Here is a 143051-nt window from a genome sequence, read left to right on the forward strand (position 1 = left end):
GGGGACACGAGTACTGGCCAACAAGTACAAGGACCAAATACTGTACAATAGCAGACAAGGACCAAATACTGTACAATAGCAGACAAATGTAGGATGCATCTCATCTTGTATTTGGGTCTGGCCACAAGATTTCATCAACATCACAGGTAATGTCCTCTTTGGTAAGACAGCGGGGTCAGGGACGTATCCAGCCCTGACATGCACCCTCATCAATGTCCACACAAGCTTCCTCCATCACCTGCAGAAGTGGTATGTGATGGTGGGGTTGGCGGTCATAAACTTTCCACCTCCATGCCGAAAAAAACTCCTCAATAGGGTTGAGGAAAGGTGAGTATGGTGGGAGGTGAAGCACATCAAACTGTGGATGTTCGGTGAACCATTGTCATACTTGTGTAGCACAGTGGAAACTTACGTTGTCCCAGATGACAACGTACCTGTTCTGTTCTTGTCCATCTCCCTGGTGATGTGGAATGAGTTGTTGTGTAGTGTGTTGAGAAAGGTGATGATGTGAGCAGTGTTGTAAGGACCAAAAGCAGCATGATGATGGACAACACCATTGTGGCAAATGGCTGCACACATTGTGATGTTCCCACCACGCTGCAGGGACACTGACTATGGCTCGGTGTCCTATGACGTTTCTTCCTCTGCGTCTTGTTTTGGCAAGGTTGAAGCTTCATCAATATAAAGGAACTTGTGTTCCACTGCTGCAACATCTAGCTCCATTACTCTCTGAAACCAAACATTACAGTATTACAGTACTGTATATGACAGAATGAAATGGGCATATACTCAACATTGTGTGGCACAGGACACTAGAGTAAAGTATAAGTAAGAGGATAGCAGAGTATACTTGCACATATTCATAGTGCAGTTCCTTCACACTGTCAAAGTTGTGCTGAAATGGTTCCCTGTATAGCTGCTTCATATGCACTTGATGTCTTCTCAGGAGTCGGCCCAGTGCAGATAGGCTCATTGATTGAATGTTGCTGAAAGTGATGTTGTCAGTAATGATGTGCTGTTGTAGTTGTCGTAAAGGTATACTGTTGTTTGATATGACAATGTTCACGATGGCCTCCATGGTCAACCAAAGTGGCCTGGATCTCATCCGTGATGGTTGTTTGTGTTCTTCCTCTTCCTTGTCCTCTTCCTCGTCCTCTACCTCTCTGTGAAGTATTAGCCTCCATTGTTGTGCAAACCAAGATTTGCAACTTGTGGCCTCTTTATAGGGATCAAGTTCTGATAACAATTTGTAAAAATTAGCTAGAAGTGTTGTAACGTGTGAGAACTGTGTATGGTATTTTGGTTAGGTGAGTGTAGCAGTTGTGTGGCAGTGTTTTCTAAAAGAAACATATGGTTTTCAGTTTTGAATGTTGTGTCTTATGTGAAGAACTGTGTTTAAAGTTTTGCAAAAAGTGTGTTTTAGCATTTCTAAATGAGTGTAAGGCAGAGAATGTGCTTAAGGTTTGGCACACCCGGTCAATAGATAGGCTACATGGGTTAGTTGTTTCAGAAATTGTGCTATAAGGACCACTTTTTGTGTCTTAGCAATTGCAAAAAACTGTAAATCAGGATTACCAGTGGCCATTGTGTAGTGAACAGCAACTGAAGCACAGAAACGTTTGGTGTGTTCGATGAGGAATTATATACTGTTATGTGATATAGGTCATTTAGATGAAGTTGATGTCATGTGAATGTTATTTAGATTCTTATAGATGCACTAGAGCACATGTGTCAAAGTCAAAGCCGATTCGCAAGGTCGTGCACCTCTCGAATTTTGTAACTGCGCGCACCAGTTAAACTTAATTAAGTTAAATAATTATACATATAGTTGAAATGATTCGAAATAATTAGCTTTTTTATTCACATTATTTAATGGTTGTTTATTTTCAAAACGCCCAATCTTGACGTCTTCACGTTCTCTCATGTTTCATCCTGGAATTACAAGAGGCTCGTATTTGTTAACGTAATACAAGAGAACTGTTCAGTCAGACAGATATTGGTTGTGAAACGAAGTAGTTACAATTTCAAGCATTTTCAAGTACTTTAGCCTAAATTCCAGCACTTTTCAAACCTTTATTACTTTATTCATTTAATGTACAGGACATGTTTTCTTTGAAGGAAGTTTGTTTTTATCTGTTTGCTTGTTGAAAAATGTTTTCACAAATTACTGACAGATCCATAAGAAAATATTGCTTTATTCATTTAAGCATTAAATAATATACACTGTGTTAGGTCTTGGTTCAATAGGCTATGTGCAATCATTTCAATATGTTTTAATAAACATTGAACCAGTCCGGCCCTCGGCTTGTAGCAAATTTGGTTTTTTGGCCCTCGGTGTATTTGACTTTGACATCCCTGCACTAGAGAAATCACCTGGTGATGGAAGTGGAATTCACTTGGGTGATCTACAGGAAGCACGAGAAGGGGTACCACGCACATTCTGAGTCGCCTGACGGTCACTGCAGTAAGATGGAAGTCTGGGAGTGGGCTGCTATTGGCCGGCGGCAGCCGTGACATCAGCAGAGCCTGTCTGTGGCTGGCCCACTGTGGGCCCATTGTGCACAGAACCGCGCGTGAAAGACGACCTCTGACACCAGCAGCCTCGGAATCCCAGCGATGCTGACTCAGAGAGGGGGAGACATGCAGGTGGGAGGACATATCAGAACTGTTTGAGGAGAGAGAAAGGAAACTGTGTGTGAGAGAGGAAGAGAGACAGAGAGAGAGAGAGAGAGAGAAAGAGAGAGAACACACAGCTGATATCATCATACAGACAGCTGTGCAATAATGTTAAGAAAGAAAGAACAGAATATGAGACATAACAGTTCCAGAAAAAAGTTTGACCTAAATTTCTATGACCCAGTTATAAATAGATTAACTCTAATAATTAACTCTCCTAAATACCCCGTATTATGTTTTACATAGTGTAAATGTAGGAGGTTTCCTACACTATAAAAGGCAGGCATGTAATTAACTGAAGTTTGTAACTGTGAGATCTTACCCCTCTACATCACACAGTCTTACCCCTCTACATCACACTAGGGGTGACCTGCAATAGTCGCTGATTCGACTATAGTCGACTATACCCCCTAGTCAACTATGAACGTCATAGTCGAATGTACCATTCTAACTGCATGGGGGTACCCAAGGATGCTGCTAAGCATTAGTTGTGTTACATGAAATGTCTTTGTTTTCATTATATATAGCCTTTTGTCAAATAAAATCATCCTAATTTCTGTTAATAAATATTTTTAAATGATGTGTGCGCATTAACAATAAGCATCTTTCTTCCTACACATTAATATATCACACCTTGCAGTTGCACAATCCAAATGAGCGGAGCTGAACACGCTACAGGATAGTCAGCATCTGCCGAGATTATAATGGCTACTAAAAAAACTTCAAAAGTGTGGGAGTATTTTGAAAAAGATAAAGATGAATCAAAGTAAAGTGCAAGTTATGTCATCAACGTCTTTCATTTCACAAGACAACAACCAGCATGGCATACCATTTAAAACCCGTAAGGCGAAAAAACAACAGTTCAGCCGTTTGTCGTTTCGGTCGTGTCGTCTCGTTGCGGTGCGTCTCGGCAAGTAGGCCTATAAACATTTTTTGTTGTTTGCTTTTTAAACCCTGTTACTTGAACCTTTACTTATAATTGTTTTGCTGTTGTGTGGCAATTTTTTTTATATTTTCAGGCAGGCATATTTTATTGCCTGTCTGACAGTTCGATATGCGCACTGCGCACTGACGGTGACATTTTTTTGTTAATGTTCTCTAATGTTTCATTAAATAAATAAGTAAATAAATAGAAGCTGAGTAAAGCCAACCTACCATGTTTATTCATTTATCTGAGTGTTTTAGGTTTTTACTTTGAAGTGGAAAAAAGTCCTGAATGAGAACAGGATCCCGTTTAAGGTGCTCTAGATTAAAAAAAAAAACTCAATTCGACTATTAGTCGACTAGAAGGGAAAATCTGACGAATCAGATTCAACTATGAAAATCCTTAGTTGAAGACACCTCTACATCACACAGCCTTAGTCCTCTACATCACACAGTCTTACACCTCTACATCACACAGTCGTACCCCTCAACACCACAGTCTTACCCCTCTACACCACAGTCTTACCCCTCTACACCAGTCTTTCCTCTCTACACCACACATCCTTACCCCTCCACACCAGTCTTACCCCTCTGCACCACAGTCTTACCCCTCTACACCACACAGTCTTACCCCTCCACACCACGCAGCATTACAGCAGAGAGCACATTTCTAAATTTACATACATGTTTTTTCTATGAAATATTTGAACGATTGAAGACACAGTTGTTCTTCCAATATTTGGCTGCATCCAGTGACCAGCTTCAGCCATTGTGAGACCATGACTTACATGTAAAACATGGTCCACAATTGTTGCCCTTATTTCATTGTTTTGTCCCCTCAGCCTTACACCACAAAGTCTTACTGCTCTTCTTGGCTGTTCATCCTCTACATGGCCTTATCTTTCCATTATGAGACTTTGTGATACTGCAGTGTTATAGATACTAGCATCTACAAATGTTTGCCAAGTACAGTAAAGATGAGATGCACCTCTGACCTGTGGTTGAGATCAATGTTTGATATAAACCTTCACAAATTCCCTTTCTTGCTGTAACTGAATGTTCACATGCGAACAATTTAATCAAGATAGGATAAATACCAAAATCTAACAAAAAAATAAATAAATGTAAAATGATGCCTTAGAGATTATGACAACATGTACAACACTTTTATATAATAATCTCTGTTTTATCTTTATTCAACTGTAGAAAGGTTTGACCCATCCAGTTTGTGATCTGTTCAAGGCACTAACAGAGACAGTTACAGGGACTGTGGTTGTCTGGTGAAAGGGCTCAGTAGATCAGTTGTCTGTGTAGTTATGGCACAACAGCTCAGAGTCTAGTATGATCTACCGTTCTTACAGTAAATGAAGGCTTCTTAAATGAAGGTTCTTAAATGTTCTTACAGTAAATGAAAGGTTCTTAAATCAAGGGTTCTTAAGTGTTCTTAAATGAAGGGTTCTTAAATGTTCTTAAAGTAAATGAAAGGTTCTTAAATGAAGGGTTCTTAAATATTCTTAAATTAAGGGTTCTTAAATGTTCTTACAGTAAATGAAAGGTTCTTAAATATTCTTAAATTAAGGGTTCTTAAATGTTCTTGCAGTAAATAAAGTGTTCCTAAATGAAGGGTTCTTAAATGAAGGGATTGTGCAGCTCATATGACCTTTTTTGATTGCTTCCCACAGACTGTGTTTGCGTGTGTTACATTAGTAATGCCTATTTCACACCAGCTGTTAAAGCAATCACTGCACAACATCTGGATGGCTGACGGGGGGTGGGGTGAGTGAATGGGTTCTAGATTAAGGGTGACTTTGGCGGGGGTGGGGTGGGTGAATGGGTTCTAGATTAAGGGTGACCTGTTCCCTGTGTTGAATTCTGAAGCTCTTCCAGGAGGCCTGACTCTGAGACTTTGGGTTTCTACCTTTTCATTGCTTTGTTGTTTTATGAGGTCAGGCAAATCTTTGAGGACTGACTGTTGTTTCCAGGTGTAACTGGTCTGGTTTTCCTCCAGCAGACACTGTGTTGATGTCAGCAGTACTAACAGTAACACTCTATCCATCACCACCAGCACCTGCTACGCTACGCCCTTGCACAACTCCACAACTCCCAACATACTGAAATGTTGGCTGACCCAAACGTATCCTTACAGCTTCTTCCCACAGTTCTACAGACTCCCAATTGCAGTTATACACCTGCACAATGCTCTACAAACTCATACTGACTCCACCACCCCTCCGCCTACACCGTAACCCCCTCAGACACCCCACTAGTCTAAGCCTAACCCACCGAACCTCTCTGACCCTAACGCAAGATCAGGGAGGCCACAGAACTCAAGAGGACTCTCTACTCATTTCTCAAACTCACTGACAGAATGATGCACTAAAGTTCTTATGGCTCCACTTGCACCTGTTTGTACTCATAAAACCAGAAGGAGACAATAAATGTAAAACAAACCTCTCGGCGTGTCTCTAAGCACCACTGCTGTTACGCATGGATGTATGTATGTATTTATGTATTTATTTTGGACTGAGTACACGGGCAGATGTAGCCAGCTACCACAAAATGGACCATAAACACCCAGCTGAAGGTGAGCTGGACCTCAGCTGGTCAACAGCAGGAGCAGATTCAGCTGGAGTATGGAGGACATGCACAGTTTCACTGTGGTTAACCCAGTCAGGGAGTCTGAAATACAGTGCAATCAGAAAATATAAAAATGAGCTGATATTAGTCATCATAGAGGCATTTTGGCAAGTCTTTCTTCTGGAGAAATTATGCGTTTTAAAATGTAGAGCTCAGTCTCTAGAGAAAGAGGTGAGACACCTGCACAGTGTCTGCAATCCATATAGCCTCAAACCCATAAATCTATAACTTCTTAAACTTACAGACATACCAACACAAACAAACACAAACAAACAAACACTGTGTTTCTGTTTTATCTTTGCCACTGAATTTAAACATTTCCAGTTGTGTAAAACTCGAAAACTGATTGTTATTTTTTTCCCCCAACAGGTTTATGAGACACTTATGTCTCCTAATCCTCAACCAACACTGTCTTAAACTAACCATCATATAAACCTGTAAACACCACAGATCCATACAAAAACCTCAAAAGCTTTAAAGATTTATTTGCGCTCAACATAGGAAGCAGCCTTGCTTAGAGAGCTCTTTGCCCTTGGCTGACCTTTGACTCCTGAGCCCTGACCTCTTGGTCAGTGTCGTAGTTCTGGAATGTAGTGTGAGGATGCCTGGGGTGTCTGCTCAGCAACTCCACCTGGGTTTCCCAAGCGCATCACAGCAGAGCATCATGGGACAGGATTACAGTGAAACCAAAGCAAAGCCTTTGACCATCTCTGCTATCTTACAGAAAAAGACTAACAATTTGAAGTAATTATATATACAATTTTAGAAATTAGCTGAACTACTTACTTTCAAAAATATCTGTCAACAATAATTATTTTATACCTACGACTTGTGATTTTCCATGGATGTCATGTTTTTTAGTCGGCGCTGGTTGAACTGGACCCCCCCCCCCCCCCCCCCCCCAGTCCCTGGTGTTCTGTTAACACAAGCAGACCATGTCTGTTTTACAGCTTCAGAAACAGGCCACACATTCCATGCTTCCTTCATCTCCACAGGTCAAAGGTCAAGAGACTTGCAGTGGACGGCAGCAGGATAGCCTAAGGGTTTTCCTCTGTTCTGGCACCTGTGGTTACGAGAAACCTGGCGCCCGCATTTCCATGGGGTGAGAAGCAGCCTTAGGCAGTGCTGACACCTACAAGACGCATCCCGCACCCACAGCTCTAGCGACTGATCTCAGAACAGTTTCTGACTCTGTGGTAGGGAGCTGAGTTTCAGCAGCCGGCCCTAGACTGACATTTAGAGGTTTGTCTAACTCAGTATTGAGACTGATGTGTTCTGTGACATCTAAGCTACTGGATGTGTTAAGGTTACAAACACTGCACAGAGACAAACAGACAGAAACCAGCTTTGCAAACCCCCCCCCCCCCCTTTTTTTTTTGCCATCTCCTTGTATTTTTCTGCCATCAGAACGCTGGCTTGTAACTGGAAAGGCGAAACTCAACAGGGTCCAGAGTCACATCGTAGAGATAAAATTACTAGACTGGCGAGAAAACGAAAAAGTGAGGAAAGCGGTGCAGTGTTCCAGACCTTCTGACGGCCAGTCTGAGGAACCTGCCAGTTACACACACACACACACACACTCACGCACCTACACACACTCACGCACACATACACATGCACACATACACACGCGCACACATACACGCACACACATGCGAACACATGCGCACGCACACACACACACTCACGCACACATACACACGCGCACACACATACACACGCACATAAACTCACGCACACACGCGCACACACTTTGTCACTCTCTGTTTTGCTCTCTTAGAAACACAGAGTGATTTTATAGTTATGACAGTAATATTCCACTTTTGCAGAAAGCCTTAAAGTCTTATAACTCAGACATAGTCCCTGGATCTCAGACGTAGCCTCTGGATCTCAGACGTAGCCCCTGGATACCAGACTGTTGTTCACTCTTTCATTTCTTTTGTGCACCTATTTTGTCCAACTCACTCATTCTATCACCTCCCCTCACTCAGACTATCACCTCCCCTCACCCCACTCACTCAATCACCTCACCCCACTCACTCAATCACCTCACCCCACTCACTCAATCACCTCCCCTCACTCAGACTATCACCTCCCCTCACTCAGACTATCACCTCACCCCACTCACTCAATCACCTCACCCCACTCACTCAATCACCTCCCCTCACTCAGACTATCACCTCCCCTCACTCACTCTATCACCTCCCCTCACTCACTCCATCACCTCCCCTCACTCAGACTATCACCTCACTCACTCAGACTATCACCTCACCCCACTCACTCAATCACCTCACTCACTCAATCACCTCACCCCACTCACTCAATCACCTCACCCCACTCACTCTATCACCTCCCCTCACTCACTCTATCACCTCCCCTCACTCACTCTATCACCTCACTCACTCTATCACCTCCCCTCACTCACTCTATCACCTCCCCTCACTCACTCTATCACCTCCCCTCACTCACTCTATCACCTCCCCTCATTTAGACTATCACCTCCCCTCACTCACTCTATCACCTCCCACCCACCCCCCCCCCCCCTCCTCTCCTCACCTCTATCAGTATATCCTTGTTCACCTAGTGGAGTAGCTCATGGTGACACTAAGGTTATGGGTTTGGTCCATAAGGAAGTCAAAGTGTCACACTGAAAAATATGTAAGTTGCTCTGGATCAGTGTCTGCCAAAGGCCATAAGTGTTCAGACATATTTGTTCCTTTGTCTCTCTGTCTCTGCAACCCCCCCCCCCCCCCCCCCCCCCTCACCTCTCTGTCTAGCTGTTAATTGATGACTGAGAGAACTCAGGCAGGTATGTCATCTCTGCTCTGTTATTGAAATGGACATTTATAGCTACCCTGACTCTCTCAGGGATGTCTGTCTTTGTTTTCTTTACCTTCCACTACTGAGAGAAACAGAAACACAAGAGATCTCAGAGCCAAGATGGACGCCTGCTTGCTGTCTCTGTGGCTCAGGAGCCCATTTAGAGCCAGAATGAACACATTCTGCTTGGGCCTGACTTACATGTATTTGCAGTAACTGTAGCACATACACACACTCACACACTGTGTGGAAAGTGGAAGACAGTTCCACCTGTTGTAAACACGCAGACAGCAAACACATGTGAAGGTGACCCCAGCCTGCAGGTTAGGGGCACTTAAGGAAAGCTGTGAAATGAGGAACAGACCTGGTGGGTAAAGGTGCAGAGACACAGTGAACAAGGCAGGTCCTCACCAACAGACCACAAGACAGGGAGACATGTAGACAGCGGGATCGGGAACATCAGGCAGAAGACAGAGACGGACAGAAGACAGGATCTCTTTTAGAAGCTGAGTGAAGGTGTAACGATGGCTGTACGGACATGTACACACTGCATTAGAAAACAGAGGGAGAGACGGACCCAAGTGCCAGCTAGAGCAGACAAAGCCCATGGCGATTAAACGAGTCAGCGCGAAAGCAAAACATGCCCACAAAACAGAGGCAGATAACTAAACACAAAAGACTCGGAAAACTCAACGCACAAAAAATAAAAACTTGACCGTAACACACGGGAGAATAAACAACAAAAGAACAACATGGAAAACTCAATGTGTGAAAAGGCAAAACTCAACCACAGAGACACGGGAGGAAAATAACAAAGGCAACTCAAAAGACACAGAAAAACTAACTGGCAGCAGGCAAATGTCGCAACAAACAATAACCCTTCCCAAAATAAAAGTATAACGGATAGGAAGATAAATAGTTGGAGGAAAACTTGAGGAGGGCCAGAGAGAGGTGCAGGAGACAGATACTCGAATAAGTGGCAGGAAGAGACAGAGAAAGAGAGAGAGTAAAGTGGTGAGACACCTTGCAATGGGAATGCAACGTATGGGGCAGAGAAAGCAGAAAGGGCTGAGAACGTAATGGCAAGCCAAAACGATTCAGCAGTGATCCATCACAACAAACTCCCTTAAGTAGCCAGGGAGACAGGTGTGACGGATCACTGCTGATTGCGCTTATTGAGTCTGGCACGGACTCAGGAGCCTCCAGTGGCAGCTGGAGGAGTGGCATCTGAGCCAGCCCTGACAGAAGGTTGTGATCTATGACATCAAAGTTTGATCTACGGTGTCAGTGTGTAGTCCTTCTGCATCAGAGTGTGATCTACAGTGTGAGAATGTGATCTAAGACATGAGAGTGTGATCTATAGTGTCAGAGTGTGATCTAAGACATAATAGTGTGATCTAGTGTGAGTGTGATCTACGGTGTGAGAGTGTGATCTAAGACATGAGAGTGTGATCTACAGTGTCAGAGTGTGATCTAAGAGTGTGAGAGTGTGATCTACAGTGTCAGAGTGTGATCTAAGACATGAGAGTGGGATCTAAGAGTGTGAGAGTGTGATCTACAGTGTCAGAGTGTGATCTAAGACATGAGAGTGTGATCTCACTCCCCCCCCCCCCCCCCCCCCCCCCCCAGTACATGTACATAATATCTCATCCACTCGACTCAGACCCATCCAAAATGACTCATGAACAATAAGAGTTTGTTATCCGGGCAGTTGTGTGCGAATAGAAAAATACTTTGTGTGTTTATTTTGCCATTAATCCTTACTTTTGTTTCGGTGATTTGGGATGCAGTCTGTTTTCTCGTGACAAACAAGGTTGCCATGAAAATAAAGTACACCCGGAAATGTTTGTTTAGTTTATATTAGACACTTAGCGTTATGGCCCCAATTAGTGCAGTGGCCACTTGTAAACAAACATCAAAACAACCATCGACATTTTAAGTTAACTGTTACAGGACTGATACGTGTGTTAATGTCCAATTAAGTCCATTTGACTTAATGAGAGAACTTTTTTCCGTAATGATATTGTTGTTTACTTTGACGCTAGTATCTCTATAACAGATATCACCACCACATTAAGATCGTTTGCACCGAGACAAATAACCGGCGCGGAACAAAAATGAGTGATGCGTTCCATGCGATTCTGAGCGTGCAAAATTACACCGCTGTTAGTGATATTTTATAGTTTTCAGATGTGATTTCTTTTGCAAAAGTAAAGTTTAAATGTAAGACAGGAGCTTATTTTTAAAAATTCAATAAAAATAGCCCCCCCCCCCCCCCCCCCCCCCCCCACACACACACACACACACACACACACACACTCATATTAATGATTATGTTATTTGTATGTAGTCTTTGAGAATCACATACGCCTCCACAGACTGGATAGAGCTGTTCAGGTGGACTGAGCAGACCCAGGTGGACTGAGCAGACTCTATCACAGACTAAGAAACCTGGAGACAGACTCAGACAGGGAAAGACAGGGATACAGAGACAGAGACAAAAAGAGAGACAGCCCTCCTGCAGCAGGCCCCCTGTGCAGTAAACACCACTGTGATCAGCCAAGGTTGCCTGAGCTAAGTGCCCTCCTAAGACATACTGGGCAGTACTGAGAGCCTGTGCAACAGCGCCCTGTGCCTCCATGTATGTGGTCTGACTCCTGGAGCCGTGTGCACACGTGTTGCATGGTAAACACACTCTAATTGGTGTTGGCATCCTAAATACCATGAATCCCCCTCAGACTCCTCCCTCCTCCCAGTTCAACATGCTCCTCATGTGATGGACCCGCTGCATGCCATAGTTGCACGAATGAAGAGCTGCATGGCCTGTAATCGCTAGCAGGTGGTGCAGGTTCTGGTGCTGGTGGGGCAACGCTGTGTACAAACACTGTGGGGCGTTTCCAGTTTATGTGTTTCAGTACAATGTGTTTATTGGATAGATGGAGAATTACCTTAAAATGCAATAAAAGGAAGAACATTTAAACTGAGTGGTTTCACAGTCTCAGCGTCACACATGGAGACATTTACCTTCAGGGTTTCAAATCAGCTTTCTGAAATAATCCCTAAGAAAGGAGGGGGGAAATGGAAGAGCCTTTGAAATGGAAATGGAAGAGCCAGTGAGCTAATTCATGTAATGGAGAATTTCCAGTGAAGCAGTCCAGAAAACAAAAAAACAACACACACACACACACAATCACCGGCCACTATATTAGGTACACCTTGCTAGTACCGGGTTGGACCCATTTTGGCCTTCACAACTGCCTTAATCCTTTGTGTCATAGATTCAACAAGGTACTGGAAACATTCCTCAGAGAGTCTGGTCCATATTGACATGATAGTATCACACAGTTGCTGCAGATTTGTGGGCCGCACATCCATAATGCGAATCTCCCCAGGTAGGATGTTGCAGCAAAAATTGAGACCAAGCAACGTTTTTCCAATTTTCTATTGTCCAATTTTGGTGAGCCTGTGCGAATTGCAGCCTCAGTTAGCTGACAGGAGTGGTACCCGGTGTGGTCTTCTGCTGCTGTAGCCCATCTGCCTCAAGGTTTGACGTGTTGTGCATTCAGAGATGCTTTTCTGCATGCCTCAGTTGTAACGACTGGTTATTTGAGTTACTTTTGCCGTTCTATCAGCTCAAACCAGTCTGGCTATTCTCCTTTGACCTCTGGCATCAACAAGGCATTTGTGCCCACAGAACTGCCGCTCACTGGATATTTTCTCTTTTTCAGACTATTCTTAGTAAACCCTAGAGATGGATGTGCATGAACAACCATGGCTCTTGGCAGAGTCCTGTAATAGACCTGTCAGAGTCCTGTAACTCCAAAGTCATGAGCAGCGGTCCCAATCGGTGGGTGTGTGTCTCCTACACGGTGAAGATGAAGACGTGGGTATTTGTGACCTGCACAGAGGATGAGGACGCAAAGATGATTTTTAAAACTACACAGAAAAAGTGCTGTTCTACTTAAAAACAAACAATATGCATAACCTCAACACCATTGTGCAGGGGTGCTCAAAACACACACGCATGCTGAAATGTTTACAAGGTGGTCCTCTTGGTGCAGATTGCCAGTAGTAATGTTTGTGCTCTGCTGTGAGCACATTGCTCTATGATTCAGTTCATGCATTTAATGTGTCTGTGTGAATAAGTGCATGTTTATATTCAGTAGTGATTCAACGAGTATTACAGCTCTTTTTCCACCTTTTGTGTTAATGTCTCTGGCCGTCTGCAAAGCATTTACGTCAACAACATGAACCATGTATGCCAGGAGTCATTAGGCTAGAGCCATCAGCCTTTTCTCATTAAAAAAAAAACTGAACAAACAAACAGCTCCCCCAGGGCAGGGGAGAGTGCCCCACGACGCAAACACCAGCGATGGCAGTGGGGCATGATCCAGAAGACTGCATCAGTAAGAAAAGCAGGAGAGAGACGAACGTGTGTGTGTGTGTGTGTGTGTGTGTGTGTGTGTGTGTGTGTGTGTGTGTGTGTGTGTGTGTGTGTGTGTGTGTGTGTGTGTGTGTGTGTGTGTGTGAGCAGAGTACACAAATGGGTACGTGGACCAGTAGCGCTGATAAACGACCCCAGAGAGAACACACACAGCTGAATAACCATTAGACACGACAGTAAGGGAGAGACAGAGAGGGAGATAGAGAGAGAGAAGGAAGAGAGAGAATGAAGAGATAAAGAGATAGAAGAAGAGAGGGAGAAGAAGATGGAGCAAGAGATGGAGCAAAAGGAATACTCTCTCTCTCTAGAGTGGCAGATAAGCACCTACAGTCTGGGAGTCTCCACTAAATGCCAGACACACCCACTGTTAATTACAACACAGCTCTGTTAATTATAGCACAGCTCTGGTAATTACAACATAGCTTTGTTAATTATAGCACAGTTCTGGTAATTACAGCACAGCTCTGGTAATTACAGCACAGTTCTGGTAATTACAGCACAGATTTGTTGATTATAGCACAGTTTTGGTAATTACAGCAAATAGGACTGCAGAATTTTGAACTTGATCTATTCTCAGAGGCGGTCTTTGCATAGAGGTGTTCCTAGGCAATTGCCTTGGGCCCTTCCCACTGCAGCCCACTGTAGGGGCCCCCTGACTAGCCTGGTTTCTACTTTCGCGAGTGACCGTAGCGCGCGACTCCGCCCACCTCGCGCGACCCTGCGCACGGTGGAAGCGTTTATACTTTCCGCGTGCAGTGTTCTCCGAAACGATATGTGGTAGTATAAAGAAACACCCCTCAGAAACGGGAATTAACATTTACCTGACTAATTTTAATGTTGCTTTGTGTTTCAGGTTTGAATGTGCTGGAATTTAGGCTAAAGTACTTGAAAATGCTTGAAATTGTAACTACTTCGTTTCACAACAAATAGCTGTCTGACTGAACAGTTTTCTTGTATTACGTTAACAAATACGAGCCTCTTGTAATTCCAGGACGAAACATGAGAGAACGTGAAGACGTTAAGATTGGGCGTTTTGAAAATAAACAACCATTAAATAATGTGATTAAAAGCGAATTCTTTCGAATCATTTCGAGTATATGTATAAATATTTAACTTATTTAAGTTTTTCGTGCTGAGAAATATTGAACTGGACCTTGAAAGTGACGTACAAGTGCTTTAATTCCACCTGTATGAGCCCAGCAAACATGACTTTGTTCAGTCAAAGGAGCCCACCATCTCCTGTCAGAGAATCTGTCCACAGTCTCAGAGGTAAACTCCAGGAGATTGAAGAGGTTCTGCAACACTACAGTCTGCTGTCTTGCAGGAACTCACCCACTTCTCCTGCACACTCAGTGAATTCTCAGGTCTGACACACTGGAACCCATGCTCCTAGTCAGTGCTACATTCCAGTTATTTTAAATAGCCGGTGGCATGGCTCTCAGAATCGAAATAAAAATGTAATCAGAAGAAAACATAAGGGTACAAAACATTGTAACAAACAAAATTTGATCCCAGTGAAATGCACAAGTGATGCAAGCGATGCTGATCAAACACATCAAGTCTTCAAAGTCTCCTTACTAAACGTCCGCTCACTCACAAACAAGTCTTTTATAATAGCTAAATTAATTGAAGATTACTGTCTGGACTTTCTTTTTCTAACAGAGACTTGGCTTGATAGCAATGGAGCAATAGTGCTAAATGAAGCTTCACCTCCCGACTTTAACTATTTTAATGTCTCCAGGGTAAATAAGAGAGGTGGTGGTGTTGCATGTTTTTACCATAAAGCATTCCGATGTAAGCAGATCTCATTAGGGGAACATCCTACGTTTGAATATCTGGCAGTACAACTCAACAGTACTTATTCAGTTCTTTTGATTGTTATCTATCATCCTCCCAGACTACATGCAGATTTTCTTGAAGATTTTGAAGAAATGCTTTCAAGGATTTTAATTGATTTTGATTATGTTTTAATTGCTGGAGATTTTAATATTCACATGGATATATCCACAAATCCAATCACTTCAGAATTCATGAGGATGCTTAACTCTTTTGATCTCATACAGCATGTATCAGGCCCAACTCATAAGCATGGCCACATTTTAGATTTGGTCATTTATAAACGTATAGAGGTTAATAATACTGAAATTACTGATGTTGCAATCTCTGACCATTTTGGTGTATTTTTCAACATGTCATTATCTACTAGAACACTCAGTGAAAAGCGCACAATAACCAAGCGTTATCTCAGTGCTGGCAGTGCCGTGGCCTTCACAGACATGATACAGTCCCTCCCTCCTCTCTCAGAAAATGGGAATGAGCTAGTTGAAACATTCACACACAGAGTTAGGAACTGTATTGATGCTGTGGCACCAAAGGTAACTAAAATAATCTCTGGTAAAATTAAGATGCCCTGGAGAAACACTCCATCTATTGTAAAATTTAGGCAAGATTGTAGGCAGGCTGAGAGACGTTGGCGAAAGTCAAAATTGCAAGTACATTTTGATATTTATAAAACAACATTGCAGAATTACAACAGTGAAGTGAAATCAGCAAGGAAAAACTATTTCTCTACCTTAATCAATTCATCCAATAATAACTCAGCTGTCTTGTTCAGAAGCATAGATCAGCTAGTAAACCCCACCTCCTGTGGCTTCCCTGAGACTGTTTCAGTTGAAAAATGTGAGGAGTTTGCTATATTTTTTAGGGACAAGATTACTAGTATAAGGCAGAACATAGCAACAAGCACTAATAGACCATCAACCCTTATATCAGTTACTCAGCCTAACTTTAATATGTCTTATTTCCAAGAAGTGGACATGGTAACACTACTTGATGTGATTTCATCACTAAAATCCTCTACTTGTGAACTGGACCCTTTACCAACAAGCTTTTTCAAGCAGGTTCTGAGCTCATTAGCAAATGAAGTTCTAACGATTGTTAATCAGTCTCTGCAATTGGGTGAATTCCCTAAAATTTTTAAAACTGCAATGGTTAAACCACTATTAAAAAACAGAAATCTTGATCCCACAATTCTTAATAATTATCGACCTATATCTAACCTTTCCTTTCTTAGCAAAATCATTGAAAAAGTAGTGTCAATCCAGTTGAATGACTATGTCATAGTAAATCAAATAAATGACACTTTTCAATCTGGTTTCAGAGCTCTCCACAGCACTGAAACAGCCCTAGTTAAGGTAGTAAATGACTTGAGATTGAATAAGGATGCAGGCAAACTCTCAGTCCTTTTTCTGCTAGATTTAAGCGCCGCTTTTGACACCGTTGATCATGAAATACTTCTTGATCGACTACAGAGCTGGGTAGGCCTTAGTGGCTTAGTCTTAGACTGGTTTAGATCGTACCTAACTGGGCGTGATTACTATGTAGCATTAGGTACCTCTTCTTCCACACGTCAAAAAATAACTTGTGGCGTCCCCCAAGGATCAATTCTTGGGCCGTTACTATTCAACCTATATATGCTTCCGTTACCACACATCATTAATAAACATGGTATTAGTTATCATCAATATGCAGATGACACTCAACTTTATATTTCGCTAGAACCTAAAGCCCTAAAATCAATTTGCTCACTGTTTGACTGCATAGATGATATACAGACATGGATGTCTGACAATTTTCTGCAGTTAAATAAACAGAAGACAGAGGTTCTTGTTCTTGGCAGTGATTCACAAAGGAATGATGTCCAGACTTATTTAAATCAAATGAATCTGAAAGCCAGACAATGTGTTAAGAACCTGGGCGTCACCTTTGATAATGAGCTCAGCTTCAAATCACACATCATGACTACATGCAAGACAGCTTACTTTCATCTTCGAAACATCGCTATGGTCCGAGATATGCTCTCTCCTGCTGACAGTGAAAAACTTGTCCATGCATTTATCACATCAAGGCTAGATTATTGTAACGCTGTTCTATCTGCTCTTCCAAAGAGCTCTATTTCGCACCTACAGCGAGTTCAGAACGCGGCTGCAAGGGTTCTGACCCGCAGGAGAAAGAGAGATCATATTACACCTGCACTCCACTCACTGCACTGGTTACCTGTCAGCTTTAGAATAGATTTTAAGGTTCTAGTCATGGTTTTTAAATGTCTTCATGGTCTTGCCCCTCTTTACCTAAGTGAAATGATGGTTAGATATGTTCCAGTCAGGTCTCTCAGGTCTTCAAACAGTAATCTACTGGTGATTCCTAAAAGCCGATTAAAGATTGGCGAGGGTGCTTTTAGCCACTATGGCCCAAAGCTCTGGAATTCTCTTCCTGAAGAGCTCAGAGGAATTTCATCCCTGCATAGTTTTAAGAGCAGTCTCAAAACATTCCTGTTTAGATCCGCTTTTAGTTAAGAAACTCTATCTTAATAGTTTTATCTTATTTACTTTACTTTTTTTTTTCTTACTTACTTCACTTTTTACTTTTTATGTTATTTTAATATTTTTATCTTTAATTTCTTTTAACATTTTCTTTTTGTCTTTGTCTTATCTCCTTTTAATGTTTCCTTTATTTATACTGTAAAGCACTTTGAGTTACATGTATGTATGAAAGGTGCTATACAAATAAAGATTATTATTATTATTATTATTATTATTGCGCTGAGACGCGGCGCGCGCGAAGTTACAAAACTCGAGAGGTGCCCTCGCGCACGGACGGAGCCACAGCGATTACGTCATTTTCGCCGCGCGGACCCTCGCGCCGCTCGCGACGCGTCAAGTATAAACCAGGCTTTATTTCTCGCATATTAATGTTAATGGGCCCCCTAGCTAAATTCGCCTTGAGCCCCCAAATTGCTGGGCTTAAGTCCGCCACTGTCTATTCTATCCATACATATAGCTGCTCACGGAAGAACTGACAACCCGTCTCATCAGGTTATCTCCAGCGCCCTCTAGTGGGCATTCCACCCATTATGCAGAATACGTCGCCTGTCTTTTCATCCATTCTGCCTGTGAAGGTGCAGTTTGTCCATCCTGTTTTCATAACTTACTACAGTTTTGTGGTTTCTGTGATCCAGCTTACTGCCCACTGTCAAGTCTCCCGTTTTGACCGGGAAACTACCGTATTTTACCCCTTCCCCGGCGTCCTACCGTATTAATATTTCCCCGTATTATAATATACAATTTTTTAAAGAGCATTCAAGTGCCTCTCCAAAATGAATTGTCGCTAGCCTCGCGAGAATGTCCACCTGCAGTAGCTCGAGTGTCCGTTCTCGCGAGATTAGCGCTGAAAGCCGGAACAACAAACCCGAAAAACTAATCAGATAGATGAATGTAACGAGAGAAAATGCGTTCCTACCAAAAAAGTGAAGACTTCGTGTAAATATCTTGAAAAATGGGACAGCGAATTTACTTTCCTAAAGAAGAGTAGAATGGGCCACAATTATGCGTTTTGTAAGATTTGTAGCTGCAATGTTAGTGTCTCTCACGGGGGAACGAACGATGTCCGTCAGCATGAAAAATCCATCAAGCACAATGCACGCAGCAAAAAGCGGAAATTTTCCCTTATTTTTAAATCAAAAACTAGACCGTTATGCTATTAGCGGATTAGCTAACGCCTCCTGAGTCTATAAGGGAGCGTGTCAAAACAGATCACCGCAGCTTCTGAGTCTGGAGTAAATCTGGGGTTTATTTTACAGCAGGTGAACCACTATAGTAAATACCTAGCCAACTCATAACACACACACACACCAACACCACTCAGCACCATACGGCTCCCATGGCAACACCTGCAGAGTAGTGTTGGCAGTTATATGAAACTGAGAACAGACCTCTCTCTCTTTCTCTCTCTCACACACACATGCAGAATCACACACATGATCACATACATCAAAAGACACAGGCAGATCTTGCTAGTTTATTATTTTATTTAGCAAATTCTTATATTTTCACTACTAAAAAAATAATAAAAAATAAAAACATAGTGGTTTAAAATCTTTATACAGCCAGGGGATGCAAATATATTTCAGGAAAATTTCATTAAATAATAAAAAAGTAAAAAAAAAAAAAAAAAATTTTGAAAATATTTACAATAAACTCTCACTGATAAAGCATCACATCTGTTTGTTTGTGTGTTTGTGTGTGTGTAAGAGCCCAACAGCTACAGGAATGTTTTCAGCCTGCAGACACCCTACTCTCAATGGGGCAGCAGGCGGTCCGGACCAGCCCTGGTGCTGGTCCTGGTGTCAGCTCCCTCCTGTCTAACGGGTTTAACTTACGACTGTTCAACACACTAGGCTTAACCTACGGATGTTCAGTCGAGTTGTGGCAAAACCAAAGTGCTATAATCACACCTGCATTCAACATCAGCAGTAGAGAAATCAGAAGACAAAGGCGATGTTCCTCACAATCAGAGGACACAGGTGGGTGTTTCTCAGGCTTCTGTGTGTCAGGACAGAGCACCAGAAGCAACACCGCACCACTCATGGAGTCCACTACAGCTCTCCAGCCAACTTGAAGACACCAACACTCACATCACACAGCTTGTCTTGAGCTACAGAACAAAAGCTCCCAAGACTCTAAACGCTTCAAAAAAAAAAAAAAATCGCACAAACTGAAAAACTACAAAAGAGTCTCCCTGGAATTACAACCAATCACAATTATTTACATGTAATCAAATCACAGGCTCAATGTATGCCCAGTGCAGCCATAAGTGTACATGTGTATGCATATGTACACAAACACATGCACACACACACACACACACACACACAAACACACAAACACACACCGCTCCTTCTGAATGTGAGGGGGCGTGAGCTGCAGGTCAGGACCTGCGCTGACAGTGGTCTTCATCCTCTAGTGTGTAGTACAGACCTTCGCGTCCACTACCAGGAGAACGCGGTTCTGCACTGGGGAAGAACGCCTGCCCTGCACATCCAGTAGGTGGCACAGTCAAGCTAAAAAAAATAAAAACCAAAACAACAAAACAAACTGTGTGTGTGTTATGTGGTGTCAGTGTGTGAGAGTTTATGTGAGGTGTCTGCATGTGTGTGAGATGTGTGTCTGTGCCAAGCCACTGGACTTCAGTCCAAAACAGAGCTAATGGTTCTGTGTGTGTGTCTGTACACATAGATACGCATGTTCACATTTCTAATGAAAGACGACCAAAGATTCACACATAACAGATATTTACATCCATCACATTCATACCATCTCATTAAATTATTACATTCTGATTCTGAGCATGTACACAATAAAAACTCAAAAAATAAAATAAAACAGAGGAAACACCAGAGCGCTGAGGATCAAAGCTGCAGACAAAATTACAGACTAAACTACAGCTGAAACAGAAATGAAACTGTCAGCACAAAAACGACTAAACACAGAACATACAATGACAACTGAAGATCTGACATTTGCTGTCTGGTGTTTCTGTGTGAGTGTGTGTGTGTGTGCTTATGCATATGTGTGTGTGCATGTGTGAGTGTGTGTACGCGTATGTGTGTGTGTGTGCATGAAAGTGTGAGCGCATGTGTGTGTACATGCATGTGCACGTGTGTGTGTGTGTGTGTGTGTGTCCGTCCACCACACAGTTCTCCAACATCATGTTTGCAGGGGTGTTTCAGGTCTGGAAGTGAAGCACCAAACCCCCATGCCAGGCCTCCTCCTGCTGCCCCAAACACACACACACACACGCATTCACGCATGCATGCACACACGCACGCACGCACGCACACGAATTGGGATGAATTTTCAGGTGCCTAAAATCCTCCACCATTCTCCACCTCTCTTTCTCCCTCTCTCTCTCTCTCACTCACTCACTCACTCACTCACTCACTCACTCACTCACTCACTCACTCACTCACTCACTCACTCACTCACTCACTCACTCACTCACTCACTCACTCACTCACTCACTCACTCACTCACTCACTCACTCACTCACACTCTCAGTTTTACTGTGCAGCTCACAGCGACCCTGCCTGACTTATCAGATATTCTGCCCCCCTCCTTTTGATGGGTAATGGTTGCCTTGACGACGAGGCCCCATTGCTGTGGTGCTGTCGGGTTTGGTTGCTGTGATGATGGTGCTGTGAGGGCGGAGTTGGGGGCGGGTCTCTGAGGGAAGGCGGGACAGCAGAAGCCTTGATGGGGATTATCCTGGTGTCCATCACTTCACAGTCCACCTGCATCATAAGCTCATACCCACCCTGAGTGGAGTTATACACAGACTCTACACACACACACACACACACACAATTACCCAATAGAAAAAACACGCACACAAACAGCCCATTACACGAGGGGGGGGGGGGGAGATAGAGAGAGAGAGAGAGAGAGAGAGAGAGAGAAAGGCAGAGAGAGAGAGAGAGGGCAAAGTAGTGAATTACTAAAATTTAATTAAACAAAAGGACAAATGAGTCAATGAGAAAAACCCTTCCAGTCTGATCAGTTCTGCACTAGGGTGACTACTTTAATACAACATTACTGTTCATAAAATCAAACAGACATGAATGAATCAATGAGTTATTGTTTTTAAAGCCAGTTTTCAAACATGACGTTGTTGTTTTGAGGATCTTACCGTTGACAGTCATAGCAGGCATGACAAGAGACATCTTAGGCCGACTGGTTTTATTATGACTTATAGCAGGAAGAAGCAGGTGATCCTAAGAAAGAGAGACAAACCAAAAAGAAACACAGACAGATGAGAGAGAGAGAGAGAGAGAGAGAGAGAAACAAACAGACAGAGAGAGAAACACATACACACATACAGGCACAGATACAGAGAGACACAGAGAGATACGCACACAGGCATAGAGAGTGAGTGTGAGAGTGAGAGAGAGAGAGAGACATAGCCACAGAGACAGAGAGAGAGACACACACACAGAGAGATGGATCTTACCCGTCTGAAGGACACCACATAGAACGTGTCCTCACGGCGGTCTATGGCATCCAGGAAGTCGCTGTAGCTTACCTCTGGCCCAGACAGCAGCTGCAGCTGACTGAAAGCCAAATCAAGCAGATTAGATCAGTACCATTCAATGGATTAGGATAATGTAATGGCTGCTGGGAAACGTAGTCCCCTCACCATACCTCTCAATGGAGCGGTGAGCAGCGATGGGCAGGTACCTGGAGAAATTGGTCTTTCTGTGCTGGGCTTTCTGCTGATAGAAAACAAATGTAGCACTCGTACACATACACAGACCAACCAGCTGAAATAGACCAGCTGAAACAGACCAGCTCTGGTCAGGTTGCAGTCGAGCCTGGGGGCGGGGTCAGGTTTGAGTCGAGCGAGGGGGGCAGGGTAAGGTTGGAGTGGGGCGGGTGGGCGTGCGGAAGTAGGTCAGGTTAGACACACAAGTAAGTAAGTGCTGTGGTTTCACACCTGAGCTATTTTAGCCTTCTGCACAATTTTTGGTTTCCCACCAGATTTCTTCCTGTCAATCTGATGGCGATGAACCCAACCACGCAATTCATCAGCCAGCCTGAGGAAGAGAGGAGATCATGTGAATCATGTGAGGAGAAAAGAGACTCCCTCAGATAAACGTCTACGTTAAAGCTCCTTTAACACAAACTGACAACAGGTCTATGTGTTTGCACCATTAACCTGATTCTTTCCTGAAGCTAAATGCAGAGTTTACACACAGGGAGACAAAGATATGGCTGATATAGCACAACAGAAGCAGAGTTCAACTGTGACAATCATGATTAACACCACACCCGTACTAAACACCAATCAGAAAAACAATCCTGCTTAACACCACACTCGTACTAAACACCAATCAGAAAAACAATCCTGCTTAACACCACACCCGTACTAAACACCAATCAGAAAAACAATCCTGCTTAACACCACACCCGTACTAAACACCAATCAGAAAAACAATCCTGCTTAACACCACACCCGTACTAAACACCAATCAGAAAAACAATCCTGCTTAACACCACACCCGTACTAAACACCAATCAGAAAAACAATCCTGCTTAACACCACACCCGTACTAAACACCAATCACAAAAACAATCCTGCTTAACACCACACCCGTACTAAACACCAATCAGAAAAACAATCCTGCTGAACACCACACCCGTACTAAACACCAATCAGAAAGGACCCAGAGCTGTGACAATCCTGATTAACACTACACCCATACTAAACACCAATCAGAAAAAACAGTGCTGTGACCTCCGTTTCCATGCTGACCTGAGAGACTCTGAGCGGTTGAACTGTCTGCAGTCGGAGGAGGAGAAAAGACGATCGATGTCCTGCAGGACCAGATCCTTCACGTCGCTGAACACACCGCTCACATTCCTGAGGACAGGGAAGAGTCTCGAACCACACGTTTGCCTGATGTCCAATGTTATGGTTCTGAGTTAACACTGAAGTGTCTCTGAACTTGCGTATCTAGCGTTGATTCTGAGTTACCACTGAAGAGTGTCTCTAAACTTACGTCTCTAGCGTTATGTTTCTGAGTTAACACTGAAGTGTGTCTCTAAACTTATGTCTCTAGCATTATGTTTCTGAGTTAACACTGAAGAGTGTCTCTAAACGTACGTCTCTAATATTGTTTCTGAGTTAACACTGAAGAGTGTCTCTAAACTTATGTCTCTAGCATTATGTTTCTGAGTTAACACTGAAGAGTGTCTCTAAACGTACGTCTCTAATATTGTTTCTGAGTTAACACTGAAGAGTGTCACTAATAACATAACATAACATAACATAACATAAATTACGTCCCTAATGTTATGTTTCTGAGATGACAGGGAGGGGAATCTCTAACCCTTACATGTGTGACTGAAGTCTGAGGATGTTTCTGAGATGACAGGACACTGATTTAGTTTTTGTGTTCACTGCATCTGTTCTGTAGGCACGCTGGACCCACCTGAGATGAAACAGGTCAATGTTCTCTCTCTCCTCCTCCCCCCTCCACCTGTCCTGTTCTCCACCCTCCTGTGAGCCATTCTGCAGGACTGGCTGGTTCACTGTGGCGGCAGCTGGGTCCTCGGTGTGTTCCAGCAGGTGTCGACCTGTGTGAATGACGGCAGCGTCCTGGAGAGCAGGGCTGACCTTCATGTCTGTGATGCTAGGAGACAGGACGAGGAGGGCAGGACTCAGACAGCTGAGCTGGTGGGACTCAGGGTGCAGAGCTGTCCCACCCTGTGGTGTGTGGGATGTGTGTGTGGGGTGTGTGGACAGTGGGGGGGTAACAGGTGTGTACGGTGTGTATGATAGGTCTCGTGCAGGTGTGTGTACCTGACTGGAGCAAAGGTGAAGGTGATGAAGAGCAGGAGTGCCATCACACACACCGCCCTCTTATTATTGCCCGACTCTCCAGCCTGGTGCAGAAAATCACCCAAAGATTTACAAGATGATAAACACCCACCCACCCACATAACCACACCCACATAAACACACCCACATAACCACACTCACATAACCACACCCTCCTTCACCCACCCACCCACACCTCCTTAACCCACCCATCCTCATAACCACACCCACATAAACACACCCACCCACATGACCACACCCACCATAACCCACCCACCCACATAACCACACTTCCTTAACCCACCCATCCTCATAACCACACCTGCCTTCACCAACCCACCCACATAACCACACCCACATGAATCCACCCACCCACATAACCACATCTCCTTAACCCACCCACACACCCTCATAACCACACCGACCTTCACCCACCCTGATAACCACACCCACCCACCCTCATAACCACACCCACCCACCCTCATAACCACACCCACTTTTACCCACCCACCCTCATAACCACACCCACCTATATCCACCCACCCTCATAACCACACCCACACTCCCACACACCTCCTTCCCAGCCAGGCGGAGGCGGAGGGCCTGGTTCTCTCTACGCAGACGTTCATTCTCCTGCTGTGCCTCACGCAGCTGCGTCTCCAGGTTCTGCAGATACTCCTTCTTCTTCCTACGGCTCTGACATGCCGACTCCCTGTTCTTGATCATCCGCTGCTGACGCTTTAGCACCTTCATCTGAGGAAGAGGAGGAAGAGGAAAGTCATTAGATGGAGTTGGATGTAGGTGTCTAGGTGAGTCGAAGAATTCACTGGACATCAAGTGTGGGGACATCTCACACACTGAGATCATACAGTCACTCATCAGGGTGTGTGAGGTTACATGGGGTGTATAAAGTTTGTGGGATGACTGAGCTCTTGGTAATTAAAATCTCTTGGTAATTAAAATCTCTTGGTATTTTTAATCTCTTGGTAATTTTAATCTCTTGGTATTTTTAATCTCTTGGTAATTTTTTTGAGAGAGAGCGAGAGCGACAGAGTGAGAGTGAGAGAAAGTGAGAGAGAGGGAGGGGGGGGGGACGTCATTGTTAGTTTTGTAAGGAGCGGATAAATTAAAAAGTAAATTTTTTCCCCATTTAAATGCTTTCACAAACATGTCTGTAGCCTGTTCCACCAGGTTATCGATACAGCAATGTAAAGCGCATGTATGCCTGATATTTGACATACTCAAACACACATCCTTGGGGTGGTACTTACGTCGATGTCACTGCAGTTGTTGCCAGGCAGAGCAGATGCAGGGATGATGGGTTTGGCAGGGGGCGGGGCTGTTGGGCTGGTGCAGTGTGGAATGCTGGGAGATACAGGCTCCATCTTCACGATGGGTTGAGCAGAGCTCAGACACACCGACTGAGACAGCACCACTGCAAGTACAGCACAGCAAACACATCACAGCACAGCACAGCACAGCACAGCATAACACAGCACAGCACAGCACATCACAGCAAATCACATCACAGCACAACACAACACAACACAACACAACACAACACAGCACAGTACATCATAACACAACACAGCACAACACAGCACATATTGCTAAATATATGTTATATTAGTGCGGACGTGTCCCAGCGTGGCTGACCGGGGGTGCGGTCGATGGCGGGCACAGGTACGTTCTGCAGGATCAAGGCCTTGGCAGGACTGCGGGATGGAGGCAGCGCGCTCACACACACCGGACGAGGCTGCAACAGAGGTTTAGAGCTCAGGATGGAGCTCGCCTTCAGAACAGCTGCTGCTGAGGCCCCTGCGCGCGCGCACACACACACACACACACACACACACACACACACACACACACACACACACACACACCACGAGTGAACACCATGAGTGTCATAGTGATTATTACTGACTGGATATCCTCATGAGAATTTTGTGGAGAATATAAACAGTGGGAAAGAAAATCTTCTCCTAAGACCGGAAACTGTTGTAAGTTCCAGAACATGTGAACCCAGCCCCCAACACCAGGACCACGGTGAACCCCGCTCTCAACACCAGGACCACGGTGAACCCCGCTCTCAACACCAGGACCACGGTGAGCCCTGCTGCCAACACCAGGACCACAGTGAAAAGACTCCAGCTTAAAAGACTCATGATTTGACTTATGCATAACTGACTCGTGACTGGTGAAATTTAAGCATAGGAGAAAACCAAGAATGGAAACAATAAATTTTTCTATTTCACCTCAAGTGAGTATATAGCCCAACAGTTCTGACACGGTCACACGTGAGTGTCTAGCCCAACAGTTCTGACACGGTCACACGTGAGTGTCTAGCCCAACGGGTCTGACACGGTCACACGTGAGTGTCTAGCCCAACGGTTCTGACACGGTCACACGTGAGTGTCTAGCCCAACGGGTCTGACACGGTCACACGTGAGTGTCTAGCCCAACGGTTCTGACACGGTCACACGTGAGTGTCTAGCCCAACGGGTCTGACACGGTCACACGTGAGTGTCTAGCCCAACAGTTCTGACACGGTCACACGTGAGTGTCTAGCCCAACGGGTCTGACACGGTCACACGTGAGTGTCTAGCCCAACGGGTCTGACACGGTCACACGTGAGTGTCTAGCCCAACGGTTCTGACACGGTCACATGCAGGACCTGCTTCATTATCTTATTTTTATGTTGTAGTTTGCGGCTGAGATTAAATTCTGCAGAGGCACAACCAGCACCTCTAACCACCAACCTTGGGCACAAAAGTCTCGAGTTTGCAAACAGCATCAGTGGTTAATACCACGGCTAATTCCACATCACTGTAAGCAGCAAAGCGTTTCCAGGTTTTGTAACTACACACACCATTGGAGACAAGGAGGAGCCTGAATGGATATGTGTACACTTGAGGTTTTGTATTCAGGACATTGTGTGTTTACCTGTGGTCTGACTGTCCAGGCCGTTGATTGTGTGTGTACTTGTGTGTGTCTGGGTTGCCGTGGGACCAGGAAGTGGGGGTTGGGGCTGGGAAGGGGCAGCAGTTGCTACAGTAACCTCCATGGCACCCAGTGGGGGGGAAAGGACATCTCCGTACATGTAGGGTGGAGTGGGGGGGTTCTCCCCCTTCACCAATACCTAAGAGAGTGGGCGGGGCAGAGAGGGAGAGACAGAGAGTGAGGGAGAACAGGATGTTTGCTTAGCTGTAGGACCAGTAGAAGAAGTTAAAATAAACACCTCAGACCATGTGTTTGTGTAAACACAAATATAGATTAAACACCACAGCCTGTGGTACACAGATACATAGATTAAACAGCGTAGCCCGATTGTTTGTGTAAACACATACATAGATATATAGACATGTGTGTGCATAAATGTGTGTGTATGTGTGTGTGTGTGTGTGTGTGTGTGTGTGTATCTGAGTTTCAAGTAAGGACAGTGGTGTGCGTGTGTGTGTGTATGTGTGTGTGTGTGTGTATGGGGTTCAGGCAAGGACAGTGGGGTGTGTGTGTGTATCTGAGTTTCAAGTAAGGACAGTGGTGTGTGTGTGTGTGTGTGTGTGTGTGTGTGTGTGTGTGTGTGTGTGTGTGTGTGTGTGTGTGTGTGTGTGTGTGTGTGTGAATGTGTGTGTGTGTGTGTTATTGTATACCTGGGTTTCAGGTAAGGACAGTGGTGTGCGTGTGTGTGTATGTGTGTGTGTGTTTGTGTGTGTGTTATTGTATACCTGGGTTTCAGGTAAGGACAGTGGTGTGTGTGGTGTGTGTGGTGTGTGTGTGTGTGTGTGTGTGTATGTGTGTGTGTGTTTGTGTGTGTGTGTGTGTGTGTGTGTTGTGTGTGTGTGTGTGTGTGTGTGTGTGTGTGTGTGTGTGTGTGTGTGTGTGTGTGTGTGTGTGTGTGTGGTGTGTGTGGTGTGTGTGGTGTGTGTGTGTGTGTGTGTGTGTGTGTGTGTGTGTGTGTGTGTGTGTGTGTGTGTGTGTGTGTGTGTGTGTGTGTGTGTGTGTGAATGTGTATGTGTGTGTGTTATTGTATACCTGGGTTTCAGGTAAGGACAGTGAGCTGTCTGTGGGAGAGGAAGAAGGAGATGGCGGTTCTGCCTTCACTTGGAACACTGCAACACACACACACACACACACACAATTTATATATGTACATATGAACCACATAAACAATTCTGAAAGACGCATGCACATGTTCACACACACGCTCATGCACATTGAGGACAGGGGAGAAGACACTCACACATGTCCACAGGGAGGGGCTGCGTTATTGTCAGATCCTCTTTTAAGACAGCCGTGTCACCTGGAGAGGGAGAGGGATTCTTCATTTGTGTCAGAGCAGTGGAGAGCATACCCTGCACCCCTGAGTGTTAGACAGCACTGAACACATCACACTAACACACTAACACTAACCATAACTTTAACCCTAACCTTAGTCCTAACCTAAGGCTTTAAATGGAACAGAACAATGAAACGCTTTAGGTTTGGAAACGTTTTTTATATTCTACATGTATTATATCAATGCATGGCACATGCAAAAAAATATAACATATAGATATATATTGTGCATTAAAAATAAATCTACATTTCACCCAAACTACAGAATCACAGCCTCACAATGTTTTAAATGAAAAAGTATCAGTTCAGTATCAATGTCAGGTGATTTTCAATACAAGATCTCGGTATTGGATCAGTACAGGAAACATGGATCAGGTTTGTTTAGGGCCGTGTTCAGGTTTGGTTAGGGCCGTGTTCATCACTATCTGAGATGAAGCATACGCTAGCACAATGTAATTAGTGTGATGCTAACTGAAGAACACTATCAATTATTAAACAGTCAGGTCAGTCAGTTCATTGTTCAGTTAACATGTTCAACAGTATTCTGGAAAAACAGATCATTGTTTAACATCTAGTCATTTGGGGTTAATCCTATGGTAAGAATTAATTTACCTGTTAGCAGATTGTCTTCCAGGTGTTTCCATGGTGACGTGGGGTTGTCAGGGTCAAGGGTCAGGACAAGGTCATTGTCAAGCTGTGGGAAAGGAAAGAATACAATACAACCACTCTGTAGATAATGTCTGCATGAAAAATGTAGTATGTACGTAGTATGTATGACTGTAGTATGTATGAATGTAGTATGTATGAATGTTCACACACAGTAGGCTTAAATCATGGAGACCTGAGGGTCCACCCTGACACAACTCAAATTTTACTGCAAGTAATGAATCCGTGTAACATTAACTGATTTCTTGAGGCTGAGATGGAGGTGTGTGTGTGTGTGTGTGTGTGTGTGTGTGTGTGTGTGTGTGTGTGTGTGTGTGTGTGTGTGTGTGTGTGTGTGTTCGTGGGCGTGTGTACTCACCGACGTGTCATATTTCAGTCCTCTGTTGAAGTCCCTCTCCTCTCCCTCTTCCATACTCTCACACTGATATAGACATGCATCTGTGGAGTGGAGCTGCTGTTAGAACAGGAAGGAACTCTAAACGCATCTCTAGGAGAAGCAGGTTGTAGCTGAAGGTGAATTACTGTCCCTCTCAGTATCCTGACCTCAAAATACAATATACACTCACACATGAATACACATGAATGAACCATGTGTAGGTTCACACACACAACACGTATTCTGTAAACACACACACACACACACGCACACACACACTCACTTCCACAACCCCCACCTCACTTCTACACTGACAGTGCAGTGACAATGTTCATAGATGAAGGTTCACTGAATGAGAGATATAATGACTCTATGATTTCTCCATTAGTTTTTACTCAGTACAGAAGTCAAACAGAAGTAAACATATTCTCTTGACGCCAACATTCTTTTATACTTATAGTCACCATTTAATTTCAAACTCAACGGAAGCCAAACAGTGTAACAGTCCTATCACTTAGGGACTATACTTCTTCAAGGAGCTTCTGTGTGGGGAAAATAATGTTACCTACTTGAAGCTACTTCAAGAAATCTACGTAGGTCACAGTTTATTTATTTGACTCACAGACCGCTGCACAGTATCACTCTCTTGTTGGTCATAAATGCCTATAAAATGTACTACTGGAGTATAAAAATGTTTGGGAATCTTATACTGATGATATGGTATGACATCAGAATATATACTCCACTGTACGCCATTAGGAGTTCACCACCAATCTGAATGTTTTAGATGTTGTGATTGCTGATGGCTGTGTGCTGCCATCTCTCTGCTGATCCCAGGCATAAACACCTTTGTGCAAATTAATGTGAGAGAATGACAACACCTGAAAACATTGTGATTATTGTTTAACTAATGTATTATGAAGGTACAGTTTGTTCTCATATTCTGATGACTGCATATAGGTATTCAATTATGTTTTTATAGTAAAGTAACTGAATAATGTATGGTAGTGTAGGTTTCAGTTTAAGAGCAAGTTAATGTACAGTACAAAGATTTCGGTGAAACACCGGCCATATAGTTTCCATCGTTGTGATGGTGTTTACTTATTTCTTACTGGGTGTTCTTAGTAGTTGATTTCATTTCAACTCAAGTAGACTAAATAAATCCTAAATGAACCTACATTGCCAAAAAAACTAAGACAACAGGTCTATTGTACAAAACCTAAGACAACAGGTCTAGTGTACAAAACCTAAGACAACAGGTCTAGTCTACAAAACCTAAGACAACAAGTTTAGTGTACAAAACCTAAGACAACAGGTCTAATGTACAAAACCTAAGACAACAGGGGGGTATTCCAGAAAGCGGGTTTAACAAACTCAAAACTTAACCCTGAACTCTGAGTTGTCTTACCCCGATCTGACATACTCAGAGTTTTCGGTTCCAAAACGGCTGATCGGAGTTAAAGTAATCAGGGTCGCTCAACTCTGAGTAGGTTGATCCAGACAGAAGCGCGTTCACGTGTAACTATGAAAGGCATTCTTAATGGAACGCAGATAAATAGGATTTATCATGGACTTAAACGCGAAAATCAGCCAAGCATCGTATTTCCACTGTAGCTTGAAGTATTAATGACTGCGTATGCAGAATATTTAGATATTATTAAACATAAATGTAATACTGCGGTAGCTGCTAGAGAAAGGCAGTCAGCATGTCAAAAAATTGCCAACAGAGTTAATGCGTGAGTGAAAATGATATTTTTATATTTAGCAGAAGGGTGCGATTATATTATTATTTTCTCCACCTTTATAATACTATATTGAGTTTTTAAATATTTTTTTAATTGAACACTTACTAATTCCAGGTCTAATCTTAGTGGTGTGAAACACACATGGCATCAGACAAAAATGAAGTATAAGAATATATTATATAATATAAAGTGGTATGGCTGTACATAACTATATCTTATTTTTAAAATATATTCTAAAATATATTTATTTACAGGAAAAATGAAATAATGAAACATAACAGTGAGTTTGACTGTAATGTATATTAAAAGGTTACAAGGTGGATGGTGGGGTGGGTGGTGGTGGTGCATGATTTAATGTGAAAGCAGTGATTGCAGATGGAGTCTCTGACAATTCCACCATCTCTGTTGTCACCCACATGCACGTAAGGTTCCTCATCTGTGGGCATGTCAGAGATGGTAGGCTGTCACTCTTCCTGGATGGTTGCAATGTTGTATAATACCACATATGCCATTATTATGTGGCACGCCCTATCAGGGGTTACTCTGAGCCCCTTCAGGCACTGGAACCTGGCCTTGAGGATTCCTAGGGTCATTTAAATTCTTGCCCTGGTTTTGCTGTGGGCCTGATTGTAGCGGGACTGTGGTCCAGGTGCAGGATCTGAATAGGGAGTCATAAGGTAGGCCTATAGGACAGGCAGGGATACCCACTAGGTTTGCAATGATTTAACTATTACACTGCATGTGAATAACTAGCATAACTACCTCAGGCCTACTCTGTTCAGATTTGTTGTACAATGTGGAATCATACACGGATCCTGGCCATCTGGCTTCAACATTTGTGATGAGGTGGGAAACATCACATATGATCTTGATGGGGAGTACTGTCAGTTACAATAGCTACATTATTTTTGTTACCATTAAAGATAAGTACATTATTCATTAAGTATTATAAAGGTTAGTACCTGTACATTAATGCTATGGATGGATTTTCTGTTTATGTAATCGCCTTCATGTTCTAATGGTAGGTTCCATCAATGCAGCCAATCACTCTAGGAAATCCTTAAAATGTAAATGAAATGACGTTTGTTATATACTGCTTCTCCTTTGCTTAATTTCTTTATTGTCCGTGTGAATTAAAGACAAACCAACGATGCTGTGGAATTCCTCTTTGATGTCCATAACTGGCTTATGCCCAGGAAACACCACAGAACTGGGCACTAGTCGTTTTAATGCTAGACATACTTTTCGGACAGACCGACATACAGTAGCTTTGCAGACAGATTTTGCATCTCCTACACTATAAAAAAAACTTCCACTAGCAAAAAACGAAGAGCGATGTATAAAAATCTGGAGAGAATTTAGGGCTGATCCGCGATGTGTAATATTTGAAATGTGACGCTTAATTAATAATGTTATTGATGTAAGTAATGGATTGTGCTGAAAAAACGATAACGTTCATTAAAAAATAATCCGAAAATGATAGTAGGCCTATGTCTATTCGGGGTTTTATAAGGCGTTCCCGACGAAGAGCTCGGCGAATAAACTGAGCTTCAATATCCACATGATCCCCGAAGAAAGGACACGTCATGATGACGTGTTTGTAACTCTGGTTCAGGTCCAAGTTAACCTGTCAGCGAGCAGGTTAGCTTCAGAGCTATAGTAACTGACTCAGGTTCTCTTTAAGCTTGGTTTCTGGAACGGAAAACATTGAGTTTCCGTAAATTCTGAGTTAACTTACCCAGTTTTCTCGCTTAACCCGCTTCTTGGAATACCCCCCAGGTCTAATGTACAAAACCTAAGACAACAGGTCTAGCCTAGTGTACAAAACCTAAGACAACAGGTCTAGTGTACAAAACCTAAGACAACAGGTCTAGTGTACAAAACCTAAGACAACAGGACTAGTGTACAAAACCTAAGACAACAGGTCTAATGTACAAAACCTAAGACAACAGGTCTAGTGTACAAAACCTAAGACAACAGGTCTAATGTACAAAACCTAAGACAACAGGTCTAATGTACAAAACCTAAGACAACAGGTCTAATGTACAAAACCTAAAACAACAGGTCTAGTGTACAAAACCTAAGACAATAGGTCTAGTGTACAAAACCTAAGACAACAGGTCTAGTGTACAAAACCTAAGACAACAGGTCTAGTGTACAAAACCTAAGACAACAGGACTAGTGTACAAAACCTAAGACAACAGGACTAGTGTACAAAACCTAAGACAACAGGTTTGCGGCTGATCGTAACCATGCAACCGGTTGGCTCGCGAGCGGTGTGTTCTGGGGTCAAAGGTCACGCCCGACAGCGCGGACAGATGCGGCCGCCGTGGTGTCCGTTTATCATACAGCTTCCTGGCCTGAAGCCGCAATGACGGACCTGCTTTGATGCTGCTGGCCAGCAATCGCCGGGGGCTTGTGCCGAGTGGCCACTTTGCTCACATCAATCCTTTAAACCTTCCTGTATTCTGGCGTCAGCCCGCACGCATTAGGTAGTGTTTAATAAATACTAATAAAGTGTTTACTACATACGCCCGCATCTCCGGCGTTAGATGGCCATTTTAGCCCACATCACCCTGTTCATTCAACACATTTAATCTCAAAATACGGAAGTAGTGGGTCCGGAGGCCGCGCACGTTGCAGCAGCGTGACCGTCTTACCCCAGTCTTCGCTGGTGAGGAGGTTATCGGCGAAGAAGCGGCTGTCCAGGTCCGACAGCAGCTCCGCAGTCATGTCCGCACAGTCCCGGCCACACCGACCCCGCTAGCTGCGCATCAATCCACGGGAGAGATGGACTTAAGTGTAAAGGCCTGGATGACCAGTCGGTATGTTCGAGGGATAAATGTGGACAATGTTGGTGAAATGTCCACAATTGTTTATTTACACTTTCACAATTCTACTTGTCATACCACACCGCTACACATCTGACACAGATAAGGAAATTTTATTTCCTGGAAAAACGGTCGTCCTCGTTTTTTCGACAGCAACCAATCGAAGCGTAGATATTTTGATTGATCGTCGCCACGACCATTCAAATGCTTGGAGAACCATCATTGGACGACAGCTTAGCCAATGGTTGATCAAAACAGGAGAAAGGCGGGTTTTAATCATGCTCTTGTCCAATGATAAAATACTACTTTTGAGTTACAGTCAACTAAGCCAATCATACTGAATTATTTCACTCTTTACATAAGATAGACGTTGACGTTGACCTACGAAAATATTACCACGCTTTATCATACCCGCAAGCGTTAAAATGCTTACAGTATGTCCACCTCGTTTTAATCAAATTGTGTTTTATAAATGGCCTTTCCAAAATCAAAAGGCCTTAAATCTACTTTGCGTCACAGTGTTAATAACATAATGCAGCGTTTCTGTTTATGGTGATAAAAGTAACGCTAGCTACATAACGCCCGTCGTTTCAGCGTGCTCCATTTTGCAGGTTAGGATCTTGCGTCACTTGTCACTTCACTACGCAACTGTGTGTGTGTGTGTGTGTGCTCCAGTATCCAGTATGCCAAGGAAAACTGGACTGACCTGAACATAAATAAGAATGTCAATCCTGCTTCTTATGTAGCAAGGTAAAGAAAACAGAATTCGTGTGAATATAAACCAGTCATGTAATTTAAAGACACCTGCAAAATCACTTTACCAAAGCCAGGTACAATACGCCAGTCTACGCACTGGCTAAAAAGTTAACATGTCTCAGCCTTTTTGTAAAGGCTTCCTATAAAATATATTTATTTTAAACGTGGTTATTCTCTTACATTTCCTGATAAAGGAATAGAGGCACCATCTAGTGGCAATGGGGAAGAAATCTCCAATCCTTGACAAATGTTTATTCTGCGGTCATGACCCGAGCCGCCGGAGGGTGTCTGCCTGTGCACACCGCAGAACTCACGTATCACGCATCCTTTATAACTACACGCTAGTTGTCGCTAATGTAGTATTCATATATTGCAATGTAAATTTTTCCACATTTCCACATTTTCCCTCTTTGTGATAATATTAGCCACAGTATATGTTTAGGACGCATGCTGGATGTAATGAAACATAAGAGGCCCAATCAGGCATCTCACGCAGGAATATGAGCATCTTTACATCTTGCCATCAGCTTAACTTTACGTGGTGTTTTGGTAGCCAAAAATTATATTACACTTCATTCTTTACTTTGGATTTTAAATTCAACATTTAATTGCTCATACTTTCATAAATACAGCCGTACTTAACACATGCGTTTTTATCCAACAGCCAATATCCACAAATTATATTTTTATGCTGTTTCTCTGGTCCAGATGACGCATCCTGGTTGTTTTTTTTTTAGGTAATTTCCAATGAGTTATTAATTTAAAATAACAACCCAGTGTCTTTTCTTACACACACACACACACACACACACACACACACACACACACACACACACACACACACACACACACACACACACACATAATTTATATGCACTGCATATGCTATTTTAATTGGGGTTTTGAATTTTGTTTTAAACATTTAATATTATAATGTACAGTTGTTCTATTGTACAGCTACCGGTACACTGGCTAAGCAAACTGGAGTCGTCTTTTCTTTGCTTATTTGTTGTTAGTTAGCCAGTTAGTGTTGGCAAACTAACGTTATATGCTAAAATGCTAACCAAACGATGATGGGTTAACAGACTTAATGTTGTGCACTGCTTGAGAGAGGGCATTTTCCCAACTAAAGCTAAAAGTAACATTTATTTTCTCCTTGACGTTGGGGGAAAATATTTTTCGACCACCCCTACATCCAGTCTATTGTACCTCCTCTCCTGATAAGGAGAACACCAATCATACATGTTTTATTATTCTTACCCAATTGTGTTAAAACACATCTTCTTTATTCTGTATTTAACTACATGTATTATCATTAAACTTTAGAACTGTTTCCTGACACCCATGTGTTGTGAATCTGTTCTCCTGGTACCAGCTACAGAACACTGAGGGTTGAACAAATTTATAATTCTGTCTGTAGGAGCCAAAATGACTTCCATGTTGTTTCTCACCATTTCCTGTTTTTAGTGGGACTGACTGAGAGAGTGAGTGAGGAATTAAGATGACCTTGGCCACAGGTGGGTTTGTCTCCACCCAGAGGAAGACTGTGCTATTGAAGGCGGAGCCCAGGGGGAAGGCCTTAAAGGGCTGAGAGGGCAATCAGGCGGTGTGGCTGAGAGGGCAAACAGTCTTTTGACCGTGTGGAACGTATGGACCATGTGGACTGTGTGGAGTGAGCAGGAGTGTGTGGATTGTGCCTACTGGATTGCATTGTAGTTACACTCTCAAAGTGATGTCTTTGTTGTAAACTATCCTTATCTGCATTAAATGAGCAAACAAAAAACATCAACTTCTCCTCATCATTCACCTGCACGCGTCAAGACAAATCCAGCTCAGTCACCAGTAGTAGTCAAAAAGGAACATTGGACAAAAGGCTACTACATTAAAGTCAAAAAACTGCTCCTTGTGGATGGACCGGAAACAAAGGAACTCTCAGGATACCTGGAAAAAAGGAAGCACATGTGAGTGGATTACTAAAGGCCAAGAACAAACAGGATCCGTTTAAATCTACTGCAGTCGGTATGTTTTGATAGGAAAGACTTTAACCTACTTACTCAGCAATTTTATACGGAGTCACTGAAATTAATATTTAGTCATGTTTGTTGAAGAAAAAATTATCTTTTAATAGAGGAAGGACCTGTTAGCAACATGGATGATCTTACACCTGCTGGTAACATTAGTGATCATGCGCCTGTTGATACCCAAGAAAGGTATGAAATGTCTGGGTTAGAAAGAAAGAGCGAAGCAAAGCATCTTAGGAAGAATAAAAGTGGTGTGATAACTAGAAAAATGAACAGAATAAGCGAATATTTGTTGTATCCACAAAACTTGGAGAAAGTAAATGAAGACTTTCAGAATTACACAGATATTTTGGATGAATTTAATGATTTGCACCAAGGATATCAGGCTTTACATACAGGAGGAATGTGCTGCAGACACAGAACAATGGTATCAACCGAAGATGCTGAACTATAATGAATTCCAGTCTAAGGTTGTTGAATGGATTAGATCATGTCCTGTTGAAACTCAGATGGAAAAGGAGGATGAAATTGGTCCTAAGGATAGTGTCTCTGTAATGAGTCTGAGATCTAGAAGTGCATGTTCAAGGGCAGAATCAGCTTGTCAGGAGGCATTAGCTCAAAAGGCTGCGCTTTTAGCCAAGGCTGCTGCATTAAAACAAAGACATGCATTGGAACAAAAGTAAGAATGGTTACTTAGACAAAGAGAAGAAATAAGAAGACAGAGGGAAACGTTTGACCTTGAAGCTGAGTTGTCTGCTACCAATGCCAAACTTGCAGTACTAAATGTTGAGGAACAAATAGCATCTACCCCTGTTGATGGCATGAACATGTACTTTGAGGAAAGGAAATTAGATGTTGTTGATATAGACACACTGCAGGTTGCACCTCAGATTACTAGCATGCCAGAGAGCAGGAACCGTCTGAAAACCACAAATGCACCAGTGACAAGCACTATGCCGCAACCTACCAATGTGCCAGAGACAAGGAGTGTGCTACCAATGGATAGAGCACAACTTCGCCCCATTCCTCAGCAGCCACAGCCACGAATGGCTTCTCAAGATGACTAGAGAGGGACCTGGTTACTCCGAGGAACTCAAGATGCCGTGGCTGCAGCACAAAGGCCACAACCTGCGCAAGCAGAGGAGGCTGTACAGAGAAGGTATGAGTTACCACAACTCGTAGTGGAACAATCTCAAGATCAATCACAAGTGGTTGAGCTTAGTACACAATATAGGTTGTTAGCCGATGATGTTTTTGTGAGGGCACAGGCAGATACTTTAGGTCCTGTATTGTCAGAACAAGATGATGTGCAGCACAGACCTTTACAGTGCGATGTGCAAGATGTCATGCCCCCTAACAATCTAATAGCCTTTTTGAGTAAACAAAATGAGATTTCCTCTATGCTTCTCCAACAACAACAAATGTCTTTACTTCCCACCAAAACCGTCATTGTCTTTGATGGGGACATCTTACAGTTTAGGTCATTCATGACGTCCTTTGAACATAACATTGAAAAAAAGACAAGCGATGCACGAGACAGACTATTCTATCTGGAGCAATTTACAAAGGGGCAAACAAGGGACTTAGTAAGGAGTTGCCAGCACATGGAGGCAGGTCAAGGTTACCTTAGGGCCAAGCGCTTGCTGCATGAACAATTCGGCAACGAATACAGTATTTCCAATGCCCACATTGACAAAGTTCTTAATTGGCAAAGCATAAAGCCTGAAGACCCTAAGGCATTAAATGACTTTGCACTGCATCTCAAAGGCTGCAGTAATCTCATGACAAAGCTAAACTACATGGATGAACTGAACACACCATCTACTTTGAAGGCCATTGTGATGAAATTGCCCTATAAGTTGCGGGACAAATGGCGGACCAAGGCAGAAGAAAGGCTGGAAAGCAAAGGCAAGATTACATTTACAGAGCTTGTACAGTTCATTGAGAAGCACGCTAAAATATACTCCAATCCCATATTTGGTGATATACAAGATTCAGTCGTCTGTAGGACTTAGAGACACAATATGAGTAAGCCATATAAGTCCAAACCTTCATACGCAACCAGTGTGGTAGCACTAAGTAACCCAGCTAATTCAAGCAGTAACAGCAACGTGAAACTTGCATGCTACTGCTGTGACGGTGCTCATATCTTAGAGCACTGTTCAGATTTTGAGAGGAAGACACACAGAGAGAAGTTGAACCTTTTAAAGGAAAAGGGACTTTGTTTTGGATGTTTGTGTAAGGGACATCTAAGTAAAGACTGCAAAGGACGCCTAACGTAACATCTGTAACCAAAGGCATCCCGGTGTGCTGCATATTAAATATCAGGTTAAAGGGCAGACCCAGATGTTAGAGCAAGCACACCAGGTCACAGATGCAGCACCACAACTGTGTGGGTATAATGGGGCCAGAAGGTCTAAATGTGCACTCTCAATCTTACCCGTTTGAGGCAAGTCTGCCAAAGCCAATAAGTATGTAATGTAATAATCATACAAACCTATGCTCTTTTGGATCCAGGTAGTTCAACCTCTTTCTGTACAGAGAGATTGGCACAAAGCCTGAGTGTGGACACAAAACCAACAACCGTGTTACTGAGAACAATGGCTCAAGAGAGGCCCATCAAGAGTACGCTAGTTTTAGGAATTGAAGTGAGTGAGCAGAAAGGCGGTATATTTATGTCTTTGCCTGAAGTGTATACTCAGAGATCTATGCCAGTAACAAAGGACAACATTCCAACACAGGAGGATTTAAAGAAATGGCCTTACCTTAGTGAAGTCCAGTTACCACAAATAGATGCTGACATTGGACTCCTAATAGGGATGGATGCAGCAAAAGTCATGGAACCCTGGCAGGTAATCAATTCACAAGAGGACGGGCCTTATGCAGTGAGAACCCTGTTAGGTTGGGTGATAAATGGTCCATTGGGAGGAGGATGCTCTACAGGGGTGGAGATGGCCACTATGACTGCAAATAGGATCTCATTGGTTGACCTGCAAGATCTACTGGTTTGTCAATATAATACTGATTTCAGTGAAAAGGCCTATGAAGAAAAAAGTGAAATGTCAGTTGATGATAAATGTCACGGTACGGCGGCCCCCTACTGGTTGCCCCCGTCTACAGCAGCAGCTTGTCCTGTGGGTGTGGTGTTGTGTTCGTCGTTTGTTCGTCTATATATGCCTTGTCTTTGTACCAGTTGACCGCTGGTTATTATATCCTTAATTCGGATCAGTTCACGGGTTTTGGTTTGCGCACTTTACATATTAAACCATCCTATTTCCCTGAGACTTGGCATGATTGCTTCCATTTATTTTCGCTCACCCTACCCGTCACAATAAAAAGTTCCTGGACATTGCCAATGCTTCTGTCCGTGTTGAAGAAGGTCACTATTGCATTAACTTACCTTTCAAAGCCGACAGCATTATGACACCCAACAACCGAGTCATTGCAGAACAGCGCCTCCTGAATCTGAAAAGAAGGTTTAAAAGGGATCCAAACTACCAAAAGGAGTACACGCAGTTCCTTAGTGATGTCATCAATAAGGGCTATGCTGAAGTTGGTCCCAAAGAACAAATAAAAGGAGAAGAAGGTCAAATTTGGTTTCTCCCTCATCATGGAGTATACCATCCCAAAAAGAAAACAATCAGAGTAGTATTTGATTGTGGTGCAGTATTTCAGGGAACATCCCTTAATTCTGAACTGCTCCAAGGCCCAAATTTGACAAATACACTGATTGGAGTGTTAACACGATTTAGACAAGAGCCTGTAGCAATGATGGCTGACATACAGGCCATGTTTCACCAAGTCAAGGTGACAGAAAAACACACTGATTTCTTGCGCTTTTTATGATGGCCTGAAGGAAATGTGGATGTTGCTCCCGTGGAATTCCGCATGGTTGTGCACTTGTCTGGAGCTGTTTCATCACCGACCATTGCCAACTTTGCCCTTAGAAAGACAGCTGAAAACAATGCAAAGAACTTCCCTGCAGAAGTAACAAAAACAATAATTGAGAACTTTTACGTCGATGATTGTTTAAAATCGGTACCCACAGAGAAAGAAGCAGTGCAATTAAGGTTAGATTTGACTGCTATGTGTCACCAAGGAGGATTCCATTTGTCAAAGTGGGTCAGTAACAGCCTACATGTGCTTGCAGCTGTTCCATTAGAGGACAGAGCCAGGGAGGTAAAGGAATTAGATCTCAACAAAGACCAACTGCCTATGGAACGTGCTTTAGGGCTTCAATGGTGTGTGCAAAGTGACACCTTCAAGTTCAACATCACCATCAATGAGCGTGCTCACACCAGAAGAGGCATCCTGTCTGTGGTAAGCTCTATATACGATCCATTAGGCTTTCTATCTCCACTTACCTTGCCAGTTAAAATGTTATTACAGGAACTGTGTCGACAGAGATTTGGATGGGATGAGCTCATTCCTGATACCCAGTCTGTGCAATGGACAAAGTGGACCAGTTGCCTCTCACAGCTTGCTGACTTTAAAGTCCCACGCTGTTTTAAGCCACAAGGATTTGGTGGAATAGTGCATAGTCAAATTCATAATTTTTCTGATGCCAGTGAACTAGGTTATGGAACAGTTAGCTACCTGAGAATGACAAACACAGGGAAAGGTCCATGTCGCATTCTTGATGGCTAAAGCAAGAGTAGCTCCTTTAAAGCGGCAGACCATCCCAAGACTCGAGTTAGCTGCTGCTGCTTTGTCTGTCAAAGTAGACAAAATGATACAAGAAGAATTGGCTTCATCTACAGATAAGTCAGTGCTTTGGTCTGACAGTACATGTGTCATAAAGTACATCTCAAATGACCACACTCGCTTCCACACTTACCACTTTTGCCTCTCCTGTAAAAGTGGAAGGTATTCAAGGAGCCACCTCTTCCAGAACAGTTCTGCAACATACTGGACCTGTCTCCAGCGTTTCTTGTGGTATTGGTCTGACCTTCAAAAGACTCCAGGAGGCAAAAGTGGGTTAGTTCGAAGCAGGAGAATATGATTGGGTGTTAAAGCTTCCAAATCCTGTGGGTCTTCAGATACCCTTGTAATGGGACGGCTGTTAAGTATTGCCTGAAACCTGAAGGCTGTGATCTACGTCTAGAGATGATTTCAGAAACCTTAACACATACCTGTTCTGACTTGTTGCTCCCTGTTGGTACCTGCTCCAAAATGTTCCTACCTGTTCCCACCTGTTCCTCCCTGCGCCCACCATCTGAAATGGCATGTTATAACATCAGATATGAAAAGACATGACAATGATGAATTGACGTTTAATAAACGTTTGTGGTCCATTTCTATTATTGAATGATCTCTTCTTCTCTGGCCAACTATCATGTGATACAATTTGTTAGGATTTGTAGAAATTGGGAAGTGTGTATCAGTGAAAATATGGAATCAAAATCAAGCGTGAAAATAGATTCACTTAAACCTTATACAACCTTATAAACATTAAACCTCTAAACTGTAAAACTTATAAACATATAAACCTTAAACCTTGTAAACATTAAACTCAATAATAACTTATAAATCTTTTTCCTATTATTACAGTTAATAATATTATTGTTAATACTACCATTATCATCTTCATTGTTGTTATTATTATAACAGTATTTCCATTGACTGTGTAGCTAACTCCCTCACTCATCTACATCATTTCCTTTGTAATGACACATTGTGTGGTTTGCTGTCTCAGTGTGTGGGATTTAGTATTCTACAACATTATTCTTCTTCTGCAATTCAGAAGTAATCCACTGCAGTGTAATTTTACGTCAGAGATGAACTAACACACAGCATGTGGGAAATAATATGATGACTGTATCAAGCAGGAAGTGATCATCCCAGTCCCCTTTGTCTGCTTGTTTTGTGTCTCACCCCTCCACCAGATCTTAAAGCTTCATCGGATCCTCTCTTCCCCACACTGACTGTCACTGAGTGTGATGGAGCATATTGGGTTACTCTGTCTCCTGCTGTGTGGAATCATACACACCACCCACACAGGTGAGTGACTTTACTCTGCTCACTCTGTACAGGTGTATTCACCTATAGATATATTACACTGTACAGGTGTACTTACCTACAGATATATTACACTGTACAGGTGAATTTACTTACAGATATATTACACTGTACAGGTATATTTACCTACAGATATATAATAATAATAATACTCTTTAATAGGTGGGATAGTTCACTCCCATGGGAGGTGATATATTTCTGTATATAGCCCTCAGACTTTACCTACAGTTGGTCCCTTTCCTCCTAACAGAGACTCTACATGTAAGAGTGATTGAGAGGAACATTGGGACTCTTCATTGTGGTAAACTAACTAAAAGCACAGTGACCTGGAGCAGAGACATCGATGGACAGAGAGTGGACATTCTTACCAATTATTATGGACAGATCACCAAACACATCCCTGATCCACACAAACGTTATAGTTCAGGAAAGAATCCAGTACTGTGTATATTCAGAGTCTCCCAGTCAGATTCTGGTAGATACTACTGCAACGAGACCACAGTGGAGCTCAATGTGATACCAAGATCTGGTAAGTGTGAAAGTCTGTCATTGATAACAGAATTAAATCAATCAAGTGATGTCAGTTAATGTAACACTGTCACTCAGCTTCTCAGCAGCCGCTATGAACATGTATCAGGAATATGATGTTTTACAGGGCTGTGGGTATATAGAACTCCACTCTGTTTTATTACCACCTCTCTTATGTTTTGTAGTGAAATCTGGAACCTCTACAGAAGGAGAGAGAGAAGATTTCCAGCCAGGTGCCCATAGTTCCAACCCTGCTGTGTTGTTTCTGCTGTTGTATTTGTACTGTAGGCGTTAATGTTGACCACTACTCAGATTCATAATTACTCATTTGCTCTGCTGGCTCTGTGCAATCACCTGATATTAGAAGAAAAGACAAATATAAATTGTATTGTTTAGTCATACAAACTGCAGTTGAGTTCATTCAGTGTTATGGCCTTTCAGAATTGTAAACTCTATGTCATGTAAACATATGACCTGAACAGAAAAGAGATATTTAGGCAAAGTAGACTCACAATCTCCAGAAAGTTGAAGCGGTTTAAACTGTTGAAGCTGTTTCTGTAATGTTGTGCTCTTGTTTTAGGCATTTGGAAAGTTGTGGTTTCCATAATAGCAGGGAGTTTCCTGGTTACAGTGGCATCAGTCCTGTTGATATGGAGATATTACTACAAAAGAACACTTAAAATGACAGGTAATGATGGTTTCTCTCTCTAACACTGCACTGTTGTGCTGCTCCAAACCTGGTTATACATTCACCTGGTAACAGTTACCTGATTACACTCACCTGGTTACACTCACCTGATTACACTCACCTGATTACACTCACCTGGTTATAGTCACCTGATTACACTCACCTGGTTACACTCACCTGGTTACACTCACCTGGTAAGGGTGAGTCACTATAGTGCAAGTGTGTCAGCAGCTGTAAAGGACAAAGATGTCTGGTGCATTAAGTCACCTAGAACTGGGAGCATAAGTGATGAGAACACATTTTACAGCCTACCAGAATGACTGAAAGCATGTTTTGTTTTTCATTTCCTCTAGGCCAGAGTGGAGCCGTGGCACTATACGCAGAAATTCAGACGTCAAGGGAATAAAACCAGACATACATCTCCTCTCTGCTAAATCTGTATTTCATAGTACATTTTATTCATATATTCAAGCTGTATTTCTTCTGCCCTTCTGTGTATGTATCAATGTTAAATTATTTTTAACCATTTTTATATTTACCTGTTCATGTACAGATATTTGAGATGAAATTTAATTGAACATGTGAGAGAACTGGACACCAGAATAAAAGATACTACAACTCTCTTGGTTATAAAACATCATGATGTAAATGTGCCGTATTTGTCAATTGTGATTTTTACACCGCAATCGAAATGTGTCCTCTGCTTTTTAAATAAATTGTGACGCGACCTTGGGTATCTTGAATAAATCAAACATCCATTAATTAATTCAGTAGTTCTTTACTGATTGTGTTTGAATGTTGAAATCTCCACATAGCAGTACATTAACTGCTGTCTGAAAGTGGTTAATTTCTGTATAGAGGTTGTTTAGGTCTTCCTCATCATAATAGGGCAATTCTATTAGAGGAGTTTAGACAGCACACAGGTGTATGTTTGTCTCTGGTAACCAAATTTTAACCAAAGTTTAAACAGCAATGTGATTTCCCTAATTTTACTAGTGAAATATGCTTGGCTCGTAGGGTTAACCATAAAGATGATACAGGCTTTCCTACAGTCAGGTACCTTGTGTCAGGGGTATAGAGGCGGCCGGAAGCACAGTTCCTCTAGTAATAAACATTGTTAGATGGAGACATCATGGGCAGTCATGGCCTAGTGGTAGGGAACTGGTCTTGTGACCGGAGGGACGTGAGTTCGATTCCCAGACCTGAGGCCATGACTGAGGTGCCCTTGAGCAAGGCACCTAACCCCAACTGCTCCCCGGGCGCCGGGCTAGGGGCTGCCCACCGCTCTGGGCACGTGTGATCCACAGCCCCCTAGTAATCACTAGTGTGTGTGTGTGTTCTAACTGCACAGATGGGTTAACACAGGTACAAGTCTTACATGACCAATCACACACCAGCAGCCAATTGTGCTCAGTGTACGGAAAACACAGCCCCCTAGGGGACTGAATGGGGTGCAGGAAGGGGATTTCGGGTAGGATGTTCTATGTTAGTAACAAAAGGATCCATCTTGTATGAAGGAACAAAACTCAAACCTTTATTTAAAAGGCTTACTTCATTCAGCTATAGGTCCTTGGCCATAAGGTTGAAGTTGTCCCAGGACGATGAGTTTTTCTTCCTGATGAGCTGTCATGTTCCTCTACTTGCTGCCCCAATGTGTTCTCTTCATTGTGTTCTACTGAATAAGACAGGAACTATGAAGAGAACTCAGTTAAGATCAGGTGTGTAGAGGACTCAGTTAAGATCAGTTTTGTAGAAGATTCAGTTAAGATCAGGTGTGTAGAGGAATCAATTAAGATCAGGTGTGTAGAGGAATCAGTTAAGATCAAGTGTGTAGAGTGTAAAAAACTTTAAGCACACCAAACATGTCAGAGGGCAGGAGAAATGGCAAAAAAAACACATTGTCAACACATTGTCAACAATGTAAAGGGAGCGTGTCAGAAAGTGGGCGTCTCCTCTGAGACCCGGTCCCGGCCTACCGTGACAACCACAATCAACACAAACAATGCAATGCAAAAATGTTTATCTAATTTAGATCAGAATAATATTATGATTATAGTGGCTTTTAATACATACTTTTTTCAATGAATTACAGTTTTTGACGACTGCTAACGTGCATTTGTCCAATCTGTAGTCACATTTTCAAAACTCTAAACACATTGAACACAACATCAGTCTTCAGTGGCTATACAATCAGTTCAATTCATGTTGTTATGGCACAAAATGCAGTCATTTTACATGTTTTAATAATGCTTAAATTTTCTATACACACAAGGTTATCCAATAACAAAATTCTGGATCATTTTTGCTTTATTTACAAATGCTTGCACACAGCATGTCAAAAATGAAAACCTAACGTTCAAAACCTTAAATACTGTATAAAATGCAAAGTTCAGCAAAAACAAAGGCAGCTGAAAAGCTATTACTGTAATACATATTTTTTGTACATATAGATCAATGAAATAAAATGAACAGTAATGTACCGGGTCAGAGAGGAGCAAATATAACAATTTGTCCTGCAATCTCAAGTGCTGGTTTGGTCCTTCATAAATGCCAGATTGGTCCCTATAACAGTGACTTCCTTCTTTTGTTTTTGAATGAACTCTACCAACAACTGGTTCCAGAAGCAGAAAGGGAACAGGTGGGAGGAAACAAGAGGACATTTGTGATGGGACAGTGTAGCATTCTGTCATTCTCATGTCATCACAAACTGGTTTATAGACCATCCAAGAGTGATGTACCTTTTCCTCCCGCCCATCTCGTCTTTCCTCCACACCACTAAGGAACTTTTTTCAGTCTGGAGGTTGAAGGTGTATGATCATCGGCCCCATGACCAAATGTCCCTCCTGGATGCAATGGATCCCGGCTGCAGAGACATTTCAGCTGAAGACTGGGTGAATAAGGCATACCAAGCTTTTCTATTTCAGGTGTATGGCAAGGGCTAAAATCAAATGTGATGTGGATGAAAACATGTGGCCAATTGCTGAAGACCATTTACATTACACATAACAAGACTGTTCAGTTTTGTATTCTGTTTTTTCCCTTTTGTGTGGCTTTTTTTGTATATGTGTATTTTTACACATATGGGACCATGGCTAATTATGTTTACAATTATGGCTAATCTACATTATTGTCTAATCTACATTATATATCAGTATAGCTACTGAAGACTGATGTTGTGTTCACTGTGTTTAGAGTTTTGAAAATGTGACTACAGATTGGACAAATTGTTACACTGGGGGGTATAAAATGTTACTGGATCGAGGCAGACAGTTACTGGAATGCACGCTTCAAAATTAAAGAGTTCCCGGATCCTGCCGGAACAAATTAAGCCCTGGTTATGCCCATTTAAGGAAAACACAACATGCCCATATATTTGGGTGTGTAAGTCTGGGGTTATGTGGTATTTTTACATCAGCTATTTGTGACGTGGGAGTTTGGAGGGAGGTGTTGCGTTAAACGAAGATGCTTTTTTAAATAGCGTGGTAGTGCTTTAACAACAATGTGAACGTGAACACTGAAGTACACTCAACAAAGATGAGCACAGAACAGAAACTACACACACATTAAATGGGTCATTCTACAAAGACGTCCACTTTTGACAGGTGGAAATTTTTCCTATATAAATTAATTTTTTTAGAATTGTAAATTATACTACATTATTACTGTACTAATTGGCTATAAGAACATACATAAGGTACACTTAAATGACCTTTTGCCTTTTTTGTACATTTATTTGAAGATTTCATGTACCGTTACCCATCAGGATTGTAACACCAGTGACGGTAACACCAGTGACAACTGTCATAACAAACCTATTTTATAAAATAGCTGCCACAGGGAATCAAACCACATGTTGACAGTCATGAACTACTCACTGAATTATGTTTAAATTAATAAATTATTATGATTCTATGTTCATTTTCCAAAGATTAAAGTAGGGCATACCAGTGACTTGCACTGAAGCTTCGAAAGAAATTTTAGGGTAAGTTTATTATAAATTTATAAAAAATGAAAAATGACATTGAACTTACAATGTGTCTGTTTTCATTAATCTTCAGAGAGGAAACAAAATGACTTCCTGTGATGTCATCAGCATTGTCACGGTGAGGGGGCTGGGTCGCCACCAGAGGGCGTGCATCCCGGCCAGCAGCCGATCCCAGCACACACCCCCGCGCACGCAACCACTACCACAGTCACAATCACCAGTATACTGAACACCTGTTTCTCGTTACTTTGCTCTTTTTTAAGCCCGCAGGTCGTCTGGTCCAGTGCTGCACATTGCCGCTACATGAGCGTCTCTGGTTCCAGCGAGTCCGTCACTGCGTTCCCTACCTGTGTGCGCTACAAGCTTTACCTTGCATCACTTGCAGTGTGTGCACTAAGAGCTTCACTGGTGTGCACTACGAGCTTTACCTTGCATCACTTGCAGTGTGTGCGCTAAGAGCTTTACTGGTTTGGTTGCCATGGATAATAAACATCCTTCTGTTCAACCCACGTCTCCGGCTGCCTCTGTCCCGACGCCCCCGGAGTCACAAGCATGGCTTTGTATATTAAAATAATATACAAATATATCGTCTTTTGTCATACGGTAACACCAGTGACATGAATATAGGGGACGTACACATTTATTATGTATTTTATTATATTTATTTGCAATATTGTATTTTTAAATATTTTGTGTGACATATTGGACCTTTATGGACACATAACTGCAGTTGAGTTAATAAAGTATATGTCGTCTGTGTGCAGTTATGTCCATGTTTGTAGTTCCGTGGGTGTGGGTCGTTTGTGAGCGTGTTCGTAGTCGCACCTGTGCCTTATCTCGAGATCACGAGGGTATGTGTTAATGACCTATATAATGTGCATTCGCTCAATGTCTTGTGCTCGTAAAGTTAGCTTAACGTGTTTTTGTTCATTAAACGTTCTATGTTGCACCATTCGACACTCGTCGTGCCTCCTCCCTCGAGTGTTACAGAAAGACGAGCCGCAAGATGCCAAGGTACACAGCTGCAAGGAAAAAGGGGAAGAAGAAGGCTAAGCGCCGTCACGCCTCTTCCCCAGCGCATCGCCGCGAGATGCAGGTACCTGATGAGGAGATGCAGCAGGATCCGATGTGTGCGAGCCTGCTGCGTCAAGCTCAGGCAGCCACACACGAGTCGGATGCAGAGTGCTTCCGACTGGCCGCTGAGAGGGTGTGGAGCGAGAGGCACTGCACTCCGACCCCGGCATTCCCAGAAGAGGAGTCCAGTGAGCCCATAGTGGTGGGGGTAGGCGCCTTTGCCCTCACTTCCCCCAAATTCGAGTTTGGGAGTGAGGACTCCAGAGAAGAGGAGAGTCTCCCCTCCTCCAGGTGCTCGGATGAGGAGAGCGAGGAAGAGACCAGCAGCCCTCCCTCCGTGTCGGTGGCTCCCAAGACGTCTGAGGGGGAAGGGGGCAGCCCCACGCCATCCATCCACTCCGCACCCACTGAGCACTCTGGTGAAGAGGAGGAGGAGGAGGTCAGTCGCCCTCCATCCGTATACTCGGCCCCCACCGAGTATTACAGGGAGGAAGAGGAGGAGGACGTTAGCCCTTCTCCATCTGTTTACTCGGCTCCGACCAAGTATTACGGTGAGGAACACGAGGCCGTTAGCCCTTCTCCATTCGTTCACTCGCTCCCCTCCGAGCACAACAGTGAGAGCGACCCCAGGAGGTGCTGTGTTCCGTGGGTGTGGGTCATTTGTGAGCGTGTTCATAGTCGCACCAGTGCCTTGTCTCGAGATCACGAGGGTATGTGTTAATCACCTATATAATGTGCGTTCGCACATGTCTTGTGCTCGTCTTTGTCTAAAGTTTCGTGCCTGTGTGAGAGTGGTCTACATGTTCTTGCCCTCCGCATGGCAGCAATGTGCACTATTAAAACAGTAATGTGCAACATAAAATAAATAATTTAAAAAATACAGGAACAAAATAATGTACAAAATAGTAGAACAAAAAGAGCTAAACTCTTTCCTACAAAATATTGTTAAAAACAATTTCTTTAGTGTCTTCATACATGGAGGGCAACACTTTAGTTGTAACAACCTAGACGACCTTATACTTTCGCGAGTGACCGTAGCGCGTGACTCCGCATACCTCCCGCAAACCTGCGCGAATGGCGGAGGCGTTTATACTTGGCGCGTCACATTCTTTGCAGTGGTCTCCGAAACGATATGTGGTATTATAAAGAAACACCCCTCAAAAACAGGGGAAGGAACATTTACCTGACGAATTTTAATGTTGCATTGTGCTTCAGGTTTGAAAAGTGCTAGAATTTAGGCTAAAGTACTTGAAAATGCTTGAAATTGTAATTACTTCATTTCACAACAAATAGCTGTCTAACTGAACAGTTCTATTGTATTACGTTAACAGATGTATGTACCTACAGATATATTACACTGTACAGGTGTATTTATCTACAGATATATTACACGGTACAGATTTATTACCTGCAGATATATTATACTACCGGTTCTCACACTGTCTAGCCCCACCCCCACCTGTCATGTGTTTGTTTATGTATAGCCATGTGCCTTCTGTCTGCCATAGTCCCTCCTTGTGTTTTGTGACCCCGCCCCTCATTATTGTGTTCAGGTGTTCCTTGATTTGTTTGGTGTATTTAAACCCCTTGTTTTCTCTAGTGCAGGGGTGCCCATTACGTCGATCGCGATGGAAGTGTGGGTAGATCGCATGACATTAAAAAGTAGTGGATGAATGATAGGCTATCGTCCATCTGCACTGACGGTTGTATTTTGATTGACATACATGGTAGCCAATCTGACATCTAGGGCGCAAAAATAAAGCAGTCTTAGTGCTCTTTATTTATTTGAACATTAATTTTGCCCTCCTTTCCTTCTGGCTTGCAAATTTCTCTATTACATTTTTGTTAAATTCAGTCATCTCTTTGTGTCTTTTCTCCATTGACAACATGGCCAGTGCTTTCAGGCTGTCCTGGGTCATTGAGTTTCTCAGAAAAGTCTTAATCCTTTTTAGTGTTGAAAGCATCGTTCAGCATCTGCTGTGGTCATGGGTGTGGTAATCAGGATCTTCATTTTCCATAAACAGCTGGAATAGGCCCACAGCACCATAACAGGCACTGAACTCTTCCTTGCTGTAGATGAGACTAAGCTCTGTTTTCAGCTTACCTTGATCAAGCACTGGACAACATTTGGTTGATCTGGGCCAAGCTCCTTTATCCTTTTTTTTTCTTCAAGTGAACGCTGTGTGAGAGGATTTTTTTGTAAAGCTAAAACGGAATTTTCTCTAATTTTGTAAGATATGCTGCTCCAACCTGTAGCTATTCAACGTGAACTGAGTTAACGAACCGCAGATGACTGACACTACCAACTACCAAGAGTGGGTGTGTCCGGGGCGCAGAGAGCTGTGCCCCGTGGAAAATCTGAAACCGACCAATTAAACTGCAGCCTCAGATCACATGCTTGGCACGCATCTACATTCACTCCCATTAGACCGGCGCCCCAACCAGGAAGTGTGCACAATGTAAACAATTAAAAACAATTATGTGTTTACTCTTTTAATAAATTCAAACATGGCTATATTAGACGCACAGTGTGACTAAATAATTTCCTCACTATCGCAGTTTATACTGAACTCATTTTAATATCGGAACAATAGTAAGGGGGCGGAACAATGACCAGCCGCCACTGGCCACCGCCAACTTTGGTTAATGTGAACTTCAGGCAACCCTACTTAGATGACCTGACAGTGTACATAAACACATTCGCTCAGAAACGCAACCTTAAAGAATATTGCTTTTTTAAAACAATAATAGTTCCTTTGTTTTTTTTTTAACAGAGACTCTACATGTAAGAGTGATTGAGAGGAACATTGGGACTCTTCATTGTGGTAAACTAACTAAAAGCACAGTGACCTGGAGCAGAGACATCGATGGACAGAGAGTGGACATTCTCACCAATTATTATGGACAGATCACCAAACACATCCCTGATCCACATAAACGTTATAGTTCAGGAGAGAATCCAGTACTGAGTATATTCAGAGTCTCCCAGTCAGATTCTGGTAGATACTACTGCAACGAGACCACAGTGGAGCTCAATGTGATATCAAGATCTGGTAAGTTCACAAAAGGTATTTGGTATCTGGTATTACACCTACGTGGAGGGAAAGGCACTAATGACACAATGATTCAGTTTTTTCAGATTTATTAACATGTTAAGTTTCAGCTACCAGATTCTGTTCAGATGTGAGAAACTTCTTATTCAGTCTGAGATGCATCACTCTGCACATACATACATCCACTCACCCTCATAGAGCCACTCCCACTCCCCACATTGGGACACACCCACTCCCCCTCATAGAGACACTCCCACTCCCCCACTCATAGAGCCACACCCACTCCCCCCACAAAGTGCCACACCCACCCCACTCACACAGGACACCAGAAAACAAAAATCTTTTCATGAAAATGTGCCAGTGACAGACTTCCTGTTTTATGATGCTAAATTAAATTGATATATTATGATTCTGTTCACATTGCTCATCCTAAACAATAATGTCAGACTCAATTATTGGATCAGACTGAACCAACTAAACAAAAAAATTTTTCATTGTGTTGTAAGTTCTATCTACAGACAGTCCAGACAGAGTCAATGATAAACACACTTTAACCACTTCAGCTGGTGAGTACTGATGATGTAAACATACACTACCGTTCAAAAGTTTGGGGTCACCTAGACAATTTTGTGTTTTCCCTGAAATCTCATACTTTTATTTATCAAATGAGTTGCAAATATAGTCCAGACATTGACAAGGTAGAAATAATGTTTTTTTTATTTGAAATAATTTTCTACTTTAAACTTTGCTTTCGTCAAAGAATGCTCCCTTAGCAGCAATTATAGCATTGCAGACCTTTGGCATTCTAGCTGTTAATTTGCTGAGGTAATCTGGAGAAATTTCACCCCATGCTTCCAGAAGCCGCTCCCACAAGTTTGATTGGGTTAATGGGCACTTTTTTCGTACCATACGGTCAAGCTGCTCCCACAACAGCTCAATGGGGTTGAGATCTGGTGACTGCGCTGGCCACTCCATTACCGATAAAACACCAGCTGCCTGCTTCTTCTCTAAATAGTTTGTGCATAATTTGGAGGTGTGCTTTGGGTCATTGTCCTGCTGCAGGATGAAATTGGCTCCAATCAAGCGCTGTCCACAGGGTATGGCATGGTGTTGCAAAATGGAGTGATAGCCTTCCTTATTCAAAATCCCTTTTACCTTGTTCAAATCTCCCACTTTACCAGCACCAAAGCAACCCCAGACCATCACATTACCTCCACCATGTTTGACAGATGGTGTCAGGCACTCTTCCAGCATCTTTTCAGTTGTTCTGCGTCTCACAAATGTTCGTCTGTGAGATCCAAACACCTCAAACTTTGATTCATCTGTCCATAACACTTTTTTCCAATATTCCTCTGTCCAATGTCTGTGTTCTTTTGCCCATATTAATCTTTTTCTTTTATTAGCCAGATATGGCTTTTTCTTTGCCACTCTGCCCTGAAGGCCAGCATCCCGGAGTCGCCTCTTCACTGTAGACGTTGACACTGGCGTTTTGCGGGTACTATTTAATGAAGCTGCCAGTTGAGGATCTGTGAGGTGTCGATTTCTCAAACTGGAGACTCTGATGTACTTTTCTTGCTCAGTTGTGCAACGGGGCTTTCCACTTCTCCTTCTACTCTGGTTAGAGCCTGACTGTGCTCTCCTCTGAAGGGAGTAGTACACACCATTGTAGGAAATCTTCAGTTTCTTGGCAATGTCTCGCATGGAATAGACTTCATTTCTCAGAACAAGAATAGACTGTCGAGTTTCAATTGAAAGTTGTTTTTTTCTGGCCATTTTGTGAGTTTAATCGAACCAACAATTGTAATGCTCCAGATTCTCAACTAGCTCAACGGAAGGTTTTATAGCTTCTCTAATCAGCAAAACTGTTTTCAGCTGTGCTAACCTACTTGCACAAGGGTTTTCAAGGGTTTTCTAAATATCCAATATCCTCCTTACAGAGTTAGCAAAGACAATGTACCATTAGAACACTGGAATGATGGTTGTTGGAAATGGGTCTCCATACATCTATGTAGATATTGCATTAAAAACCAGATGTTTACAGCTAGAATAGTCATTTACGACATTAATAATGTATAGAGTGTATTTTTGATGCATTTAATGTTAACTAAATTGAAAAAAAAACTGCTTTTCTTTCAAAAATAAGAACATTTCTAAGTGACCCCAAACTTTTGAACGGTAGTGTAGGTGTTGTGAGGCTATTAAACTTTGAGGCATAAATGTAGTAATAGTTTAATGGAGGGACATGACCATATCTGTAATCTTAAATTAATATGGTTGTGTGAAACAAGCAGCTGTTCTCTGTCCAGTCCTCAGGAATGTCCAGCCAGTCCACAGATTCACTCTGCTCCTAATACACCTTTAAAAATATATTTATGTATGAAGCACATGTAAAAACAACAAAAGTTAACCAAAGCGCTGTACATTTGGCTAACTCATAAAACATCTAATAATATAACAAAAAAATAAAATAAAACACAGTACAAAAGAGGAGCCATCAAAACAGCTCAGAACACAGTTCAGGACACAGCTCAGGACACAGTTCTCATGTATTGTCGAATGATAACGTAAGGGCAAGCTTGAGGAGCTCAGGGGCCATCAAAGAAACACCGCTTCAACACTCTGCTTCAGCCCAACTCTAGGAGCCACGGGTGGAGCCATGGTCAACTGTATCAAACACAGCTGTCAGATCTAAAAGTATGAGTATAGCAGAGTAAGAACTAAAGGTAAGAAGGGCAGCGGTACTTAAATGGGTTTTTCATAACTTATTGAATAAGTAATGACCTTAAGAAACAGGATTTCAGCCTTACCATTAACCCACTGTACTTAAACCCGGTTTCTGCCACGTCTTCTCCAGGGCTGTAAAGCCGTGGCGCGACAGAGGTCAGAGGGCATCTTCAAGGTCAGAGGATATCTCTTATCTCTTATAAAAGCAGGGGCAAAAAGCTCCACCCAAGTCATGAATTATCAATTTCTCAGTCTTAATATTAAAAGGTGACTGTCAATCATAGGTTAGTAGATCAGTAGGTCAGTAGATCAGTGGAGAGAAGGTGCAGGTCGTGAGTTCTGCAGCCCTCGATTATCTGGTTTCAGCTGGAGGAGGTGGACAGAACAAAATCCTGGAGTGGTCAAGTGTTCCTGTGGACTGGACTAATGACAGCTGCTCTGTCCAGATCATTCAGTTCAACAACATCCACAACTGACACAAACTAAAACAGCTCCACAATAAATAATAAATCAAATAATTTCAGCTTAATGAGCATCTGTAACCTTGTTTGTATTCTCATCATATGCAAGTTGAATACACAGTAACCTATCATTCCAGCACACTGTGCAGCTCGTGTCGTGGTGACAGGTCTGCTCCTCCTCCTAGCACTGATCTCTCATCTCACCTGGAAGTGTTTTTCAAAGAGAGAAGGTGAGTATCAGAGGAACAGCTGTTCCACATTACAGCCACTTTGGCCTGTCAGGCTCATGGATTCATTCTGTTTGTTTCCGCAGAGGAAGGTGAAATCAAAGAAGTCATTAATGATTCCATAGACAATATCACACCCACATAAAGTACAGCAGGTGAGCAGAGATATTCTTTGTTATTTCATCTGTCACTGATATAGGACTGTCAGTGAGTGAGTTAGTATGTGGATGTGTGTTTGGGTAAGTGGGTTAGAGAGTGAGTTAGTATGTGGATGTGTGTGAGATTGGGTGAGTGAGTTAGAATGAGTTAGTATGGGGATGTGTATGTGTGATTGGTAAGTGGGTTAGAAAGTGAGTTAGTATGTGGATGTGTGTGTGTGTGATTGGTAAGTGGGTTAGAGAGCGAGTTAGTATGTGGATGTGTGTGTGTGATTGGGTGAGTGAGTTAGATAATGAGTGAGCTGGCAAGGGAAAAAGTTAATGGGTGAAGAAACATTCACTCTGCCTCAGAGACCAAACCTGGTGTGCAGTAATATAAATTACAGATTTTGCTTCAAGATAAATAATTTTTAAAAATCTAATGTATGTTTAATAATTTCCTCCAATAAAACCTAAATAGAACAACATTTTAAACTGCAGTACTGTTTCAATATACAACCTCCTACTGTCATTAGAGCTCTGGTGATTGATGGTTTAGCACTTCTGTCAGTTCACGTTGAAAAGCCCATGCTGATTATTCAATGTGCCTCTGCACTTACACCAACAAAAACAATGTAACTAATAAAAGTAAATTAAAAACAAATATATAAAATAAATTTAAATGGCCTCCCTCACAATGACCTGCATCTAATGTGACATACATCAGATAAAAAATTCCTGTATCGAGGGCGTGAGAATGTAACGGCATAGGTGTTGTGCAATCAGAGGTCAGACACATTCAAGAGTGGCCTTAATAAAAAGGGCTTGTACAATTAACATGAACAGCATCACGTAACGAAACAGATGACATACCACAATGAACAAACAAATGTAGACATGACTGACCCTCTCCAAGTACCGACCCCTCCAAGCACGGCACACTGTAGCACACAGAACAAAACAATCCACTGAAAGGAAATCCAAAGACACAAGGAAACTAGTCACACACCATAAAAAAGCAGCAGGAGAACCAGGAATAGACAAAACATCCGCCAATGGTACTGGAACGAAATTATGTTTCAACTGGGAAACAAGTTGAAATGACATGAGAGTGGCAGGAGAAACACATGTGGAATCAAAGCAGACACATGGCATAGAAAAACAAAATATACACTTGACATGTGCAGGCGGGGCTAGCCGTGACAGTACCCCCTCCACCCCCAAAACAAACAAAGCAGAAGCCAAACTGACCAGAAAACCAAAAAACCAAACAGAAGTCAATGAACAGGACCAGAATACACAGAAGAAACAGAACAACCAGAACCAGGAAACCGAGAAGAAACAAAGCCAGGAACAGAAACAGAAGAAACTGGAAGAGAAGCAGAGAACCAAACAGAAAGGAGCAGAGCCAGGAAATGGGCACACAGGAACAGGAACAGACAAAAATGGAGACAACGGAACAGAAACAGGAACAGACACCGGAACAGAAACAAACACCACAACACGAGCAAAGAAAACACCAGGAACAGAAGAAGGCAAAAACAATGAACTACAAAAAGCAGAACCAGAAAAAACAGAAGAGGGCAATGTGGGTCCCCTGTGGCGGGACCACACAGGGCAGGGCGGGCGGAAACTGGGGTGCAGCAGGCGGGACTAAACAGGGCTGGCAGGTGGGGACAGGGAAACAGCAGGTGGGACCAAACAGGGTGGGCCTGGGGGTCCTGGGGGGCGGCGGTGATGTTCAGCGAGTCACAGAAACTAGTGACCCCTTTCTTTTTTTGAATTGCCAGTGTGTATGTAAAGGTGCTATATAAATAAACTTGCCTTGCCTTGCCTTGCCTATCTGCCTGCTCATGCCAACCAACCACACCTTGTGTTGCAGGTCGCTCCTCCCTGCAACACCGGTCAAGGTGGGCGGACTCATGATGCTTATAAACCGCCTCATCACATAAGGTAGCTAAAACGAGTGTGACGAGACACTGTTATTCCCACAGTGCCTGGGGATATGCTGTGTCTGGTTTGCCAGAACTGGGACATGGAAGACGCCAACATCATGGAAGCAGTCTGAGGTCTATCCCAGCATAAAGACTCAGAGTCTCGCTCTCTCGCTGCGTCTAGGCCGGTTATTCTGTAATGTCTGGGGCATCATGGAGTGATGGGCCGGACACATGTGCAGAGCAGAACAGGTTGGGCAGATCCATAATCAGAGTCAGGGTGACGGTCCAGGTTCAACAAGCCAACACGTAGATCCATATTAATACAAAACAAAATGATGACAGCCTGAAAGATAATCTAATAACAATAAGGGGATATACAAAGTCCATACAAGCACAAAGACAAAACAACCAAGATCAAAACAAAAAAAGATCACACCAACAATAACTTGCAACAAACCTCACATCCAGAAACTAACGAAACACATCCTGGACCAGCGTTCACACATTCAATAACCAGCACTGAACAAGACAAAGAACAGGGTTTAAATAAACTGGACTAACAGGGGAAACAACTAGAAACATGTGGGAATGATAAGCATGGGGCGGGGTTACAAATGGCATGAAAGTGGCAAGAGAAACACATGGGGAACCAAAACATAGTGTGATGGAAATTTGATGATTTCCATTTATGTCAGGCTTAGTATACATTAAACACATTAGGAGTAGGGTTCTTACATATACGTGTGTTGTAGGTATGTATATGTGACGCTCGGGGCTGGACGAAGGACGAGACACAAAATCTTTGTCTTTCGACGTCACTTTTATTTTACCGCTTGAATGCGCACGGAAAACACAGAGATTGCACAATAGCGCACGTAGAACATTCACATTCACACAGCAACGTGTAAACCATAGACAACGACGAGCACAGGACACTGCGCGAGCGCACATTAAATAGACAAACCACATTAGCCCCACGTGATTACGAGACGATTCACAGGTGAGACACATTATTCACACGACATAGCCATCACCACGGAATTCCACTGACGCAGACAAAGCACGTGGACAACGTTGACACATGCCCAAAAGGGAGGGGCCGGGGTCCTCAACGTGACAGTATATCTTCACCACTAAGCTAGATTCGATACACATCTCGATACACTGCCACCGATGCGATATAACTGCGATACTCTGAAACCCCTTGTCGATACGATGCGATACAAATCACTCCTGTTCACGATATGATGCGATTCAAAAATGATTGGTAACGATATGACTTATTATAGGGTGACCAAACGTCCGTATTTCCCGGGACATGTCCGTATTTCACGTCCTGTCCCGGGCGTCCCGGGATATTTTTTAAAACTGTGGAAATGTCCTGGTTTTTAAATTACGTTAATCGGGCCATTAATTCTACAGGCACTAGGACCCTGAGCACGGCGCTGTATGACACGGAATCCCTGAGCCTCATCAGTTGAGCCTCATCATACTCAACTGGCGGAGAACCAACAACTTACGTTCGCCACCCCCCCTACCCCCCCCCCCCCCCCCCCCCCCCCACTTATTATATGAGGATTCGGTTTGATAAGTGATCATTCGATACAGTTAGTTGAGGTTTGAGGATATATTGGCCTAACCCATCAGTTTTCTTAACTCAATAGCACAATTCTACTTTACTCTCTATTAACATAGTGAATATTATGATCTGCAACACTACTGTCTGCTAGACTAATGAGGGTGTAGCGGCCGCAGAGATGTCCACACCGTGCCGTCTTTTCATGTGTGTTGCCAGGTTCGTTGTGCTACTAACGTATTTGATAGCCCCACGGCATTGTTTGCAGATTGCGTGCATCTTGTCAAGTTGACCACATCGCTTAAAAAACCCGAAATATTGCCACACGTTTGATTTGTGTGTCTTTTTTGGTGCCTTAAATTTCTTTGTCTTTGCTAATGCTCTCGTTTCCCTCCATCTTTGTTGTGTACGTCTGCGTGTTTGCGTCAGTACCTGAGGACACGACGGTGCATTTATGTTGCCTCGAAAAAAAAAAGAAATCAATAAAAATAAAAAATATGTTGCCTCTGAAAATGTTAGAATAATGAATAGATACTGGAAAACAAAAAACCCGATTTAATCATGGTATTTGCCGATGCAAAAAGGCTAGAGGCGATGCATCGTGAATTCGCCCGCAAATTAAACCCGATGCACGTTGAATCTACCGGTGCAGTCGAATCGCAGACATGTGTACCGATTCACCGATGTGAATCAGTGAATCTCCACATCCCTAGTGTGTTGATCATGGTACTGAAGCCATTCTCTTGACTTCAGTAGGCCTCAGATGTGTGTACGTACGTGTGTTCTCTGGCCTCGGCTGAGGCCTAATCTGATGTTCCTCTGGTGTTCCTAAAACTGACCTCGCTGGAGACGCCTAATCTCTACTTGGAAGGAACTACGGCGACACTCAGTCTGTCATGACATCACGAGGATGCTGAGCGTGGAGGGGACATGTGTCATATGCATCTGTCAAATCAGCGTTTCATTTCATGTATTGTCCAATCACATTTGGTTGATCACCTCGTGTTCACCTCGTAGACACCGTGTGTATTGATGATTAAACATATAAAAGATGAGAGTTCGGAATGGGAAATTAGCTCTCTCTGCTACAGACACCTGGTGTGTTTGTAACTGAGATCTCAGGGGTTAATCCACGCTTTGTTAAAATAAATCATTGTACTTTATTATCTAACCCAACTGCTTCTGACTTGTTATTTGTGCTCACCATTTAAGGATTTCAGAATTTCTAACACAATAGACACATGGCAAAAAAAACAAAAGGAGCACTTGACAGGTGGGGGCGGGGCTAGACGTGACACCAAGAATGCCCAGTATGAACAGACCCCCACACTTATCATAGATGAAGCTATGAGATCCAATGTAGGGTCATCATGGAACCATTTATAGTAAATAAACATTTAAAGAACTGATCAAACATCCAGTGTATTCCAACTGCATAGCATTGAAAAATATGTAGACAGAGTGCCATATGACATTGGTCAATAATTTTGCTCAAATTCACAAATTTATGAATAATTGAATGGGAATATAAGTAAGCAAATATCCTCTGAGGTTGTCTGTGGCCATTGGTTACACAATGTAATACATCAGAATTATGTGTTGTAAAATGGAATACGTGTTATAGATTAGGATGTGCACAAAATGTCTTTTAATATTGAGACATTAGGTTTTTGAGGGTGTTCGTGTCACATGACCAAACAATTATGTTTCTATAATGCTCACTTAACATGTCAGTCTGGGCTCATACTAATGTATTTGGACAATAAACATGACGTGTCACAAAACTCCCAGTGCTGCAGTAACACCAGCTGAAGAGTGTCAGTGCATTAGGCTGGTGGTGAGGGGTACTGGGGGCAAGAGGATGTACTGCCTCTGCTGTGGGAGACTGGGGTTCCAGTCCTCAAATTCTCTATGCTGTACCACTAAGAGTCCTTGGACGAGACTACCTCTGTAGACTCATATCACTACACTCGTCCACCTCTGTAGACTCATATAACCACACTCGTCCACCTCTGTAGACTTATATCACTACACCTCGTCCACCTCTGTAGACTCATATAAACACACTCGTCCACCTCTGTAGACTCATATCACCACACTCTGTAGACTCATATCACCACATTCGTCCACCTCTGTAGACTCATATCATCACACTCATCTACCTCTGTAGACTCATATCACCACACTCATCTACCTCTGTAACATGACTGAAACTAGCAAGCCATTGCCAAATATGTCAAAAGTAAATGTGGGGAAAATAGGATGAGGTTGGGGCAATAGCATGGGGGGTATTGGTGAGGAGCTGGACTGACCCATGACCCAGGAAGAACATGAGAGTATGAACGAGGGACAGCATTGCACACAGACCTACTGACCAGTGCTCAGACCAGATATGCTGAAATCTCAGAGACAAAATACATGGAACCTAATGGTAAACATCCTGTGAAGCGATTTGCTTTATATGTAACATTACACAGCACAAGTACAGCTCAGCAGTTCGGGGATTTCCTAGTGCAGCTACATACGTACACACACATTGAGAAACGCACAGACCACGTCTACAGATACACACACACATTGAGAAACGCACAGACTACTTCTAAAGATACACACTCCAGCTTTTTCTGCTCATTTATCACTGACCTCATGCCTCTGCCACCATTTGAAAAAGATAACGGAAATGATATAAAATGACAGGAAGAAGAGAATCAGCTTGAACGCGTCTGTTCTCCACGGCTCTGTTCTCCACTGCTCTGACCTCCAGATCTTTGACCTCCACGTCTCTGACCTCCACAGCTCTGTCCTCCACAGCTCTGTCCTCCACGTCTCTGACCTCCACTCATTTAGTGGTTGATCTTCTTGGCTGTACAGACTCTTTCCACCGCATACCCAGCACATGATGAAGCACATCACTGAGATCACCGTGATCTGTCTCCTGCTGTACGGATCCCTACACATTGCTCAGACTGGTGAGTATGTCACACACCTTGGACATGTATTATAAACATATAGGTATATTGTACTTGTAGGGGCATGCAGCTCAAAGATTATGTTCATAGTACAACAAAAATAATACAAAGCTAAAATACTGATTAGAAAATACAGAAGTAAGAAAGTTACTGACACAGACAGAAACTTGTGAACTCACATGGCTGGAATTATGTAAGCATTGGTTAACAGACCAGTGACAGGGCCCAGGGGTGATGGTTATCTGCTCTGTTGTACTTAGAAATCAAGGGCTATGATCTGAACTCCACAGTTCTGTGGCATACATCAACTTCACATGTTAACAAAAACCAGGAGTGGAGCAGATGAAGACCTGTGAGTTAGCAGCAGGCTTAATTCTTCATTACTGATGAAACGTAGACAGGCTTTAGATCTCAAAACCTTCAAAGGTCATTTGGGGTATTTAAGACTCTAGGATTAGGGTTAGGGTTAGCTAAACTGTTCACTCACTAAGAAGATGAACCAAAATGAGATTAACATAGACAAAGTACACTTCGAAAACACACCTCTAAAACACATCTATGAAATCATGCCATTTTAATTTATCAATTAGATTATCATTAATCATCATATCATAATTATCATATATTATTGAATATCATTTACAATTTATTTTACTTTACAATTTTACACCTTTCAATGGATGGTTGAATATAGTATATAGTTCAAACCGTAGGGGTGCCTGAGCAAGGCCAGGAAACCTCTGTCGCTCAAATTGTATTCAGTCATAATTGTAAGTTGATCTGGATTAATTGTCAGCTAAATGCCATTAAATATAAATGCGGTTTGTGGACCAACCCACTACATCAAATGATGTGGGAGAATGGAGAGCCACACCAGTCACAAGTGAGCTCAGCAAAATATTTCAGCATGTGAAGCTCTCTAGTCCTTCAGAGCCAGTGAACCTCACGCTGCTCCATTCCTGCTGTTCTCTAGGAGTTCAGAGTGCACATAGAACTTCACACTAGTGGGTAGGAGGATGACCAGCTCTCACTTCTCCCCCAGTGCATCTGTGTGCGTCCTGTGTGAAGAGAAAAATAAAACTGCAAAAAGCTTGTGACATGGTGACTCACCCTGTCTGTGGTCTACACTGAAAATAGCAGCATATTAACATCAGTTCCACCCGGGTCTGCAGTTCCACCCGGGTCTGCAGCTCCACCCGGGTCTGCAGCTCCACACCTGGGCTGACAGATCTGTGTGGGCTCAGCAGGAATCTGGAAGTGATTGGAGAGCAAAAAACTTAGAAATGTTGTCTCTTGTGCATGTGTGTGTGTGTGTGTGTGTGTGTGTGTGTGTGTGTGTGTGTGTGTGTGTGTGTGTGTGTGTGTGTGTAATTTATATTCTAGATGATTCTAGTAGTAAAGAATCTAACGAGAATCACGACACTGTTGAGGACAGCAACGAGGACAGCAGAGAGGACGGTGAGTCCAGGATGGCCTGTAAAAGTAATCCTGCCTCTTAGTGAGAATTAGAAAGAGATTGTAACATCGTTATAACTCATGTTAGTTTTAGCCTCTCCACTAGTGAGCCACTCAAGGTGTTTCTTTAACCAGTCATTCAGAGTGCTCATGGTTGTCCTCCTTGGCACCACTGCTAGCTTTTCAGTACTGTACACCAGTGTTCCAGGTTTCCACCAGTCCTGGAGTTCCATGAGTTCTGAAGCTGCACCAAATCTAGAGCTCCAGCAGGTCAGAACTGCCACCAGTTCTTGTGCTCCAGTGGGACCTGGAGCAGTGTGTGGGCTAGTCTTACTAAACACTCCTCACACATGAGGTGTGCTCAACCTCTTCATCTGTGACGATAACAGAGATCAAATTTACAGCAGTGATCACAAAAATAAGAGGTATAACAGCAGTGAGGGTATAACAGCAGTGAGGCAGGTCAAGGCAAGTTTATTTATATAGCACCTTTCATACATACTAGCAATTCTTAGTGCTTTACACAAGAAAAGAAAGAAGATTGTTACGACCTGAGGTCTATGATCTATCATGAGGGGTATAACAGCAATGAGGGGTACAACAACAGTGAGGGTTACAAGCAGTGAGGGGTACAACAGCAGTGAGGGTTACCAGCAGTGAGGGGTACAACAGCAGTGAGGGTTACAAGCAGTGAGGGGTACAACCAGGGCCGGAGTGGGCCACTTTTTCAGCCCGGGAGTTTCATGTCCAAATCCGGCCCAAAATTATTTTTCCCTCCTAATTGGCCCAAACTAGAGATTGACATGAGCCAGAATCGGGAATCCTCCCGAATCTCCCGATTACCCACTCCGGCTCTGGGTACAACAGCAGTGAGGGGTACAACAACAGTGAGAGTGAGGGGTATAACAACAGTGAGGGGTACAACAACAGTGAGGGGTACAACAGCAGTGAGGGGTACAACAACAGTGAGGGGTACAACAGCAGTGAGGTGTACAACAACAGTGAGGGGTATAACAACAGTGAGGGGTACAACAGCAGTGAGGGGTACAACAAATGTGAGGGGTATAACAACAGTGAGGGGTACAACCACAGTGAGGGGTATAACAACAGTGAGGGGTACAACAAAAGTGAGGAGTACAACAACAGTGAGGGGTATAACCACAGTGAGGGGTATAACAACAGTGAGGGGTACAACAGCAGTGAGGGGTACAACAAAAGTGAGGAGTACAACAACAGTGAGGGGTACAACCACAGTGAGGGGTATAACAACAGTGAGGGGAACAACAGCAGTGAGGTGTACAACAAAAGTGAGGGGTACAACAAAAGTGAGGAGTACAACAACAGTGAGGGGTATAACAAAAGTGAGGGGTATAACAACATTGAGCGGTACAACAACAGTGCAAAATATGCTGATTATAATAAAGTTGAGATCTCCAGTGAAGTTGCGCTGGTCGTATTTCTTCTTATAATAGATCTACTCTGTGTGATTCTAGGAAAGATCATCATCTGTTTGGTTGTGTTTGCGGGAGCTGGATTGATACTACTGGCCCAGTTGCTATGGAGATGCTACTTCAAAGGCACAGGTGAATGACAAGAATGTTCCTGATGTCCAGAGCACAGGCAGATTAACCACACTCATCTATTCAGATTAACCACACTGATCTACTCAGATTACCCAAACTCATCTACTCATTCCTAGCTGCATTGTTTAATCCTGTGATGCATTGTCACATTCTTTAAATCTTACACCTGAGGTACTGAAAAATCTATGAATATATTTTTATATCTAAATTCTATGATACTATCAATAATTTTCCTCTGTATATTCTGTGCAAGCCAAAATGCAATGAAATTTCATTCTGCATACACCTGTGTGTAATGAATGACAATAAAAATTGTCAATGTCTAAGTCTAAGTCTAAAGGAAGATTAACCACACTCATCTACTCCTCATTCCCAGCTGCAAAAGCCAATAGGACTGAACATATCTATGCCAACATAGATCATTCTCCAGCAATCACACAACCTGGTGAGCAGCCTGCAACATTTGCTTCATCTTGTGTAAATACGACTAGTACGTGTGTGTATGGCACTGGATATAAACAGGATAAAACTTTTTAGACTAGTACATGTGTGCATGGCACTGGGTATAAACAGGAGCCCTTTCTTTCTTTTTCAGCATCTTCCCGTCCAAATGAATCCAAATCCAAGTATGTGCTAGCAGGTGATCCAAAAATAGTGAACCTTGGTAAAAATAAATAATAAATAAACAATAAATAAATACATTATTTAAATAATAAATAAACAATAATACAGTAAAATGAGAAAGGAAAGTATAGATGCAGTAATATAGATGAAATATAAATGAAAGTGTTGATAAATTGATGTCATGTCATGTTCGTCTCTCAGGTGGGTGGGGCTTACTATAATCCCCTGACACCTGAGGGTCATTTGTCTGTCTATATGTGTCTTGTCTTTGTATCAGTTGACTGCTGGTTATTATATCCTTCATTTGGATTAGTTCACAGATTTTTAAGTTTGTACACTTTATCCATTAAATCCTCCTTTTCTCCTGAGGCTGGTGTGATCACTTCCTTCTTCATTTTGCATTCCTCACCCATCACGTTGGGTTATGACAAGACATGAACTGAATCTGCTTATACAAAACAGCAAACACATTGGGACAAACGCTAGACAGAATACAACAGAAGACAGAATAACAAAGACATACTGTAGGCTGAGGTAATTATTTTTCAGAACTAGGGTTAAACAGGAAACAGAATTGAACATAACAGAATGCACACAAACACAAACTGGTTCTGGTCCATCCCACTTGATGGTGAATGCGTATGTTGTGCTCTTTGTTGAGGAAGGTGTTGTAGGGACCAAGAGTGTCCTCATGATGAACACCACCGTTCTGACAAATGGCTGCACACATTGTAATGTTGCCACCACGCTGCCCAGGGACACTGAGCATGGCACAATGTGCTGTGATGAAGCTTGAAACTTGTCAGAACAAGGTGCTAGGGAAGACAGATCAGTGTAAAGCAACTGATTGTGTTCCACTGAAGCTGTGATTGACAGGCGAAGGCGGGGTCTGACGTGATAGTTGTTTGCTCTGACCATGTTGATGATTGGCTCTTTGTTCTGGGGTGGATTTCGGAGTTCTGCAGAAACATGTGATAGTAACTACAAACGTGGTATTACACAGCAGCAGTGAACTCTCATATCAAAATGTCCAGATGATGCTTGTGTAGCAGCTCAGATCAGGCTGCATCCAGGGCCTCCTGAAAGTTCAACCCAGAGTGGATCACATGGTCAAAGTGACCCAGATCTCATTTGTTATGGTTGCTTATTCTCTTCCTCACTTTCTCTGCAGTGTTGGACTCTATTTTTATGGATTTTATACTTACTAAAAATTTGTACAAATTAGCTTGAAGTGTTTTTACCTGTGACGACAGAGTTTGGATAATTGGTACATCGGTGTGGCATGTTTTCCAAAAACAAACACATGCTTATCAGTTTTGAATGTTGTGTTTAAATGGATCCGTGTTTAATGTGTTGCAAAACGTTTGTAAGCCAGAGAATGTGCTTAAGGTTTAGTGCACCATGTCAGTATTATACGAGTTAATTGTTTCCAGTTTTTGGATCTTAGCAACTGCAAAAATGATGTATTGTTAAGGTAAAGATACAGAGTCATACCTAAGGATGCAACCAGATTCAGCAACACAGGTTCCCAAAATAGAAGGGTTAGGGTAAGGGTTAGGGTTAGGGTTAGAGTGTGTGTGTGTGTGTGTGTGTGTGTGTGTGTGTGTGTGTGTGTGTGTGTGTGTGTGTGTGTGTGTGTGTGTGTGTGTGTGTGTGTGTGTGTGTGTGTTAGATACATGATACATGCATGTGTGTGAGGTACAGTGTGTGTGTGAGGTACAGTGTGTGTTAGGTTTAATGTTACAGGTTTTCTATGTATTGCATATTTAAAAAAAAAATAAAATATAGAGACACAAATCTACATATGTGGTAACTGTAAAAATCATTTAAACATGTTATTACAGTTTTTTACGACTGCCAACATCTGTAGTCACATTTTTAAAACTCTAAACACAGTGAACACAACATCAATCTTCAGTGGCTATACAATTAGTACAATTCATATTGTTTTTGCACAAAAACAAAACAATTCATGTTGTTTTTGCCATCATTTCTATAATGCTTACATTTTCTATACACACACGGTTATCCAATAACAAAATTCTGGATCATTTTTGTATTATTTACAAATGCTTGCACACAGTATGTCAAAAATGAAAACCTAAGGTTCAAAATCTTAAATATTGTATAAAATGCAAAGTTCTACAAAAACAAAGGCAACTGAAAAGCTATTACTGTAATACATATTTTTGCACATATAGATCAATGAAATAAAATGAAGTACAGTAATGTACCGGGTCAGAGAGGAGCAAATATGACACATTGTCATGCAACCTCAAGTGCTGGTTTGGGCCTTCACAAATGCCAGATTGGTCCCTATAACAGTGACCTCCTTCTTTCATTTTTGAATGAACTCTACCAACAACTGGTTCCAGAAGCAGAAATGGAACAGGTAGGAGGAAACACAAGGACATTTGTGATGTGACAGTGTAGCATTCTGTCATTCTCATGTCATCACAAACTGGTTTATAGACCATCCAAGAGTGATGTCCCTTTTCCTCCCGCCCTGCTCGCCTTTCCTCAACCCCACTAAGGAACTTTTTTCAGTCTGGAGGTTGAAGGTGTATGATCATCGGCCTCATGACCAAATGTTCCTCCTGGATGCAATAGATCCCGGCTGCAGAGACATTTCAGCTGAAGACTGCCAGGGGTGAATAAGGCATACCAAGCTTTTCTATCCCAGGTGCATGGCAAGGGCTAACATCAGATGTGATGTGGATAAAAACATGTGGCCAACTGCTGAAGATTACACGTAAAAAGACTGTTCAGTTTTGTATCCTGTTTTTTCCCCTTGTGTGGCTTTTTTGTATATGTGTATTTTTACACATATGGGACCATGGATAATTATGTTTACAATTACAGTAATTAATATTTTTGGGTTAGGCCACAATTTACAGTAATGTCCCTAATACAGTAAAATATAACCTTTACTGCAAAACTTACTGACGCCTTTTTTTGTCTAATCTACATCCCATATAGTACCTAACAGAAAATATCACTCATTGTGTAGACATTAAATGCCAAAAATGAAAAAAAAAAATAACTGACTAAGAAAACAACAGATGTTACTGTAAAATGTCTGTTGTTTGCTGGGAGACAGTAAAACATTACATGTAATACTGTTTCTGTATTGCCATCAAATGTGGTTATGCAGTGATTGACTATGTTCATCTCGAATAGAGAATCTCTGCTAGTGTTTGAAAGAATGATTGAATACTGAACCAGGTTTGCTGTAAATGTGTTGCTGTGTTTAGAGTTTTGAAAATGTATCTCAAGTATTGGGAAACGCATGTTAGCAGTCGTAAAAAACTATAAATGTTTTTTTTCCAAATAAATTATTTAAATAAATGAAAAATTAATGTGCATTGTCAAACTCCACAGGTTAAAATAGTCTAGTGTATTTTTAGAGCACTGCATGACTAAGTTAAAACTAAAACAGACGAACACACACTCACATGCCAACAGAGAACACACACACTCACATGCCAACAGATCATAGCCTAGAGAAGAAGCTCTGAGACAAAAGGAAGCAGAGTCAGTAATGTGGACATCTAGAATGAAGACACTCCTCCAGACATGGACGAGGGTCCTGCTCCCTCTTCTCACCACAGCTGATGCCTTCATGGGTAAGCTGAGAAATGCTCTGTAATACTAAACATATAATAATCAATGGTGAAACGTTCTGTAATACTGGTCATGCAGTGTATTAGAATACTCAGCAATGGGTTCATTCATTCTAGAATACTAAACATATAATATTATGAAACATTCTAGAATATGAAAACATTCTAGAATGAATACTCGACTATTATAGAATACTAGAAAACATGTAATACTCAACAACAAAGCATTCTAGAATACTAAACATATACTAGATCCTCAGTGTTCTGTGGTGTTCACATTGCATGGTGGTAGCAACAGAAAGGTTGTATCCCCACAGAGCAGCACACTGTCCAGATCACTTGCTCTGTATAAAAATGCCTGCAAAAGGCAGAAAACGTAATGAACTTGACTGGTGCAAGCTTAAATCTACCCTAACTAATGGCTGCAGTGCAGGCAGTGTGCGGAGTGTGTGGAGTGTGTAGAGTGAGAGTGTGTTTGTGGTCATGTACATGCTTCCTCATGATAATGAGCAATACATGAAGCTCCAGACAAGACAAGACCAGTGGTGACATGTGAGTGTGTGTGTGTGTGAACATGTATGTGTGAACATGTGTGTGTGTGTGTGTGTGTGTGTGTGCATGTGAGTATGTGTGAACATGTGTGTGTGTGTGCGAACATGTATGTGTGAACATGTGTGTGTGTGTGTGTGTGTGTGTGTGTGTGTGTGTGTGCATGTGAGTATGTGTGAACATGTGTGTGTGTGTGCATGTGAGTGTGTGTGTGTGTGTATGTATGTGTGAACATGTGTGTGTATGTATGTATGTGTGAACGTGTGTGTGTGTGTGTGTGTGTGTGTGTGTGTGTGTGTGTGTGTGTGTGTGTGTGTGTGTGTGTGTGTGTGTGTGAGTTTTTGTGTGAACATGTATGTATCCATCCAGCTTTTCATCACTGGTTAGTTTCTGACCACAGCGCTGCTGTCCAGATGTATATTAGTGTCAGACCATTTTGAGAAGAGACCCTAAACATACCAACATATTGTACATTTGAGTTATCAGATACAGAGGTGAGATCTACACGCTAGTGTCACAAAGTGCAACTTATGTCACAGGAGCTTGTAATGAAGGACTTAGTGGGGGCGTTACTACATCCATGAACACAAGCCAGTGTGGTGGGTGGACAGGATGCTGGTCTGCAGGAGATAACTGATGTAGCTCACTGATGTTGCTGCATGGGTGTCAGTCTGGCTTGAGTCCCTGCGTTGTTCTGTCCACTCTGATGGAGAGGCATGTTCAGCAGGGTTAGCATTACCACAGCACAAAAGAAAGATCCTCCCCCAGCTGCTGGGCTGATGCTTTAGGAATAGCTCATTGTGAAAGTGCTCGTGGCGACAGTAGGGCTGTGACGATAACCGCATTACCGCAACACCGCAGTTATGTAATGCCTACCGCGGTGTTGAGCTCATTACCGCCGTTTATTTATTTATTTATCTATAAAATGAATAGTTTCCATTGCGAAAAAAACATGGCAAAAACATTTCCATTGCGATCGCTGTACACAAGGAACAGTCCATTAAATAAATGGGGTTTGGGGAATGGGGGGTGTGCGCTGGATTTTTGTGTGCGTTTTCCGGAGTATAAGCCACTATTTTTTCACCTTACGATTTGAACCATGCGGTTTATAATGGGCTGCAGCTTTTTTGTAGATGTTTCTTCACCCGTCAGGGGCGGAGCAGAAAGTTAATCAGGTGGTAGGACAAAGTTGTAAATCAAAGAAGAAAGTGCTCAATTTCATTTAGCACATGCACGCAGCAGGCACGATGGAGAATTTTTTTCAAATCGAACGTGTGTTGTGCCGAATTCCGACTCCCCTCGTTTGCACACGCATAAAGATGCAACAGATGATATTCGGGAGTTACAGTGATTATAACTTAGTTTATTGAGCATATTGAGCACACTTGTTTTGTCCTAACTAGATATTTAGACATAATACTGCGAAGTCATGTGGTCAGAGGTGAATTTCTGTATAGCCAGTTTAAATATTTGATTGGTCCCCCTCACTTCAGAATTTCCATCTGCGCCCCTGACTAATGTACAAGAAACAAATGAATTCACTAATGAGGGGCATGGTTACAAAATAGCGGGAGGGACTAGACTGACAGCACACACATGGTTACATAAACAACAACAAAACTGACAGGCAGGGGAGGAGCCAGGCATGACAATGGAGAGGACAGGTGAGTCCTAGGACACTAGGCTTGGAGCTCATAGACTAGCTCAGACCAGAGTGTCTAAAGGTTTTATCCATTCTTGGATCCCATTTTGTATGTGAAAAACACAATATGAGTCAAATTTATGATTATAAATATTATTATTATATAATAATATTATATATAATTATAGTTCTCTGCTATACCTTACTGTATTCTTCTCAGTGCAGAGGGTCTATGTGCCTGAGGACCACTTCCTCCTCCTGGTCTGTGAGCTGAGCCAGGGTGTTGGGCGGGGCTCAGGTGTGGAGTGGAGACATGGACTCTCAAGGCTGGAAGCCACGGGACGCGGGACTAGACAGTCTCAGCTTGAGACCAAACACCTGGTCTTCACAAACGGATCACTGTACATCGCAGACCTGGAGGAGAGTGACTCTGGGCTGTACTACTGCAACAACAGGCTAGCCGCAAACGTCACCGTGCTCGCGGGTAAACAATATGGCACACTTCAAGGAATCATGCTAAGCTAAACTATTACTTTAAATCAGTCTGATATAAAAAAAAGACTAATACTAATTCTATTGTCTTATTCTATTAGCTTATTCATATCTGTCAGAAGCACGGCAATGACACATTCACAGTAGTACACAATATTGTCCACTACAGGCCACTTGTTATTGTGCTAAGTTTGCCTCACATTGTGAACTCTGCTGAAGTGTTTACCACACATTTCTACAGTACACTGCAGTTACTCTTTGGTCTGTAGGTCAAAACTTCGTTGTTTACGAGGGCAGAACTCTGTACCTGTCTTGTAAACCCTACGGTAAGTCCAAGCAGCGCTGGATGTTCAAACGCAACCCCCACGCCAAGCGCGAGTTCATCTCCTCTTGGTTTAAAAATGGGACATTTAGGCAAGAAAGAGAAGATCCAGATGGCAGGTTCGTGCACACTTACGACCATCTCCAAATCCTCCGCCTACGCCAATCAGACTCCGGGTCCTACCTGTGTAACGGCAACGAGATCGCATCTGTTACCGTGCGACAAGCAGGTGAGACGGCCCCAGTTCTCTGACTGCCATTCAACAGATTTCTTAAGACACACATTCAGTACCTTTCTGCTTTACTGCCCCACTGATGGCTTTACTGCCCCACTGATGGGCTTTACTTGTAGGCATAGTTTGTCAGTTTGGTGGTAAGTGAGCTTTGTATGCAGGCTAGTAGTAGAGATTCTCAGGAATACACATGGATATGTGTGGGTTCGGCATCTTAACTCTTTACTGTATCCCAAATCTACAGAGAGAGGCACAAACCAGACAGCCACCACAGGTAGAGTTTACATATATAAGTGTTTTTAGTAATACACCCAGTGATATTTATAATACCACAATGTATGCAATAAGCACAGTCTAATAAAATATAGCAGTGTTTTATAGTAACATACCTAGGGTTAAATAACAATATGTCCACATAGAAGTATAACGTTTTGTAGTAATATAGGCAGTGATGTTTGGGAATGATGGGGATTGTGTCTGCTTCTTCTTTTCAGAATCTACAGAAACCAGAAATAACATCCCTCAAAAGCCCCGAAATGGTACAGTGGGTCTGATTTGGGATTTATGTCTGTAGGTACAGTAGGTCTGATTTTGGATTTAGTCAGTAGGTACAGTAGGTCTGATTTTGGATTTATGTCAGTAGGAACAGTTGGTCTGATTTATGTTATGTCTTTTAATGTAATTCTTGTTAATCTGCAAACCTACTTTTGTATGTGTGTCTGCATGTGTGTGTATGTGTGTGTGTGTGTGTGTGTGTGTGTGTGTGTGTGTGTGTGTGTGTGTGTGTGTGTGTGTGTGTGTATATATATATATATGTGTGTGTGTGTGTGTATATATATATATGTGTGTGTGTGTGTGTGTGTGTGTGTGTGTGTGTGTGTGTGTGTGTGTATATATATATGTGTGTGTGTGTGTGTGTGTGTGTGTGTGTGCCTGTGTACAGTAGCTGTAATGCTGGTTGCTATCCTGGCTGTATTTGTGATGGTGGTTGTGTTCATTCTGCTCTCTGTGACTGTCGGATTGAAGATCAGAAACAGAAAGAAAGTCACAGGTGAATAAACTCACGGCTGGATGTGTGGTTTTCACTGTTCTTACAGCTGCACTAAACACATGCTAAAAACCAAGACCACGAGAAGCAGAGTATCAGTGTGTGCTTTAGAACCCAGTGGTCATTAGGTCCACCTGGAGGACGCGATGGTTTTAAACGTATTTGCTGTTTTCGTGTTACAGTACCAGTAGAAGAGCAAACAACTGATCTGTGGAAGACGCCAGGTGAGGACACACAAGGCAGTTAGGGTGTTATGGACACACAGGGCGGTTAGGGTGTTGTGGACACACAGGGCTGTTGGGGTGTGGTAACACAGCAAGCAGATTTTTCTCAGAGGTTTTTTTTCTTGTTTTTACTGATCATTTAAAAGCTGGGTTTTTTTCCAAACATTTTTCCTCAACCTTGTTTTCTTTTCAATGTGTAGGGGTCCCCTTCACACTGTCTGCACAGAACTGTACACAAACCTGGGGACAGTGTGTGTTTGTTGGTGGGTGTGGGTGTGTGTGCTCATAAACACGAGGAGTAGGGTGTTTGTGTGTGTGTGTGTGTGTGTTCATGGTTGTTTATGTGTTTGCATGTCTCTTCACACTCATGTGTTTTTTACCCTGCAGATCCGCGCAGGTGCTGGTCTGATGAGGAACATGTGAGTGCTATCGTGCTTCAGCACTAATCCTGACTAACTCATCCCTCAGACACCCAGGGCCTCATCACACAACTAACACCCCCTCTGTCAGAAGCCCTATAGGGGACTGACAGCAGGTTCTAGATCAGCACACCCTCCTTCTGGCTTCTTGATTATGAGCTCTAGATCAAAACACCCTTCACCTTTCAGTTCCTGTAAAAATAATAATAATAATCTTTATTTGTATAGCACTTTTCATACATACCTGCAACTCAAAGTGCTTTATAACAAAACAATAAAAGGAAGCAAAGATAAGAAGACAACAAATATTAAAAAGAAATTAAAGATAAAAAGAAAAAAACAATTAAATAATCTAATAAAATGACAAATTATTAAGAAAATAGACAAAATACTGCTGTACTGCTCATCAAGCAAAGCATGTGCCTGTGTTTCCAGTCCAAGTCTCTGACAGACCAAGGTGAGATCCAGTACGCTTCACTGGGTCAGCAGAACTGGAGGCCTGGAGGTTGGTCCCAGGACACTGGGCAGCAGGTCATTTACTCCACACTGCTGCTGAAACCAGCAAACCCTCTATCTCACACATCTGATACTGTGACACTGTAGGCCCCATCTGTCTTCTACCATATGCTTCAGGTAATCTGAGACTGTAGGTCCAGATATTCAATGAGCAATAAAAATGAAACAACTATTAATATATATATTTTTAAACTTATATAATATTTAAGCTTAAACTTGGTCACTAGTTCCCTTTAGACTTGGCTAACACATTACACAGTATTACATTTAGATCAACACATTACACAATATTTAGATCAACAAGCAGAAGCTACAGCTAAATAACACTGATGATAGTAACACCCAGGAAAGATATATAACTGCTCTAAGGCTTCTGCAAACATATTTAAGAAAACAACAAACAACAACATGAACTCTAAGAATGTGCTGATACTGAAAAAAACTCAGAAACTCTGTCATAAACTCAGAAATTGCACATGAACTTTCATATGATTTACAACATCTTTAAAAAATATTGAATATGTCAGTTTTTGCCACATATGTTTTAATATTTTTGTCTTTTATCTGTTTATTTGTATCTTACACACTCACACAAACTCACTCAATGTCAGATCTGAGGTCACTACCTCCATCCGCCACCAGAGGTCGCACTCACCAGAGTTTTAGCAATCAGCTGTTTTTTGTTAATGTTAATTAGAACCCGTATTTAAGCCTGTCTCCTCCAGCCTAACCTTGCGAAGTAGTGCCATCTTTTTTATGAGTGACTACTGAGCGTATTCCTAGTGAATTTTCTGATTGTCTTTCTGGTGTTTGATCTCATTCTGATTTTTTTTGTCTTTTGCCCCTGCCTAGCCCTCCAGTACTTCTGCCTGACCTCACCTGAGTCCCCTCACTGTTGCCTATTTGTATGTTTTGTCCTCCATTCATTAAAACACCTGCTTGCATACTCTGCTTATGGATTCTCATTCACAGCCTGAATACCAGGCGCTACACACACACTCACATACACAAACTCACTCATACTCACACACACTCACACACACACATACTCTACCACTCATCTTGTCTGTGGACCTCAGCTTCCTGCAGTGCTCCTTGTTTGTGGAGAAACACAGAAGCCATTGTTTTAGCGATTAGATTAGACTCTGGGGCTGGCTGTGAAGTTCTTGGCCACAGTATCGTAGGTCACACTGGTGCAGGCGGTTTTGAAGTCATTTCCCTGAGTCTTCTGTGGTAGTCGGAGACTCGCATACTGTACATCCATCACCTATCAACAAAGCAACCAGCAAGAAACACCATTAAACAACAAAGGGTAGTGGAGGCAGCCAATCTCCATCACAGGAGTAAATGACACATTGGAATAAGAAATATCTGTTAGGTGACCTCAGGATGTAGCAGCGTTGTTTTGGCAAACAGGCAACAACAAGCAAAATTGGGTAAGCTGACTGAGGTGGATGATGGTATTGGAGGTAAATGACAGGATTTGAGGTGGATGATGGTATTGGAGGTGGATGACCTCATTTCTGAATGCAGAAATTTACACATGAATAAACACAGCGCCAGGCTGCTTTTCATCCCAGGCAAACCGAGTCTGCTCAGTTTTTCCTCTGACATGGGAAGCTACCAGTTGTAATTATAAAAGAAAATATGGTTTTATGTGGCCATTATACCATTTTAATTTTTCATAATTAAGATTCAATTGTAAGATTACCAACTTTTTAAAAAGCCACAGTGGAGTTAAATGACTTAGTATTACAGTTCACATAGATATAATTTGAAAAGTAACCACTAGTAACCACTAGTGCAGGTGATCATGTCACATTTATTACAGATATAGTGTATGCTGGTTCTATGGTGAACCATACACCAAACACTGAGGGGTTCAGTACATTCATCACTGATATTGATACCCTTCCAGTCCCTAATTCCCACAGTCCTTTGCAGATAGGACTGTATACAACTGCTTCAGGAAACGCTGCAAAGACATTCTGTGACAGCATACCTTCAGACTGGAGTCATCCTTCACGCACATCTTCCTGAGGCAGACCCCAAACCCTGAAGTATTAAACACAACAAATGCAATGTTGGCTACAGTCCTGTGGCATTACATGAGATGATCTCTGTTGTCATTTTACATAAGTGCAATTTAAACCTATTCCTGCTAATACTTTGTGGGCAGATAAATGTGTATGTTGGCACAGCAGACCAAAGATTGGCACAGCAGACCAAAGTGTTAGACGCACTAGAAAATAGGAGTAAAATTATTATTGGACTCAATTTAAGCTCTATGAGGATCTCACACAAGCTTTTATTTAATTGCCAGTGCTGAAACCCTTTCTAGAGATCTCAGTGTTCCAACACTACACCTGCTGTAACTAATTGTTTTTACAGACAAGGAAAATCCCTTTTTGCTCAACACTCCATCTGGCAAAAGATTAATAACACAGAATATCTAAACCACACACATAAACACTCACATTAAAACATACACACAAATACTCCCACAGAAACACACACAATCACTCCAAGATAAACATACATGAACCTTCCACTTAAACACACTAAAGCACTCAAACGGTACCAAGTATGTCTTCACAGGGTGCAGTCACACCTTGTTTGCAGCCGACCATGCTGAGACAAACCAAGATGGTGAGAGTGAGGAGAGCACCAGCTGAGAGCAGAAACTTCCTGCAGAGCAGAGCGCCCTCCACCTCACCCTCCACCTCACCCTCCATCTCGCCCTCCAACGCACCTGAAACGGAAAAACCACTCAGACCACAGTGTGAGGGGCTGCACAAGTACGAGATGTGGAGATGTGATCCTTCAGGCTGGAAACTGTTTACGTAGATGAGTTGTTCAGAGAAATGCAAACACTCTGCCATGCAAAACATGCTGAGGCCCACGGGGCTTGCCACATTCAGTCTGACTGCTGTGGGTTTCCAGATGTGGCACTATGGAAACGGGGCTAGTCTGCAGCTGGGGGGCTCGGGCATGTTTTTCTGACTACACAATAGATTTTGATTCAGACTCAAATTCACACCGTCCAGCATGCAACTTGCAGAATCACTAAGCATGTGATCATGTGATATGTCTAATAACTCAGACTACCGTTACACAGACTACCTTTACACAGACTACCTTTACACAGACTACCTTTGCTCAGACTACAATTACACAGACGAACTTTGCTCAGATTACTGTTACAGACTACCTTTGCTCAGACTACTGTTACACAGACTACCTTTACACAGACTACCTTTGCTCAGACTACCGTTACACAAACTACCTTTACACAGACTACCTTTTCTGCAATAAATTCTACATTCTGTTATTTAAATTTGAACACGCTGCATGCAATCAAGGTTTTTCATGCCACGGTTTTTGTCAGTGAGGATTTTGGAATCATTCTGAAATGTATTTTAGATGTTAAGAACTTTTGATTTAGTATTTAGGAACTTTAGTATTTGTTTGTGAATTATGATCAATATAAACACGTATATTAAAAAAAGCACATAGCTTCTGCTGTTTCTGAATTTTATCTACACATGTGAACGCAGTTACACTGTCAAACTAAATTTGCGTGTCCGAGGTGTCTTACTGTACATCTGAAACAGGTTCCTGCAAAAAATCATACGAGTCTGTCAGTGCTTCCAAACTGCTTTTCCGTTTGTATGTTAGTCTGAAAAATTGGGAACTCTTGCACAAATACTATACTCTTTAAGAAGATTTGTGCAGCATTTCTCAAGCATGGATATAATTTCAGATAGTTTTGGGATTGCCATGGGATTAAAAGAACAACTCAGTAAAGAAGCAAAGATTAAAATGTAACACAGATTAACAAACAATAAATATTTTTTATAAAGATACAAATCACAAATTACTCCCTGAAAAAACACAAGTATAATGTATAAATATAACAAACTTATATAACAAGTTTAGACACCTAAAAAGAAAAATAGCTTTTCTCTATTAAATAATTGGAAATAATTGTATGAACATTAAATTTAAAAAGACATTCATCTAAAAGTAAAGACTATTGAAATATATAAAAATTAGGTAAATGTTGTTAATATTCAATAGATAAATCCTAAAGTGTGAAGGACTGACCAGAGTCCAGGAGCACACGAAGCTTTAAACGGCAGCATCACCGTTTCTCTCCTGTTTTACACATGATCTATTCTGATGTCCTGTCTCAGTGTTTATACAATGATTTGGTTGACACACAACAGACCCTCTGGAAATGTGTACATGAGTTTTTCAGATATCATTAAACATATGTTCAATCATTTCATGGTCCCCCTGCTCTGACAACGACACACAGCTTTTGTGAGTTTTGATGGGGTGGTTGTATTGGAACAGGGCTGGGGCCCTACACTAGAACTAACAGTATAACTCCAGTATTGCCTACATCAGCTCTAGCTGGAACCTGTCTCACCTGTCAGTGTCAGATGGATGGCCTTCTCAAAGTGCACAGATGCTCCGCCTTTAGGTAGCAGAGTTAGGTAGCCACAGTGGTAGAGCCCAACGTCGGCCCGCCCAACAGCTGTGATACTCAGACTCATGTTCTCCGGCAAGAGCACAAAGTGAGCGGGGTCCTTGTTGTAATTGACAATGATGGCTTTTCCCAGTCTCCCTCTGCTGGCGGAAATGAGCAGCGTCAGCTCCACTCTGCTCTGCCGGTACCAGAACATGTGATCGATGCCATGGATGCTGCACATCAGAGTGGCATTTTCCCCCTCTGGGATATTTGTAGTTTCTGCAGTAGGGGACCATTCTCCAGCATGGCACCCAAACGCCTGTGGAAACACTTTAGGTGATCAGACACGTTAGATGATCAGACACTTTAGATGAACAGGAACATTGCAGTAATTATGTATTAATTATAGTAACCCTGCACCAGTCAATCTAAACGATAAATGCTAGTAATAGTATTGAAGAAATGGACCGACTCCATGCGTGAGTGTGGGTATATTCCCAATTTTAGTATGGTGGCCTCTTCCCAATGGTGTAGTATGGTGGGATTAGAGAAGAGTCATATGGAAGTTTTTCTGTGTCAATATTCAAATGAAAATGTAATACGCAATTTCCTTTACATGTTCCACTCATACAAGCAACTTTGAGCTCAAAATTTAAATTCAAATGCCATAATTCCATTCACATTTGCAATGTGATAGACGTCTATTCATATTGCATTTACACATAGGCCTACATTTTGCCTTTATTGAAATGAAAATGTATTTCCTGATTTGAATGATCAAGTTCATGTGATCATGCAAAGGTTGTATCAAAATTGTAATTAAAATGCTATTCGCTTAATATGCTTTGCATTTCGTGATAACGCATTTGAAATGTAATTTTCAACCTCACCACCACGCTAAAAAGATGTCAATATTCAAATGTTAATGGAATATTTTGCAATAACATTACGATGACAAAAGACAGAACTTGATAATTCAAATCTGTCAGTCCCGCCTCCCTCCTGTCAGTCATGTCTTCTGTGTCTGTGTCTTTTATTTTGAAATTCCTAGTTTTGTCTGACTTCACTCCCCTGCCTTGTTCTCCGCGCCTCGGTATTGCTGGTATTGTAGGTGTTTGATTATTCTTGGTGTATGTTCTGTGTGCTCTGTATAAATGTATTAGTTTTGTTATTAAATCTTTGTTCAGTCCGCACTTGTGTCCAGCCCACTCTCCCAGTTTGTTACAAAATCGGAAAATGCATTTTCATTTCAATAAAGACACAAATAAAGCATGTATGTGTAAATGAAACATGAATAGACGTCGGGATGAATAGTAATTCGGGAACATAATATCAATTTCTTTGTTATGCAGATGATTTACAACTATACCTACCTTTTGAATTTAGGAAATTGTTCCTCCCTGGATAGACTTCATGAGTGTAACATTGACATTACGAATTGGATGACCAAAAGCTTTCTCCAACTGAATGTCGCTAAAACAGCATATTAATTGGCTCCTCTGTGTTAACCAAACATTTTAAAACAAATCTGGGTTCTTTAGTCCCTTTTTTTAAAACACACGTTAAAAATCTTGGAATAATTTTCGACTCAGAATTAAAATTTGATAAACAAATAAATGCAACGGTCAAGGCCAGTTTCTTCCAGCTTAGTTAGAACAATTGCCAAATTGAAGTCATTTCTTAATGTTTTAGATATGGAAAAATCCATGCTTGTATTACTTCTAGACTGGACTATTGTTGCACTGTATATTGGGATGCACGAAGCGTCCCTTAAACGCTTGCAGTTAGTTCAAAATGGCACAGCCAGATTATTAACTGGAGCCAAGAAAAGGGATCACATTACTCCTATCTTGGCATCCTTACACTGGCTCCCAGTGCATTACAGAGTCCAGTATAAAGTAGCGCTGATGGTTTTTAAAGCTTTGAACGGCTATGCCCCTGTATATATCGAGAACATGCTTTGTATGTATACAGTCATGGCCAAAAGTGTTTTTTTCTTTAAAATTTCGATTTTATTGTGGATCTTAACTTGGTACACACAAGCCTACTGAAAGTCACAATGTCAAAAGTCCCCTGAGTAACTGACAATGGATCAATCGATCAGCTGCTGAATATCAATGAATCCATTATTTGCTAATATAATAATGCAAATAATATAATTATAATAATTATAATAATAATGTAAATATGTAAACATACTCACGGAGTAACAGCACTGTGACGTAAACGGGTGTGTGCATGGCAAGGCAGGTCTATATCTGCTGAAGCTTAGGTTTGTTTGCAGGAGACAGACATGGGTAGCGGGTCTTTTAACCTTGCTTTGAAAATGCTTTAGACAAATCAAATCATGTTTAGCCACAGAGTGGACATATGATTCAGTTCATGACACAGAGCGAAACTACTGGCGCGTCTTTCCTGTCCGTCAGCAAACCTTATCGTTAAGTTTCGTTTTGGAGAAACAGGGAGCGATTCGATGTATAAGCAGCTCGCGCCGCCACACGGCACAGTTGACGGTGGCTAACGCGATGGAGCTGAGAGCGGACTGGTGAGCAAAAACGTGTAGGATACCAAATCTAAAAATGGACATAAAACCGATATATTTATACACTTTTTTTTTTTGCACAGACATGTCCATTTTATTGCATTGTATTTAAATATTAATTTATTCGTATTGCGTTCTAACATTCGAGATTGCGTGTGATTAATATTAACAATTTGTTATTTATTATGGTTATTTTAGATCATTGTTATTATAAATAAAGTGATTATAACTTTTACTGAAAGTACGAGTAAACATGTAAAACATAGTACTTCTTTAAGTATCTATTTGTGGCTGAACGCTATTCCTGTAGCGGTAGGCTGGGCTTTTTTTTGCAGCGCTGCTAAAGCTTTTACTGGAATCCGAAACTTGACATTTTTACACCATGTTAGTGGAAAACGCCACGAGTGTGAAACTCCATATAAGCTGGCACACAGTATCCATAAGTTAGCCTATATATTGGATATTTTAATCCAATATATATTTTATGTGTTCTAAAGCTACCGCTCGTCTATGCAGCGTATGTTGTTTTGATAGGCTTGACATGAAAAAAGTAATAGTCAGTTCGCGATTCGTGAGATTCATTAGCAAGAATCCATCACCGGGCTTAACTTATTGATTGCAACGTTCGCTAATTTGTCCTGTTTATTATTTATTATTTCCCAGGTTGTCAGCCAACACCATCGTGTGGCTTGTCCTCTCTGTCGGTGAGTAGTAGACTCTAAAAACATTTTACAAAAGTTCGCTGCTGTCGTCGGCTTGATCCGTAAACATTTTTATTTGACTTTTACATTTGAACACGAATCCCCCCTCAGATTCTTCGCCCCTCTCGTCCTTGGCCGGCTACACGGTGGAAGTGGGATGTCAGGCTGTCCTGTCCTGCGTGTGCAGTTCGTATGTGGCAGCGCTGCCACAGTCGCCGTACATCCAGTGGCAGACCGTGTCCCGCACGGTGTTCGAGCGGATGGGAGAGGACTGGTTTCAGGGCGAGGCTTATGAGAACCGCGCGGATGTCCCCATGGAGATGCTGGCGAAGGGAAACTGCTCCTTGATTTTATCAGATGTCCGGTTCCGCGACGAGGGGATCTACCAGAGCTTTTTGGTGGTCGGCCAGTCGACAATCAGGAGTCGAATCTTAGTCCAGAGCGTCCAGCTTGCAGTAGTAGGTGAGGTTTCATTTCATTTGTGCATTGTGTGACTTGCAGTTTCAGTTTCTGTTTCAGTTATTATTTCAGTGTTTCAGTTTTAATGGGTTGAAATGGTGCATTATGCCCGTTATCTGTACAAATGTTACTTATATATAATACATGTTTTAGTTTGTGTATTCAAATCTAGATGATGCCTGTCTTAGTTTGGGTTTACATTAATTAAAAAATTCAAGGGAAGGGAATCAGTTTCCTCTTTAGCCCTGCGGCTCCGTCTCTCTGCACACAGATCATAAGCACATGCAGTCGGTGGAGATGGGGAAGGATCTGATTCTGGACCTGTACAATAACCAGGCCGAGATGTTGGAGTTCCAGAGTGAGAGCGCCCCCCGGTGGAGCGTGTTGTGGCAGCAGGGGCAGGGCAGGGCCAGTGTGCGTGTGGTGCAAGAGAAGGACGGGGTGCTGGTGGTCCCGGGGGTGGCAGCAAATGACAGCGGCACGTACAGGTTGATGGATGCGGACGGACTGGCGCTGAGCACCGTGAAGGTCTCCGTCACAGGTAAATCACGACACACTACAGAACAGACTCTCTCTCACTCTCTTTCTCTCTCAGCTCTCTCTCACTCTCTCTCAAGCTCTCTGCTCTCTCAAAAAGCATTTAAAATCTTAGTTAGCATTTTAAATACAGAGGATATTTGGAACTGTATTTCTCTGATGAGATAAGAGACTGGTTCATTTCTGATGTCTAATTCTCTGTCCCCTCCAGACTCAGGCAGAGTGGACGCTCCTTCATTCTTCCTCACTGTTGTCCTGTTCGTCTCATCTCACGCTCTGCTCTGTCTGGTCTGAAGTGAAGAAGCTGTGGTACTACTGGGGAAGGTCATGAGTGGTGACCTTCACCCCCAATGACTGTGTCAGTGGAGCAGGCTGAAAGAGTGACGCCTTCAGCCGCAAGGTCAGAGGTCGCTAGCGCGGTGTCTTCACCTGTAGTGCTGTGTAGTGGAAGTGTGCAGGTGTGGACACAGATCATGACCCAGGCTTGTCATACAGCCACTGCTTATACTCTGCACTATTTTAGTTGCTTTGTTCTCCATAGCAGAAGATTACAAGTCCAGCCTCCATAAGCACGCATGCATGCACGAGCGTCGCACATCCACCTACACACGTACACTCTTCCCATTTAATACACACATCCACCTACACCAGGGGTGGGCAATTAATTTTTACAAGGGGCCACATGAGAAACCTGAATTGTGTCAGAGGGCCACACAAACAATAATGACGTCATCACAGTGGCTCCGCCCACCTCACGCAAACTTCCGCGAACACTTGCCGCGTCACATTCTGTCAGGCATGAAAATCTGTCACCTTTCGGTGAAATTCGCCATTTTGAAGTTGAAAAGGGTGACCTACGCGAATCGTTTAGATCCGAGGAGTTTTTTTTTTTTTTGGAGGGGGGGGTCCTGCAGATATTTTATAGATATATATATATTATCATATTGACTTAATAAGCATACAGAGCACTTCTGAAATCGGCAATTTCAATGACACAGTGGCCAGCAATTTCCGCCCAGATCCATCATAGAGGCCAAATTGCGTTTATACAAACGTTCTTCATTCATGTTGTGACGCTAAACGGGACGTGAACAAGGACCTAGTGATATCTACACCGGGACACGGCAGAGGAGCGTACATTTACCAGTGGATTTAATTGGGTGATTAATGGTTTCAATCGTTTTCATATTTTCCGGTAAAACAAAGTTACTGCCGTTCGCTACAGCGTTGAACACTGTCAGAGCTAGCCACAAGCTCCTGTGATAAATAGGTAGATAGATAGGCCTATTAAGTTCGCGTCAACCCCGTGTATTTAGCGGTGACATAAAATAAGAAACAAGATTTTTTTTCTAGTGTCTGTAGTTCTAACTGGTGAATCCAGGGACGTGTGAGGATAACATTTGCGCCAGGGCTGAAAAGCTTGAAGATGAAGTTGCAAACTCTTGTCATTTTATAGTCTACCCTGTGCTTTAGCCCATTGTTAGAAGCCTTTTGTGACAAAATAAAAACACGTGAACCCTGGTATTTTTTACACTCATTTTCGCCGCTGATGTTATTTATTGGTTCATTAAGACGTAATGGTTTTGACTGAACCATCCAGAATGGCGAAAGCAGCTTCTCGCGTTTACGGATCTTGTCTCCGTCAAGACAGGTCAATATTTTTCAGCGCGACATTACCGTGAGAGAAGTCAACAGGGAAGACTCTGGGTTTCAATGGACTACTCTTCTTACTCGCACCTCTCGAAATTTAAATCTTTTTTTTTATCTCTGAATCTGACAGTGTCTGAATGTCATGTCTGACATGTATTATGTTTAGTATCTCTATGTTCAATGGTTCAATTATTATTGTTCACTTCTTTTTTATTTATTGTTCAATACTTTTCAGTATTGCTCTAATTTTGGTTTGATAGATAGATAGATAGATAGATAGATAGATAGATAGATAGATAGAAACAACCACCCCGTCAACAGTCACTGTACCAGCAGCACCCCCCCCCCCCCCCGGTCTTCTCACCTTTTTAACCCCTGACACATTTTCATGTCTGTTCTGTGCAGTGTTCTCCGAAACGATTTGTGTTGGTATAAAGAAACACCCCTCAAAAACAGGGGAAGGAACATTTACCTGACCAATTTTAATGTTGCTTTTTGTTTCAGATTTGAAAAGTGCTGGAATTTAGGCTAAATACTTGAAAATGTTTGAAATTGTAACTACTTCGTTTCACAACAAATAGCCATCTGAATGAACAGTTTTCTTGTATTACGTTAACAAATACGAACCTCTTGTAATTCCAGGACGAAACATGAGAGACGTTAAGATTGGGCGTTTTGAAAATAAACAACAATTAAATAATGTGATAAAAAAGCTAATTATTTCGGATCATTTCGAATATATGTATAAATATTTAACTTAATTAAGTTTAACGTGCTGGGAAATATTAAAATGGACCTTGAAAGTGACGTATAAATGCTTTAATTCCACCTTGTAAAGGTGTATGAACCCAGCAAACATGACTTTGTTCATTGCGCTGAAGCACGGCGCGCGCGCGAAGTTACAAAATTCGAGAGGTGCACGACCTCGTGAAGCGACAGCGCGTGAAGCCCTCCGCCACAGCGATTACATAATTTTCGCCGTGCGGACCCTCGCGCCGCGTCAAGTATAAACCTGGCTTAAACCTAGCTTTAAAGCACTTCTACGGCACTTTCAAGGTCCATTTCAATATTTCCCAGCTGACTCAGGTTCTCTCTAAGCTCGGTTTCTGGAACGGAAAACCCTGAGTTTTCGTTAACTCTGAGTTTACTTACCCGCTTTCTGGAATACCCCCCTGTTCAGTCAGCTATTTGTTGTGAATCGAAATACAGTTACAATTTCAAGCATTTTCAAGTACTTTAGCCTAAATTCCAGCACTTTTCAAACCTGGAACACAATGCACAATTAAAATTTGTCACGTAAATTTTCCGCCGTTTGCGGAGGTGCAACGTTCACTCCCGAAAGTATAAATTCAGCCTTAACTTGTCGCTGATCACCTACAGTGTTTCTTGCACAGCTCACACACACGCAGGTACGTCCACACGGAATTAACACAAACGTAGCGCTTTCAAAATAAAAGCGTCACAGTTGTATTGCACGCACGACATAGATTTTTGTTTCATTTATGTTTGGCCTCTCGCGAGCCGGACAGGGACGCACAACGGGCCGGATGTGGCCCGCGGGCCGTTGTTTGCCCAGGTCTGGCCTACACAGTTACTCTCCTCCCCTTTAATACACACATCCACCTACACAGTTACTCTCCTCCCCTTTAATACACACATCCACCTACACAATTACTCTCCTCCCCTTTAATACACACATCCGCCTACACCAGGAGTGGTCAACCCGCGGCTCGCGAGCCGCATGGGGCTCTTTGCCTGGTTTCATGCGGCTCCCCAGCCGGTCCGCGGGCTCACCTGCACAAACGGGGCGACACACTGCAACATTTTCATGGTGCGCGGTTTGTTTACAAGCCTAGCGAGCCACTAATATTTTTAAAACCAGCGTAGTGGAAAACACGCATTTGACTGTCTTCACAGTTAATAATTTACACTAGCCAGCTAGCCATTTACACTTACTGCTAATTCATTATCAGACCAAGCTACTGTAATAAATAAGTTAGCTCATGGTTATACACTAGAAATTATTATATGTTATCAGTTTAAGTTAAAATTGTCAGGGCTGGCCCACGCGCCAACACAATCAGCAGTGATGATCTGCACCTGGCTTTCCCCCTATATAAGGAAGACAGATGGTCTCACTGCTGAGTTGTTTGTAGCCTGACGCTGTGCCACTGCAGTCAGCCTTTTCTCTTGATATCGTGTTGCGTTTTGGTGTCTCGTCACCATGCCCTCTCAGTTCCTACGTCTCTGGCTGTTTAATTGAGTCTTCTCACTCCTGCGCTGGTGTCTCTGGCTTCTCAACTTTTCCTTTGCTGTTTGTTCCCTGTCTAGTTTTTGGTTATTTTGGGAGGGTGTTTGGTGGAGTGTTTCTCGCTTTAGAGAGCCCCTGCATGGAGTCTTTTGTTAGTATTCTGCGCTTTGTTTCTCACGTTGAAGTTTCCGCGATACTTAAGCTATTTCTCTGTTTTTACCATACCATGTATGTCATTTTGGTTGGTATCTTTTCCCGCAGGTCTCAGCTGTCTTTTTTTGTGGTTCAACTTTTGGGTTCGCCCATTTCGTTTACATTAATCATATGTATACACTGGATCAGTGTTAGATCCTGGGGCAGTCATGGTCTGATAGTAGGGAACTAGTCTTGTGACCGGAGGGTTGTGGGTTTGATTCCCAGGCCTGAGGCCATGACTGAGGTGCCCTTGAATAAGGCACCTAACCTTAACTGCTCCCCGGGTGCCGGACTAGGACTGCCACTCTGGACATGTCTGCACCACAGCCCCCTAGTAATCACTAGTGTGTGTGTGTGTGTGTGTGTTCTAATTGCACAGATGGGCAAATGTGGAGAACAAATTTCAATTGCGGTGAAAAATCACAATTGACAAATATGGCACATTTCATCCTTTTAATCCTTTAATCATATGTATGTATATGTATATATGTATACATATACTCTTATCCAGCACGACTTACAAAGTGCTTTGCATCCGATCACAGAATTCACCCTAGGAAATAATACGGATAGGCCAGAATTCAAGATACCCTTGAGTCAGACTGCTACTAAACTACAGGAGTCAATGTCATTACCTAGTGTTTTGCAAGTTAGACATTTGCCAAGAAGCACAAATAACCATAGACAGACATACAATTTAAAGAACAACGGCAAGTGGTATCAGCTGAGTTAGTGCTCTGGTAAGAACTCAACAAACAGGTGGGTCTTCAACAACAAACAAGCTCCAGTCTATGCTTGAAAACAGCAATAGACTCTGCAGTCCTAGCAGCTAATGGAAGATTGTTCCACCATCTTGGAGCCAGGATGGAGAATAGTCTGGAGCTTTACACTGGATATACACTGGATTAGTGATAGATCCTTTGTGTGTGTTTAGTTTTACACTCTTCCTTGGTGTAGATAAACCTGTGGACAAGAAGGCAAGAGTTGGACAGTACATTTACCTAAAAATACTATTTATATAACTAAAAAGTAGTTGCTGTAGTTTTTAATTTCTTATTTTCACAAGTGTCCATGTGTGGCTGTTCACCTCAGGAGAACAGCACTGCACCAGACACTTTCATTCAAATTAATGTGAACCCTTGGCGTGACCTTTTGCGACCTTTGCATATGTAACGCTGTCCGAAGCGGCTGCTCTGTTCCCTTTAACCATGTCATGATGTCCTGGGTTAGAGGTCAGAACATCTTCCTGAAGACAGATGAGGAAATGTTACCATGACACCACTACACCATGACAAATGATCACGGGTGGGTTTCCCGAAACGTTCGTAGCGCTAAGTACTTCGTAACCTCGTATGAAACGTATGAGGTTAAGAAGTACTTAGCGCTAAGAACGTTTCGGGAAACTCACCCCACATCTGTGCAGCTTCATTGGTCATGGTATTTCACCATGAATTTGATACACTGACTCAAGTTCACTAATGTCTTCATATTTGATGCTCATTATATAAATATAAATACAGTATATTAACATATAATACATATGTGTATATGTACAGTATAATATTTTTTATTCTAAATATATATTTTTAGGTATTTTAGGTTTAGATTTTATGTTAATAATGCAGCTACATTTCCAGTGCAGAGTTAATATATAATTATTGCAGTATTAGTTCAAATGCTGTGCAGCTGGATTACAGCGGGTTATGTTGTGCGGTGAGAGTGCGTTTCCTTTGGATTGGTACCTTCTGAACAACCTGCCCACTCGTGGAGACATCACTGCATGTTTGTGAGGGCCCTGCAGTGCCTGAAAAACAACACAAACATGGTTTCAAGTTCAGAAAAGTAACACAATATTTTTATATACTGTATAATTCATTGTTTTTTTCCATCAGATTAAATCACTATAATTGATCACCATGATGTGACTATTAATCACATCAGCGTATGCCTTTTTCATTATGTATATTCTTTTCTTTTTTTATGAATGAACATGTAAAAAGGTAAAAATTTGGTTTCTTCATGTACTGCAAATCTACAACTTCCCCTACACCAAGGGCTGAGAGTCTGAACCAAGAGTGCTGGAGAACCAAGAACTGGGGGAGTGATTCTGAACTGGGAGAGTGTGGATATTTAAACAGGAAGCCCTTACCTTGCATCCTGCAACAAAGCGCCCACACACATGCGATGCTCATCAGGACAGATCCCAGACAAGCACATGTCAGGGTTATAACTGTGATCCTGCTGAGTCCTGCAGGAGGAGGAGGACATGCGGGCTGGGATAAGCTCCCTGCTGTAGTCCTGCTCTCTGGAAGACAGAATGTTGAATCAGTGTGTGACGATGGCATGATGAAGGAGTAACACCTCCAAGACAAAAACTGCGATCTCTCAGCTGCTCTAATATACATCAAACTTTGCTTAGAATGACCATGTAACACCTGGAGCGTCATGAGGCATACACATGCACAGAGTAGAGTGAGGTTTACTCAGGGCACATCTACAAACAGACAGGGAATACACAGACCAGATAAACACAAACAGAATTACAACTTACTAATCACAGAGATCCCTATACCAACAAAACAATACAACAACCAAGACAAAGGACAGGGTTTAAATACACAAACCTTGGGAAATAAACTAGGAAGAGGTGGAACAGATAATCAGACGGCAGAGACACAGATTGGAAAGTGGGACAGACAGTCATGGAGAAACACCAGCACATGGAACACCAGAGTAAAGCCTTGATTGACCAGTGGGGACAGCACTAGACGTGACAGTCTGTGATCAACAATTCAGGTCATTTTGTGCTTGTATTTTTCATCTAACCCAGGCACTATTATATGATGCCTTTTTCCCCACCACAGGAAGATGGTTGGTGATTTAAGCAGTGGAGAGGCTGGAGTATCAATTGCTGTTATCAAATACCAGATATTCATTTCACAGAAATGCTGGAGACTGAATTTACAAAGAAACAGGAAGGAGATGATGAAATGGAGAATACAGTAGGTTATAAGAACAGAAAGTGATGAAAAGAAATACAGGGAATTATGTAAAGCGGGAAGTTAGGGTACAATCTCCCTTGAGCTACATACGTACTCATAAATGAAAAGATAAGTCAATGTTGATGAACTGAAGTTACTCAAGGAGAGAACTGCCTGAAACCACCACTCCTGCAAAACTGCAACCTGCAGTGATTCAGGATGAGAGAAATATGGGAATGAAAAGAGAACTGGAACCACACAGTGGAGATGGTGGAGACAGCGACAGCAGCATTTTCTGGAGAAACAGATTCCACTAGGACTCCCAGCATTTTCATTCCACACTTTTTCTACCTGGCCTCCACCAGGGGGCAGTTCTGGGGACATTTGAATCCCATTAAGCCACCCTTTGTTATGTACATGCAGCCACATCTAGGTAGACGGTATTCACCCCCCACCTCCACTCCCCACACATACAAACACACACACACAGTACTCGTGCATTTAGGATCCTGAGGGGCAGGCATATTACCCAGAGGTTGACGAGGTGGGCCTGCTGTCATGGCCTTACCCGTCTCCTCACCACTGTCTGTCCCTCAGTTTTTACTGTATTTTAGACATTGAGGGCTTTTGAGGGGACGGTGTAGATGAACACTGACCAGTGGCTGACCATGAACACTGACCCTCTTTTCTCTCCTCCTCTTTTCTCTGTATGGTCCACCTTACCCAAATAATTTTTATCACTATTGTACTGTATTGTACAGAATTGTTTTCCTTTGATTCTTACATAAAAATAAACTTGTCTTCCAAAGATGGGGGTGGGGGGGGGCAAAAAAAGAGAATAGAGACTGAAATCTTCTGGTAAGATTTCCTAAATGTCCTATTTTTGTTTGCGGGTTATGGCTATTGTGTTTTTGGAAGAGATACACTGTAAAAAGTACCATCTTGATAAGTTAAAATTGCTCAAGATTATTATTCTATTTAAAAAATTTATGTAAAAATATCTTTACCTATTGGCAGTTTTTCAAAAGACAAAAACTACTGAAAATAAAGTTAAAAAATCAGTGCCATTTTGAATAATCAATATGCCACTATAATTCAAATATTATGTTTGTGACTTCTTGCAAGAGAGCTTGCAGTCTCTTGTGGCAGGTAGCCAAAGGTGTGTATTGAAACAGTAACCACCCACACCTGAGACACGCCTCATTTACAGAACACTGGAGGTAAGAACCTCTGCCAACCTGCCAACCTCTGCCATTTGGCAGTGCTTTGGGATTTGGCAGGTATGACTGCCAAAAGGCAGAGGTTGGGCCAGTCCAGGATGACTCCACAACACAGCAGAACCATGCGTGACTAACAAGGTCATAACGTCACGTTTTCCAATCATTTCATATCATCTGTGAAAATGAAACTGCAAGGGAGCCAAGTGTGTGGGAGCATCGCTGTGCTATATCCAGATGTCAGAATCATCTGTGTCCTGTGATTGCTGAGAGCGCTTACAACATCTGTCCACACACAGACGTCCACACAGTTTTTTCAAAAATGCATAAGAATAACAGACAAAACTACAGCTTTGTTTTCAATTAAACATCTGAGGTAACAAACCGGTGAGGTGGCCTGCTGGGTATTAGACAGCCCCGCCTACTTTTCCTCCTCATCCTTAGCCTCTGCCACAAGCTGATTATAACGCAGTAGGATTTGGGGATGAATCCACCGCAAGGACTCTATTAGCTTAACCACAAAAGAATAAATAACTAAAACATCTGCCACAAGGACTGCAGGAAAAGCACAGAATGAAAATACTACCGTAAAACAAAGAATGGGGAAAAAAATGGAAAAACAAAAGAACGTGGAAGACTCAACACGAGGAAAAATGCAACAAACCGAGGACGCCAGGGGAAGTAGCTAGCCCTCTAACCACAGTTGTGAGTAACAGAAAACTCTTCCCAAAAGAACCAACGGAAATCTGGATAGAGAAATAACAGGAGAGGAAAACTTGAGAATGGCCAGGGCGGCACAGGAGAAAACACTTGGAATAACAGAAAGAAGAATCGTGGTGCCGAGACCCAGACAACACAACGCAGCACGTTACCAACAAGAAAGGCTGACTGCATGCTTTTTGCACGGTGCAACAAATAACTCAGCAGTGAGACACTCCTTAAATAGGGAGAAAGACAGCTGTAGGTCATCATTGCTGATTGCGACTGCTCCGTCCAGAGCTGACTCGTCAGCTCCCCCTGTGGCGGCAGGTGGGTCCAGCCCTGACACTAATGAGTAATGATGCAGTGAACTGAGTTTGTGAACACAAACACCTACATTGATCACAAACACCTCAACAGAAACACAAGTGATAACAGCCAGTGCAATAAAATAAGGTCACTAACCTGCAAATGTCAGGGTGATGGCCTTCCCAAACTGAATGTATGTTGTGTTGTTTCGACCACCACAGTAATACAGCCCTAGGTCTGTGTCTCTTACCCCAGTAATCACTAGACCGACTGAACTGTTGTTTTCAGTTATATCATAGTGATCCTGTTCCAGTGTGTAACTGAGGTGGAACTGTCCAAAAAGTTTGTCTTTTTCAGTATTTAACAGCATCTTCAGGTCTTCTGAGCTCTGAAGATACCAAGATATTCCGTATGTAGGGATGACGTCACAGTGCAGGGTGACGTTTTGTCCAGGCTGGGTGGATATATGGTGAGCTAAATGGGTCTGGAAGAGACATAAACTACACATACCTGCAAAAGAGGGGCAGAGTGGAAAAAGCAGTGCAGAACACAGAACACATTCAAACCCATCTTCTATAGTCTTGCTAAACACACAAGCAAAGAAACCTCTCACTACCTTCAGTAAAGGGCAATATTAGCCACTATTGGTTACTCTTTAGCACTCCATGAGAGGGCTGTACTCTGTTCTTTGTCAAGTAAAAAAATGAAAAATCAGTAAACATTCAATGTTGGCATTTAACTGTCTGAATGCTAAATATGTGGTAAAATAAATCTTTATGGAAATGACTAACATGTTTAGACTAAACATGTTGTAACAAAAATGTATTTTTGTCAAAAGTCAAAAGTATTGTTTCATTAGGTTCCATTTTAAGTATTGTGGGTTTTTTATTCATTGATTGTCATAAATTCCAGTGTTTGCTGTGAATTATAAAAAGTCATTTTTCATATGATGTTTCCGCAGTTTACAGTACTGAATGCATGTATCTCATGTGCAAATGCCATTAAAGAACTTCCAAGACCATCCAAGCATCCAACCACTTATGGCTGGAGTGATCAGAAACAGCTGTTCCCTTAACCCATAAGATACCACGGTTCCATGGTTTTATGTGACATTTAACACAAATAAGACTTTTACTGTATGTTGACCGTATTTCAACATAATTTTAATGATTTGTAGTATGAATTCCAATAAGCGATACAGTGTTCAGGATTTACTCAATATCATCACTGGAGATGACAGTGAGTTTGAGGGATGTGAAGAGAGCACAGACACACACACACTGACACAGTCACAGACACACACACTGACACAGTCACACAGACACAGCCACACACACTGACACAGTCACAGACACAGTCACACACACACATACACACAGTCACACATACACAGTCACACACACACAGACACAGTCACACACACAGTCCCACACACAGACACAGTCACACACATACATACACACAGTCACACAGACACAGTCACACATACACACACAGTCACACACAGACACAGTCACACACACAGATGCTGACACACACATAGACACAGTCACTCACACACAGTCACACACAGACACAGTCACACAGACACAGTCACACACACGTACACAGCATCTCTCTCACACACACACACACACACACATACACAGCATCTCTCTCACACACACACATACACAGTCACACACAAACACACACAGTTACACACAATCACACACACACACACAGTCAGTCACACACACACACACACACACACACAATATTATGTAATTTTATACGGTTTGCACAGTTTTTATATGTTAACAAATACATTTGAAAAAGAATATTGTTAGTTTTAAACAGCAGTGTTGTTATAAATGCAAATAAAAGGGAAATCTGATTTACTAAGAAAAAACTCAACTCAACAAATCAACTTGATGTATTTTCAGACTAGGAATAAATATACCACAAACACCTGATGTGACATATTTGTAACATTACAGATCTTTGATACTAAAAGGTAAAATCTCAAAAACAAATTCAGAAATGTGTTCCTTGTGGTCCATTCAGTCTGTTTTCAATCCCACATAATTTTCCATTAAGGTGATCTGGGTCTGGGATCTTATGGGTTAAAACACTTCTCATTTTATGTAGGACTCTGGAATCTCTCTGTGTGTGTGTGTGTGTGTGTGTGTGTGTGTGTGTGTGTGTGTGTGTACTTACCAAACAAAAGCTGTTGCACCCCCACCAACTGGAGCATAGCCATGCCCTCCTGGATGTGTGCTTATGGGTCGATAGACTCAAAGAAAATGATTAGGTTGTTGATGGTTAAGTGGTTAAATATGCTACACCTCAGCAGAAGTATAACTTTGACCTCACTGGGCCACATGCTCCCACATCCTGTTTATTCATATGCCAACAAAATAAAAACTCACACCGCGGGGGATATGACGTCGGTGGAAATTTGAGTCTACATGTATGGTGTCTGTGGTAGTACCATATATAGACAAGCTGAAACATTTAGTCATTCTAAATGTTTTTCATAGAAAATATATACACCAGGAAGTAAGGCTTCAAGGTGGGCTTCACACCAAAATTATGACATTACATATTACTGTAATACAGGAAAACATCCCTTTTTACAAAATCATTTTATTTCAGCATGTTACATAAGCAATTTAACTCCTAATAAAAATCAGCCAGCAGCTTCAGAAGCGAGGATCAGAACACCAAAGCCCACGCCAGATCCTCAATGTACCAAACCCCTAGCACTACATCTCCCACAGCTGGTGGCCCATGGGATAGTGGACCCACATATCTCCTTCGGGCTGGCCACAGAAAGTAACCAATTGCACAAGAACTAAAATGAGGAAGTAGGCATGAACACGAACATGATTGACATCTCTCTGTGCTCCACTCTCATTCACACACACACACACACACACACACACACACACACACACACACACACACACACACACACACACACACACACACACAGTGACTGACTGATCTGTCTGTGTTCCACTCGCGTGCGCGCGCACACATGCACACACACACACACACAGTGATTGATCTCTCTGTGCTCCACTCTCACTCACACACACACACACACACACACACAGACTGACTGATCTGTATGTGCTCCACTCTCACACATACACACGGTGATTGATTGATCTCTCTGTGCTCCACTCTCTCTCTCTCTCTCACACACACACACACACACACACACACACACACACACACACACACACACACACACACACACACACACACACACACACAGTGACTGACTGATCTCTCTGTGCTCCACTCACACACACAGTGACTGACTGATCTCTCTGTGCTCCACTCTCTCTCTCACACACACACACATACACTGATCTCTCTGTCTCTCTTCAGTAGCCCTCAGGTTTCGGTGTGGATGATATAAAGTTACTTGGTGAACTGGTTTTGTACTGTACGCGGTGTATTTGATAAGAGAGCTGAAAACAGCTCATGTTGTTTCTGCCTCCACTCCGGTCGGTTTTTTGTTTTTGCTTAGTTTGGCTTGTGATATAAGTCAGGTGGAATTTTGTAAGTTCACACAGATCTTACTTTTGTGATCAAAATCATTTATTTGAATCTCAATTTTGATTCTGTTCTGTTAAGAGTTTTCACATCAACAATACATATAGCAACTTCTGATCAATCCATATAAATTTCAGACTAAAAATAATGTTCCGATTTAAGCCCCACCCACTTCTGGTTAAACCACACCCGATTCAGGTTTAGACCCCGCCCACACAGAGTACAGATACAGATAATTAGATGGTTGAACAGATACAGATATGTGGTTGTATCAACCTGATGGTTCTCCCAAACCACAGGAGTGATCCGTCGTCTCGGCCTCCACAGTGATATAGTCCCTGATCATTCTCTGTCACGTTAATAATCACAAGACTGAACTGATGCTGTCAGCTGTATCACAGCGACCCTTATCCACATTATAACTGAGGGAATACTATTGTCTAATTTGCCCCTTCCAGCAGATATCAGCAACCTCAAATCCTGTAAGCTCTGTCCATACCAAGATATTTCATAATCAGTAGTGATGTTGTATTGCTGGTTGGAGTTTCTGAAGGTCCCTGAAAGAGAACAGCGATCAAGCAACTAAACAGCACATATATATGTACACTGAAAAAATGATATTTCCCACCAGTCAGTTGTTACGTGTAGCTCCGCCGCTCCTCTACCAGCTGTTACTCAGTTGTCATCCTGGTCCACGTGTAGTGTTTTCCCTACCCCCCGCCTTGTTTCTATGGTTTCCCCACGGTCTGTCATGCCCCTTTACCATGTTTCCCTGCCCCTTGATTATTGTTCCCAGTTCCCACCTGTGTCTTGTTAAGTGGCGTTTCAGTGTATTTATTCCCCGTCTATGTATGTGTCTAGTGTGAGGCCCTGAATGGATTGTCACATTTATGTATTCAGGTCTATGTTAGAAATGTTAACACCATGTGTGGAAGTTAATGTATTGAAGGTGCGGGTTGTGACCTGAAGGGGGAGCAGTGCTAGAGGTGGACTCGGCCCTGGCTTTAGGTGGGAAAAACCTTTCAGGAGTTTGAGCGAAGCCACTGGCTCTGTTCGAAATAGACTACTACTTACTGGATACTGCATACTGGCCTCAGTATATACTGGATACTGCATACTTGTCCTCGTAGTAGTGTGCAGTACAGTTTCCAGTATGCGACAAAAGCAAAGCATACTACGGGGTCACGTGAACGTAGCGTTGCATGATGGGATGCAGTACACCACGAAGATAGCTCTGTTCGCGTACTGGAATATTTTGCGGAAGTAGTAGGTCATCCGGGTGTTTCGCGTACTGGAAATTTCCAGTTTGGTCACATACTGCATACGGCATACTGGGGCTCGATCAGTACGCCAGTAGTATGTAGTAGGCCAATGATCTATATTACTGGATTGGACATCGCCTGTTGCCGCTATAGCTAGCGATGCACCGCCCTCGGCGCCATTACTATGCATTGAGTCATGTCAGCAAAGCAGTGTAGTTCCTATGTGGGATGTGCATCCATCTGTCACAAAAACAGTCCTAGCGCCCTTATTTCTTATCTGATTTTGATAAAATATGGCTTAAATTAAAGGAGAGAATATTGCCGATGTTGTGATATGTAAAACTTCGTATTATCTTAAGAGATAAATTTATAAGCATTCTGGGAAGTTTTCAATTTAGGTAAAATTTTAACAAAACCCTGCATAAAGCCCTTTTCTTTCACCTGGCTAAAACTAAATAACACATGTATGTCATGTTTTTGATATTCAATCATAATTATGGTAAAAAGTTGTAAATAAATAACTTTGATAAGTTTTAATTATGATCACAATTCTGATATTGAAAGTCAAATTTATGAGTTTATCTCTTTATTTGTCAACTCTCCCCATTACAGCTGTAGTTTTCATAAATTCTTTAAGTGCAATACCTCTTATATATGTTCAAGTATAATATGAGATGGCATCAGTGTGGAGGAGCATCTTTGAGCACTACATGGCTAAATGTGGGTGAAATTATGAAATTATGATAGAGAAAATAATGAGTTTGAATCTGAAATTTATGACAAAATTTGTCAGATTTTTTTTACCTTCAAGTAGCAGAAAAGAACTTACACAATTCAGTTTCCTACAAATACATAGATAAATTGACCTGACACAAAATATACATTTTTAAAAATCATTTATTGCAGCCACTTCTCTACAGAATTTAATCAACTTTAATAAAATATTTATTATTATTAATATGGTCTGGAAGGTTGGAAATCTGTGGCACTGCTCCTTCTCTAACATGTGCCCTCTTCAGTGTATGGTTGATATCAGTGGGCAGTGAGCACTGCATATCCCTGCTGTAGATGACGGTCCTCTCAGACGTCCACACTTTCTGACCCACAATTTGTACAGCTCATATTTTCTTTGTTTGTTGGGAAATCTGTGTAGAAAAATGGCATTTATTAAAAAAAAACCTACAGGTATTAACCTGGGGTGAGTTTCCAAAAACGTTCTTAGCGCTAAGTACTTCGTAACCTCGTACGAAGTACTTAGCGCTAAGAACATTTTGGGAAACTCACCCCTGTTGATTTAAAAAATAATTATGAAAAATTTAATTGACTTAAATTTTCATTTGGTTTCATTATTTATTCAGTTTGTGTGAGAGAGTATCTATGGGACATAATGCCAACTGGACTGAACATCGGTCCCAGTAATACAGATTTAGAGATAATTTTAATGAACATCGTATTTACAACATTATCCTAACATGATAACAATATTAATAACAATACATTATAATTTGTTGGAACAGAAAATTAGTTTTTAAGTGGGTTTACTCGACATGGCGTTATCAAAATCAAGCTAGCATGGACAGTCAACATCCCTCATCTCCGCTATTTTTTTTTATAAAAATTGTTTTACTGACCTGTGAAATGTTATACCCTTTGATCTTGTGATATTGTTGTCGTAGTTTTGATAATTTATGGCAAAACATTGAGTCCCTCTTCGGTTTTCCTTACGTGACTGTCTGCTAGATCTCATTTTTATGTCCATCCATGGATGCTCCTCAATGCACGACTCAATGCATAGCAATGGCGCCTGTGCGGCGCATGCTAAGTCACGTGATGTCCAATCCAGTAATATAGATCATTGTAGTAGGCTATTTCGAACATAGACACTGTTTCACTGCCTCGTCTTTTCATCCTGCCAATACAGGTGGGTAAAAATGAATAAAAGCTGTTCTGAGATATCTGGGGAGATAATTAGTTAAATGGATGGGGAGTGAGCAAATGGGTAGCTACCGCGTTCGAAAGTAAGCCTTAGATGAATGTTTGTGCGGAATTATCTCACGAACAAACGGTGTAATGGCGGACGTGCGATTAAGATCGGTTAGTCTAAAACCATGCTAATGTCATGCACGAACACTGACCCAGTATGAATAATGTTTCAGTCCTTGAGCTAGTAAGGGCCTAGGTGGGGAGACCAGGTTGATCCTCAATGATGAGAATATTAGCCTGAGTACTGTCATCATTTTGCAGTGACATGAATGTTAGCTTCGTGAGCATCGGAATTATCTTGCGTTAGCATTTATGCTAATTTCGATAGCATCGCGATTAGCTCAGCTAACGTCAATGGCACCATCATTAGCACTAACATTAGCCCTCGTTACCGCCAGCATACCATGGCTCTCATTCACAGTTATTCTCCCTCCAAAGTAGTTTTGTATCTAGTTATAAAATAATAAGTAGGTAGCCTGGTATCTCTGTCTCTAAAGGTCAGTCAAAGTTAGCATGGTCAGTAAGCTGGTTTGGTCACAGATTCCAAACCTCCCTCACAAATTTGCCAATGACATTGGGCAATATATATAAATTACACGACAGTTAAGAGACTACTGAGTAGCGAGTATAGTGGGTGAAGAGGTCCACACAAATTAATTCTACACTTTTTCTATAAAGATGAGGGTATAGGCACACTAATTTCATGCCGATATTGTGATGGGGATTGAAGCATTCCAGTATATATTATAATATTGTGCTGGTGATTGAAGCATTCCAGTATATGTTATGTAATGGTATTGATTGTATTGCAAAGCTATACATGTAATAGTCAGGTGTCATGATGTGAAAGTTGTTGCGTGGGGGGGGTGGGGGGTGGCGGTAAGTTATAAGTAACTTATAAGAAAGTTGTTGAGCAGAGAACAGGCCAATCAGAACCCCCTCTCTCTCCTTCCCACTCGCGATTAGAGAAAAAAAGTCTGTCGCCTGTGTGCGCGTTTGTGTGGGGCACTCGTTCTGAATTCCGGGAGATTATATGTGACTCGCGGGTATCAGGGAGACACTACCGAAATGCGGGAGACTCCCGCAGCTTCCGGGAGACTTGAGATGTCTGTATTGAATAAGGGGAACATTTTGGTGCATATCCATGTAGACATTTGAGCCATAAGGAGACATAGCAGATACTGAAGTTTATAGTTGAAATGTGTTTAATAAAAGAGATCTTGAATTATAAAAGGAGAATAAAAAGCAGTTTCACTAGTTTGAGCGAAGCCACTGTTTCACTGCCTCATCTTTTCATCCTGCCAATACAGGAACATAACTGTTACCCCCTCCCAGGCATTCTGGGGCGTGTAACACTAGTCTCCCTTGTCGGTCTTTATCTCTGTTATTCTGCATGTTTGCGACTTCCCTCACGCTGTTTGCTCAGCCTTTCTTATCCGGGTTTGTTCTCTGTTCATTGTGGTATGTGTATGTTCGCTACCTCTGTATTTCCTGTTCTACTTCCTAGGTTGTCCGTGTCTTAGTTCTATGTTTTCTGTTTAGTTGTTGATTTTCTGCTCTCCCTGTTTCCCCATTGTAGTGATAGTATGTTGTTATTTAATTCCTTGTGCAATTGGTTCCCCTTGTTATGTGGTTTACCCATGTTGCTTGTGTTCGTTTGCTCCCGTCCACGTTATACCGCGTGTCAGTAATATTTGTAGTTGCTGCTTTTTGTTAGTTTTGATAAGTTAGGCTAGTAGTTCCCTGTCGTATTTACTGTGTCTTTGTGTGTGAGCCCCCTAGTCACACGTGTTCCCCTTTACCTGGTTTACCCCCCTGTTTAGTTGTTTCTTACTTCTTTATTAAACTCTCAGTCTGAACATAACGTCAGTTTAGGTGCACATGATCCACAGTGAATTAACTTCCTGAAAATTACAGTACTGTGGACCTCCAAACAGAGACACCCACAATACTGATGAAACCCACATACATGGCAATGAATGAATGAATGGTTCAATTTATATAGCGCCTTTCAGGATACCCAAGGCGCTTTACAATTGTTAACACAGCTACAAGTCTCAGACAACCAATCACACACCGGCGAGAAGTGGCAGCCAATTGCGCACAGCGTACTCTCTACCGGGATCCGCAGCCCCCTGGGGGGTGCAGGAAGGGGAGAGAGAGGACAGACCCTAGTGGCAGAGCACCATCCACCACTGGGCATACAAGCACACACACATTCATGCACAGACACTCAGACAACAACTTGTTTTATTGAACAGAGAGAGACACAGACACACACTCAGGGAGAATTTGTCTGGGACTCCCAATTTACCTACCCTCCACGTTTTTGGATTGTGGGAGGAAACCGGAGATCCCAGAGGAAACACAGGAAGAACGTGGAAACTCCACTCAGATAGGGACTTGAACCCAAGACCCCAGTGCTGAGAGGCAAACATGCTAACCACCAAGCCACCGTGCTGCCCAAATTACTGTTCATTTTCATCCAGTAATCAGTTATGTGCACTTACAAAACAGCAGATGGAGAACAGAAGTGAACATCATTTTCTCACAAGTGTAAAAGTGGGAAAATTTTTGTTTGATTAGTGATTGTGACATTTGGTCAGTTCAGATCTTCTGGTTTCAGATCCATCTGCTACACCTTAATCATCTGCTTCCTGTTACTCTGGGTGCCAAATACACTGTTACCCAGGAAACACACACTCCTGTACAGTGGCGTGCACACATAGACATCAGGTGGTGCTAAAGCACCACCAACTCTGCCCTTTATCAACGAAAGTGCCCTTTGGAACTTGCCCTTTATATATATTTTTAACTATTATTATCATTTCACTGAGGTCGGTTTGAAATGATCTTTTGGAAACCTGAGCGATTAAAAACAAAGCCCTAAAATGCGCCACCACCTCGCACACACCCGACCTCTCTCTTCCTTTAACACCAGATGTGCTGCAGCAGCAGTTCAGTTCAGCGAGTGGAAGGAAGCGTCTTCAGCACAGCACGCACGGTCACAGATAGACTTCTTCTCCCGTGCCCCACCAGCCAGGTCACACATCAAGTCAAATCGTACCATTTGCCCTCTAAGCCCAACGTGAAATCATTTTGTTGTGCAGTAAAATGTCTCATACAGCACCAAACTACTATGTTTATTACTATCGGCATTTTAGCCACTCTAGCCCAAATCAATGATAGATAACGTGAGGACGTCCACATACAAATAATTAAGGTAGAGTTTGCAAATCTATGTGTTACGCTGAACGTCTTCTGTTGTATAGGTTTTGGTAGGCAACATAAATTAACACATTCATTTGTGAAAGAAGAAACGGGAAGTTCCCCATTACCTGTGAAAAATGCCCATCTGCATTCATGTAATGACAACACTCAGTAGCCTATAATTCCTTCTTAATTGAATTATTATCCGTCTTAATTGTAGGCCTATATTGATTGACTTATTGCAAAATATATGCAACAAGGCCGCAGACAGTGAAGGGTAAACAGAAGTTAACTGAAGGACATGACTGTATATAGTTAATATTGGATATGAATTTTATCAGTCGGCTGCGTGACTTTTCTCCATGGAAAACTCACGTTTAGAGAATGTTACAACTAAAAGTCAAATTTCATTCATCATGTGCTTGTAATTTTTTTTTATAATGAAGTGTTCCACGTGCGCTAAAAAGTGCCCTTCACCCCCAGCACTTGCCCCCCAAAATGTCTGTGCACGCCACTGCTCCTGTATAACCATAAACATTCATTTATGGCCCTAATATTTTTTACTTGATGAAATAACAGGAAAATAACTTCCATTTGTGTAGATACACTACATTGCCAAAAGTAATCACTCACCTTGACTCGTATATGAGCTTAAGTGACATCCCATTCCTAATCCATGGGGCTTAAAATGACATTGGTCCACCTTTTGCAGCTAGAACATCTTCAACTCTTCTGGGAAAGCTGTCCACAAGGTTTAGGAGTGTGTTTATGGGGATTTTTTGACCGTTCTTCCAGAAACGCATTTGTGAGGTCACATACAGATGTTGGACGAGAATATGGCTCTCAGTATACACTCTAATTCATCCCAAAGGTGTTCTATGGGGTTGAGATCAGGACTCTGTGCAGGCCAGTCAAGTTCATCCACACCAGACTCTGCCATCTATGTCTTTATGGACCTTGCTTTGTGCACTGATGCACAGTAATGTTGAAAGAGGAAGGGGCTAGCTCCAAACTGTTCCCACAAAGTTGGGAGTATGGAATTGTTCAAATTGTCTTGGTATGCTGAAGCATTCAGAGTTCCTTTTACTGGAACTAAGGGGCCAAGCCCAGCTCTTGAAAAACAACCTCACACCATAATCCCCCTCCACCAAACTTTACACTTGGCACAATGTAATCAGATAAGTACCGTTCTCCTGGCCACTGTCAAACCCAGACTCGGCCATCAGACTGCCAGATGGAGAAGTGCGATTCGTCACTCCAGAGAACGTGCCTTCACTGCTCTTCCATGAAGCTGTCTGCACACTGTTCTTGAGCTAATCTGAAGGTCACATGAAGTTTAGATGTCTGTAGCGATTGACTGCAGAAAGTTGGCAACCTCTTCACACTATGTGGTTCAGCATCCGCTGACCCCACTCCGTCGGTTTAGGTGGCCGTAGACTTGAAGTGTGATGTGGTTTTACTCATGCAGTTCAGGTGTGAAAAGGTTTTACTTGCATTTCCTTGAAACCACACCATGAAATGCCATGCATTTGGGTAAATGCTCAAATAGATTTATTTGAAACAGTGTGGGGTATTTCTTTATACTACCACATATTGTTTCGGAAAACACTACAAAGAATGTAATGTGTCCAGTATAAACGCACCCGCCGCTGCAGTGTTCTCTGAAACGATATGTGATAGTATAAGGAAATACCCTCAAAAACAGGGGAAGGAACATTTACATGACAAATTATATTGTTGCATTGTGTTCCAGGTTTGAAAAGTGCTGGAATTTTGGCTAAAGTACTTGAAAATGCTTAAAATTGTAACTATTTCGTTTCACAACATATAGCTATCTGACTGAACAGTTTTCTTGTATTACGTTAACAATAGCCTCTTGTAATTTTAGGTCAAAACATGAGAGAATGTGAAGACCTTAAGATTGGGCATTTTGAAAATAAACAACAATTAAATAAAATATATGCTAGCTTGGTAACTATGATAGCTACCGGAACAAATCCTAACCAAATTAGCATGTATTTTAAGTATACATTAATACACCAAAAAGCTTCTGTAAGCTTTACATATTTATTTGTATATTTATTTATTTGTATAAATATGTAATTTAATAGCTGAAGTTGCTGGAAAAAATTGAAAATGGACCTTGAAAGTTCCATACAAGTGCTTGAATTTCACATTGAAAAGGTTCATGAACCCTGCAAACGTGAGTTTGTTCACTCGGCTGAATCGCGGCATGCGCAAATTTACAAAAAAAAATCGGGCCAATGTGCATGGGCAGAGCCACCGCGATTGTGTCATTTTTTATGGGCAGACCCTCATGCCAGTCACGACGTGTCAAGTATAAACCTATCTTTAAGGTAGGGAGCGCACGAAGGCCAGAGAATAACAAAACCGGAAATTGTGCAGCAGTTATACATGAATACAGGGAATTATAGTTCCCTCCCATATTTTTAAATGAAAATCAACAACTTTGTCACATGTAATAATTATTTTGACAGAATTCACACAGATAGGTGTTTTCTCTTTTAATAATTCTGTTTTAACTGTGATACAATATCTTATTTATAATGAATGTATGTGTCCTGGAGTTGGATGCATATGTTGAGGTCCCATCATCAGAAAGGAGGAATCAGGAAGAAGAGTAAATTTGCAAGGAGAAAAAATGTCATGATCTGTAATGGATGATGAATTTCTGCAGCATCTGTACAGACAGAGAATTAGAAGTGAGAACATGATTGACATCGTACTGCCCTGCCTGCAGTGACAGAGATGTTCACCCAGGCTACATCAGCTAAACTGGATTCTCTTATCAATTAACACAGAGGTGATCCACGTTCACTCAACGTCGACTCTCCACTGGAGTCCCACAAGGCTCAGTTTTGGGTCTTCATCTATTTTCTCTCTACATTTGCTGTCTTGGTGATTAAATATCTCCCATGCCTTCTCCTACTGTTCCCACACCTGTAAGAAGATTTTACGTGAAGGGGCCCCCCCTAAATTTGTTTTTGGGGGGGAGCTATGGGGTTCCTGAGCCACGGCATGTGGCTCAGAAGGCGCAACTCCATCAGGAGACCTGACCTTTGGGAGGGACCCCTGAGCAGGGAGGAGCCCCTGTACCCCTTTGTGTAGGCAGAGGATGTCTGGGGTTTATGGGCAGGGTGTCTCCTCATGCCAAGAGGGGGTCCCCTCCCCCCTGGGAAAAGGGGGACCAAAGGTCAGGGCAGGGCGCGTTATGTGTTGTGTGTCATCTGTGTGCGTGTGTGTGATGTGTTGCAGGTCGCTCCTGGTGGTGGACTGCGGCACTCCCGGACCTAGTGGGGTCTCCAGGAGGAGACCCTCCCCTTCGAGCTCGGGGTGACCAGCGTGTCCCTGATGCACATTGCCAGGGCCCTGGTCTCTGGCGCTCCTGGGTTGGGTGGAGGAGTCCACCTTGAGATGAGGGGTCCCGGGAGAGGTTCACTCCCCAGGAGTCTGGGGTGACCCCTAGCGAAAAGGGCAGGGGTCAGCTCTGAGCGAAGAGGTAGGTTCGGGAGGCGGTCGGTGGAAGCCTTGGTCGCACCCCAGTGTGGCGGCCTGCACACATCCACACCTGTGACATGTGTTGGGCCATGTGCTCCCGGTCCGCACACAGCGGTGGGGCTTAAGCAGCCTAAGGCCGGTTAGGGCGTGAGGGCCCTGTGACCGACCGGGGCGTGGTTATCATCATGTTGACGGCCCAGTCGGTCCAGGGTCCTGCCCAGGAGGCGAGCTAACCTGTATGTGTGTGTTTTATGTTTTCAGCTCCAGGACTGCAGGAAACGGGTCCCTGCCTTGTCAGCGTCCGATGACGAGGAGCTTAGGTGTTTTGTGATTCAGCTCAGGACGGCAGGGAACGGGTCCCTGTCTTGTCCCCGCCCTCCCGCCCCTTTGTTGTGTTTTGTGTGCTGCCGCTGTAAGCCGCACATCCGGAGGGGAGTGCGGCTTTGGTGGGGGGGTCTGTCACGTTGTGGGGGGGCCCCCTGCCGGTCGCCCCCGGTTACAGCGGCAGCGGTCCTGTTTTTGGTCACGTGATGTTCGTCCCTCAGGTGGGCGGGACCCGTGATCCGTCTCACCTGAGGGTCGTTTGTTCGTCTATATATGTCTTGTCTTTGTACCAGTTGACTGCTGGTTATTATTTCCTACATTTGGAACAATGCACGGGATTTTGGTTTGCACACTTTCTATTAAACCATCCTATTTCCCTGAGACTTGGCGTGATCGCTTCCTTTTTAGTTGCTCACCCCTGCCCGTCACAATTACGTTGCATTATATCACAATCTCAGTTTATGCACTGACTTGTTTCTGGAAGTATCTCTGTGTACTTCTTTGTTACTTACCTATTTGTGCAAATTTGGGCTACTTTTCCAAGTACATTACTGAAGTATTCTAAGCTGCTCTGGATAAGAATGTCTGTTAAATTCCATAATTGTAAATGTATATTTAAAATCAGTAAACAAAGTCAAAAATGTTTTGGTATGTCTCTACAGAACAGTGGTGGCTGGTCAGTAGGGGGCGCCGCCCCATCAAATTATCCAGAGAATAAATGCTACTTAGACATATAAATTTATGTTAATTATATACATAAATTTGTAGTATTATGAAGCTAGTAATACTAGCTATAATCATTTTTGTAAAGATTTAATTTTTTTAAGTTTACTCCAGGGCACAGAGAGCTGTGCCCCGGACACCGTAGCCTTTAATCGGTAGCCTATCACTAATAAATTTAATTTTGTCTTATGGGATTGGATTATACTCAATGTCCATTAGCATTCTGACAGCTTGTTAGCTGACCAAGAGGACAGGGAAGATTTAACTCTTGTTGAACAGTTTACATTTCAAGGTGGCACATAATTTCTTGCAAATAAAGGAAAAATAAGCTTTATCCTCACAAACACCAGGTACCTTCACCAGGTATGGTTAAAGAAAAAGAGGATAAAGGAGGTTGGAGCGGAGAGACCCAATTTCAGGGTTCGTACGGGTGCTTGAAATCCTTGAAAATATTTGAATTGTAATGTTGCATTTTCCAGATTTAAAAAATGAATTTTGACTAATGTATTTGAAAATGCTTGAAATGAACTATATTTCATTTCACAACAAATAGCTGTCTGAATGATTCGTTTGTATTATGTTGCAAATATAAGCTTGTATTAATATATAAGCTACAATTACATAACAAATGTAACACCTTTTGTAATTCCAGCGGGAAACTTGAGAGAACGTTAAGATTAAACTACCATTAAATAATATATGCTAGCTTGGTAGCTAAACTACCTACCGGAGCAAATCCTAACCATACTAGCATATACTGTAGGGTTGCCAACTCTCATGCATTTGACCGTTTTCACACGCTCTCTCGCCACACTTCCGATATCTCACGCCGGAAAAAAAAATAGTTTATTTACCTCTGATCCACATCTATGATTCAATGAGTTACTAGTTCGCTCTGGCGCCAACCACCGATCGCGATATAACACTTAATTTGTGTCCATTTTACGTTCGCAACCCTGTAAAGCTGGCAACCCTGTATACTGTATTTTAACATATTAGCATATACTGTATTTTAATACACCAACAAGCTTATGTAATAGATTGTAATAGACATGGCTTTGATATGTGTTACTTTTTTTTGTGTACCTTAGTATGTGTTTTGATTTTTCAGTTTGTTTGCGCCCCCTCATAACATTTAGCACCAGCCGTTACTGCTACAGAACAATTCATAACATTCATTTATAGCTAAAGAAGTATTTGAGGTTCATCATCTACACACTTATGGCAGCTCCATGCTGACTGTGCTTCTCTTCAGGTCTTCCTTTGGGGGAAAAAGGAGAGAGTAATATAAATATTCTTTATTTACCAGTAGTGGTCTACCCAAGGCACTGCTGCACACGGTGATGTAAATCACAGAAAATCATCAGCAAAATTTAATAAATAAATAAATAATAAAAATAGCTTATCAAAATGTACAGGAATATCAAGTTCAAATAAATTTCAAATAAAGCAGGTAGTATTTTAGATAATAGTTCAAATAAAGCTCATGTTATTTTTACATAATTATTAATTTCAGAGCCTCATCATCTTACCATCAATTGAGAATTCAACTTTTTGTATGAAAACTCTCTCTGAGCGCAGCGATCTTTTTGGACGTTTCACCAGCAGGTAGCTCTCATAGAGCCCTGCATCATCAGGTCTGACATTCATCAACACCAAGGAACAGTTGCCCCTGAGGAGCACATCCTGAGGAATGTCCACACGGTCTTGGTACCCCACGCCCTGGTACGACTCCTCACCTCTTCGCTCAAACACGGTCTCAGAAATGGTGCGCCACTCGATGTGGGGAGTTGGGCTAGATAAAGGTACACCTGGAACATGTTTCCACTCACAGGGCAGGAGAGCTGTAGAACCCTCTCGGGCAGACAGGATGGTGTGTGACTGTGCAAAGACAGAGCCTGGAAAGGAATCATTACCCTTATAAGAAACTACATCCTCACAGGACACTGGGAATGGAAAACATTACATGACGATGACAATAAATAAAATAATTTAATAATTTAATTATGATAATTTTGCTTGCTTTGCTTATCTTCTCTCCCACTCAGAACCCTGACACTGCTCTTCAAATTTTAAAAAAGGAAAAATGGATTTGATTAAGTGGTCTCTCAACGTAATTGACACTATTTTTTCCATGAGGAGTCATGGTGTGGGAGAACCCACATGTCTGGACGGAATGTTCTCATCTGGATATGTGTTTGACTTATGGGGGTTGTGGCGTGGTTTGTATCTCCCGCCTCGTTCCCTGGAAGATATTGAGGACGTGTTTCTATTTGGAACTTTGATCACTGGGTTTCTGCTGATTGGATTAGGCGTTGCCCTGGTGTGAGTGGGGTCAGTTATCGAACGCCCGCAGAAATAGATTGCGCCCAACATGATTGATGCGATGGGTAGAACTGTCGGAATGCAGACTGTGACTGTTAGTAAAAGCTTGGATTCAATCATGGAGGGTCTCACTGCTCTACACGTGAAGTTGGATCAGTTGGGAGACCACTGACCTAAGATGAATTTCTCGTGGTCAAGGACGGGTTCCTTGCTAGATTCTGCATTCTCGTTGAACAGGTCTCTCTTGTAAATGAGACGACAAGTCTCAATGGGACTACCTGTATAAATACAGGTCTAATAATAATAAAAATGATCTTCATTCATTATTCTGCATTCTCGTCTTGACTACTGCTCTTTCCTCCTTGCTTCAGATCAAGGCTATGTATCTCTGTTAGTGCTTCTTGATCTTAGTGCAGCTTTTGACACAATTGATCATAGGATCTTGCTAAAGTGGTTAGGACGCTGGGTTGGAGTCTCAGGCACAGCCCTTTCATGGTTTTACTCTTACCTAACAAATCGCTATCAGTTTGTAGAGCTCAATAATATTCCATCTAAACTTACAAAAGTTAAATATGGGGTCCCGCAAGGCTGCATTTTAGGGCCACTATTATTTACATTATATATGCTACCGTTGGGCACAGTTATAAACAAACATTGTGTCAATTTTCACTGCTATGCAGATGACACTCAACTTTACATATCAGCCAAACCTGATGACAAACTCAGTTTAGGAAAAAATGAGGCCTGTGTAAGAGATATTAAATGCTGGATGTCTCTAAATTTCCTCCAAATTAATGAGGACAAAACAGAAGTTCTCCTCCTGGGTCCTAAGGCATCAAGACAGAACATTCCAGATCTAATGCTTAATCTCGCAGACTACCCCATTACACCTGGCACAGTAGCCAAAAACCTAGGCGTCATACTCGACTCCGACCTCCAACATTTGATAAATACATAGATAATACTACTAGGATAGCTTTTCTACATCTCCGCAACATTGCCAAGTTAAGAAATGCATTATCACAGGATGATGCAGAAAAATTGGTGCACGCCTTTGTTAGCTCCAGATTAGACTACTGTAACTCACTACTGTCAGGATGTTCAAATAGGAATCTAAATAAACTTCAAATAGTTCAAAATGCCGCAGCCAGAGTTCTGACCAGAACTACAAAATTTCAGCATATCAGACCAGTCCTATCAGCCCTGCATTGGCTCCCAGTTAAATTCTGTATTGATTTAAAAATTATTTTATTAACTTATAAAGCACTGCTGGGCTTGCTCCGGAACCCCCACGTCCACTAAGATCACAGGGTGCTGGCAGGGGGAAGAGCCTTTTCTTGTAAGGCCCCCCAGCTTTGGAACAACCTTCCAAAATGCGTCCGGGACTCTGACACAGTCACAAAAGTCTAGGTTGAAAACCCACTTATTTACTTTAGCGTTTGATAATTAATATCCCCACTTAGATAAAGGTACAGATCCAGGGGTTCATAGACGAAGGGTTTTATGGTAGACTGGGGCGCTGGTGCTGTCATCCTGTCACTGCTCGTGGTCACTCAAGTTTGTTGACAGTGCAGTGGATGGATGCCATTGTCTCAGAGTGCCCCCAAGCCTATGTTACCTTCTGGTTTTAGCTATGCTGTAATAATTTAACTTAATGCCGGAGTTGCTGCCACACTCCAGAAATGTTTATAATTTCATCTGTCCTGTATATGTCCTCATACAGAGCTAATTTACCCTGTTTTATTTTCTCCACATGGCTGCCCGCCTGCTCGAGGAACAATGAGATGAGGAGAGACAAGCGATCCATCCTGGGCCGGCCACCTCCTGCCTAACCGGATATGCCTACACCAAGATGGACATTATTATATCTTTTTCTTTATTTCTTTCTGTTTAAATTGTCGTTGTTGTCATGGTGACCGGTGTTGGCCAGAGGAGGATGGGTCCCCCCCCCCTGAGTCTTGGTTCCTCTCAAGGTTTCTTCCTCATGCCCTTAGGGAGTTTTTCCTTGCCACTGTCGCCCTTGGCTTGCTCACTGGGGGCTAGGACTCGGCACTTGTAAAGCTGCTTTGTGACAACTGTTGTAAAAAGTGCTATATAAATAAAATTTGATTGATTGATTTCCCCCACACAGAGATTATCAGAGGTTGGCTGTGGCACTTCTCCGCGAACTTTGACACAAAAAACTGTGCCAGACCTCTGGCTCCACCCTCCCCCATCTAGATGAACACGCCTCTCACTGCTTGATTGTCTGTCATCTCAATGCTTATTTGTGCTATGGGGATTTTTGACTGTTGTGTGCTCCTGTTGAGAGAATAATCTGTGATCATATGCTTTTGTCTCCTCCTAGTGTTTATCTCTCTATCTTTTCACCCCCCAATCTGTGAATGGCGGTGCGTTTCTGACACTGCGGCCGCTCTGGGTTCACAGTGCGTTACACAGAGGCCACAGGGGAACGTTAATTTCCTTCAGGATCAATAAAGCCTTCAATTCAATTCAATAATGACTGTGTATGTAAAAGAACTCACCTACACACCAGATTAGCCACACCTGAAGTGACGTGTTCATGGTCAGCAGTAGAATTGTAGATGGGATTCTATGACAAAAGTCATCAGGGTAAAAACAGTATTAATAACTGTTCTTTTATACTGACTGGTACAATCAATGAGGAACCTGAATTTCTAGTAAGGACATAAATAACTCAAATAATGTTTAGAAAGAACAGTTCCAGCTCAGTTTACATATACTAGTCCACTAACATATACTACACAATACTACACTAGTTTATTGAAAACCTACCATGAACTGCACACTGCCTGTAAAACAACAGAAATTTAATGGCAGAATGTTCAGAATTTCAAATTATAATGGCCAGTTAGGTCCATGTAATGTTTTGCAGTTCGAATTTCAGACTTGTCGATGCAAAAATGAAAAATTGGATGTAAAATCTAATAATTAAATATTTCATTTGGTAGAATAAATGAAAATTGGCTTTTGCTCGTTTTCCCATTTTCAGGTGTTTCACGTAGGGCTACGCCCCCCTCTCCTTGCTGTCACTCCGGTGTCTCTGTTCCCCGTGTCTGTGCTATTCTTTGCCAGTTTACCCCTCCTTGCTTGTCTGTTGCCCTGGTTTCCCCTCGTCTGCCATGCCCATGTCATCAGTGTTATCACCTGGTCCTAGTTTAGTTCCATGTATATTAGTCCCTGTGCCTCCCCGGTGGTTTTGTGTTTCTGTGTTCATGCTTGTGAACCTAGTTCTGTGAGTATCACTGCCCAGTAGCTCTGTGTTTTCTGTCCCCTGGTTTTTTTGTTTGTTCTACGTCCCAGTCTGTCCCATAGCGTCCTGTCCTGTGTCCGCTGTCCCTGTCCCTCGCTGTGCCCCGTGGTTCCCTGTCCTGTCCTAGTCTGGTTTCTGTCCTGTCTGCCCTTGCGTGCCCCGGAGTGGCACGCTTTGAGGGGGGTACTGTCACGTAGGGCTACACCCCCCTCTCTTTGCTGTCACGCCGGTTCCTGTTCCCTCGACCCGGAAGGGGTCCGCCACGCCGGTTCCTGTTCCCATGACCCGGAAGGGGTCCGCCACGCCTGTTCCCGCTGCCCGTCTGCTGGCCCCGCCTGTTCCCGCTGCCCATCTGCCGGCCACGCCTGTTCCCGCTGCCCGTCTGCCGGCCACGCCTGTTCCCGCTGCCCGTCTGCCAGCCCCGCCTGTTTCCCCGGAGACTGTGCTGCCCTCTAGTGGGCATGGACTTAATGTGCTGTCCACTCCACCCTGTTATCCTGTCTCATTGCCCATGTTCCCCTTGCTCCCATGTTCCGTCCCTGGTTTTGTGTTGGTCCCAGTTCCTGTGTGTGTGCCTGTTCGTGTCCTTGTGCCCATCCCTGTGTCTGGTAGGTTCCTCCAGGTCCCTGTCCCTGTCTCAGTTCCCCAAGTCATGACCCACTTTGTTCCTGTCCCGGTCTCAGTCGTCCAAAACGTCTTTGCCTCCGTGTTTGCCTCTGCCCTGTCCCCTGGCCCCACTCCCGTATCTGTTCCCAGTCCTGTCCTGTCCAGCCCTGCTCCTGTGCCTCACCCTGACCCGGTTTCCCTGTGTCCCATGTCATGCCATGTCCCAGCCCAGCTCCTGGCCAGTCTCCTGTTCTCCTGTCTCTGCCCTGCCTCTGTCTCCGTGTCCTGCCTTGCCCGGTCTTGTCCCTCCAGTCTGTCCCATAGCGTCCTGTCCCGTGTTCGCTGTCCCTGTCCCTCGCCGTGCCCCATGGTTCCCTGTCCTGTCTGCCCTTGCGTGTCCTGTCTGCCCTCATGTTTTGAGGGGGGTACTGTCACGTAGGGCTATGCCCCCCTCTCCTTGCTGTCACTCCGGTGGTTTTGTGTTTCTGTGTTCATGCTTGTGAACCTAGTTCTGTGAGTATCGCTGCCCAGTAGCTCTGTGTTTTCTGTCCCCTGGTTCTTTTGTTTGTTCTGTGTTCTGCCCTTGTTTTATTTCTAGCATATCGTTCAGTCATGTCTCTTCGTGTTTCATGTTTGGACTCCCTCTCTGATCTGACCTCCACCTTTCTCTTCGACCTTGATTTTGGAATTCCCTTCAATAAATCTCTGCAGACACGCGTTAATTTCAATTAATTAATTACAGGGAAAATAACGAGCTAAAAAAAATGACGCATTTTAACACATTTAAAGCATGAGACACTTTTGCACCGTGGAATGTTTCTCAGTGCACGATTTCCAGGCATACAGATTATATGGACGCACAATAAGATGAGCATGATGGAGATGACTGAAGAGGCTACGCTGGTGGATGGGAAATTTAAATATAAGAAACTTCCAAATGGAAGTACAAACAAAAATAGTGTTATTTGCACTTTATGTAGGAAGGAGTTCGCTTATCACAGGAGCACTGCCACCCTTCGTTACCACCTCAACGCAAAACATGTTGGGGCTAACATGCAGGTCACTAATGATCACTTAGCTGCTAAATGCATTCCTAGTACGGACCAAACGTCCATATTTCTTGGGACATGTCCATATTTCACATCCTGTCCTGGGCGTCCCGGGTTTTTTTTTAAGTGAGGAATTGTGCTGGTTTTTAAATTACCTTCATTGGACCATTAAGACTGATTAAACTTAATCAAGACTGGATTAAACTTTCGCGCAAGATGTTGAAGTTTATGCTTATATCATTGATTCATTCATCATTCATATTAATATTTCTCATGTTAAATACTGAAATGCGATTAAAATGTGATTAATTTCGATTAATTAATTACAAAGCTTCTAATTAATTAGATTACATTTTTTAATCGTGTCCCACCCCTAATTAATATATGCAGTTAAATTATATGGTTGAGTCACAAAGCAAGACATGACTGAGAAAATGTTTAATAAACAAAATGCAAAATACCAAATGAAAGCGCAGGTAGAATATTCAGAGAGAAAAGTGGTGCTGTCAAAAAGCAAAGAAAAGAGAGTTGCCACACCTCTGTGGTGGATGGAGGTGGAGCTGCAGTGGGTGGAGACTGAGCTCTTGACGTGGGCGGAGGAAGTGGTGGATGGAGACGGAGCTGTAGTGTTGGGAGGTGAAGCTGTAGGATTGGGTGGAGGTGGAGTTGTAGGGTAGGGTGGAGACAGGCAGGAGGTGATTAAAAAGTGATCAAGGAAGAGAAGAGTTGGTGTTTGGTGGATTCCCGGTGTGTTGAGGCCTCCCACCATGTTCTCTTAGTTTTCTTAACAGATGGAGATGAGGTGGAGTAAATGGGTTATTGAGGAGTGACAGGATGACACTGTAAACACAAAACAAGAACTGGCACACAATTTTTCAATTCAGTTTCAATCACCTAATAAACCATTGCTGTTTTCATTATCTTCTATATATGTGTAAATCTGTTATCCTGGCCAGCTACGGAACACTAACAAATTGAACAAATTTATGAACAGAACAAATTTGAATTCATGAGCTGAAAAATGTATGAAACGTGATGGCTATGATCTATGTCTAGAGACGATATCAAACTCTGAGAGTATCATCAGCCTGTAGTTATGTTCAAGCCGTGTTTAATGTTTCCTAGTATCTGTCCATTCTATGTTCAATCGTGTTTGCTTCTCGATAACCATGTCTCTTCGTATTGGTTATGTTGCCGTACTTCCCTGGTAAAATGACTTTGGACCATTTAAACGAAACTTCTTATGAATTTGCTCTTAATAAATCTCGCTCTCCATCTCAAATATGTGTCCACCCCGCAATTGCTAGACGTCTCTAGACGAGTGACAGACTGCTTGCAGGGAGAACCTACAGTTATTTCTCGTTTTATTTTGTTTCTACTGTAAATAATTTTGATCGGCATTTTCAATGTGCTGTTGTCATGGTGCGTCCAGAAGCAAGTACCCATCACAGCAGAAGTAAAAGTCCAGGGGGTGGAGCTGGATCTAGCTCCAACTCCTCCTACCGTCCATAGTTTCTTTTGGTCGGTCGAGGGGGCAGGCGGAGCTGCATCTAATCCAACTCCTCCTACGTGTCGCTTACGTTTTCCGACCAGGAAATATAAATCCAATAAATTCACCCTTAAGACTTCTACCGTTTAAAGATCGAAATGTTCTTTAAATGTTATTTAAATAACACAATACACATTTTTTAAGTTTACAAGAAAACGTAAAAGTGGACAGGAATAATGATCTGTGATTGCCAACATAATTAAGTACAGTACATTTCTTAAATATGTACTATTTCAGTTTTTTTACCTTTAATAAAATTACGTTTTTCGTTAGGACGGTACACTTCAGGTGTGCAGAATGGACAGTGGTATTTACTACAACATGTGGTGCACTGCACAACTGAAAGCTTCTGTCCTTTTTTCAAAACCGTGATATGCATCTAAAGATGGATGGAAAAATATAAATAGCATTATATTAGTTGTTGTGAAGTTTTTCAGTGAACTGGTTAATGAGGATCATGGCCGTTACATGCACCACGCACAACTGAATAACAATCCCCCTCGAAGTGTCCATGCGGTACCGAACAGCACAACCATTACAAATTATAAGTAACTACAAAAACGATGTAATCGCGGTGGCTCTGCTTGTGCACTGTCACTTCACGAGGTCGTGCACCTCTCGAATTTTGTAACTTAGCGTGCGCTGCGCTTCAGCGCAATGAACAAAGTCATGTTTGCAGGGTTCATACACCTTTAAAAGGTGGAATTCAAGCACTTCGGTTATTTTTTTGTCACGGGGAGAACTTGTAGATAGTTTAATCGCAAATGCCTTCTCTTGTGGAGTTGAGTTTGTTTGGGTTCTGGCGTTTTTTGAATATCAGGATGGTGTCGCGTTAAATGATTTCTCAGATTTGTGGTATTCCCACAATATTTCACCTCCATGTTGCAGTTTACACACGGCTGTGCTTTTATCCAACTCTTCCCTACCATCATGGTTTCTGAATCCAAAATGTAACCATACATCTGCAGGGTTGCCAACTTTTCAAGATCGCTTGGAGTGAGATTTGAACCTGGAGGGGGTGGCGGTGTAAAATGGACACAAATTAAGTATTATATCGCGATCGATCGCTCGCCAGTGGTTGGCGCCAGAGCGAACTAGTAACTCATTGAACCATAGATGTGGATCAGAGGTAGGGATGTCCCGATCCAGCTTTTTGAACTTCCGATACCGATATTTATTTGCACTTCCGATCCGATACCGATATCGGCCAATACCGATACCGGCCTATCCGAGCATGTATTAAAGTTTAAAGTTATTTAGCCAACTTACTTTGTTGTCAAACTCATGTTGAAAAGCATTTTACTCTTGATAACAAGTAGCCAGCTGAATTAGGTGTGTTTGAATAATACACAATGGTTGGTAAGGAGAAACTGACCTGTTTATTTAGCAATTAATAAACTCAAAATAGACAAAATATTAAATAACAAACAGAAATAGCATCAGTAAACCAAGGATTAAAAAGCCACAAGTGCAAATAATATTGTAAATTATATTAAAAAAGCAAAACACACAACCTGAGTGGAAAATAGTCTATTAACAAATAGTCTATTAACATTAACATCCATCATTGCTCTTGAACAAGTGTAAACCAAAGCTTAAAAAAAAATCCGTGCACATATTGTAAACTAATTAAAAGCAAAATGCCTTCTACTCCACACTTTGCTGCTCCATCTCCATCTATACACTCCCTTCAATTCAAACGTTTCTGCCAGTGTTAGTTGTGTAGGACCTTTCTTTTTGTCTTCGGTTTTTTTTAGAAACTTGTCATGTTGTTTATGGTGGTATTTCGCTAAATGCTTGATTAGATTGGTGGTATTAAAAATTCTTACAGCTTTACCACCACGCTTGACTTTACTGTGGCATATGTTGCACTCTACCTCTTCGTCTTTGTCATCCTTTAACTTCGTGGTTTGGCAGTTAACAGGCTACATAGCTTAGCTAGCTAGCTAATCGCTCCTTAACTTCAAGGATATAGTTAACTAGCTATCTAGGTTAGCAGGCTATTAACCCGGTAACTGAATCGCCGACTTGCTGCTTAGCTCACTGCTAGAACTGAGCGTTAAGCTGTGTTAACATTAGCTGGTAGGATTTTAACCCAATAAAACAGGCCAGATTAATGTAAAATAAATATAAATATTAATTATATTTATACTTGCCGTCATTACAGGAGACATAGCTGCTTCGGCGGTCTGGAAGTTCTGTTTACTGGGAGCAAAACCAGGAGTTTCGGACGTAACATGGGCGTGGCTTCTGACTTGAGAAGAGGGTGGAGTTGGATGTGGGCGGGGTTGGATGTCCAACTCCGCCTTCCTGCAGGCTGCAGCAAAAGGCTTCTTGCAGCGAGGGGTATCTCCCCAGAAGGCAGAGTTGCCAGGTTCGTGGTTTTCACGCCAAATTGGGCTTGTTTGAAAATACTGCCGCGGGTAAAAATTCTGGGGTCGCGGGGTGCGGTCTTTTTGGGCTACTTTTGAGTCGGGCTACTGCGGAAGTTACAAGTCAACACTAAGAATCGATCGCGATATAATACTTAATTTGTCTCCATTTTACACACTCGCCACCCCCACCGCCGACAGATTACACTCGTCGCCACCCCCCCCCCCCCCCCCCCCCCCCCCCCCCCCCCCCCGTCAACAACTTTGGTCTTTGGGCTAGTTTAAGCTTCTGAAGGGTGGGTTTTACACAGATTTTGTGCGGGATATTTTTGGCAAATCGCTCACACACGGACACCCTTCCGCTGAACCGCTGCCTCTCTCTTCCTCCCCACACTAGCTATTACTCTCACTTGTCTTAATTCACCTCACTACTACAACAATTTAAGTTCAATTGTTGGCCGTTTCCTTTTCACTACACTGCTGCTATCGCCCTTGATCTTCTTTGGAGCCATGATTGAGGGCTATATTATTAAAATTAAGTACAAAAATCACTAAATAAGAAGGATGCGTACAGATAAAGATAACGAACCACCGACCGTAACTGTCTCGAGCGCGAATGATGCTTGGTCTGAGATGCTGGTCACTCACGTATTTTTTGCGAAATTTTGGTTGTTATCCGAATTGTTCGCTATATATATGATGTACAAATGATGCAATACGTGCAATAAAGGAAAAAAAACATTAAAGTGCCGTTCCAGAATAACAAGTGAGAAGTATTTTAAACTTTTATTTAAAAATGTCTAAAGTCATGGCTCTTCTAACGTTTTTATTCAGCTACTTTTGTGCAAGAATGGCATATACTTCTGTTTAAAGAGCTTATCCGTGCAGTTTCCGCCTTCTTTTGGCAGATCTGTTAAGATGATTGGCTGCAGTAAAAAATGATTGACAGCTAACTCTGGCTGATAATTGGCTTAATAAAAACTGATTGACAATGAAAGTCTAGTATCTGATTGGCTGCATTCGAAAATGATTGGCACATGCTCCGCCCTTTACCTACGCCCACCGGGGCTCCGGGCTGCAGCATTACATATATGGTCTTCTCACTGAAAAGACGAACTATTTACAAAACGAAAGTAACGGTAGCGCGCGGCGCAAATCCGATTGTAACGGAGTAAAAGTCGCGTTTTTCTCAGCACATATTTACTCAAGTAAAAGTAGAAGTCGTTCATATTAAAACTACTCTTACAAGTACATTTTTGTCCAAAAAGCTACTTGAGTAAATGTAACGGAGTAAATGTAACGCGTTATTACCCACCTCTGCTGCTCAACAACATTTCACACTTTCGGTGTGGGTGATTTAGACGAGAGACCCTAATTCTATAAATCACAGGAGACCGGTTATTATTAAACCAAGCTCACCGTGTCAGGATGACACATGACCAATAAATCAAATTGATCAGACATTAACTTTTAAATCCCATACATATATATATCACTTCATTTTCACTTCATTTAAACTTGATGAAATCGAAGCGTAATCTTATTACTATGGCAAACAAGCTTGAATGTCCCTCCTTGCGTTCAACAAAATCACGCGACTTCTGAGAACTCCAGCTGGTTTATTTCGGGACTTGCTGTCCGGTAATCAGTAGCTGTGCCGTTATAGTTTACCCACTACATTACTTGTCGGCGACAAGTGATCTGACACTACAAGATCTTTTTAACATTTTACGGATCTCGCTGGTCTTCAGACTACGTACTCGAGGAAAGAGACGGAGTGACGCGCGATACGATACGCCAGACGGATTAGTTTTACCTTTAAATATACACTGCTCAAAAAAATAAAGGGAACACTCAAATAAAACATCCTAGATCTGAATGAATGAAATATTCTCATTGAATACTTTGTTCTGTACAAAGTTGAATGTGCTGACACAGGGGTGATAGTGGGAAAAATTCCTGAGCCTGAACTTTTTCTGCGCGGGGGGGGGGGGGGGGGGGGGGGGGGGGGTGGAGTGTTAATGTACCATATTTAGAATATTTAATTATTAATCTTTAAATTAATTAATAATAAATAAGTCAGGTAATCATTATAGTGAAATAAAAAACTAATTTCTATTAATATTCTGAGAAAATGCTGTAACCTAAAGATTGTTAACAATTAGACACAATATGTTAAAAACAGGCATGATTCATTATTTATTCATTACTGTTAGTAAATTATAGGATACCAGACAACTCAAAGAAATTATGCAAATAAAGTTTAAAAGAATTACAAGTATTATGATTATAGTTAGTTTTTATATATATAAAATTTTATAAATGTAATAAATATTTTGTGATGGTTTATTAGGACATACATTTTGTGCTTTTGTTCATGTATTACGCCTTACGCCGTAAGGCGGCCAGGATGAACCAGATCGTCTGACCACCTGTACCGGCTCAAAAAAAACCACTCTTATATTTCTGATAAAAATGTAACTCAGTCAGAATAAAGATAAAATACTGAATTTATCTTGTATCTACCTCTGAAGCTCTTCCGATGTCTGAAATACAGGCGGTCCCCGGGTTACGACGTTGATCCGTCGTAAATCGATTTTCGGTGTAAATCGGAACATACGTACATACTGTACGTAAATAACGTACTATACGCAGTTATCCTATCCTAAAGCTAAGCTTTTGGCCAATACCTTTATCCATAGCTGCGTTTAACTAATCCTGACGCCACGCACACCAAACACCAAGTTCCGTTTACGACGCAGAACCACTTAGGTCCAAACGAGGCTTTATACAGTAAATGGGAGATGTGTAGTAACCACGAAAAATCGTAACTTGGGAACCTCGTAAGGATCATAAGGATCATATTTCGGCCTCAAAACAGATAGCATGTGTGCGCGTGTGGTTTATCATTATGATTTGACGGATTTCCCCCCAAATTTTTTTTTATCGCGGACTTGTCGGTACGCCGGAATTCCGGCGTGGCGCCTGAAAACTATCAGGCCTGGCTGACAACAAAATCACACAAAAATCATCAATGGAAATCAAATTTATTAACCAATGGAGGCCTGGATTTGGAGCCACACACAAAATTTAAGTGGAAAAACACACTACAGGCTGATCCAACTTTGATGTAATGTCCTTAAAACAAGTCAAAATGAGGTTCAGTATTGTGTGTGGCCTCCACGTGCCTGTATGACCTCCCTACAATGCCTGGGCATGCTCCTGATGAGGTGGCGGATGGTCTCCTGAGGGATCTCCTCCCAGACCTGGACTAAAGCATCCGCCAACTCCTGGACAGTCTGTGGTGCAATGTGGCATTGGTGGATGGAGCGAGACATGATGTCCCAGATGTGCTCAATCAGACTCAGGTCTGGGGAACGGGCGGGCCAGTCCATAGCTTCAATGCCTTCATTTTGCAGGAACTGCTGACACACTCCAGCCACAAGAGGTCTAGCATTGTCCTGCATTAGGAGGAACCCAGGGCCAACCGCACCAGCATATGGTCTCACAAGGGGTCTGAGGATTTCATCTCGGTACCTAATGGCAGTCAGGCTACCTCTGGTGAGCCAGTGGTGAATTTGCCAATCCTGGTGTTCTCTGGCAAATGCCAAGCGTCCTGCATGGAGCACAACCCCCATCTGTGGACGTCGGGGCCTCATACCATCCTCATGGAGTCGGTTTCTAACCGTTTGTGCAGACACATGCACATTTGTGGCCTGCTGGAGGTTATTTTGCAGGGCTCTGGCAGTGCTCCTCCTGTTCCTTCTTGCACAAAGGCAGAGGGGTAGCGGTCCTGCTGCTGGGTTGTTGCCCTCCTACGTCCCCCTCCATGTCTCCTGGTAGTGCCTCCAGCCTCTGGACACTACGCTGACAAACACAGCAAACCTTCTTGCCACAGCTCGTATTGATGTGCCATCCTGGATGAGCTGCACTACCTGAGTCACTTGTGTGGGTTGTAGAGTCCGTCTCATGCTACCACGAGTGTGAAAGTACCACCAACATTCAAAAGTGACCAAAACATCAGCCAGAAAGCATAGGTAATGAGAAGTGGTCTGTGGTCCCCACCTGCAGAACCACTCCTTTATAGGGGGGGGTCTTGCTAATTGCCTCTCATTTCTACCTGTTGTCTATTCCTTTTGCACAACAGCAGGTGAAATTGATTCACAATCCGTGTTGCTTCCTAACTAAACAGGTTGGTTTCACAGATGTGTGGTTGACTTGGAGTTATATTGTGTTGTTTAAGTGTTCCCTTTATTTTTTTGAGCAGTGTATTTAGATTTTTTTACAGCCTTTAGTACTCTGATTACCAGAGGTGGGACCAAGTCAGTGTTTTGCAAGTCTCAAGTAAGTCCAAGTCTTTATACCTCAAGTCCCGAGTCAAGTCTCAAGCAAAGACACTCAAGTCACGTCAAGTCTCGAGTCAAGACAGGCAACAGTCAAGTCAAGTCCCAAGTCTGAAACTTGGAATTTCAAGTCGTTTCGAGTCTTTTTTTTTTTTTTTTTACCAATGTTGCAGGTATATTTTAAATGTAAATAATAGACATGCGTTCTTTTTTAAATCTGTATTCTCCTCAAATCTTGATTAACCCTTATATGGTCCAAGGGTCTGTGGGACCCATTTTTTAAAAATCAGCTTAAAAAAATTCTACAATTTTTTTTTTTTTCAAACTGAGATTCATTGGTCCTTGGCTCATTTTCTGTGAGCAACATAAATCAGAAAATATTTTCAATTACCACCCCCCCGTACCCCCCCCCCCCCCTTCACATTTGTATTACATACAGGGTCCACTGGGCCCTGGGCTAGTCAAAGTGGGCAATCAACATTGGGTTGGGTAGTTGATAGTCGTCTGTATGACTTTAAAGGATATACAAACAAAAGACAGAGGAGTTTGGCATGCAAAGGTGAGCAACCATCAACACTTTTGATGGTTGTCACATCAGGGGTTGATTGCATATTGTCAGACAGCAGACGAAGAATCTCTATAGAGACAAAGGGGTGAGATCTGAAAGAAGCATCTTTTCTCTCAGCCCTCATTATCCCTCCCTCCTCTCTGGACCTGTGTGTGTGTGTGAGTGTGTGTTTCATCCAATCATGGGGACATGATGCTATAAATGCTAAAAATGCTAAAAATGCTATAAAAGATGGCAAAGCGATTCTCAGTTCAGACTGCCTTACAGCTGCTATTGGAAGAGACAGAGGATTTTGATGGTGATTCAGAAGAAGAAATTTCAGGATCACATTTCTGAAATATCAGAGTCTGATAGTGATAATGAAAAGGAGGATGAGCAGCAGCCAGCTCCGTTAGCACCAGCCCGTCAGCAGCTAGCCATAGGACCAGCCTGTCAGCCAGCATGATTTATGATTCATTTCCTTATTGTGTTACATTTTAATAAAAAAGTAACTAATAAATAAATGAGAGCAAACTAATTTAACATATGTATTGTTTATTTTACTTGCAATTGGGCTAAATCTGCTGATTATTTTAACAAAAAATGCAATGGGTCCACCACACCCAGCTGGACCCCAAGAAGGTAGACCACGCCCGGATCTCATCAACATGTGCAACTGAAAACACGAAGTATTAAAAAAAATTAAAATTACACCTCTTTATTGCACAGTTCAATTTGTTAAACTTAGCTGCAAAAATATTCATACTTTAAACTACAATTTTCCAGAAATAAATATTCTGTGAAAAAGTCATAAGTAGAACTCCATGTTCAAATAAAAAGTGCTGATATTTTCACAGTACAATACAAAGAACCATAACAGCATTTTCCCTCTCTTCTCTTATCTGGTTTCTTGGAGAACATGTGTGAGTGACACAAGACAAACAAATATAAGAACTGAACAATTAACAGGAATCTGCAACTTTAGACATTTCAGTAAACTATTCTGCATTGCATTTGCTGGCCAAAAGTCTGTATGTAATTTGTGCACGATGAATGATGTCCCCATAGCTGAAAACTCGCTCCACTTTTGTCAATATATTTTTTTCTCGACGTAGATGTTTTCAAATACACAATCCATGTTGAGATAGAACTGGATATTATGATGGTGACAGAGAGAGGCTCTCTTCCCCGAGTTCAGATACAGAACCCAGGGTTGCCAACTCTCACGCATTGAGCGTGAGACACGCATTTGACCGTCTTCACACGCTTTCACGCCACACATCCGATTTCTCACGCCGGAAAAAAAATCTAGTTTATTTACCTCTGATCCACATCTATGATTCAATGAGTTACTAGTTCGCTCTGGCACCAACCACTGGCGATCGATCGATCGCGATATAATACTTAATTTGTGTACATTTTACACCCCGCCCGGTAAAAATTTACGTTCGCCAACCCCCCATTTGATTGGTTGTGCTGCAGCTCACGCACACACACGCGTGTGGAAAAGCAGAGGACCGGTCTGCGTCAGAAGGACGGAAATGAAATTAATGGGGCACACTTTATAAATATTAATATGCGTTTTAAAATTTAGATTTGGGGTAAAAAAAAATCAAGTCTTTGCAAGTAAACAGGTTCAAGTCCAATTCAAGTCCCAAGTTATTGGTGTAAAAGTCCAAGTCAAGTCTAAGTCTCTGAATATTTTTTCAAGTCAAGTCAAAAGTCTTAATATTAATGACTCGAGTCTGACTCGAGTCCAAGTCATGTGACTCGAGTCCCCACCTCTGCTGATTACTATAGAAACAACGGTTACCTTCCTAATCCCCCTAATCCCTCAGCCCTTGATCATTCTCCATCACTACATCCATTATTTCAGTCCTCTTCTGCCGTTTCTCCATCACTTCTCTGGTTGGTCATTTCCCTATTCCCCATAAGGTTTAGCTCATTCTAACTGGCATGACTGCTAGGATCATGTATAGAAGAACACATTAAATAACATTACATTAATTTAGTTATTTTATTGTGAGTAGCACACAGTAACAACACAGCAAATGTTTAAAAATCATCATCAGACATCACCGGATCACATCAGACATCCTGCGATAGCAACAGACTACATGACATTTACGGGGGTCTCTATCAGACGACCAGTGTGTGTATCAGAAGACTCAGACGGAGCAGATGTTATCCAGTGGTTCCAGCAGGCAGAGGTTTGCCTGGACACGCAGCATCTGCTGGCCATTGTGCTCAAGTCTACTCAGAACACACGTAAACAGCAGTGTGTGTGACTATACATGATGGTTACAGTCCCATTTCCTTTATCTCTAGTTCATCAACAATAAACTCACTTCAGTAATACACAGACGTCACTACCCTTGCATTAAACCCTTTGCTGCATTCCAGGCTAGCTGTAGGTTCCTGTTTGAACTATTAAAGCGGTTTGGTCTTCATGATTTAATCTCAGCAACTTCCTCTCCACCCAGTTCAGCAGGACAAACACAAAAGACTGTAAATTAAGCACACAATAGGACATTCACCTCATGGTCCCGTTATTTGTGTTTTTTGGAGAGTGGAACGGAAAGGTCAGTCACAAGGAGAAGCGTAGAACACAAGGGCAGAAGCATATTCAGCTGCTGCCCTTCTGCTCCTTCCTGCCCCACAGGCTTTTGTGGAACGTGCTCCTTCTGATCTCCTAGAAGTTGGGCTTATGTTTCTTCACCTCCACCATGAGGTGGTGCAGGTTAATGAGCTCAGACCGCACAGCCAGGCTGCGGAAGGTTGGCTGAGAAAGGATTTTATGGAAACCGTGGTAGTACTGGATGAGCTGCGTCAGCGCCCCCTGGTGAATACAGACGAAGAACGACGCACACACACACACATTCATGTACACATACAAACATGCATGCACCCATGTGCACATGCACACAAACACAGACAAGGATACACATGCTCACACGTATGTAAATACACACAAGGGACAAGTATTCTGACATTAGTGAGTGATGTTATTGATCAATTAAAAGAAACATCCAGCTTGAACATGTTCTTACAAAGAATCATTAACCACAAAGGACTTCTATGAGGAAAAGGCTAGAGAGATGGGCACAGAATTACAGAAGGAAGAGAGGAAGAGAGAAAATAACAAGAGATCTAACAAGAAAGAGAGAGAGAGAAAATAAGAATGTGAAGTAGAGAAGGTGGCTGAGCCAACCTGAATGATGCTGGTGCCGTTTTTGAAGTTGGTGAATGAGCGCATGACGTCCTGACTCAGAGCCTCCACAGCCTGTTTCCACGAAGTAGAGAAGCCTCGCACCAGCTGGGTGATCCGCACTAGAGCAGAGGACACGCTAATGAACATGCTTCAGAACAGCCCCGATGAACACGCTTAAAAACAGCCCAGATGAACACGCATCATAGCAATCCCGATGAACACGCTTCATAGCAATCCCGATGAACACGCCTCAGAACATCCCCTAACCCCTAACCTCACTGTCTCCCTTACCCTCATCATTCTTCAGCTTGTCGAGCTGCCCCTTCTCCATCAGCGCCTCGCTCTCCTTCACAAACGAGATCATCCCTCCAAATGGAGGAGCCAGGATCTCCTCGATAAACTCCTAGAGACAGACAGACAGACAAGCACAGGTATTTCTTAGGTAAACTCCAGAGAGCTACTGCTGTCAAAGCACTTGATCATGTGAGTATGTGAAGCAGATGTCATCACAGGTGTGGAAGACATTTCCATATGCTACTGAAAGCAAACATACGAACGTAATGTGCTTGTGCTAAATATCATTTGCTGAGGTCAAAACGTGAAAAATAAATGTTATTAGTAATTGAAAATGAAATAATGTACTCGCAATTTGTAATGTTGTTTAAAGAGATTAAAATATTTCCATGACACGGAAAGCTCCATTCAACAAAATTTACAAATCACCTTTTACAATAAACAATGAAGTGTTACAGCAATCCAGACCTACATTCAGTCTTCAGCCTTCCACCAACTCAAAAACAGCCACATTTACAGGTTTCAGGTCCAGTTAAAAGCTCAACGTATCCATGTCCTCATTCTTCAGGATTGACCAGCTCAGAGGTCACCTGACACAGCATTTAACAGGTATGGGACATTTCCATGGTAACCAGGACAAGTGAGCAGATCCCAGAGGTGCCAAAACTGTAGCCACTTTTTCTATGTCCTGGTCTACAATTAACAATTGTTGATGAGGTCCTTGTAACTCCATTTCCCATAATTCTCTGCATGTGCTTACCTGTGTTCTGGCCAGGAGGAGCTGCTGGAATCCTTCCACCTCTTTACTGTCATCAGCTGCTCTTTCCTATGCAACATTACATAAATAACACAACAACTTTACACAAATAACGGCTTTAGACAAATAACACGACTTTACACACACACACATGCGTAGAATACAGGTATTTGGTTTACAAACTGATGTAAACTGACGAGTGGCCCGTTCACCAACAGAATGTGAAAATGTACATGAGGATAGATTGTGGTGGACAAGGTGAGTGTGTGTGTCTGTGTGTGTGTGTCAGTAGCGAACCATAACCATTAAACCTGGGCCCGCTCCCATCCCCCCCCCAAAAAATTGTTTCCTCTCCTAATTAACTGCAATAAAGAAAAAATAAAACATTGAGACAACAGTAAACAATAACATCTGTACTAGATAACTTCTTAAGCAAAATAAGGTTCCACAGATCCGTGTTCCTCGGGAGTGGAATATGTAAACAACGCGCACGAGGGCATCAAAGGAATGAATCTAAACTAGCTAGCGGTGGTACACTAACGCCAGCTAGCGTCACCACAGCCGGCGGAAATCATCATACAGTTAAGCCCATCCACTAAGAGGGCAGATATGATTGGTCATGTTTACTGTCATTTGAAACTGGTATTGCGCTGAATTATAACTGCCTGGCCCTCTGTAAACGAACAGCGGGACCACCAACCACCAACATTCTGCAGAGGCATCACAGTTCTAATAAGGAGAGACACAGGCTCACAGGCAACACAGATTGAATAGACACGGTTGAATAATTTATTTGTTAATATTTTTGTAATTGTTTAGATGTCGATTGTTAAACTGTAAGTAGATAAAATAGGATAAATTATATTCTACATATTTATGTTTTAAGAATATTTTAGGGGCCCTGACGGTTCCCCACTGGTGTGCGTGTCCAACTCACCATAAGAACACCCAGCATCATGTCATAGTTGTTGATAAGGAAGATGAGTTGATCACGTCTGGAGGGAAATTCAGCAGCCATCCTCAACACGAAGTTCTCCACTTCAATCTGTACACACACACACACAGTTAACACACATACTCCTCATACACAAAACACACTGTTGTACTAACCCCCCTCAGTTCTACTAACCTCTCTGTCAGGGGAACATTACCTGGAGCTGCCCCAGCAGTGCGTTGGTCCTCTCGTTGGGGAACGTCTGATTTATACTGACTATGGCAGAGGAGAATTCAGCATAGCGACGTGTAATCTACAAAAGCAACGTTACATTTACAGTGTAAACACAGATTGTTGTCTGATACCATCATTGCACAAGTGGTTTGGGGAGGATGTGAGTACTGGGGAGAAGTGTGTGTGGTTTTGGGGGTTGATATTTTAACGGTAAGATCTATTTCACAGAATCTGTGTCTGTGAGAATGTGTATTTGTTTATATACACAGATTATATCTTTATATTATTATTGCATTCATTATATACATCTCTTATGTCCAACAGTCCTACAGTCTAAGGGCGTACTCACACTAGGCTCTGCGATCCGGGCCCGGGCACGATTGCCTGCCGAAGCACGGTTCGTTTGGCTAGTGTGAGCGCTCCAACCGTGCCCGGGCCCGGATCAGTTAACCGTGCTCGGGCCCGCTTTGAAGAGGTGGGCCAGGGCACGATTCATGTGGACTCGGGCACGGTTCGCTTCTAGTGTGAGCGCTATCCGTGCCCGGGCCCGCTTGGTGCCTCGTGTGATTGGTTCATTTCGCTGGAACTCAAACATAACGTCAGTGATGCGACGCTCACGTTAAACAGTCATAGCGGCAAAGCGATTAGCAGACAATCGTTGTGTTAAATGATCGATAAATCTGTGCTTGCACCGTGTTTCTGCACTCCCAAAACGACTCCAAAAATACAATAAAAAGAGAATCATGAGCTCTATAGTGTTGTGCGAGCGCGCTTTTTTTCCAAATAAAGCGGCGTTGTGATGACGTAAGCGTGCTCGGGCCGGGTTGCTGAAGCGAGTGTGAGTGCAGGCCAGAGGGGGAGTGGGGAGGGGGGATAACCGGGCCCCAGCACGGATCCAGCAAACCGTGCCTAGTGTGAGTACGCCCTAACTGTGTGTGGAGTGTGAGTGTGTATTTATATACTTTGTGTTGTCATGTCCAACAGTCCTAGTTTTCTATGTGTGTTCGTACATAGTGTGGTCTTGTGTCCAACACTCATATCATATATCACACACATATCCGTGTGTGTATATATGTATATATGTACATAGTGTGGTCTTGTACATGTATATACGTGTGTGTATATATGTACATAGTGTGGTCTTGTGTATGTATATATGTGTGCATATATGTACATAGTGTGGTCTTGTGTATGTATATATGTGTGCATATATGTACATAGTGTGGTCTTGTGTATGTATATATGTGTGTGTGTATATATGTACATAGTGTGGTCTTGTGTATGTATATATGTGTGTGTGTATATGTACATAGTGTGGTCTTGTGTATGTATATATGTGTGTATATATGTACATAGTGTGGACTTGTATATGTATATATGTGTGTGTATATATGTACATAGTGTGGTCTTGTATATGTATGTGTGTGTATATATATGTACATAGTGTGGTCTTGTATATGTATGTATGTGTATATATATGTGTGTGTATATATGTACATAGTGTGGTCTTGTATATATATATATATATATATATATATATATATATATATATATATATATATATATATATATATATGTGTGTGTGTGTGTGTGTGTGTGTGTGTATACATGTACATAGTGTGGTCTTGTATATGTATATATGTGTGTGTGTATATATGTACATAGTGTGGTCTTGTATATGTATATATGTGTGTGTATATATGTACATAGTGTGGTCTTGTATATGTATGTAGTGTGTGTATATATATGTACATAGTGTGGTCTTGTGTATGTATATATGTGTGCATATATGTACATAGTGTGGTCTTGTGTATGTATATATGTGTGCATATATGTACATAGTGTGGTCTTGTGTATGTATATATGTGTGTGTGTATATATGTACATAGTGTGGTCTTGTGTATGTATATATGTGTGTGTGTATATGTACATAGTGTGGTCTTGTGTATGTATATATGTGTGTGTATATATGTACATAGTGTGGACTTGTATATGTATATATGTGTGTGTATATATGTACATAGTGTGGTCTTGTATATGTATGTGTGTGTATATATATGTACATAGTGTGGTCTTGTATATGTATGTATGTGTATATATATGTGTGTGTATATATGTACATAGTGTGGTCTTGTATATGTATATATGTGTGTGTATATATGTACATAGTGTGGTCTTGTATATGTATATATGTGTGTGTATATATGTACATAGTGTGGTCTTGTATATGTATGTAGTGTGTGTATATATATGTACATAGTGTGGTCTTGTATATGTATGTGTGTATATATATGTGTGTGTATATATGTGCATAGTGTGGTCTTGTATATGTATATATATATGTGTGTGTGTGTGTGTATATATGTACATAGTGTGGTCTTGTATATGTATATATGTGTGTGTATATATGTACATAGTGTGGTCTTGTATATGTATATATGTGTGTGTATATATGTACATAGTGTGGTCTTGTGTCCAACACTCCCAGTTTTTGAGGGTCTGTGTTTCTGATGCTCTGGATGTTCATTTCTAGGATGAGCTCAAACCTCGGCCACAACATCTCCAACACGGCTTCCCAGTACCTACACACACACACACACACACACACACACACACAGACAGAAAAGATGTGAAAGATAGAGAGAACACAATGAAGATAAATGTGAAGATTCTGTTGTCCGAGACCACTCCGTTAAAGTAGTATTCAACAACACAAGGCCAGTTCGATGAAAATTAACTGTTAGGGAATCTAAGGTTAAGAAACAGAAATTAACTAAGGCCTAACTTAAGGGCTTTCTGGAGCTAAGCTTTAATTAAATTCATTTAAAATAATATTTTGTTAAGTTAAAGATTTCTCCACATCGTGCTGATTCCAGTGTGTCTTCAGATGGTTTCAGAATTGGTCTGTTAGTCAGGCGTATTTAAGATCATGTGGGATAACAGTCACATCAGAAAAATGTGTTCACTTGGTGTGTGTTCATCACAACCACAATGTGTGCATGTCTCACTTGTCTAGAGCAGGGATGTTCCTCTTAGCTGTAATGGCTTTAAAGCGCAGGATAATGTGGATACACAGAAACACAGCAATACTGTCGTAGCAGTCACACACGTAGGTTGACATGTTTTTCTGTGTGGGAGACAGACAGACAGAAAGAGAAAATGAGAGACAGAGAAAGACAAACATTAATAGAGACAGGGAGAGATGTTTAATGTTTAATATCTGAAAAAAGCTCATTATATATATGAATATATATGCATGGTTGAAGACAATGCATGCAGTCATCAAATGAACCACTTGCAGGTGATGATGGCATTTATTTTTGGCAAAATGGCACCTCCTGCTGGTCAATTTCCTTTATGACTAAAGTGTAAAACAAAGCAGGTTGCGAACCAGGAACATGTTGAGAGTTCTGCCCATGACGTTGTTGAACAGGTCCAGTGCAGAGTTTCCAGTCACCATGAAAAAATCCACCAGGAAAAGAAACTCTCTGCATCCGTTATCCAGAAGAGCATAGTGCTGGCTACGAAACAAAGTCTCATACGGGTACTGGGGAGAGAGAGAGAGAGAGAGAGAGAGAGAGAGAGAGAGAAAGAGAGAGGGATGGGGAGACATGAGAATGATCGTATCATGAGAATCATCATATAATGATGATTTTCAGCATCAGAAGCACAAAATGATAAGCACAGAAGAGTTTCTGACCTCGATCAGCTGTTGCTATCGGTGAGTAATTTTCATATCTGTGCGTGACGGTCATCACTAATCATGTGATTAGACCCTTCACACAACCCTAACATACTGGTGGTCCCAGAGCACCATTCAGAGCACCTGCTGAGGACGGCCTTGACACACTCACCCTGCAGTCGCCACGCTGAGCAGCATGTGGAATGAGAATGGGGCCCTCCAGCTCTGCAGGGCTCAGCACTGCCCCCCGCTGGCCAAGAGTGAAAATGGTGTTCCTGCTCTTCAGAGAAGGCTTGGAGAAGAACCCTGCTCTGTGGTTAAGGAATAGCAGCTGTACAAAAGAATGGACTGAACAGGGAACCAAGCAGTAGCATTAAAATTAGCAGTAGCAGTGGTCTTATGACCAGTCTTATGAGGACACATCTGTCCTCATAAATTCTCTCTCACATGCACTCACACACACTTCATTATCCCGCAGACGGAGGTCTCCCACTAGAGGTCACTCATGGTGTGCGCACACACACACACACACACACACACACACACACACACACACACACACACACAAATCAGTGGCCCAGACGGAGGTCTCCCCCTAGAGGTCGCTAATGGTGATAAAGGATATCTTTCTTGGCTGTGTCTTCCACACCCATCAGGTCATCTTTATCAGCTACATCTTCATACTGACAACCAGACCAAACCAATAGGGGCACAGATTAAAGTCTCAGAAACAGACAGCGTTTCCTGGTACCCCACAGACAGCCTCTGCAATAATACTTCACAGGCAGACCACTTACAGTGTCTGTAAATATACCCCAGACAGAACACTGACAACAAGAACAGAAGTGGCACAGTACAGACACACAGGCTGGCATCTGGGATCTCTCACCTGCACTTTGAGCAGGCGGCCGCTGTAGGATTTGAAGTAGCTATAGTAGATCTTACTCATGGTGTCCACATACTCATCCCTGATCTCTTTGGCTACACTCCTCTCATTGGCCAACAGGAACTGGTAGAAGAACCTGCAGGGAACAGACCAGAGGAAACAGGTCATCGTTCAGCCAAAAAGGTCCAAATTTACACTGACCTTTCCAGAAAATGACTGATATTGTTCTAGAACTGAACTACGATTTCTAATTTGTGTGTGTGTTCATGTGTGTGTGTGTGTGTGTGTGTGTGTGTGTGTTTGACACCTGTATTTCAATAGTGTGTTCTGAGGGATTTGGTAGTTGGTCATGGGCTTCCTGAATGAGTAGATCTTCTGCAGAATAAACTCACGGATCTTACTCACAGCCTGTGAATCAGACATGCAGCAAACATTCAAACCTATGGACGACAGTTCTTAGTTATTTGACTCAGAATGATAGTAACATATGAATGTCAAGAAATAGAACACTGTCCTATTATTTAAATTAACTGACTTATTGGTGTGTGCACGTGTAGATCTGTGTGTGTGTGTGCACGTGTACATCTGTGTGTGTTTGTGTGCGCATGTACGTCTGTGTGTGTGTGTGTGTGTGTACGTCTGTGTGTGTGTGTACGTCTGTGTGTGTGCACGTGTACATATGTGTGTGTGTGTGTGTGTACGTCTGTGTGTGTGTGTGTGCGTACCTCTGTGTGTATGTATATGTGTGCGTGCACTAGTACATCTGTGTACGTGTGCACATGAATGTGTGTGTGCACGTGTACATCTGTGTGTGTGTGTGTGTGTGCACGTGTATGTCTGTGTGTGCATGTGTACACCTGTGTGTGTGTATATGTGTGTGTACGTTTACGTCTTGTGTGTGTGTGTGTGTGTGTGTGTTCAGCAGTTCTGCAGGCTAGGCTCAGTCACCTTGACTCGGAGGCGGTCCACGATGTCTTGTATGTCTGCACAAGCCAGCGTCTCCCTGAAGCTCAGCTCCTTTGCAAAATTTATCTTGTTGTTCAGCTCATGCAGCTGTTCCAGGAAGTCCTGCTCGGTCACGGGACTGTCGAGAATCACGCTACACACAGACAGATTAACAAAGATCATGGTGCTGGGAACTACCAGCCACACGTGCACATACACATGCTCACATACACACGCTCACACACACACACACACACACACACACACACACACACACTCTTACGAGATCATGGTGCTGGGTACCACCAGCTCATCCACCAGCTGGCTGAGCTGACTGCGCACTGCCTGTCGGTTCTTCAGGCGCAGACTCATGCTGACAGACTGCTGCTGCAGTGTCTGAATCTCACTGCTGATGGATGACAAGTCACCCTGGAAACCACTCAGCATACCCTCCATACGCTAGAGACGGCAGAGCAGAGAAACAGACAGATGGAGACAGACAGAAGGACACAGAGAAACAGACAGCGAGAGAGAAACAGACAGAGATAGTGAGACCGAGATAGAGAGACAGAGTCACACATAACAGCAAAACTGAGGTCAGGGTCACCCATTCACTGAACATGTGTACAAAAATTTGATGCAATGCAATTTTACCAATACATAATATAATGATATAAACAATATGTATAAAATGTGACGAAGTATTATAACTTTGATCAGAATAAAATACAAATGTTGAAATTACTGAAATATTTTATAAAATATACAGAATGAAATGTTCCATCATGGATTTTTTTACATTTCAATAAATCTGTCAGTTAACAACACTGCCCTCCACTGACCAAACCCAGAATTACAAGTTCAGTTCACATTATAGTAATCCTAAAAATCTATAAAAACAAAAGGCATCCATCATGTCTGTATGTGTGTATATGAGGAAAATTACATGTAGCATTACTTTATTTAAAATTTCTCTTTTTCTCAGATTATTTATCTGTATGTATCATTATGGAATCACAATACTTCCAACTAAGGAAAATGTAGTTAAAACATCTTGATACAGGCAATAACGTAACAGTTTAGAAGTGGGTACTGCAACTGAAGTGTTAAGCTGTATTCAGTCTGGAGTGTCTTCGCTCACCTCCAGGATGGCATCACAGGCAGTTATCTGGTTGTGCAGAGAGGCAATGTTCTGACTCTCTTTGATGTCTGTACAGTTTGCTGTCAAGGAGTCTGACAGGGAAGGAGTATTTAATTTTTTGCTGTACACTATTCTAGTATCAGCCTACTGTCACTAACACTGCCACACAGACCCCCTCTGACCGCAACCCATGACAGCTGGATCAGGAAGTTAACTCGATCTGCAGTTTCAAGGTTAATATAGTTACTCCCATGTTCATACAGTTATCACTGTTAATAGTTACTAAAATGGCAACTGGTCATGACTGGTTTTAATCTTAAAGTTTAATAAACTTTAAGAAAGTGAGCAGAAATATGATCTCTGATATCAACCTGGCGCTGAACAAGACTGTGAATGGCATGTGTGGTTCCACCCAGATGGGAGGCTGTTGAATTCAGTCTTTGATTTAGATACAGTCTTTGATTGATGCCTGTTCAATGCGTTGCAGTTCAGCTTCCACTTGTTTTGAGTACTGTCTCAGGTCAACGCCCTAGAAGAGGAAATAAAGACCTTCAGTAGCCAGTCCAATGACTTGATCATTTAAATAAAGTGTTTCTGCAGGGCCATAATCCCACCGTTTGAAGCGCTTCCTTAACAAGCTCATCCTCCAGGTTGGCTTGAATGTGAACTAATGACAGATAAGCAGACAACAGCCAGTACATTTTCATTTGTGCATAGATAGCTATCAAACTATATTCAAGGCACTACAAGCTATTTGAGGACTTACTGTCCACCTCGTCCAAAATGAACTCATCTGTGGTTAGATCTAAATCCCCCAGATTCAGGGCAGGCACGATGTCAATATCACTCTTCTGTGGATGAATATAGAGAAGAGTTTAAACCACGAGCATGACCAGGGCTGGGTGAGCATGAATGACATCAGTGATAACAACAAGCTAGCATAACTCGGTTTATGAGTTAGTGTAAGCTTCAAAAATGCTAAAATCATACATACGTAAAACTAATTCGTAGCCGTGGAAGGTTGACAGCGTGTACAGAACGACAGTCTGTTATATGTAAACGAAAACATCAGTCCTTTGTCAATGGTCTGTTCCCACTGATTTAGCCAACTAGCTAGCTAGGAAGTCGTTATGTTTCATTTGGAAACAGGCTCGTTAGCGTAACTTTGAAGCTACGTAATCACCAAAGGGGAATCACTAAATGGTCATCCAAAGCTGGAAGTGAAATAAAGGTGTCGGGAATCATAAACACATCGGTAAATTAATTTTACCAGCCAGGAAACCAAATCAAATCCCGCGGTGACACTGCTACCTGCTAACCGGCTGTAGTTAAGTGTGAAGGCAGCTAGCTAGCTGTCACTACACAAAACTGCACATACCCTAATGTTTAGTTTAAAAACTCTGGAATCTTCACTGTGATTAAAAGTGCTCGTACCTCGTCTTGTAAATAAGCCATGGCGGTGCCGGTGGAGCGGAGCGCCGTGTTGACACCAGGAGCCGCTTCACCCACCGCGTCGTCCGCCATTGCCTCTTACGTCATCAAAAACGGGTCCGTTGCAGTTTGTTGTCTGGAAGAAATCCAGATGATCGCCTCTATTTTAAAATATATGACAATAGACAAAATAATATACTCGTTTTAAGCTAACCATACTGAAGAAATATTCATAAAAAAGCGCAATTATGGTTCCATAAAAATACTGTCATACCTTGGTCTAATAAAAAATCCACCGCTGTCGTGGGCTTTGTAGTGGCTGTGAAGAGAACAATAATAGTGCGACGGAACCGCTTCCGGTCGTCTCGCGCTGAAGGGCTCGCGAGAACTCCTCCACTTCCTCTTTGCGCTGAACCACTTCCAAGATGGTGAGTGTGAAATAGATCTCTAGAAATGTTTGTAAAAATCCCTCAACATCGGCTTTGATACACTCTACATGGTCATTTGGAATGCGTCGTTGTTATGGAAGTTATATGTTTATACAGTACTTTAATGTATTTTGACCGATTAAACGCTCAACAAGACACAATTGTACAATGAATTGCGACTGGAGTGTTTTCTGCCATTCGGCGACTTCGCTCACATTGCAGTTTGCTTTTCAGTAAAGTCGCCATGCTGACAAAAATAACAATAAAAATAATAGCGTTTTGTTGGGTTGGTTTTGTTACTTGTTCAAACGCATATTAGTTCTAAAGACTAGCTAACTCCTTGCCTCATTGAGCTATGTGTTAGCTAACCCAACGTTAGCTCGACCGGTCGACTGGCTAATATGTGCACGTCGTGCGTGCTGCTAGTAGCCGAGCTGAATGTTGAGATGGTTGATTCAGTCCAGCAGTAACGACTATCTGCGTTTCCTCGGGCTATGCGAGCATAACCGGTTCACGTTAAGCTACTTTAAAATGCCTAACGCGCCATCGCTGGGTGGTTTGATCTAAGGTGATTCCCGGGGAGCTAAAGACGTATTTGTTTTGTGTTTAGTCTCTAGTAATTCCGGAGAAGTTTCAGCACATCCTGCGTGTTCTCAACACGAACATTGACGGTAGGCGCAAGATCGCCTTCGCCATCACTGCCATCAAGGTGAGCTGAAGCGGTACCCACCAGCACCTCGTCGGTTTGAGGCCTTACCCGAGCGCAGCGGTGTGACTCCAGGCTCTGACCGTCAGCTGAAGGAGACCTGGCTGAAACCTGCTTGGTTCTGACTGAGCGTGTGTTGCAGGGTGTTGGACGGCGATACGCACATGTGGTCCTGAGGAAGGCAGACATCGACCTGAGCAAGAGGGCTGGCGAGCTCACGGAGGATGAGGTAGGACAACCTCGTTTAAGCCTCGTTGAGGGAGGCTGGTCTAGGATTTGTGCTGTCAGAGTTGGACTGGGACACTGGGCTATTCTGGCTTTTATTAGAATGGTCGTGTTTTTACTGTCCCTGTGTGCATGCCGTTTGGTGTTGAGGTGATTGCTGTATTGGGATCATTACTGGTTACTTGCATACAGAATGGCTTCATGTGTCCAAGAAAATGTTTCTGGTTTATTGCTTTTCTTTAAACATTTGTATTTCAGTGTATATTTTTATACCAGTGGAAAGTATTAGGATTGTGTGTGTGTGTGAAAGTACCCAACGTGATAATTGTTCTCACAGGTCGAAAGGGTAGTGACCATCATGCAGAATCCTCGCCAGTACAAAATCCCTGACTGGTTCTTGAACAGGCAGAAGGACATTAAGGATGGCAAATACAGCCAGGTAACAAGATCCCTCCCTCAATAGACAAGCCAGCCAATTGGAATATTCAGTAAGGGTTGGGTAAGGGGCTCTGGTCTTATAGGAGTGAACCTGCATTAATATTCTCTAATGTGCAGCATTCCTGTATAGTTAAGTAATTCCTATGTGGTGGGAGGTGGCAGAGCCGTGCTAACAGGTGTTTAGTGTTTGTAAATTCTGCACCTTTACTTTAGTGCTTGATTTTGATGTGTGAATGTTCATGTGATCACTGACCTAATGGCAGAATGTGGTTAAAACATTGGCAATGTCTGGTGTGATTGTGGCCGAGATGGTTAGTTAGCTGTTTTGGTCCCATTCTGTGTGTGTAGGTCCTGGCCAACGGTCTGGATAACAAACTGAGAGAAGACCTAGAGAGGCTGAAGAAGATCAGGGCTCACCGTGGTCTCCGGCACTTCTGGGGGTAAGCAGCTTCCTGCCGCTGAAGATGGGCTTCTCTATGTGATCTAGTTTAAGACTTATTGCTGATGGATAATGGCTGATCTATTAGATCAGGGAGGAGGTGACATTCCTGCAAGGATTCTGCCTTGTTAGGCCAGTAACCAGCCAGGTCTTAGTGACCCATGATGTGCTACTGTGAAGGAGTCTGTGCTGGCCAGTGCCCCGGTGCGTGCAAGAGCTTGGTTCTGCCCTGCCACAGCTTTCAGAAGTACAGGAGGTTAAGAGCAAGTTGCTGAAGTGGGTGATTTATCTGGATTAGGAGGACAGCTCCCAGAATACGGCCATGACTTCTAAGTGGTTGGCTGTGGGTTAGCTGCAACTCTGAGAGGAGTCCAGTAGTGGCTGGCTGAATATTGAGAGATAGCAGACATTGATGTGCTTTAGTTTATGATTTTGGTGCTGGTAGCAACCAGTGGCATTGTGACTTATGTCCTGGTGCAGAATAAACACTGGACTTGAGGTTGCTAATAATTTTACCAGAGCTGGAGAGTAGAATGTGAGTGACGTGGTGTGTGCGTGTGGTCTGTGTTGATTCCTTGTCTCTCTTTCAGTCTGCGTGTGCGTGGGCAGCACACCAAGACCACTGGTCGCCGTGGCCGCACTGTGGGTGTGTCCAAGAAGAAGTAATTTCTCCCTTCAATAAAGCCACATTGTTCATAACCACCTGGTGCTCCGCCTCTTTCTTCAAGATGACAATCTGCAGCTTCGTATGTGGCATCCTGGGGCTGGACAGCTTCTGGAGAGTTAATGAGGGGTGTGGCCAGGGGAGTTGGACTGCTTCAACAATCAGTTCTTTACAGAGAGAATTGATGGGCATACTGGTGTAAATATCCTCCAGGTCTAACCTAAACATAGGTGTAATTTCTCATTCCTAAGTGACTGCTGAATGAGTCATGTGCACATGGACATGGCCAGGTCTTTAATACCCAGAGTGGCTACAGAGTGATTTGTGAGGTTTTAATTTTCTTTGCTGGCGTGTATGTGAATCCAAACACCAAAGCAATGTTGCATATAGTCATTAAGAGTGCAGAACAGTACAGATCTGTACGATATGAACAGGACAAAAGTGCCATGAACAAGGAAGTGTGCTGAAGCAATGGTATGGAGACTCCAGCTCGTACAAACAAGGCTGGAAGCAGGGAGTGTTCTGTACACAGGTGGATCTCCTGGGGAGGTGTAACGGAGGTCTGAAGTAGTCACCTGCATCCTTCCTGGAGTCTGAAACTCAGCCAGTAGATATGAGGGCCACTGCCCCCCAACCACCACCACTACTTTGGACTTTCTGTGGTAATTGCACATTTTCATGTTCATATTTACATGTGATGTTCCTAAAATACCCTGAAACAAATCTTACAAAACTTATCAAATCCATAATCTAAGTACATCCAACCATCAGATGAAGGTTTGGAGTCGAATCAACCTTGTGTTGGGGAGGGGTGTCGTGGCTGGGTAGGGTCAGTGGGTGGGGCTTTGGTAGGCGTATAGTAGAGCTCCAGAGGTTTGCTCACCTTCCAGTACTTCTCATTCACGAGCTCCAGCGTGAGGGAGCCGTTCAGCGTCTGTGGAGGAAAAACACATTACAACGAAGGGACACGGGAGGAGTCTTACGGTGACCGTTCTAACGCATCGTGAGGTCATCAGCTTCGTTACTGTAATGGACGAGCTGCAGAACTTGAGGGTGCGCACACTCACGGAGAACTGGCCCCCCGCCGTAATGATGTAGATGGTGTACTGTTTCTCGCTGACGTTCTGCAGGCTTGCGTCTCGTTCCTCGTCCCTCACGGGGGTCTCTGCGTCGGGCGCCCCGTTGGCACGTGCCTCACTCTGCTCTTCCAGGGCGATGCGCAGGGCCAGGTACTTGGACAGATGGTCCACTGTGGCGTTGGCTGTGGTCTTCACATACCTGTGGACACAGGCAGGACACGGGTTCTCGCTCAGAGTGAAGGAGGATGGTTCTTAAGACCCATACGTTTTACATATTTATTTTACATTTCTGGACGTCTGTATTGACTGGTCTCGTTCTATCTGCTATATTCTATAAAACAATAATAAAAGGTTGTTCCTATGTGCAAACTAGTTTGGTTATAAATGCTTAACAGCCATTATCAATGTACCAAAGGGAGCTTTTGACCAAAACTGAGAATCAAATATATTTTCACACATCTATCAAAGTAAGTCATGCCCCATTTAGACACTATTCTGTCTCTGACCTGGTCTGGCTGCACTGCTGTGAGTTGACCAGCAGGGGGTGTGGGCGAAACACCAGCTCTATCTCGGAGAGTGGGCGTTGCCGTGGAGGTCTCTGGCTGTCTCCATCAGCCTCTGGACCTGATTCATCAGACACCCGAGGCCTCTTGCCACGGCTGGGCCCGGGCTCGGGGGTGTGGCCAGTGGGGGCAGAGGTAATGTGTGAAGGTGCGGAGTCGTGGGACACATGCGAGCGTGTATCACCGTTGTCCTCTCCGCCGCTGACAGTCGTGTTGTCGCTCTCCTGCTGCGGCTTCCGAACACGCTGTGGCCTGGAGGTACCAAACACCAGAGGAGACCAGAACCTCAACATCAAACCTACCAGAAGAGACCTGAACCTCAATATCAAACCTACTAGAGGAGACCTGAACCTCAACATCAAACCTACCAGAAGAGACCTGAACCTCAACATCAAACCTACCTCTGAAGCTCTTCCGATGTCTGAAATACAGGTGGTCCCCGGGTTACGACGTTGATCCGTCGTAAATCGATTTTCGGTGTAAATCGGAACATACGTACATGTATGTACGTAAATAACGTACTATACGCAGTTATCCTATCCTAAAGCTAGCCTTTTGGCAAATACCTTTATCCATAGCTGCGTTTAACTAATCCTGACGCCACGCACACCAAACACCAAGTTCCGTTTACGACGCAGAACCATTTAGGTCCAAACAAGGCTTTATACAGTAAATGGAAGATGTGTAGTAACCACAAAAAATCGTAACTTGGGAACCTCGTAAGGATCATATTTTGGCCTCAAAACAGATAGCATGCGCGCGCGTGTGGTTTATCATTATGATTTGA

General features: G+C 42.5%; 11 protein-coding genes across 25 annotated transcripts in view; 5 read left to right on the forward strand and 6 right to left on the reverse strand.

The window, feature by feature from the left end:
- Positions 1 to 19349: 19349 nt before the first annotated feature.
- atf6b (activating transcription factor 6 beta) lies at positions 19350 to 34778 on the reverse strand. 2 transcript variants are annotated; one of them, XM_077006274.1, is made up of 17 exons: positions 34501 to 34778; positions 30078 to 30157; positions 29666 to 29747; positions 28959 to 29018; positions 28751 to 28827; positions 27662 to 27857; positions 26372 to 26533; positions 25987 to 26150; positions 25289 to 25468; positions 24698 to 24780; positions 24327 to 24527; positions 23648 to 23755; positions 22829 to 22928; positions 22537 to 22604; positions 22346 to 22445; positions 22025 to 22109; positions 19350 to 21676 (listed from the first exon to the last, which is right to left on the reverse strand). In XM_077006274.1, the coding sequence occupies exons 1-17, from the start codon at positions 34571 to 34573 to the stop codon at positions 21411 to 21413; spliced, it is 2085 nt and encodes a 694-aa protein (XP_076862389.1). In that variant the 5' UTR covers positions 34574 to 34778; the 3' UTR covers positions 19350 to 21410. The 2 variants fall into 2 exon arrangements, with proteins under 2 accessions (XP_076862389.1, XP_076862388.1); XM_077006273.1 differs by having other exon boundaries at positions 22537 to 22607.
- A 5870-nt stretch (positions 34779 to 40648) lies between these two features.
- Positions 40649 to 45408, forward strand: LOC143513863 (uncharacterized). Its single transcript, XM_077004561.1, has 6 exons — positions 40649 to 41768; positions 43334 to 43448; positions 43717 to 43995; positions 44180 to 44227; positions 44575 to 44682; positions 45036 to 45408. Exons 2-6 carry the CDS (start codon positions 43388 to 43390, stop codon positions 45086 to 45088), a joined length of 549 nt encoding a protein of 182 aa, XP_076860676.1. The 5' UTR covers positions 40649 to 41768; positions 43334 to 43387; the 3' UTR covers positions 45089 to 45408.
- Positions 45409 to 54425: 9017 nt separating this feature from the next.
- Positions 54426 to 66825, forward strand: LOC143513864 (uncharacterized). Of its 3 annotated transcripts, none has more exons than XM_077004563.1 (8): positions 54426 to 54629; positions 56117 to 56209; positions 56293 to 56361; positions 62653 to 62825; positions 64209 to 64283; positions 65774 to 65863; positions 66240 to 66308; positions 66459 to 66825. In XM_077004563.1, exons 4-8 carry the CDS (start codon positions 62753 to 62755, stop codon positions 66539 to 66541), a joined length of 390 nt encoding a protein of 129 aa, XP_076860678.1. In that variant the 5' UTR covers positions 54426 to 54629; positions 56117 to 56209; positions 56293 to 56361; positions 62653 to 62752; the 3' UTR covers positions 66542 to 66825. The 3 variants fall into 3 exon arrangements, with proteins under 3 accessions (XP_076860678.1, XP_076860679.1, XP_076860680.1); XM_077004564.1 differs by having other exon boundaries at positions 56165 to 56209; XM_077004565.1 differs by lacking the exons at positions 54426 to 54629; positions 56117 to 56209; positions 56293 to 56361 and adding an exon at positions 58255 to 58296.
- Positions 66826 to 69964: 3139 nt separating this feature from the next.
- Positions 69965 to 77139, forward strand: LOC143514732 (uncharacterized). Of its 4 annotated transcripts, none has more exons than XM_077006284.1 (10): positions 69965 to 70113; positions 72522 to 72785; positions 73063 to 73344; positions 73592 to 73621; positions 73842 to 73886; positions 74291 to 74398; positions 74578 to 74619; positions 75007 to 75038; positions 75474 to 75495; positions 76407 to 77139. In XM_077006284.1, exons 1-10 carry the CDS (start codon positions 70029 to 70031, stop codon positions 76529 to 76531), a joined length of 1035 nt encoding a protein of 344 aa, XP_076862399.1. In that variant the 5' UTR covers positions 69965 to 70028; the 3' UTR covers positions 76532 to 77139. The 4 variants fall into 4 exon arrangements, with proteins under 4 accessions (XP_076862399.1, XP_076862396.1, XP_076862398.1 ...); XM_077006281.1 differs by having other exon boundaries at positions 75474 to 75671; positions 76407 to 76498; XM_077006283.1 differs by having other exon boundaries at positions 74294 to 74398; positions 75474 to 75671; positions 76407 to 76498.
- LOC143514735 (uncharacterized) lies at positions 75748 to 82360 on the reverse strand. Of its 3 annotated transcripts, none has more exons than XM_077006290.1 (5): positions 82235 to 82360; positions 79990 to 80361; positions 78166 to 78306; positions 77557 to 77609; positions 75748 to 76821 (listed from the first exon to the last, which is right to left on the reverse strand). In XM_077006290.1, exons 1-5 carry the CDS (start codon positions 82269 to 82271, stop codon positions 76693 to 76695), a joined length of 732 nt encoding a protein of 243 aa, XP_076862405.1. In that variant the 5' UTR covers positions 82272 to 82360; the 3' UTR covers positions 75748 to 76692. The 3 variants fall into 3 exon arrangements, with proteins under 3 accessions (XP_076862405.1, XP_076862404.1, XP_076862406.1); XM_077006289.1 differs by having other exon boundaries at positions 78136 to 78306; XM_077006291.1 differs by having other exon boundaries at positions 78136 to 78306; positions 79990 to 80350; positions 82235 to 82329.
- Positions 82361 to 82443: 83 nt separating this feature from the next.
- Positions 82444 to 87402, forward strand: LOC143514734 (CD276 antigen-like). The gene is made up of 5 exons (XM_077006288.1): positions 82444 to 82576; positions 83237 to 83277; positions 83386 to 83736; positions 84005 to 84274; positions 84482 to 87402. Exons 1-5 carry the CDS (start codon positions 82557 to 82559, stop codon positions 84562 to 84564), a joined length of 765 nt encoding a protein of 254 aa, XP_076862403.1. The 5' UTR covers positions 82444 to 82556; the 3' UTR covers positions 84565 to 87402.
- Positions 87403 to 88744: 1342 nt separating this feature from the next.
- On the reverse strand, positions 88745 to 95916 carry LOC143514733 (uncharacterized). The gene is made up of 6 exons (XM_077006286.1): positions 95772 to 95916; positions 93729 to 94082; positions 90516 to 90671; positions 90109 to 90170; positions 89516 to 89612; positions 88745 to 89329 (listed from the first exon to the last, which is right to left on the reverse strand). The coding sequence occupies exons 1-6, from the start codon at positions 95812 to 95814 to the stop codon at positions 89196 to 89198; spliced, it is 846 nt and encodes a 281-aa protein (XP_076862401.1). The 5' UTR covers positions 95815 to 95916; the 3' UTR covers positions 88745 to 89195.
- A 9939-nt stretch (positions 95917 to 105855) lies between these two features.
- Positions 105856 to 117822, reverse strand: LOC143514736 (uncharacterized). Its single transcript, XM_077006293.1, has 5 exons — positions 115934 to 117822; positions 112993 to 113060; positions 109675 to 110040; positions 109362 to 109403; positions 105856 to 106277 (listed from the first exon to the last, which is right to left on the reverse strand). The coding sequence occupies exons 2-5, from the start codon at positions 113030 to 113032 to the stop codon at positions 106192 to 106194; spliced, it is 534 nt and encodes a 177-aa protein (XP_076862408.1). The 5' UTR covers positions 113033 to 113060; positions 115934 to 117822; the 3' UTR covers positions 105856 to 106191.
- An 8388-nt stretch (positions 117823 to 126210) lies between these two features.
- vps52 (VPS52 subunit of GARP complex) lies at positions 126211 to 139044 on the reverse strand. Of its 2 annotated transcripts, none has more exons than XM_077006295.1 (22): positions 138908 to 139044; positions 137997 to 138169; positions 137726 to 137858; positions 137058 to 137142; positions 136906 to 136958; positions 136745 to 136820; positions 136292 to 136359; positions 135434 to 135609; positions 135154 to 135304; positions 134513 to 134613; positions 134209 to 134341; positions 133945 to 134002; positions 133492 to 133625; positions 133029 to 133184; positions 132646 to 132764; positions 132096 to 132219; positions 129621 to 129716; positions 129407 to 129514; positions 128473 to 128538; positions 127710 to 127821; positions 127419 to 127537; positions 126211 to 127046 (listed from the first exon to the last, which is right to left on the reverse strand). In XM_077006295.1, exons 3-22 carry the CDS (start codon positions 137813 to 137815, stop codon positions 126900 to 126902), a joined length of 2172 nt encoding a protein of 723 aa, XP_076862410.1. In that variant the 5' UTR covers positions 137816 to 137858; positions 137997 to 138169; positions 138908 to 139044; the 3' UTR covers positions 126211 to 126899. The 2 variants fall into 2 exon arrangements, with proteins under 2 accessions (XP_076862410.1, XP_076862409.1); XM_077006294.1 differs by having other exon boundaries at positions 137726 to 137883.
- Positions 138097 to 140657, forward strand: rps18 (ribosomal protein S18). Its single transcript, XM_077006302.1, has 6 exons — positions 138097 to 138150; positions 138761 to 138859; positions 138999 to 139085; positions 139419 to 139520; positions 139868 to 139959; positions 140549 to 140657. Exons 1-6 carry the CDS (start codon positions 138148 to 138150, stop codon positions 140622 to 140624), a joined length of 459 nt encoding a protein of 152 aa, XP_076862417.1. The 5' UTR covers positions 138097 to 138147; the 3' UTR covers positions 140625 to 140657.
- A 236-nt stretch (positions 140658 to 140893) lies between these two features.
- Positions 140894 to 143051, reverse strand: part of LOC143514738 (E3 ubiquitin-protein ligase RING2-A-like) — a 4053-nt gene continuing 1895 nt past the window's right edge. For all 6 annotated transcript variants that reach the window (XM_077006297.1, XM_077006299.1, XM_077006301.1 and 3 more), the window contains 3 exons: positions 142208 to 142516; positions 141690 to 141900; positions 140894 to 141556 (listed from right to left, as the gene is read on the reverse strand). In XM_077006297.1, coding sequence (XP_076862412.1) covers positions 141413 to 141556; positions 141690 to 141900; positions 142208 to 142516 — 664 coding nt within the window. In that variant the 3' untranslated portion in view covers positions 140894 to 141412. The remainder of the gene's footprint in view (positions 141557 to 141689; positions 141901 to 142207; positions 142517 to 143051) is intronic.

This window comes from Brachyhypopomus gauderio, chromosome 5 (assembly GCF_052324685.1).
Source record: "Brachyhypopomus gauderio isolate BG-103 chromosome 5, BGAUD_0.2, whole genome shotgun sequence".
NCBI lineage: Eukaryota > Metazoa > Chordata > Actinopteri > Gymnotiformes > Hypopomidae > Brachyhypopomus > Brachyhypopomus gauderio.

Bases quoted from the DNA above. Each gene is read 5' to 3' on its own strand.
- LOC143514732 (XM_077006281.1), top strand. From the start codon at position 70,029: ATGTGGACATCTAGAATGAAGACACTCCTCCAGACATGGACGAGGGTC. The intron at 70,114-72,521 runs GTAAGCTGAGAA...TATTCTTCTCAG, and splicing joins CACAGCTGATGCCTTCATGG to TGCAGAGGGTCTATGTGCCT. The intron at 74,399-74,577 runs GTGAATAAACTC...TTCGTGTTACAG, and splicing joins AAACAGAAAGAAAGTCACAG to TACCAGTAGAAGAGCAAACA.
- rps18 (XM_077006302.1), top strand. The intron at 139,086-139,418 runs GTAGGACAACCT...TTGTTCTCACAG, and splicing joins GCGAGCTCACGGAGGATGAG to GTCGAAAGGGTAGTGACCAT. The intron at 139,521-139,867 runs GTAACAAGATCC...CTGTGTGTGTAG, and splicing joins AGGATGGCAAATACAGCCAG to GTCCTGGCCAACGGTCTGGA.
- LOC143514735 (XM_077006289.1), bottom strand. From the start codon at position 82,271: ATGCACACACCCGTTTACGTCACAGTGCTGTTACTCC. The intron at 80,362-82,234 runs GTGAGTATGTTT...GATCACCTAAAG, and splicing joins CGTCACAGTGCTGTTACTCC to TGTTTCCACAGGCGTTTGGG. The intron at 76,822-77,556 runs GTATGCTGTCAC...CTTTGTTGATAG, and splicing joins AGGATGACTCCAGTCTGAAG to GTGATGGATGTACAGTATGC.
- LOC143514736 (XM_077006293.1), bottom strand. From the start codon at position 113,032: ATGAACACGTCACTTCAGGTGTGGCTAATCTGGTGTGTAG. The intron at 109,404-109,674 runs GTAAGATGATGA...TTTCCCCCAAAG, and splicing joins AGTTGAATTCTCAATTGATG to GAAGACCTGAAGAGAAGCAC. The intron at 106,278-109,361 runs GTGTGTAGATGA...CTGTCTGTACAG, and splicing joins TCAGCATGGAGCTGCCATAA to ATGCTGCAGAAATTCATCAT.
- LOC143513863 (XM_077004561.1), top strand. From the start codon at position 43,388: ATGGAGCATATTGGGTTACTCTGTCTCCTGCTGTGTGGAATCATACAC. The intron at 43,449-43,716 runs GTGAGTGACTTT...TCCTCCTAACAG, and splicing joins CATACACACCACCCACACAG to AGACTCTACATGTAAGAGTG. The intron at 43,996-44,179 runs GTAAGTGTGAAA...TATGTTTTGTAG, and splicing joins CAATGTGATACCAAGATCTG to TGAAATCTGGAACCTCTACA.
- atf6b (XM_077006273.1), bottom strand. From the start codon at position 34,573: ATGACTGCGGAGCTGCTGTCGGACCTGGACAGCCGCTTCTTCGCCGAT. The intron at 27,858-28,750 runs GTATACAATAAC...CCACTCTCTTAG, and splicing joins TGTCCTTACCTGAAACCCAG to GTATTGGTGAAGGGGGAGAA. The intron at 22,929-23,647 runs GTCAGCATGGAA...TCTCTTCCTCAG, and splicing joins AACCGCTCAGAGTCTCTCAG to GCTGGCTGATGAATTGCGTG.
- LOC143513864 (XM_077004563.1), top strand. From the start codon at position 62,753: ATGATGAAGCACATCACTGAGATCACCGTGATCTGTCTCCTGCTGTAC. The intron at 64,284-65,773 runs GTGAGTCCAGGA...GTGTGATTCTAG, and splicing joins CGAGGACAGCAGAGAGGACG to GAAAGATCATCATCTGTTTG. The intron at 65,864-66,239 runs GTGAATGACAAG...CCTCATTCCCAG, and splicing joins ATGCTACTTCAAAGGCACAG to CTGCAAAAGCCAATAGGACT.
- LOC143514733 (XM_077006286.1), bottom strand. From the start codon at position 95,814: ATGGCTATGCTCCAGTTGGTGGGGGTGCAACAGCTTTTGTTTG. The intron at 90,672-93,728 runs GTTAGTGACCTT...TCTGTCTTCCAG, and splicing joins CATCACCCTGACATTTGCAG to AGAGCAGGACTACAGCAGGG. The intron at 90,171-90,515 runs GTAAGGGCTTCC...GTTGTTTTTCAG, and splicing joins GCTTTGTTGCAGGATGCAAG to GCACTGCAGGGCCCTCACAA.
- LOC143514734 (XM_077006288.1), top strand. From the start codon at position 82,557: ATGGAGCTGAGAGCGGACTG. The intron at 82,577-83,236 runs GTGAGCAAAAAC...ATTATTTCCCAG, and splicing joins ATGGAGCTGAGAGCGGACTG to GTTGTCAGCCAACACCATCG. The intron at 83,737-84,004 runs GTGAGGTTTCAT...CTCTGCACACAG, and splicing joins CGTCCAGCTTGCAGTAGTAG to ATCATAAGCACATGCAGTCG.
- vps52 (XM_077006295.1), bottom strand. From the start codon at position 137,815: ATGGCGGACGACGCGGTGGGTGAAGCGGCTCCTGGTGTCAACACGGCG. The intron at 132,765-133,028 runs GTTCGCAACCTG...TCTCCCACACAG, and splicing joins GAACTCTCAACATGTTCCTG to AAAAACATGTCAACCTACGT. The intron at 128,539-129,406 runs GTGAGTTGGACA...AATGTTGCATAG, and splicing joins TGATGCTGGGTGTTCTTATG to GAAAGAGCAGCTGATGACAG.